Here is a 144,179-nt window from a genome sequence, read left to right on the forward strand (position 1 = left end):
GCATGCCAGGCCTCCCTGTCCATCACCAATTCCCGGAGTTCACTCAGACTCACGTCCATTGAGTCAGTGATGCCATCCAGCCATCTCATCCTCTGTTGTCCCCTTCTCCTCCTGACCCCAATCCCTCCCAGCATCAGGGTCTTTTCCAATGAGTCAACTCTTCTCATGAGGTGGCCAAAGTATTGGAGTTTCAGCTTCAGCATCAGCACCTTCATCACCTTCCAATGAACACCCAGGACTGATCTCCTTTAGAATGGACTGGTTGGATCTCCTTGCAGTCCAAGGGACTCTCAAGAGTCTTCTCCAACACCACAGTTCAAAAGCATCAATTCTTCTGCACTCAGCTTTCTTCACAGTCCAACTCTCACATCCATACATGACTACTGGAAAAATCATAGCCTTGACTAGACGAACCTTTGTTGGCAAGGTAATGTGTCTACTTTTTAATATGCTATCTAGGTTGGTCATAACTTTCCTTCCAAGGAGTAATTGTCTTTTAATTTCATGGCTGAAATCACCATCTGCAGTGATTTTGGAGCCTAGAAAAATAAAGTCTGCCACTGTTTCCATTGTTTTCCCTTCTATTTGCCATGCAGTGATGGGCCCAGATGCCATGATCTTCATTTTCTGAATGTTGAGCTTTAAGCCAACTTTTTCACTCTCCTCTTTCACTTTCATCAAGAGGCTCCTTAGTTACTCTTCACTTTTGCCATAAGGGTGGTGTCATCTGCATATCTGAAGGTATTGATATCTCTCCCAGCAATCTTGATTCCGGCTTGTGCTTCTTCCAGCCCAGCGTTTCTCATGATGTACTCTGCATATAAGTTAAATAAGCAGGGTGACAATATACAGCCTTGATGTACTCCTTTTCCTATTTGGAACCAGTCTGTTGTTCCATGTCCAATTCTAACTGTTGCTTCCTGACCTGCATACAGGTTTCTCAAGAGGCAGGTCAGGTCGTTTGGAATTCCTATCTCTTTCAGAATCTTCCACAGTTTATTGTGATCCACACAGTCAAAGGCTTTGGCATAGTCAATAAAGCAGAAATATATGATTTTCTGGAACTCTCTTGCTTTTTCGATGATCCAGCAGATGTTTGGAAATTACAGTTTGAGGGTTTATTTGGAAATTACAAATTTGGAGTTAGTTTGGAAATTACAGTTTGGAAGTTGCAATTTCATTTTTAAAAATAAAACTAATGGGAAATGTCAAAGAAAATATGAACTTAATCCAGTATGTTGCTGTTGCTCAGTCAAGTCTGACTCTTTGTGACCCCATAGCCTGCCAACTCCTGTGTCCATGGAATTTTCCAGGCAAGAATCCTGGAGTGGGTTGCCATGTCCTCCTCCAGGGGATCTTCCTGACCCAGGGATTGAACTTGTGTCTCCTGCCTTGAGGGCAGATTCTTTATCACTGGGCCACTGCTGCTGCTAAGTCACTTCAGTCGTGTCCGACTCTGTGCAACCCTATACAAGGCAGCCCACCAGGCTCCCCCATCTCTGGGATTCTCCAGGCAAGGACACTGGAGTGGGTTCCCATTTCCTTCTCCAATGCGTGAAAGTGAAAAGTGAAAGTGAAGTCGCTCAGTCGTGTCCAACTTGTAGCGACCCCATGGATTGCAGCCTACCAGGCTCCTCCATCCATGGGACCCTCCAGGCAGGAGTAGTGGAGTGGGGTGCCATTGCCTTCTCCGAATGCTGAGCCACTAGGAAGCCTAATTCAGTATGTGACACATCAAATTCATACCATTATAGAGCATTTCCTTCTATCCTTCTTCTTTCTTTTTACTTCTCTCAAGTTCGGAAATGACAGATAATAAAAAAAAAATTAAAGAAAATTCATCTGAATGCTGTATTTTCCTGGAATTAACTCCATTATAGCAATTCTTTCTCTTTTTTTTAGATGAGAGAAACCTAGGCAATCGTCCTGGGACTTTGGAATAAAGCACCTACTTACTCCTGCTTGTATCAACTGTAGAAAGACTCATAGTGTTTTTGCCTGGGTAAATATTTAAGCTTCTTTTAATGTGAATTTTTTTCATATCTAATTTAGTTTCCAAACTGTAGTGGAAAGTACATTTTTCATTTGTAAGAAAGTATCAACATATTTTGGGTAACTTGGATTAGGAAGTAGGCTTGGTTCCTAGAAGACCCACCAGGACTATTAGTTGTCCATAGACTTTAAGAAATACACGGGTACCAGACGAGGCATTTCTAGAGCTTGTGCATGGAACATAAAAAAACATGGACATTAGTAAATCCATCATTTTCTCAGTGGCATCAGACTTCATGTCTGAGGAATATTTCTTCTTTCACAAATATTGATGTTATGGCAGATGTTACAGAAAAACTCAAACATTTTAGCCAACCCAATTCAAGTTGAACAGTTCTCTACAATTCCCAAGGTATTAGAATATGTTGTTTTCAAATCAGTATCTTTACTTGTAACATCTATCCTGCTTTTACTTTATATTTGTGTACATTTTTATTCCAAGTACTTCTATGTACTTTAAGACTTTCCCATAAGAATGGATCATATTAAGTATAAAGCCACAGATACCAAAGCTTGATTTTTCATTGAGTGCCAAGAGTAATTTTCCTCCTTCTGAAATATACCAAAAAAGGCATCTGAATAAGAAATCAAACTGAAAAAATTAAAGTTTCAATGATTAAATGACAAATTCCATCCAAGTTAAAAAAAAAAAAAAAGTGTTTTTGAAAATGGGCTCTCTGGACCATGTCCTACAGACAAGTAATTTTCCGGTCTATAGAAGATGAGCTACCTGGCCTGTTTGATACTGTTACGTGTCAGATAAACAAGTGGTTGTCACAGTGCTATCAAGTGTGCTCAAAATGACGTTTCAGTCTGATCTGGCTGGTTTGAAATTTTAGTTTTCCTTGGCTTTGTTGATTATAAAGTGCTTTAATGTTTATCTCAGTGAACTATCAAAACACCCCAGTGAAGTACCAGAAGAACTAAGGGACTTCAGCTACCCAGATGACAATGTTGTTTGCATGGTTTCAATTAAAATCAGAACTCAAGTTTTCTGATTCTTATTTCATTGTTCATCCCTCAGTACTGAGCTGCCAAGAGACCTTGAGCTGTCAAGAGTCTTGGGTGAGTTAGCTTATGGTGCACCCCTAAGAGACCATACAACTCTGATAGAGACAGAGTAAAGAGACAGAGTAGGTGACTAAACAGTTAATTCCACTGGTGGGGGAGGGGGGCTTCCCAGGTGGCACTAGTGGTGAAGAATCTGCCTGCCAATGCAGGAGGTATAAGAGAGGCAGTTTTGATCCCTGAGTCAGGAAGATCCCCTGGAGGAGGGCATGACACCCCATTCCAGTATTCTTGCCTGGAAAATCCCATGGACAGAGGAGCCTGGTGGGCTATGGTTCATATGGTCTCAAAAGTCAGATACAACTGAATCGACTTAGCATACCAACTAGGGGATTGTAAGTAGGAAACACACGGGAGACCCCTGTGAGTTAATGATTACTTAAGAGAGCAGGTTTGTTTAACCAGAAAACCAAGCAGGTTGCTGAGCAACAAAAACTTGCGACAGAAGCATGAGACATGCCCCTAAACCATAAAACAATGGTGACAGAAGACCCACATACTGCCCAGTGAGCTCAGTAAGTTGATGATCCCAGACATGCTTCTGCACACATAAAAAACAAAAACCAATGATTTGTAGATCTAGCTTGACCTTATAAGGATAAGAACACCCCTCTTCTCAACTTGGAGGAGGAACTGATAATGGATACATGATATCCACTCAAGAAAGACAAAGAAGGTCTTCTTCCCCTTTCCACTTTTCCTTTGATTATTGGCAAACCACTCCAGTATTCTTGCCTGAGAATCCCCATGGACAGAGGAGCCTGGTGGGCTCCTCATAGATGAATGCTTCCTATAGTGAGAGTATTTCTGCAGCAAGAATGTGGTCTGAATGAGCCTTGGGGAAAAGACTAGAAGTGAAACTGGTCAACAGGATTCTTAGGTAGATTTAAGCTCCTTGTAGTGCACACACTGGGCTTCCAGGCGGTGCTAGTGGGAAAGAACCTGCCTGCCACTGTAGGAGACAAAAAGACATAGGTTCAGTCCCTGGGTCAGAAAGATCCTCTGGAGAAGGGAATGGCAACCCACTCCAGTATTCTTGCCTGGAGAATCCCATGGACAGACGAGCCTGGCAGGCTACAGTCCATAGGATTGCAGAGTTGGACATGATTGAAATGGCTTAGCACAGTGCCCACATGCACTGAAGAGAGAACACTTGCTCTGCTTCCTTTTTCACTTCCAACAGTTTCGTCTGAAACTCTTCTTAAGTTAAAAATGCTTTGTGAACCAGGTAAGCCAGTGATGCCATGGGCATACAAAATTTTGCAAATAATGCCTGGGTCAGCTATCACTTTTTAATTCTCAATCTTTGATATTTTAATTTGAACAGAGATATTTAATGTGAGTGGAAAACAGAATATCTGAAGGAAGGGAGGGCAAGGGAAGAGGATGGGAGTCCAGTTATTAAGAGATTGGGAACTCAGAGGAGAAAAGAATTCCTTTTCAAAGTTTCATTCCAAAAATTTGCCTGAGGCCAGATCTTATCTTTGTACTAAGATCTTATCTTGAAAACAAAATTCATAACTGTTTTCACATGATCCTACTTCCTAAAGCTCCAGTTCACTCCAGCATTGGGCCCCTGACCCTCAAGTGTTGGGAGAATTGAGGTATGGGAAGCCCTGGTTCCAAGGAGAATTATTCATACCTGATGTTCAGCTGACTCCATTACCCTTCAGAGACCCAGACGGATGCCTTTCAGGGCTATTGTTATAAACCCATGCTATTTTTGTTAGCTTTCTGAGATGATGAAGCATGCCAACCCCACAGCAGGGCATCTGCACATCTGCCACTCAGGACTCTCCTCCCTGGGCTCACAGAGGCATATTGGTTCTAACTCCCCGAGTCCCTACATTAGAGGCTGCCTAAAGTTCTACCACCATCTACATGTTGACAATTTTTATTCTTTTAATTATAAGAGTGAAGCACAACTTTTGAAAAATTCAAACTCTATAGAAGTGTACAGAGAAAAAGATAAACACTGTATGTTAACACATGCATATGGAATCTAGAAAAATGGTACAGATGAATCTATCTACAGGGCAAGAATAGAGATGCAGACATAGAAAATGGATGGGTGGACATGGGCAGGGGCAGGGGAAGGCATGAACTGGGAGACTGGGACTGACATATGTACACTGGCGTGTGTGAAACAGATAGCTAGTAGGGAGCTGATGTATAGTGCAGGGAGCTCAGCTTGGTGCTCTGCGGTGACCTGAATGGGCAGGGGGTGGGCGATAAGGGGGAGGAAGGTCCCAAAAGGAAGGTATATATGTATACATGGAGCAGATTCATTTTGTTGTACAGCAGAAACCAACACAACACTGTAAGGCAATTTTAATTCGATAAAAAAGAAATTAAAGCAAACCCAATAATACTGCAAAAAAGAAAAGAAAAAAGAGACATTTCTCTCATTCTTCCCTCCAGAGAAAGGCATTATTCTTCCTTCAGAATCACCTGCTTCTCAAACCTACTCTTGAAGAGGAAGACGTTGTAAACAGCTCGGTGCATAAACCCGCAGATGTTTGATGTAAGTGCAACTCAGACACCTGGACACAGAAACACACACGCTGCTGTTCATATTGTTTTACAGCGCATTCTGCTCTTAACTTTTTTCATTAATTTACCCAGCATCTTTCTGTGAGTGTGCATATACTTTTCCGAAAAGTCTAGGAATATCTTCAAAAAATTGTATGGAATTAATTATAAAGCACACAAACCATGGTGAGCTCATGGTAAATACACCGAGCCGAATGGGAGCAAAAGGCCCAGGGATATTGGTCCATTAGAAGGAAGCAGAGCTAGGAAGAACATAGGCTGATATAATTTCCAGTTTCATTTGCTTACTCAAATTAAAGTCATAAGGGTAACGCTCTCCAAACATTGCCTGGTGTTTGCTTTTGGTGGTAAAATGAAAAGAGACAGGCTTAGGCTGATTGTTATAATACTTAGCCATGTCCCTCAACTCTCCTGAGGTTTTCTTTCTCCACTCGAAAATGACTAGATTAGAGTCAACGATACCTATGATTCTTTCCATTTCTGATTAGCATTTTACTTTCCTTGGGGGGAAAAAAAAAGCCTTAAGAATTTAGTTAGGTATAATGTAGTCTTTGTTTCAAGGCTCACAGTTGTTTTTGTCCATTTCCCAAAAGCAGTTCACTAGGCTGGTTACACAGGTCAGATTACCTTACCATTTGAAAAAGCTTATAATAATACCAACATTCTGTTTTAAGTATAAAGGGTTTTCACACACCTTACCATATCTGATTTTCACATTCAGTGACATAGATTGAGCAGATATTAATTCCCATTTTATAGACTAAGAGTTAAGTTCAGAGAAAACTTGCAGAAATCTGACACTTACCTACATTTCCTGTGGCATTGATGGTTGAATAGTCACGTACAATCTGGACAGATTTTATCCAGATTTAATATTTTATCATTATCTTACTCCCATTTGAGAATTTTATGTGTGGCATGTTTGTAATAATAAGGAAGGAATAATATTTGATACTCATAATACCGGAAATAGAAGGTTTAAATTCACTGAGGAGAACTCTTACCACAGATGACCATAAGGAATCTTTTGGAGCATCACTAAAGACGTCTTTGACCCCCTGGAACTTTGAGTTCCTACTCTAGACTCTTCAGGTCCAAAGGCCCTCTTTCAGTTCTCCTTGCTCTTCAGGTTTCTTGGAGCTTTCTACTTTGCATTTCTTCGTCCTGGAATGTGCTTCCACTCCCTGTCTGTCAAACCTCTACTGATCTTTCAAGCTCAAATGTTCCCTGCTCTGTGAATTATTTGCTCAGTATCAGTCCTCCAATCTCTCTTCTCTGCAACCTTTAACATCTCCATAACACTAACCATCTCCCTGCTGTCTAACCTTAACTACAGGCTTCTTCTTCTTCTTTTTTAAGCACAGCATAGCACAGAAAAGTGAAAGTGAAGTCGCTTAGTTATGTCAGAGTCTTTGCAAGCCCATGGACTGTAGCCTACCAGACTCTGTCCATGGACTTTTCCAGGCAAGAGTACTGGAATGGGCCGCCATTTCCTTCTCCAGGGGATTTTCCCAACCCAGGGATCAAACCTGGGTCTCCTGCATTGCAGACAGACGCTTTACCATCTGAGCCACCAGGGAAGCCTCAGGCTTCTTAAAGGTAAAACAAAATGCATATTTTCACTTTTCTTTTCCCAGATATTAGGGACTGTGATGCAGAGACTAAAAATATGCATTGAGTGAATTTGTTAATTTTATGGGGTATTACCAAGTTGGGATTTTATCAAATTTTACTATTAATTTCTGTGCAATTTGTTGCAGGAATGTTCTCCTTTCCTTATTCATACTTACTATTTTATTATTATTTTTTTTAACAATTTGATACAATTACAAGCTTAAAGAAAAGTTGCAAGAACAGTACAGAGATTCCTTTCCTCCACCCATCCATCTGAGTGTGTGTTGCTGCTCCCATGTTCCATTCTTTTGGAATACTTTGCATGCATTTCCTACATTTTTGGACCATTTTCTTGTTTTCAGGCATAGCAAAAGATTCTAGGTTTATCTTGGTCTTGGCCTGCTCAGTCCTGGAACCAACTCCTTTTCCTAGGGAGCTCTGATTCCTACTGGTGGGCATAGTTTTTAGAAGCCAAGCTCAGGGCTTTGGGTATGCTTATTGTTATTAGGGCATCACCATTTCCAGCCCCTCCTGATGGACAGAGCTAGGGATTATTTACAACAATATCTGTTTTGATTTGTTTATATACTGAAAACCACAAAGTAACGCTGACATCTCCAACACCTCATCATGAGCTCATCCTAGTTTTCTCCATCTTGATGTTTCCAAGTTCCTTCTCTGATAGTGAGAAAACTGGTTGCTATTATCTTTAATATATTTATTTAATGGATTTCCTTATACATAACTAATCTATTTCTGATGCCATCTCTTTCCCCCCTGATTCCCTCCTTCTCGGATTCTCCTTCCACAATTCTGAAATTCCAAATTTCAAAATGGGAGGTGGGTTTCCACATGTACCCAGTTCATTCTCAGATACCACTGTGTCCTCCAATTCAACTCCATGCTAACGCTATCTACCTAGAGAGAGTGTCAGAACCCAGTTTAAGGCTCAGTCTTACAGGACAGTCACCCCACCCATGTCAGTCACAAAGTTCAGGTTGCTACCTGTACTTCTGATCAACTGGTTGTAGATCAGAGGTTCCAATGATTCACAGAACTCAACAGAACATTTTGCCTACTCTATCCCCAGTTTCTGGAGAAGGAAATGGTAACCCACTCCAGTATTCTTGCCTGGAAAATTCCATGGACAGAGGAGGCTGGCAGGCTACAGTCCATGGGGTTGCAAAAGGTTGGCCAACAACTGACACTTAACACATCCCCCGTTTATTACAAAAAGTAACTCAGGAACAGCCTGATGGAAGAGGTGCATGGGATAAGGTCTGTGGAAAGTGGGTGGAGCTTCTTCCCTCTCTGAATGCACCACTCTAGGTGAATCTCCTTGTGTTTAACAAGCTGCAGTCTCTCCCAATCCAATCCTTCGGATTTTTACAAAGGCTTCATTCTGTGTTGTTGGGTGTTGTCATTATAGGCATGCCTGAACCAGCTAAGTCTGTTCCTGCCCCTAAAAGGGCTCTAAAAAAGCTGTGACCAAGGCCCAGAAGAAGGACGGCAAGAAGCGCAAGCGCAGCCGCAAGGAGAGCTACTCCGTCTACGTGTACAAGGTGCTGAAGCAAGTCCACCCGGACACTGGCATCTTGTCCAAGGCCATGGGAATCATGAACTCCTTCGTCAAAGACATTTTCGAGCGCATTGCTGGCGAGGCATTTCGCCTGGCGCATTACAACAAGCGCTAGACTATCACATCCAGGGAGATCCAGATCACTGTGCACTTGCTGCTACCTGGGGAGCTGGCCAAGCACGCCGTGTCCGAGGGCACTAAGGCTATCACCAAGTATACCAGCTCCAAGTAAATATAATATGCCTAGCCGCTGTTAACGGAGAAGGCAATGGCACCCCACTCCAGTACTCTTGCCTGGAAAATCCCATGGACGGAGGGCCTGGTGGGCTGTAGTCCATGGGGTCGCTAAGAGTTGGACACGACTGAGCGACTTCACTTTCACTTTCATTACATAGGCATGATTGATTTAACCACTTACTATTAGTGAATGAGTCAACCTCCAGCTGCTCTCCTCTCCCAAGAAGTTAAGTGGGTTAAATTGAAAGTTCAAACCCTCTCATCACATGGCTGGTTTTCTTCATCCTTAGGTGGGGTCCAAAAGTCACCTTTTTAACACTTGCATCACCTAGGAAATTCCAAGGCTTTTAGGAGCTTGGTGCCAGAAACAGAAATGAAGACAAATATGTTTTTCTTATTATACATCATGTCAAGGCTGTATATTGTCACCCTGCTTATTTACTTATATGCAGAGTACATCATGCGAAATGCCAGGCTGGAAGAAGCACAAGCTGGAATCTAGATTGCAGGGAGAAATATTAATAACCTCAGATAGATATGCAGATGACACCACCCTTATGGCAGAAAGCAAAGAGGAACTAAAGAGCCTCTTAATGAAAGTGAAAGAGGAGAGTGAAAAAGCTGGCTTAAAACTCAACATTCAAAAATCTAAGGTCATGGCATCCAGTCCCATCACTTCATGGCAAATAGATGGGAAAACAATGGAAACAGTGATAGACTTTCTTTTCTTGGGCTCAAAAATCACTGCAGATGTTGACTGCAGCCATGAAATTAAAAGACGCTTGCTCCTTGGAAGAAAAGCTATAACCAACCCAGACAGCATAGACATTACCAACAAAAGTCTGTCTAGTCAAAGCTATGGCTTTTCCAGTAGTCATATATTAATGTGAGAGTTGGACCATAAAGAAAGTTGAGTGCCAAAGAATTGATGTTTTTGAACTGTGGTGCTGGAGAAGACTCTTGTGAGTCCCCTGGACTGCAAGGAGATCAAACTAGTCAATTATAAAGGAAATCAGTCCTGAGTATTCAATGAAAGGTCCAATGATGAAGCTGAAGCTCCAACACTTTGGCCACTTGATGTGAAGAACTGACTCATTGGAAAAGACCAATGAGGAAAGATAGAAGGCAGGAGGAGAGGGGGACAACAGAGGATAAGATGGTTGGATGGCATCACCAACTCGATGGACATGAGTTTGGGCAAGCTCCGGGAGTTGGTGATGGACAGGGAAGCCTGGTGTGCTGCAGTCCATGGTGTCTTAAAGAGTCACACACAACTGAGTGACTGAACTGATTATAAATCACACTATCACATCTCCCACATCAGGCTGCCCTCTTCACTGTACAGACCCTGGTACCCTGGTGTGGCTGCTTGGCAGGGTCTCCCTCCTCACCCTTGTCCACCTCGGACATTCTGTGCAGGAATGCCCTCCTCACCCACCCAGCCTCTGACTCGACACTCGACAGCTTCTCTTTCTCTCAGACTCTGACCAAGGGTGCTGTATAACCCTTGCTCTGATCTTGATACCTCACACCATGCCACTGCCTTTTGTTGAAGCCCTCCTTTCCAGCCTGGGCTCTGATGAATCATACTGGAAAGGATGCTTCACTCATCATACTTGGGTGCTGACATACTGTGTGGGGGTACTTGAATATGCTCTTGCCACCTTAGGAAGGCATCCTCTGATTTCTAGTTTCCTCCCCCAACCTTGACACCTTGTCACCCTGCTTGGGCTCTAACTACACATGCTAAATTTCCCTCCCACTTGGATACCCTTCTTCCCTTGTTGGAGTTCCAACACTCTTCTTTGGGCCACTGTGACTGCCCTCCATACAGATATTATTTATTATGCTATGCTCCTGAGGATGACTTCTTTAGGACTGAAAGAGAAGAAGAGGAAGAGAAAGTGAAAGTGAAGTCACTCAGTCGTGTCTGACTCTTTGCGACCCTGTGGACTGTAGCCTACTATGCCCCTCTGTCCATGGGATTTCCAAGGCAAAGGTACTTGAGTGGGTTGCCATTTCCTTCTCCAGAAGAAGAGAAAGGAGGGGAAAAAAGGAAAAGGACATACCATTTCCCACGTTTGCTCATTAGTCCTTCTATAGGGAAATAAATTCGTGGAAAAGTTTAAAAGTGGTCAATATGCTTCTTCTGCAATAGTAACAAAAAATTTGGACTAAGAAAAATTTAATAAGATTTGAAGTTAAATGCCCTTTTCATTGGAGAATTGAACTTTTATTTCTCTTCTAGGTGTTTCATGCCCCCCCACGCCCCACCCCGATAGATGACATCTAAATTAGACATTTAGAAATGAAAAAGCTGGAGTGAATATTTGTGCTTCTAGCCCAATTTTATTGTTTCATAGATGAGGGAACTTAGACCTGGTGAGGTCAAATGAGGCTTCCCTGGTGGCTCAGATGGTAAAGAATCTGCCTACAATGCCAGAGACTTGGGTTTGATCCCTGGGTCAGGAAGATCTTCTGGAGTAGGAAATGGCAATGGACTCCTGCATGCTCGCCTAGAGAATTCCATGGACAGAGGAGCGTCAAATGACTCTCCCAGTTTTCCCAGGTGACACAAGAGAAAGAACAATTTTCTACAGCTTGGCCAGTGTTCTTGGCACTCTTCTCTTCATTATTATCATTTAAAATTATTTGACCTTTACAGCACATTTCTGAGAAAAATTAGTTTTTACATTATATTTTAAATTGGAAGTTTTTTTCTTCAATAATGATATTGTTGATATAATGCTATATTTTAGGCCCTAAAACATTAAGTAAGTAGTATTTTGGTGACTGTATTTCATTAGATCTAGAAATTAGCCTCACCAGTCTGGTTGTTAGTAACATTTTTTGAATATTCTCTTTTATAGCATGCTTACATTATGTTAACTGTTTTTGATAAAGATGCCGAGCAGGTTGATAATTTATTTTACTATTTATCATCACGTAAGATTGATGGTTTGGCAAAATGTATATCAGTTCAGTTCAGTTCAGTCGCTCAGTCGTGTCCGATTCTTTGCGACCCCATGGACCACAGCATGCCAGACCTCCCTGTCCATCACTAACTCCTGGAGTTTAATCAAACTCGTGTCTATTGAGTTGGTGATGCCATCCAACCATCTCATCCTCTGTTGTCCCCTTCTCCTCCCACCTTCAATCTTTCCCAGCATCAGAGTCTTTTCCAATGAGTCAGTTCTTTGCATCAGATGGCCAGAGTATTGGAGTTTCAGCTTCAACGTCAGTTCTTCCAATGTATATTCAGGACTGATTTCTTTTAGGATGGACTGGTTGGATCTCCTTTCAGTTCAAGGGACTCTCAAGAGTCTTCTCCAACACCACAGTTCAAAAGCATCAATTCTTTGGTGCTCAGCTTTCTTTATAGTCCAACTCTCACATCCATACATGACCACTGGAAAAACCATAGCCTTGACTAGACAGACCTTTGTTGGCAAAGTTAATGTCTCTGCTTTTTAATATGCTGTCTAGGTTGGTCATAACTTTTCTTCCAAGGAGCAAGCGTCTTTTAATTTCATGGCTGCAGTCACCATCTGCAGTGATTTTGGAGCCCCCAAAAATAAAGTCTGCCACCGTTTCCATTGTTTCCCCATCTATTTGCCATGAAATGATGGGACTGGATGCCATGATCTTCGTTTTCTGAATGTTGAACTTTAAGTCAAATTTTTCACTCTTGTCTTTCACTTCCATCAAGAAGCTCTTTAGTTCTTCTTTGCTTTCTGCCATAAGGGTGGTGTCTTCTGCATATTTGAGGTTATTGATATTTCTTCTGGCAATCTTGATTCTAGTTTGTGCTTCATCCAGCCCATCCAAGCAAAATGTGAGAGATAGCCAAATGGCTGATGAATAAAATTTTATTTTAAAAAATCCACAATATAAAATTTGTATTACTTGAAACCCATTCACATTTGTGGAAAGTTCAACATCTTATCAATGTTGCAGTTCCAGTAGGAATGAACAACTTGCTGGGTTTAGGTGAATCATTTAGAACATTCATTGATTTCCAAGAATCACCTTGAGTTATTGGGGTCAAAAGGAAAAATGGGCAACAAACTATATGTAAGGATCCAAGAAAAATCTTGAAGTGTCCCCATCAGTTGTGTAATTTAAGAACGTAAGTGTGATATGAACGTATTTCAGGCCCTTGGTGAAATATTTGTCCTTTGGCACCAATGTAATTCTGTAAATTAGTAACAACAAACACACAGATTTCATAATTGGAAGGGACACACCATAAAGATCATTTTGTTGATATTCCTCCAAGGCAGGAAACCTACTACATACCCATGAGTTTGAATCACTTTCAATCATGGGGAAATCACTACCTCCCAAAGCAGCTGTGCCTTATTTTCTGCAGAAATCTTCCTCTTGGTAACTTTTTCCTCTCATTGCTGCCTTCCAAGCTCTCTGGTTAGAACACAGGCAAACCTTCTTCGTGGGCTTCCCTGGTGGCTCAGTGGTAAAGCATGCTTGCAAAGCAGGAGATGCAGTTCTGATCCCTGGGGAAGATCCCCTGGAACAGGCAATGGCAACCTATTCCAGGACTCTTGCCTGGGAAGCCCAGGGATAGAGGAGCCTGGTGGGCTACAGTTCATGGAGTCACAAAAGAGTTGGACACAACTTTAGTGACTAAACAACAACAAAATTTTCTCCATAGGGACAGTCCTGCAGATATGTCCCCCTAGATCATCCTTCTGGAATTTTCTCTCCGTGTCTCTTTCTTCCATCAACTAAGTTCCTCGTGGAAAATGAGATTGCCTGCCCCTTGTCTGGAGCTAAATGCCTCTTTTAAAACAGTTTTAGGAAGCCCTGCACTCTCCCCCGTGAAATACAAGAACAGCGCTCTGAATTCCTCTTACCGTCTTTCTGTCACAGTGAATCGTGGTTTCAGTTTATTTCTGGACAGTGGTAGCTACCAGACACAACCTTTGCCCTCAAACACCGCGCGCGTACACTTTGCACAAACTTGTTGACCTTACACCTAAGTCGGCTTTTCTTGAACTCTCATCTGAACAAACAAACAATTCACTCTGATCTGCGGATATCCCGTGCGGCGTCAGGAAGGGCCGGGTAGAGCAGTGCCGGCTCTGAGCTCGCCACCGCCGCTGCAGATTGGGTTTCCTTTTTCTCTTGACTTTAAGAAGTAAGACAAAAAAGCAATTCCGGCTAATCTCTTAGACAATGCTGAGGGTTCCAGGCTCCATTTCAGGAAGCTGGTTTCAACAAGGTAACAAAGAGACCTCCAAGGTCAGAAAGGAGGCGAGGCAGATCGCCCGGGAGGTGGCATTCAGGTAACTCCCCGAGGGTGAGGGTGGGGAGCCGGCGCCGCTGGGGGTAGGAGTGCGCCCCGCCCGCCAAGAGCCGATGACAGCGGCTGTGCGCCCCGGCTTGGACGCGCGCGGGAGTCCAGGCCGGCGAGCGTGTCACCACGTGCTGCGGGGAGGCGGGGACAGGGCCCTCCGCCTCTGGTTATTTGTAAAGAGCGCGGGGCCGGAGCTCAGAGTTTTTACCGCGGACTCGCCAGGGATAGTGTTGAGAGAAGGGGAGGGAGGGAGTGGAGGGAAGAAAGAAGGAGAGAGAGAGGGACTGATTTACGTGGACAAAAACAGACGCAGAAATACACAGGCGAGGTGAGAGGTTAGCAGGTCAGCTCACCTACTTCTCTACTTGCCAAGGAAGATCTGGGAGATCTGGGAGAGGGAGGGTCCCGTTTAGACGGTCAAACCCCAGGACTCCGAAGGGGCCATTTCCTGCAGCTGGCTGGGGACTGCACGCCTCACCCCTTCTAAGTTTGCAGATGGAATTAATCAGAAAGAAAGGAAGGGGAGGTGGGGTTCTGTAGCCAGTGTAGTTTTCTTCCTAAAAAGTGACGTGATTTGGGGCTTTAGATCCGGAAGGAGCATGTGTCTTCACACTGCAAGCTAATCCTGGAATGTCTGCAAACTCCGCTCCGGGGCAATTGGCCCCAAGCCCGGCGGGGCGTCTGAGGGGTCCGGTCTCGCAATGCTCCCGAGGCCGACCGGCGGGTAGCCGGGTGGCCTTTATCTCTGTCCCCCTTTGTCCTTTTTATCTCAGGTTCTCCAGGAGGCCCGGGGGCCCGCTCTGTCTATCGCTCCCACCCCGCCCTCCCCGCCCGGCTGCACCGCCACTTCAATGCCCGGCAGGTCGCGGGCTGCTGCTATTTCGAAGGCGCCGGAGGACCAGGTGCGCCCCGCGCCACCGCTGACCCGGACCGGCGCCGACGCCTGACGGGAGCCCTTGGGCACCGACGCGGCTGCGCCCGTCCCGTCCCTGTGCGCTCCAGTCCGTTTTGGGCCCGTGAGGGGCAACCGCGGCCACGATGGCTCCGGGTCGAGCGGTGGCTGGGCTCCTGCTGTTGGCGGCCGCTGGCCTCGGAGGGGAGGCGGAGGTGCCCTGGCTCGCCTTCAGCGAGGATGTGCTGAGCGTGTTCGGCGCCAACCGGAGCCTGTCGGCGGCGCAGCTCGGGCGCCTGTTGGAGCGTCTGGGAGCCGCCCCCGTGGAGGGCGCCCCCGAGCCGGGACAGCTGCACTTCAACCAGGTAGGGCCGGGCCGGGCCGCCCTTCCCCAAACGCCGGGGTGTCAGGGGACGTCCATTTGTACTTGAACGTTGATTAAAGGGGACAAGCGCAGGAGAAAAAACTTGGTTTTGTCTCTCAAGTGTGAGGCGGGTCCTGTTTTTTTTTTTTTTTTTACTGGATCTGACCTTCTAGCCGAGGTTAAAGGGCTGGCGGTGACGAGGGAACCAGAAACTGCAGTTTTATGCCCGATGAATTGAGCCGTCGGACGCTTGTGGTTATAAGATTTTATGCAAAAGTTTATGAAGTAGTTGAGTGCGGGAAGCACCTTGAGAGATGCGTTTGAGATACGAATGGCGTACTGAAGTCTTCCTGGCAGAGACAGTGGCTCACAGGCACCCCTGTTAACAGCTGCTTGGTGGGTAACAGCTGCTAGCAAGGTATAATGTAGTTCTGTCTTTCCCTTGTAAGTTACAGGAGGCACTTAGGGCTGAAGGGCTTATTGTATAGAGACCAAGGAGGCCGAGGGGGCCCTGAGACCAAGATCACACGTCAACTGGTGATGGAACTGTGTTTAGAGCCATAGTTTTTATTCATCTATCAGGTCAAAAGTTTGGTTCTAATATTCATTCATTCAAACAAAAAGAAAAAAACCTATCTTAGTACAGATACACAGCATTATTTAAGCGTTTGTTAATTCCTAAGATTTAACGATCATCCTAAGTTACCTAGGCGCAGTTAAGACCATACATGTCAGTAAACTTCAAAATGGGTATTAGAGATTCTTCATTATTTTCATAATAAATAGCCTATGATTATTTCTTAAAATTGTGAAATAAGCAAAGTGTGCTTTTAGCATCCTCCCCCCAAATCCCCTCTCCTTTTTAAAACTCTGTTAACTCAGTGCTTTGATTGTTTTTTTTTCCCCCCTTCTGCTGTGGTTCCAGTGATAACTGATGATGAATGGCAGTATTCAGTACTTTCCGTATTGTTTGTCACTTCTGGGTGATGTTAGTTTGTGCTACAAAAAGTTTTGTGGTCCAGAATGTTTGGGAATGTTAAAAAATGTTTGGGAATGTTATACTGTTACTCTACTCCTGGAAATCTAGAGTTTCCCAACGTATCTGGCCTTCGATTACAATTAGGGAAATTTTACTCAGATAGTGAAGTGAAAGTCACTCAGTCGTGTCTTTGTGATCCTATGGACTATACAGTTCATGGAATTCTCCAGGCCAGAATACTGGAGTGGGTGGTGGTGGTGGTTTAATTGCTAAGTCGTGTCCGACTCTTGTGACCCTATGGACTGTAGCCCGCCAGGCTTCTCTGTCCATGGGATTCTCCAGGCAAGAATAAATACTGGAGTGGGTAGCCCTTCCCTTTTCCAGGGGATCTTCACAACCCAGGGATCGAACCCAGGTCTCCTACATTGCAGGCAGATTCTTTACCAGCTGAGCCACCAGGGAGGCCCCTTTAATCAGATAAATTCTTTGTTGATAACCTTATAGTTTGGCATTCATTTTGTTAGAAATATTTTACCTCAATTAAAACATGCAGTACATAAGAAGTATAAGATTCTGATGCCATGAGGTATCAGAGTGCGTGTCCTTTGATCTAGAAGGGTTTTATGGTCTTAGGCAAGTTCTTTAGTAAACTGTCTATCTGATTCTTGCATGGCATTACATACCAGAATGTAATGGCTAAGAAATAATACATTGGAAAAGCTGAAATGACTTCATATTATATTGATGTTTTAGAAAATAAGGCAAACAACTAACTTCGTAAGTATTTTCCATCTAGTTGCAGACTCTTCAATCAAGGAACAGCTGAGCTGACTAAAGCATTTTTAGATAGGAGCAGGAGTGGTCAGTCATATGCTTGGAAAGATGCCTGGGTACTTGACTTGCAGCTGCATATCTGTAGCCTACACATTGTTTTGACTTAAATTATCTCCTTATCTTGCAATGTTTGAAGGTGCTGATGAACTATAAAGGGACAAAAGACCCCTGAGCCACACCTTGACAAAGACAGTGGAAAATATACCTAAATAATTAAGGAAAGTTGCTTAAGTTTGTTAGCAGTATGATTCCCAGCTTATGAGTAGGTAGGTACCTCAGTAGGTAAATTATATGTATGTTGACACCTTGTTTTTCATTCTTCTGTTTGCATATTTAACTACCCTCATTATGGCCTCTGTGGACATCAAAAAGAGATGGGGAAAAGCCCCTAATTACTTTGGAAACAAAGGGAAGCCAAGGAAAATTTATCACTTGATCAGACCTAGCAAACATCTGTTTGATGTTCTAAAAAGTTCTACTGATAACAACCATCATCAGTTAAATCATGTCCAATGAAATGCCATTCCAGAAGAATCTGTTAATTTGCTGGCATTTACATCTGCTCCAGCAGGAGACTATCCAATTTGGAACAAAATTTAGGGCTGTTAATATCTCCATACCTTAAAGAAGGTAACTTCAGTTTCCTCACCTGCAACAAAGTAGAATAATAATATATGTGAAAAACATGATTTTCTGACTTGGAGGACAGTTGAAAAGATAGAATTTATTTCTTTGGGCCAGGGATTTATTGAATCTTATATGAGATCTATTTACAAACTACGTTGTTTCTTAGCAGCGACTTAGCAGCAGCAGCAGCAGCACATCTGGGAGTTCTCGGTTTATATACTGCTGAAGCCTATCTTGAAGGATTTTGAGCATTACCTTGCTAGCATGTGCTGCTGCTGCTGCTGCTAAGTCACTTCAGTCGTGTCCGACTCTGTGCGACCCCATAGACGACAGCCCACCAGGTTCCTCTGTCCCTGGGATTCTCCAGGCAAGAATACTGGAGTGGGTTGCGAATTCTTTCTCCAATGCATGAAAGTGAAAAGTGAAAATGAAGTTGCTCAGTCTTGCCCGACTCTTAGTGACCCCATGGACTGGAGCCTACCAGGCTCCTCCATCCATGGGATTTTCCAGGCAAGAGTACTGGAGTGGGGTGCCATTGCCTTCAGCAAGTACTATTAAATTAGCTTGTTGCTTTGGGAGATCAAAGGGACCTGAGTTCAAACTGGAGACAATAGAATGATTGAGTTTACTGTTTTGCTTCTTATGGTTTCTGAGGGTACAAAGAGCAGGTAGAAGAAGTAGGCCAAACAAGTGAGAGGAAGGAGCTCTTTTATCTAAATGGGTCTCTGGGGCCTAAGACAAAGTGTAGGTCTGCTCTATCTGAGGGAGTTTCTAGAATACAAAGGGATCGCTTCTTGGCCTTTTGGCTAAGATCAAGTGTAGAATACAAAGGGAAGCCCCAGCTGAGTGAGTACCCTGGGTGATTAACTGAGGGGATTTAAGAATGGGCTCAGTGCCACTGTCTGTTTGTTCTGATAGTCCTAGCTCATTCTCCAAGTGGTCTTTTCTCTTCATTTCTCCTTCAAAACCCCGAATTTCTAAATTATCACACTCAGCTGCAGGAAATGTTTCTATTTAAATCAGTCTCCTGGGGAGGGTTAGTGGGGGTGATGGGGGTGTGGGTGTGGCAGGTTGGCGTGTGAGGCAACCTTTGTTTCCCGCCTTCACTCAGCCTTTGACTTCTGCTTCTCTCTCCAAACTCCAAACTGCATTTTTTCATTGGATACAAATCTTCCAGCATAGCTCCTGCATCTTTTTTTTTCATTCATAGGTTGTTTTAAAACATCTTTCAATTCATAGTCAATCTTCATAAAGCACTACTTGGAGTATGCCTCTCTCCTTTCGGTTCTCCTCCATGAATTCTCTTGGCTGGTGAAGTCTAAATCTGGAGTCTGGCATTTGAGGCTAACCCTGAGATATCAACCTAACCTGCCCAGACCTAGCACTCACTACATTAAACTAGTTACTCTTCTACGACTTCACCGTATATTTTTATTCAAGCACTTTTTACCTCATTTTCTTCCTTGCACCCTTTCCTGTTCCCAGCTCGGTTATCCTTCATTTCCTTGAATTACCCTCTCAAAATCTTACAGTTTTAAAAACCCAGATACACTTTTTCCATAAAATATTTCTAGGACTTCACAGCCACTGCTGATTTGCCAATTTCTCTTTTTTTGAATTCTTGAAATTTTTTCATTATGCTGATGAGACTTAGCTATTCATGTGTTCTAGAAATATTTTGAATAACTACTATACTCTAATTAGAGTGGTCTTTTAAAAGTACAAACCTAACCATACTGCTCATTTTTTAAGAACAGTTAAATACCTTTAAGACAAACTTCGAACACTTAAAAGTGGCTTAAGTCTTTTTATGACCTGGTTCCTGTATATTTCCCAAGTCTTATCCTTTGCTACTACTCCAGTCTTCACAGACTGCTGGTAGTTCCTGGTTCTGCATACACATCTGCTTATGCTTTAGTTATCAGTTTAGACATTACTTCTTCCAAGAAGCCTTTCTTAGCCTGTTCAGGGGTTTAGTAGAAGCCCCTATATTAATTGGTGCCTCTGCAATCATAACATATATTGAAATTGTAGTATAATATGTAAATAATTTATATATATTTTAATTTTCTGTTCACATGGTTGAATGTCCTCCCCTCCTCTGATATGATTTTGAATAAATTGAAGGGAATGATCTGACTCATCTCTTTAGGGGCTAGTGTAATGCCTGGTACACAACACATATTCATTATATGTGTATATGTATAATATATATATGTATATTATATATATACACTTTTTTTTTAGCCAAGCCAGGTGGGGTCTTAGTTCTCTGACCAGGGATTGAACCTGGGCCCTCAGCAGTGAAAGCTCCATGTCCTAAACACTGGAACACCGTGGAATTTCCCATTATATATATTTTTGAATGAATGAGTGAAGATTGCTTAATATGAGTAAGGCAGTTTGAGCCCTCACATGACTTTAGTTTCTAGATAGATGTATGACATAATGCACGTATGACTACAATGTATAATAGAATGAGATATTTGATTAAAGAATTTTAAACAAAAGTGGAATGGGATCGGACTTGTGTTTTTAGAAAATTCTTCTGCATGAAAGTGTGGAATGTGTCAAGAGTGGGTCGAGACAGGAGCTGAGGCAACTGCAGTGGTTTGTAGGAGCTGTAATGATCGCTTGAACCTGGAGAGCCCATCAGGAGGCCTAGGAGAGCAGCCATGACTGAGGAGTAGGGAAAAAGTCCCAAAGACAGGTATTTTCTACTGCAGCCTTTTGTCTGTAGTGGTCATGTAACTATTATTAGACCTTTCCTTTCATTAATTTATGGCCCGAGGATGCCAGAGGAAGAGGCAGGGAGGTAACTTGGCTTATTTCAGGGGGTCAGGCTGGTGGTCTGTAGCAAACACAGGAGCGTGTGTGTGTGGTTATTGCATGCATGTTGTATGCATAGCTTGTCGTTTATTGTACTTTTTCCTGGTACGCGAGCGGGTAACAGTGCATTAGATGAAGGACATGCTGGGAAGCACTGATTGTAGATGGATGAGAGAAAGCATCTGTTGTTGCCCTCTTTTTTTTTTTCTTTTTCTTTCTTTTATGTTCTGAAAAATGATGGGATCAATGTCCTAGGAATGCCTTTCAGGTGAAAAACTGTCTGGGATGGCAGGATGGAAGGGCGTGGTTGTACTTACGAGACAATGGACTTACTCTGATTTATTATATCATTCTATTTAACTTGACTGTGTACAGTGTGATCATTGTTTCCAAAAGGTTTTGAGAAAATGAGAGACACTCATAGCTCACTTGACCATGATGTCAAGAGCTTAGTTTGCTCCCTTGCCAGGGATGATGGTAATCTATATGAGGAAATACCCTTCATTCTTTCCATAAATAACTCCCAAATTTGCATCTTCACCCACTACCCTAGGAGTCACATAGGCCTTTGTGTACATAAAATAAATAATTATAGCTAAGGATTTATTGTTTTCTTTTTCTTTTTCGGTATGACATACTCAACCAATTTATTTGTATTAACACATTTCAAAATCACAACAATCGTATGATAAGGATACCATTATTAACTTTACACAAGAGAAATATGTGGTTCTGAGAGATTATGTAACTCAGCAAAAATCAAACAGTAAGTGGTAGAACCTCAGACAATCCTAAATCCTGTCGACTAAAAAAGATGCATAACTTGAGAGCTGTGAGTTAAGTTTTATTTGGGGCAAAATGAGGACGGCAAATGAGGAGATAGCACCTCAGTTAGTTCTGGGAGACTGCTCCAAAGAGGCAGTGTGGGAAGGTCAATAGATAATATTTTGGTGAAGGGGGAGTTCAGTGCAATTAAGCACTCGTTTTACAAAAGGTTTTCTGCTAGTTATTAGGAGCTTCGTAATGTCATCATGAAGGGATTTAGTACTTTTCTGGATATGAGGAAATGCAAAGATTGGCTTATGAAATCAGTTCCTGAAAATATCTGACTATCCAAAGACCTGTTCCATCAGAGTGCCTGGAGCACAGAGTGCCTCATTGCACTCTGAGCTTCCTCAGGAGGTGTTGAAGGTCAGCAGCTGCAGCAGCGCAGGGTTCAATCTCTGCAGATGCAGGTGGCAAATGTCCTTGATGTTCATCCGCTGGCAATGCTCTTGGCAAGTGCCAGTTTGTAGTTGACATACTAATAGTGGATTTTTTGAATTTTACTTTAAAAAATCATACTGTCTCTAGCCAGGGCAACCGTTACCTCAGATTTTGGGCTAACCATCAATTACTGGGGCTTCCCTGGTGGCTCAGATGGTAAAGCGTCTGCCTGCAATGCGGGAGACCTGGGTTCAATTCCTGGGTCGGGAAGATCTGGAGAAGAAATGGCAATCCACTCCAGTACTCTTGCCTGGAAAATCCCATGAACGGAGGAGCCTGATAGGCTACAGTCCATGGGGTCATAAAGAGTCCGACACGACTGAGCGACTTCACTTTCACTTTCAGTTACTTATCTAGCTACATTGCTTGATCACTTTAAGGGCAAAAAAATTATAATGATGATGATGGGTCCTTGTCCTCAGAGAGCTTTTAATCTAAGAAATAGGTGGGAATTTGTGGGAAATATGTAAGGCAAAACTGCAATAGTTAAATAATCACTGAGAGAAATATTACCAGACATATCACAAGACTGTGTGTGATTAATTGCCAAATGAACACTTTTGGTAGCATGCTCTAATTGTTGAAAAGAGTGAGGGAGCCTTTTGGGAAACACCTCGTGAAGGAGTTACTAGTCAGTCAGTTCTCTTTTTTTTTTTGGAGAATTTTGCTTGTTTGGTTTGGCTTTTAAAATACTTACTTGATGAACATCTGCTAGTACCAAATGTCTGTGCTATTAATCACAAGATGGATTTTCCAGTGGGTTCCATGAATTCTCTAATAGAAGGAAAATTTATTTCTTTCTTATATGTTGAATTTTTCTTGGAGAAAATATTTTGGCAACAATAGTTCTCCTAATTCTGAGTTACAAAGTTTTCCTGGAGAATGGCATATTAATCAACTTCTTTCTTCTGTGGATAGATTGTGGGTGTGGGAGAAATACGCATGCCTAGTGTTAAATTTTTCAGTCTTGTTCTCAGTTTTACTACAGAAGAATTCTACCAATGAATTTACTCTCTCTTCTGGCAGTTTAGAGTATACATCCTTCTTTTTTTAAAAAAATTGTGCTATATTCTCTCTGGCAGATAATTCTTTTTTATACATATTAATTAATCATCTTTTTTCTTTTTTTAATGATGTACAATACTGTATGTTACTGGTGTACAATATAGTGATTCACAGCTTTTAAAAATTATACTTCATTTATAATTATAAAATACTGGTTATGTTCCGTACACTGCACAGTATATCCTTATAACTTATATTATACACTGTAGTTTTCTCCTCTTAATCCTGCAAGTCCTCCTTTTTCATTCCTGTGAAGCAGCTGCATTGCTGACTGCATGATACTGGAGAAAGAGGATTGTGCTTCGGTGCTAGGGAATGAGTTGACGTGATGAGGGAAGAGCAGAGTATTTTAACAGAATTCCTAACTCTTGGACTCTCGTTGCCACTAAGGTGAGAGTTTGAACTCTAACACAGTTATGAAGAGAGGGCGTAGTAAACTTTCCCCCTTAATTGAGGTAGATCTTCATTTCTCTTTAGAGATGTTCAAAGTGGAGTAGCTGGGTGGGAGATTTTGAGTTTTTGTGCTTTCCATGGTTCACACCATATTTCTGTTTCTTAAGGATGCCCACCTTGGGAGATGTTGAGAGGCAAAGTCTTCATTTTCCCATCATAAAAACCCATTGCTTTTCAACTATGACTGGAGCTTAAGAATGTTTTCTTTACATTCAGTATACATTTGAATCCTTGAGGTTCTATTTCTTTTGCTGATAGTAGGGGCTTGGGGAAGACTCTTGAAAGAGTCCCTTGGACAGCAAGGAGATCAAACCAATCAATATTAAAGGAAATCAACCCTGAATATTCATTGGAAGGACTGTTGCTGAAGCTGAAACTCCAATACTTTGGCCACCTGATGCGAAGAGCAGACTCACTGGAAAAGACTCTGCTGCCAGAAAAGATTGAGGGTAGGAGAAGCGGAGACGGAAGATGAGATGGTTGGATGGCTTCACTGACTCAATGGATATGAATTTGAGCAAACTCCAGGAGATTGTGAAGAACAGAAAAGGCTGGCATGCTGCAATCCATGGGGTCACAAAGAGTCAGACATGAGTAAGTAACTGAATGACAATAACCAACGGGGTTGGGGGAGAAAATAGGAATATAAATAGGCATGGGAAATAGGCCTGAAGTTGAGAAGGATTGACATTTCTCAGGGAAAAGCAAAGCAACCTGCAGTGAGGGTTAGTCTAATGCGGTTGGTAATAAGAGTTTGCCAGTTACTTGGATTCAGAGTGGCATTTCCTCAAGGGACTGTCCATATTACTAAGTGCACACAGTTAATATTAGGATCATTTACAATGCAATTTGTTAAAAAAAAAGATTGTTACTAAACTCTATAAAACCTAAGAAACTTGTAGGTTTCAGAGAGTGTTCCCATTTCCAGTTCCAGGTGATGGTAGATTCTTATTCATAATTGAATATTGAAACTAATTTATTCTTCAACTGTTCCCAGTGTCTGTCTCAGGAGCCAAATGGGTTTGCTGAGTCTTGAGATTTATTTTATAAAGAAATGAAACTATCACTGAATTACCTTTGTAATGATGGAATTTCGGAGCGTAGAAAATCTTCAGAATGGAGCCTTGTTTAATTTGGTTTCCATATCCTTCCAAAGATCCTCTGTTGTTTTTCTTGGCCTGAAGTTTAAAGAGAACAAAAACAAAAATCTGTGAATTCTAGATCAAAGGTGTTAACCTGAAAAGTAGTATTATGCCTTCCAAGTCCAAATATTTAGTACCTTACTTTATTTATACTTAACTGAATAGAGTAAAAAACTCAGGCAAGCCTTGATAAGGCCTCTAAGGCTTTATTTCTGTGAACCTAGTTCAAAAATAATACACTTGTCATCGATACATTCAGTGGGTTTCTTAGGTCTCTAACTATAGAAGAGAGTACAACAAAATGGTTAACAATTTAGTCTTAATAGTTAAACCAGGCCTGGGCTGAAATTCTAATTCTGTCACTTATTAGCTGGGTAATCACAGCCAAGTGACTTAACCTCCTTAATCCTCAGTTTTCACATCTGTGAACTGAAAGAATCAAACTTATCATAGGGTAGTTGTGAACTAAGATATATGAACAATAATAATAATTACTGAGCATTCATTATATTTTAGACACTTCTATATTTAGTGTATTATGTGTAGTAAGTCAAACAAAGAAGCTGTATTTTTTTCCTGTATTACTTCAAATAGCAAATAAAAAGACAGTGCATATAAAATACTTAGCCTGGCTCAAATTATGTGCTCAATGTATAGTTATTTTCATTATAATACTATGTTAGTTGATGCAGCTTTACAATAACTTAATGATGATGCTGTGAAAGTGCTGCACTCAATATGCCAGCAAATTTGGAAAACTCAGCAGTGGCCACAGGACTGGAAAAGGTCAGTTTTCATTCCAATCCCAAAGAAAGGCAATGCCAAAGAATGCTCAAACTACCACACAATTGCACTCATCTCACACACTAGTAAAGTAATGCTCAAAATTCTCCAAGCCAGGCTTCAGCAATACGTAAACCATGAACTTTCAGATGTTCAAGCTGGTTTTAGAAAAGGCAGAGGAACCAGAGATCAAATTGCCAACATCCGCTGGATCATTGAAAAAGCAAGAGAGTTCCAGAAAAACATCTATTTCTGCTTTATTGACTATGTCAAAGCCTTTGGCTGTGTCGATCACAATAAACTGTGGAAAATTCTGAAAGAGATGGGAATACCAGACCACCTGACCTGCCTCTTGAGAAACCTATATGTAGGTCAGGAAGCAACAGTTAGAACTGGACATGGAACAACAGACTGGTTCCAAATAGGAAAAGGAGTACGTCAAGGCTGCATATTGTCACCCTGCTTATTTAACTTCTATGCAGAGTACATCATGAGAACCACTGGGCTGGAAGAAGCACAAGCTGGAATCAAGATTGCCAGAGAAATATCAATAACCTCAGATATGCAGATGACACCACCCTTATGGCAGAAAGTGAAGAGGAACTACAAAGCCTCTTGATGAAAGTGAAAGAAGAGAGTGAAAAAGTTGGCTTAAAGCTCAACATTCAGAAAATGAAGATCATGGCATCTGGTCCCATCACTTTTTGGCAGATAGATGGGGAAACAATGGAAACAGTATCAGACTTTATTTTGGGGGGCTCCAAAATCACTGCAGATGGTGACTGCAGCCATGAAATTAAAAGACGCTTACTCCTTGGAAGGAAAGTTATGACCAACCTAGATAGCATATTTAAAAGCAGAGACATTACTTTGCCAACAAAGGTCTGTCTAGTCAAGGCTATGGTTTTTCCAGTGGTCATGTATGGATGTGAGAGTTGGACTGTGAAGAAAGCTGATTGCAGAAGAATTGATGCTTTTGAACTGTGGTGTTGGAGAAGACTCTTGAGAGTCCCTTGGACTGCAAGGAGATCCAACCAGTCCATTCTAAAGGAGATTGGTCCTGGGTGTTCATTGGCAGGAATGATGCTAAAGCTGAAACTCCAGTACTTTGGCCACCTCATGTGAAGAGTTGACTCATTGGAAAAGACCATGATGCTGGGAGGAATTGGGGGCAGAACGAGAAGGGGATGACAGAGGATGAGATGGCTGGATGGCATCACTGACTCGATGGACGTGAGTTTGAGTGAACTCCAGGAGTTGGTGATGGACAGAGAGACCTGGCGTGTTGCAGTTCATGGGGTTGCAAAGAGTCGAACATGACTGAACAACTGATCTGAACTGTACTGAACTATCTTTAACAAAATTGTCTTTCACTGGAGGCCGGGGCACCTTAGGATCAGTCAACTTAGAAGAAAGCACTGCTATAAAAAGAGGGCAGGGATTAATGAAATAAAAAGTTCAGTGAGAACTACATCAGTCCAGTCAATTTGGTGTTAGTTTCCATGGTGATTCTCCTCTTGAGAAAGACTTTACTATTTGCCTCTTCCTTTTCATCAAACAGTAGTATTAAACTCTTGAAAATGTAAACATTAGAGACTAATGAAATAATTTGAGTATTTCAATAGACATTGAAATTGTAAACATTCCCTCTTTTCCAGAGGGCTCAGAGGCTTTATTTAGGGGTTTTATAATTTTTTTATGTTTGTAATTTTTGTTTTATAATTTTTGTCCAAAGTTTACATCAGTACTGAAATGTGAATGATTGGAAGTCCACATTATACTTGTAGAAAAGGATGTAATTGTGGTTTTAAGTTCAAGACCTCCGTATGGGTTTTGTAAGCCAGAAGAATCCAAGGTTCTCCAGATTCAGTTGACTTTTTCAGTTGGAAAGTAGGTAAGAGAACAGGAGCCACTGTGGTCTCACAGTGATAAGTGAGGGACATTTCTCTTCAGGGATAGGGAAAGAGAAGTTAGGCCAAACTTCAAAGGAGAGGTAAAATTAGGAGGTCAATTCTGATTTGGGTCACACACCCTGCTGTAAATGACTATTGAACATATATCCACATGGACCCTTCTATTAAGGGAGGCATCCTATTGATGATATCAGGTACTTGAGTTTGAGTAGCAAATCATGAGCTCTGCAGTTTTCTTTAGGAACAGGGATCTCAGAATTCAGGTATATCCTTTGGTTACTTTTCTTACACATTTTAATGAGAAAGTCTAGACACTGGATTAGAAAGTCTCTAATCTTGGGATGAATGCCATTTAAGTAAATGTTCAGGTAGGACCTTCCCTCTAGCAGAGGAAGCAAGTGCTGGTAGTGTGGTAGTTAACACTTACGGAGTACTCATCATGTGCCAGGCATTATACCTTCTTATGTACTGTCCCAATAAGCCTCTTAATCTCACCGGGTAAGTACTCTAGGTATTCCATAAAGAAACCCAGTCTCGCTGAGACCTCCCTCAGCCTCATAGCTCAGAAATGGCAGAGTGAGGATTTCACTCCAGAATGACTTGACTTCAAAACCCTTGCTCTCTCCACTGTTGCTTCTCATATGGAAGAATATAATCCTGGTTTGTTTTCCAAAAATCTTAGTGCCTCATATATTATCCAAGTGCCTAGATGTCAAGGTAGAACTGACGCCGGTTTCTTGAAGCCCCTGGAAACAGTGCATTTTTTTTTTCCAGTAAAGCAAGAAAAAAATTATTATTATTGTTTTCACCTGCTGAACTGCTTGCAGTAGTCAGGTCTAGTGCTAAAATATGATTGTTAATTCCTTCACAAGCTATTTTTCAACCTGACAATATTATTTCGTGATCATTGACATTTGATATTCCAAGCAGTATTGTCAGAGAATTAGAACATAGCAGTTTCCCCAGAAACTGAGGCACAAATAAGTCATCTGGCAGAAATCACCACGTGCCCAGATTTGTCTGGGAGAATAGAGGTACCAATTTTGAATCCTCAGTTCTTCTCCATTGTTCTGGTTTTAGGCAGGTGTTGCTTTAGTGTGGCTCTTGTGCTATAAATCCCCTGAATATCCCATGGTCCTCGTGCCTTGGTTTCTATATATAACTTGGGCAGTGGTACTATATGAAGCCTATTCCATTTTCTTACCTTCCAGACACTCCTCAGCACATTGTAGTCTGGCTGTTTCCCCAACACTCTAAAGGATGCTCTAAATTGCTCTAAAGGATGTCACCCAGAATGTCTTACTGCTAAATACAATGGGAGAGTCTCAGGCTTTACCTCCGTTAATTTTGATGATGTTGAACACTTCCTCCTTGAAATCCACACTCTCCTTGCCCGCAGCTGTGCCTTCCTTGGTTTGAATTTTTTACCTCTTTGGCTGTTTCTTTTCAATTTATGTCGTTTGCTCATCCTTTAAATCTTGATGTTCCTCAGGGCTCTGTCTCAAGCCCTCTTCCTTTTGGTTTTGCACACTCTCTCTGGGCAACCTCAGTCACTCCTCTGGCTGCAGTTATCACGTCTCTGTGGATGCTTTTTGCATAGGTTGGCTTGGTCCACATTTCTCTCTTGATGTTCAGCTTGCACATCCTGTTGCCAATTGATGTCTAACTCTCTCCCCTCCCCAACTTAGCAGGTCTAAACCTGTCCCAAATGGAACTCATCAACTCCATCCTTTCTCCACCCACACCTTCTGGTAATCAGTCTCAGTGATCAGCATCACCGTCCACTCCATTGACTAAGATGAAAAACTGGATGTTATTCTTGATGCCTCTCCCTCCCTACTTCCCATGTCAAATGCACATAAGTCCTGTCACAGTAACTTAAACATTGCTTATTTAATATATCTAAATTCCAGTGTTCTTTTTTGTGTAAGGAGAAGAGTTTTGCCTGCTTTATGGGATTGTTGTGAGATAAATTAGATACTGTATCTTGAATTGTGTTTGTGCCCGGCAGGCTGCTGCTCACTGCATTCCGTGTTGCCCCTTGTCCTATCTTTCACATTGCTGCCAGATTTATATCTCAAGTATGCAAATCAGATCATTTCACCATCCTCAGATGCTTATAATTACTGTAAGAATAAATCTAAACTCCTTGCCTGATATTTAAGGCCCTATAGTACCTACACTTACCTCTTGTATGTCTCTAACCTTATTTCTTCATATCTCATCTTAGGTGTTATTTTCTCCAGGAAGACTTGGACAGTCCTGTTACTTTAGGGGAGGTTAGTTATTCTGTCTCCTTCTCATAAATGGATCTACCCTAACACTTATCAGGCCATACTGTAATAATTTATTATTATTTTTAAAAATCTGAACCTGTAGTAGTAGTCTCTGAGATCTATTGTGAGACTGGGGACTGGGTTTATCTCAGTCAGTTTCTTTTTTTAAAAGTTTTTTTTGTTTTGATGTGGACCAATTTTAAAGTCTTTATTGAATTCGTTGCAACATTGCTTCTTTTTTATGTCATTTTTTTTTTTTTTTGCTGCAAGGCATGTGGGGTCTTAGCTCCTCCCGTCAACTGACCCTGTACCCCCTGCATTGGAAGGTGAAGTCTTAACCATTTGACTCCCAGGGAAGTCCTTCAGTCACTTTCTGTATTCCTGTAATTAGCATCAGTTTAGTTCAGTTCCATCACTCAGTCATGTCCAGCTCTTTGTGACCCCCTGGACTGTAACACGCCAGGGTTCCCTGTCCATCACCAATTCCCAGAGCTTGCTCAAATTCATGTCCATCGAGTCGGTAATGCCATCCAACCATCTCATCTTCTGTCGTCCCCTTCTCCTGGGACCCTTCAATCTTTCCCAGCATCGGGGTTTTTTTCCAATGAGTCAGTTCTTTGCATCAGGTGGCCAAAGCATTGGAGCTTCAGCTTCAGCATCAGTCCTTCCAATGAATATTCAGGACTGATTTCCTTTAGGATGGACTGGTTTGATCTTCTTGCAGCCCAAGGGACTCTCAAGAGTCTTCTCCAATACCACAATTCAAAAGCATCACTTCTTCAGCACTCAGCTTTCTTTATAGTCCAACTCTCACATCTATACATGACCACTGGAAAAACCATAGCCTTGACTAGACAGACCTTTGTTGGAAAGTAATGTCTCTGCTTTTTAATATGCTGTCTAGTTTGGTCATAACTTTTCTTCCAAGGAGCAAGCGTCTTTTAATTTCATGGCTGCAGTCACCATCTGCAGGGATTTTGGAGCCCAGAAAATATGGTCTATCACTTGTTTCCATTATTTCCCCATCTATTTGCCAAGAAGTGATGGGACCAGATGCCATGATTTTAGTTTTTGAAGGTTGAGTTTTAAGCTAGCTTTTTCACCATCTTTCACTTTCATCAAGAGGCTCTTCAGTTCCTCTTTACTTTCTGCCATACGGGTAGTGTCATCTGTGTATATGAGGTTATTGATATTTAACCTAGTTACTAGCATAACCTAGTAACTAGCATAGTGTCTAGCATATAGTTGGTATTCAGGTAATATTTATTAAATGAATGAATAACTTCAGCTTTTTACAATAAATTTTCTGCCAATATAGTTTTAAAAATTATTTCAGTCAACCTAGATGTCTCATTTAGTTAAACATAAACCAGCAATCCATTTATTTGATGCAGACATATTAATAAAAAATAGTAGAAAAGAAACTATGTTAAGATTCACCCACATGTCATATCAATAGAAGGAAATAATAAAGTCTTTATTCCTTCCAATTTTTGAAATTTCTAGAGTTTTTTGGTCATAATTTAGACTCAGATTTTCTTCATAGCCCATAGCTGTAATTTTTAGGACAACTTGTAAACACTGGTGTCAATATTAGTTTATTTGTGGTTATCAAGTCCCTACTGAGATGATGCTGGGAAAGTTTCAAAGAATGAGCAAAGCAGTTTATGTCTAGAAAAATCTGAGTCTTCAGAATTCCTGGTAAATAGCTCAGGTTATCACTTTGTATTTCTCAGAATTAATATTCAGACACTATGTATTAGTTTCTGATCCTTCGTTTACTTCCCTTTCCTCAATCTATCATGCCAGTGATTGTTACAAGTTGAGTGTCTTCTGTGTCTGAAGCTTTGCTGGAAGTTGAGGCAGATAAGAAATAAGACATCCTTCCTCTCTAGATGTTCATGAAGAGATACTTATTTTCATGAACAGATGGTAATACAAGGAAGCACACAATAAGTACTGAATGTGTAAATTCGATGAGTGGGGGAGTCTGGACTGCATAGAAATATTAAGCAGAGGCAGTGGGGGCTGAATGTAGGACAGATAGAAGCTGGATACTTTGAGAGGAGTATCTCAGAATTCTAAGTAGGGGTCTTAGGGCAGGCAAAGTCACAGTGAAAGTAAAACATGTGACATTAGAACTGCTTGGTTAAAACAGAGAGTTTAAGTCTGCTTTTGGAGGAGGGAAAAGGGAGGAAGGAAGGTTGGAGACAGATAAGTCTTCAGTCTTAGGTCTTTAGACTCTTGGCAAAAGGAAAAGTGTGTGTTTGGTTTTGGTGTGTATGAAGGGGCTTAGTTTGAGCAGAAGAGTGATGATGCCAACATTTCAGTAGAGATAGTCTTGTGTGTGGGAGAGGGGTAAAGATAAACAGGATAAGAGATTGATGGAATAAGATTGGTTAGAAATTCCCAACTTGTCAGTTAAGTGGCATGTCAAGGCCTGTCTGTTGTTCTTATGCCCAAGACCAAAACGTTTGGTCTCAGGATCCTTTATGATCTTAAAAATTCATGAAGACACCAATATACTAAAGTATGTGTGGTTTATAGCTATTGATATTTGCCATCATAGAAATTAATGTTAAGAAAAATTAAATATTTAATATATCAAGATTAATATAATAAAGATTTATTTAATATATCAATATATTAAAGATTTATTTAATATATCAAGATTGATGGGAGAAATATCAATAATCTCATATATGCAGATGATACCACCCTTATGGCAGAAAGTGAAGGAGAACTAAAGAGCCTCTTGATGAAAGTCAAAGAGAGTGAACATGTTGGCTTAAAGCTCAACATTCAGAAAACTAAGATCATGGCATCTGGCAAATAGATGGGGAAACAGTGGAAACAGTGGCAGACTATTTTTTGGGGCTCCAAAATCACTGGAGATGGTGACTGCAACCATGAAATTAAAAGACGCTTGCTCTTTGGAAGAAAAGTTATGACCAACTTAGATAGCATATTAAAAAGCAGAGACATTACTTTGCCAACAAAGCTCCATCTAGTCAAAGCTATGGTATTTCCAGTAGTCATGTATGGATGTGAGAGTTGAGTGCAGAATTGATGCTTTTGAACTGTGGTGTTGGAGAAGACTCTTTGAGAGTCCCTTGGGCTACAAGAAGATCAAACCAGTCCGTCCTAAAGGAAATCAGTCCTGAATATTCATTGGAAGGACTGATGGTGAAGCTGAAACTCCAATACTTTGGCCACCTCATGCAAAGAACTGACTCACTGGAAAAGACCCGGATGCGGGGAAAGATTGAAGGCGGGAGGAGAAGGGGACAACAGAGGATGAGATGGTTGGATGGCATCACTGACTCAGTGGACATGAGTTTGAGTAAACTCTGGGAGTTGGTGATGGACAGGGAGGCCTGGCATGCGGTAGTCCACAGGGTCTCAAAGAGTTGGACACGACTGAGCGACTGAACTGAACTGAACTGAAAAGACCTTTTGTTCCTAACAACAAACAGGAGGAGGCCTAGGGAACTACCTCCTTACCCCTGGAGGCAGGTCAGGATCAGGAAGTCAAGAATCCAGGTTATTTGTGCTCTGACACTACACTGGGCTTTTAGGTGAGAGAACCTTGAGAAACTGCATGGAGAGTGGGGCATGGCTGAGAAACTTGTTGGTAGCCGTGGTCAAGTCATAAAATATTGTAAACCTCTTTTAAAGAGTGTATCAAAGCTTTTAAAACTTCTTTTTCTTTAGTAAAAATTAAAAGAAAAAAAAAATCAGCATGTCTTAACTGTATTTGGAGGAACCTGGAAAAATATTAAAAAACCCCAATGATTTGACTTTATTTTCCTCATTGAAACTGGAATACGTGCATGTTGTCTAAAATATTGGCAAACATAGAGAAGCAGAAAGGAAAAAACAAAAAAAATCGCCCATAATTTCAGCACCCAGAGATAAAAAATGTTAACATTTTGAGGTATGTATCTCTGGATTTTATTTAACTTGGTTTATAGCAGTGGTATTACTATTATTATTATTTTTTTGCAGTGGTATCATTTTACACACATTGTTTTGTAGTAATCTGTTTTTTCCCCTTAAAGTGAAAAGTGAAAGTGTTAGTCACTCAATCATGTCCGACTTTTGCTACCCCATGGACTGTAACTCACCAGGCTGCTCTGTCCATGGGGTTCCCCAGGCAAGAGTACTGGAATGGATTGCCATTTCCTTCTCCAAGGGATCTTCCCCAGGGATTGAACCTGCATTGAACCTTCCCCAGGGTATCCTGCATTGAAGGCAGATTCTTTACTATCTCTTTCTCCTTTAAATAACATATCCAGGAAAGGGTCTTTTTGTCTTAAGGAAGAGCTTTGAGAGTGCTGCTGAACATGCACACACGTGTGTGTGTATGTACATGTGTGTACATCATGGGAGGGGAGTGCTCCAGTACCATCAAGGCTTCAGTAAGAAAACCTACGGGGAAAATAGAAGAACAAATCTTGGGGAAACAGAGTTGGGATCACTTGATTAGCCACTTCTTACACCTTAGAAGATCATCCTTCTAGAATGTTCTCTTCTCAAACTTTAGACAACTCATGACTCAACTCTAAAGAGGAAATGAAGAGGGGGAAAAGTTCAAGAGAAGATTGGTAGAGGGTGACTGAACACGTACACACGTTGTGCAATATCAAGGCGTCTTGGAAGTGGTATGGAGTTCCTTGTAACTGAGGATGGGCAGATCCCTTGTTGCGTCATAAACAAACCTGGAAGTGATGCCTGCAGTTGCTCCCACTTTAAGGCTTCCACTACCAGCATGGAGCATTTGAATCACCAGTTCCTGGCTCTTGTGCGGTCACCCTTGAAGTGGAAAGTTAATTGAACAGTTCACTGTTTTCAAGGTCAGAAATGGCCTCCCAATTGTTAAACTCAAATCACCTTTTTGAACTTTAAATATTTAAATTGTCCTCTTGGGATCTTTGGCCCGTTGCCATAATATTCGAAACATTCTTGTGTGTACTTCATCTTCTATATTTCTTTTCCTTTTTTTATAATTTTGTTTAAGTAACTACTATGAAAAACCAGTTTGGCAACTGGTTTTAAAAACTTCTGTGAAGACAGTTGAGGGGTTAATTCATTCATTTCCTACATTTATTCAACAAGTATTTGCTGATCCTTGCTGTGTGGAGAAGGCAATGGCACCCCACTCCAGTACTCAGGCTTGGAAAATCCTATGGACGGCGGAGCCTGGTAGGCTGCAGTCCATGGGGTTGCTAAGAGTTGGACATGACTGAGCGACTTCACTTTCACGTTTCACTTTCATGCATTGGAGAAGGAAATGGCAACCCACTCTGGTGTTCTTGCCTGGAGAATCCCAGGGATGGCGGAGCCTGTTGGGCTGCCATCTATGGGGTCGCACAGAGTCGGACATGACTGAAGCAACTTAGCAGCAGCAGCAGCAGCAGCAGCAGCAGCTGTGTGTCAGTCACACGGTATTAATATTGTTAGTAATAGCAATAGTTAATACAATACTAAGATATGTGCTCAAGGATTCCAGAGGTTTCTTTCCCATTAAATATTTATTTTAGATCTTCATCTTTTCTTCTTCCTGATACATTCCTAACAATCTGAGACCAGTGTTCCTGGTCTGGCCGTCTTATGTTCATACGGTGGTAGCTTAGGTGGGTGAATCAATAAGCTGACTTCTCTGCTTGAACTGTAAGAATACTGGGTTTAAAGCAGTGATTGGGAAGCAAAGCAAAGAACATCCACTTCTGGATATTCTAGGTTTGGTGATCGTGTTGCAGGGGTGTGTCATGGTCGCATCAGCAGCCGTTGGCATGTGGTGGAGGGTGTTGTGCCCGGTCAGGGCTGTCTGCCTCTTCACTGTGGCTGTTGCACCTGCCCAGCCACACTGGGTGTTTGGGGTGATGAGCCTCTTGGAGGCTGATGGACAATAAGGAAGGCTTATTGCAAGGGCAAAAGTCATGACCTGCTCCCATTGCCCTCTTAATTCTCATCATGGTAAGAAAACTTGACTCATGTTTGAATTTGGCTGATGTTTATTTTTGAGGTCTCTCTTTGGATAGGATGCTAAATATGGTCTAAGAGTAATTTAGCTTGATGATTCAAGTCACTATAAGTCACATTTATACACTATTTATAAGTGTATAAATACATTCCTTGATGGGTCTAAATAGTTCTTTCTTTCATTGTGTTCTTCTTCTCAGTGTTCAGCCCACCTAAACATAGGAGACACAGGAAAGTGTTGGTTTGAATTTTAAGTTGTTTAATCTTGGACAATTTACCTTTCTAAGACATGATTTCTGTATCCCAGATTTCTCTTAAAATCTACTCTAGTATGATAGTTGATGTGGAGATTAAAATAGATTATACATTTATCTTAAGCATATACGAGCACTAGTCTCCTGGGATAGTTTTTTAGTCTCCCATATAGTTTTTATGTACTGGCCAGAATTCCTATAATAACTATTCTTTATAAAATTCATTTGTCAAGTAATCACATAGTTACTTACATTACTGAGTTCTGCTTTAGGTGAGTTTTTTTGACCCAGTCTTATCTTCCAGCCACCAGAAGCATTGAACTAACATTTCAGATACAGCACATGTATCTCCTCCTCCAACAAGCCTTCCCTGACCTCTTCCCTCACAAAACTTTCCATGTGTCTTTATTATTATATCAATTTAGAGCAGTTAATTGTTATAGTTATCTGTGAAAGTGAAAGTGTTAGTCACACAGTCGTCTCTGACTCTGCGATCCCATGGACTGTAGCCTGTCAGGCTCCTCTGTCCGCGGAATTCTCCAGGCAAGAATACTGGAGTGGGTTGCCATTCCCTTCTCCAAGGGATCTTCCCAACCTAGGGATCGAAAACAGCTCTCCTACACTGCAGGCATATTCTTTACTGTCTGAGCCACCAGGGAAGCCCATCGTTATCCATATCTATGTTTTGTTTACTGAATGGTGAGCTTATTGAAGATGGAACCATGTCTTATTCTCAGCATCTACCAGAATGCTTGGCCCGGAGGAGTTTGATCAACCTGTGACTGATTAATGAATAAATGAAAGTGAGGGAGAAGTGGAAGTGGCTTTTATGAGAGCAGAATAGATTCAGAGTTTGCATGGATTCTTATTTAGCCTCTTACCTGTGGCATCTCTTCAGAGAACAAGAGACCTGTCATTCATCTGGGGAACGGGGAGATAGATTACACGACTTTCCTCTTAGCTGTATACGTGGCAAATTCCAGAAGACTAGATGTAGTTCTTACGAAAAACAACAGCTGTCACAGAACAGGGCAGGATGCTAAGAGAAAAGAAGGTGGATAGGGCTCTTTCAGACTTGAATTCTAACTCCAGTTCTACCTCTGGCTCCCTTTGGGACTTTGTAATGAAATTTAAAGTTTGTGTGGCCCAGTTACTTGACAGCCTGGAAAAACGGACTAAACTTGATGTTGTTGCATTCTAGTTTTGATCATCACTGAGTCTAAATGTGTTAGGAGGCCCTTACTTTCCTTGATTTGAGAGCTCAGTTGCTCCTATAGCAGGGTCCTTGTTCAGAATGTGAGCTGCTCAGCGTCCACAGAATCACAGTCTGTGCAAAACAGAATCTGAAACCACCTCTGGGGTGACTCCTGAATGGGATGATGTTTCATTTTTGGTGTAGTGTGAAAGCCTAGGCTTAAGGTATGCAGGGTCAGATGGTCCTATTGCTTTGTATTATTTAGTGGATGCCATTTGACTCAACAGCCACGTAGATAAGAGAACCCATGTGTTGGGAAAAGGAAGAAGGATGGAGAAGCTTTTTTTGTTTTTTGTTTTTTTTTTTGCTTTCAGTCAGGTTCTGATGTACCAGGAGCTTTCCTTTGCTAGCTTTAAAAGTATCTTTTGTTTTTGATTTTTTTTGTTCATCATGGATTTTTTTTTTTTTTTGCATTGATTTTTATCTCTTTTTTTGGCCACATCCTTAAGTACATGGGATCTTAGTTCCCCAACCAGGGATCAAACCCATGCCCCCTGCAGTGGAAGTTCAGAGTCTTAACAGCTGGACCACCAGGGAAGTCCCCAAAGTGTCTTTTAAATGATTACTTTGAGTATCAATTAGGAGTCTTTCATTTGTAAGTAAAAGAAACTTAAGTGAAATTAGCTTAAGTCAAAAAAGAAATTCATTGACTTAGGTAACCAAGGAGTCAAGGGGGGGCAGAACCAGCTTTAGGAGCAGATGTATCCAGGAGACTAGTGCTTGTATTGGATACCTGCCTTTCTCTGCTTATTAGTTCACCTTCATTCATGTGATGGGAAAGTGGCCAAAGGGACCCATAGCAGTCTGTGGGTCCCTTTGGCCACTTTGCCACCATAGCAATCCTAGTGGAAGGAAATTTCTGCAGTGGCTCCACCAGAGAGTGGACAAGTCTGGGTCCTATGTTCCCTGGTCAGTCACAGCTACATCACGTGGAAGGAGGCTCCCATCCCAGGCAGGTGAGCTGTTCCTGGATAATGGAGAAGGGATCTCAGACAGGCAAAAGCAATTAACTGGCCTTAATTATTTCTTGTGTTTTGGGCTTATCTTGCTCTGTCTTCCACTTCCACTGTTTCCACTGTGGAAACAGTGGAAAAACAGTAACAGGCTTTACTTTTTTGGGCTCCAAAATCACTGTAAATGGTGACTGCAGCCATGAAATTAAAAGACGCTTGCTCCTTGGAAGAAAAGTTATGACCAACCTAGACAGCATATTAAAAAGCAGAGACATTACTTTGCCAACAAAGGTCTAGCTAGTCAAAGCTATGGTTTTTCCAGTAGTCATGTATGGATGTGAGAATTGGACTATAAAGAAGGCTGAGCACCGAAGAAGTGATGCTTTTGAACTGTGGTGTTGGAGAAGACTCTTGAGAGTCCCTTGGACTGCAAGGAGATCCAACCAGTCCATCGTAAAGAAATCAGTCCTGAATAATCATTAGAAGGACTGATGCTGAAGCTGAAACTCCAATACTTTGGCCACCTGATGTGAAGAACTGACTCATTTGAAAAGACCCTGATGCTGGGAGGGATTGGGGGCAGGAGGAGAAGGGGACTACAGAGGATGAGATGGTTGGATGGCATCACCTACTCAGTGGACATGAGTTTGAGTAAACTCCGGGAGTTGGCGATGGACAGGGAGGCCTGGTGTGCTGCAGTCCGTGGGGTTGCAAAGAGTTGGACACGACTGACTGAACTGAACTGAACTGCTCTGTCTTATTCACGGACTTCCTTTCCTGCTTTTGCACAAATCATATATGTATTCTCAAAGTTTTTCTCTCCTTTCTGTACTCTCTCTGTGATGATCTCCTCTAGTCCCATTTAGCTGTTACCTCTTTACAGAAGACAGTCACATCTTGATCTCTGGCCTCTACCTTTCCCAGAGAAAACTCATTCATCATTTCCTTCTGGTGTCCCACAAACAGGCATTGCAACTTTAAATGTCTAAAATGAAACTTGGCACCGCCCTTCTGATTCTTTTCTTTTCCTAGGTTCTCTAATCCCACAAGTCACAACATTCTATTTCTACTTTTTTGGAGTTCTGACCTCAGAGTTGTTTTTGACTATTTCCTCTGCATATTATTTCTGCTTTGTGTGAACTCTAACAGTTCTTTATCATTAATCATTTTCTCTCTGGTTTTAGAGGTACTGGTGTATCTGATTTATTGCTGCTGAAATTATTTAAATTTCCTGATGGAAAGTATGATGACTTATTTTTCTTTGTACCATTTTTTTCTTGTCACCCTCCAGCATCCCTCCACCTTCAGCTTTTCCCATCACTGTAATACCCTGAATTTATGAAGCAGTAAATGTTGAGTGAAGGAAAGAATTTCTGTGATGTGTAGTACAGTTATTATACATAGTTTGGTATTGTTAAAAAAAAAAGTCTGATAGTAAGGTAATAAAAACATTTTATTCAAGAACTATTGCAATAGGCAAAAAGTACCTCAGTATAGAACAGTATTCTTCTCAGTTCTGAATACATCATAGATGAGTGGGGATTTATAGCCAAGGAGCAGCATGGGGATCAGTGGATGGGAAACTTCTGAGAGGAAACATCAGAGGCAGAGAGGGATTTTGACTAAACAGACCCAACAGGATTTCTGCTGAAGCCAGGTTAATCAGATATCAGGGTGAGGAAGGAGGAATTTCACCAGATATTGAGGATATTTGGATAATGTCACATGGTAAGGACAGGGGATTCTCTGTAAACATATTTAGCAGCATACTTGCTAAAACTGGGTAGCACCAGCCATACAAGGACAGATGCAAAGCTGCAGCCTAGAGGACTTAGACTGGATGGATCGTGTGAGTCACTCAGTGGAGTCCGACTCTTTTCCAACCTATGGACTGTAGCCTGCCAGGCTTCTCTGTCCATGGAATTCTCTAGGCAAGAATACTGGAGTAGATTGCCATTCCCTTCTCCAGAGGAACTTCCCAACGCTGGTCTCCTGCCTCGCAGGCAGATTCCTTACCGTTTGAGCTACAGGGAAGTCCAGAGGACTTAGAACCTGACTGAAGTTTAGTCAAGGAGGAATCTGTTTATTTATCTGAGCTGTGTAATCTTAAGTCTTGCCTAATTCCTTGGCACTTAGTATAAGCAGATTTCCACTGTATGAAATGTTGAGGGAGGAACTTGCCCTAATCATTCAACCTTCCCTTGTCCTCTCTTTGGACCAGAACCCAGAATCCCTACAAAGATATGTCTGGAAGAGAAACAACTTCTCACTAGTCAGCACTGGTGGAAGGTGGAGTGGAGGAAGCAGAAGAAGAAATGTATGGGACTATCTGCTAAAATGATTTTGAATATAATTTGGGGTCTCATTAAGAAGATGCAGCTAAATCCCCTGACCTCTACCACTTATTTGGTACTTTGTGTGTATAAGACCCCTTTGAAATCGTCTTAATGCAGGTAAGAGTTTAACTCAACATGTAGAAAATGCCTTTAGGAAAAAGTCCCCAGCCCACTGTGCCTTAGCACGGCGGCTGGTGGCAGTCTGCAGCTTTTTTTGCACAAAGCTCAAAGGGCCACAGCAGACCTCAGAGTGGCAGTCTTGAGAATAGCAGTGTTGTAAGAGCAAATAGGTGGAAAGAACAGCCAGTACGGAAATGTGAAGGAGCCCGTGAAAGCACACGGAAGCAGATACTCTTCAGGTTAATCACCCTGAGCTGTTTTCTGAGGAGCCCCTGTTGGTCACACCAGTTTTATAGTTCATTCATTGTTTATTTTGGAGGAGGAGGGGTGTGTTTGAGAGGACGTTTGAACTTCCTCAATGGTTCTGCCGGTTCTGTTGTCACTCTGTTCTGTCCAGGCCCTGGGCGCTCATCCTGTTTATCTCTGCTCTGGAAAGCACTGCCCTTTCTTAGACAACTGCTTTCTTTGTGTCAGGTTCAACTTTGTTATTTCAAAGCACAATAAAAATTAGTGTTATTTAAAACCGAATAAGGTGCAGTATATAGCTGTTTGCATTCCACTTGCTGGTAGCTATTAGGTTGGTGCAAACGTAATTGCGGTTTTGGACTGTGAATTTTAAATCACTATAACTAGGCTCAAACAAATCTTTATTAATCAAAATAAGAATCATTCAACCAACACATTTTTTGCCAATGAGGAATAAGTTTGTTTATTCCTGTAGCATAAAAATCCATGCTCTGGGATTTGACCAACTCTTGGAAAACATATTCTGCCTCCTGCTGTTTGTGGAAGCGTCTTCTCTGCAAAAAGTTGTAGAGATCCTGGAAGAAGTGGTAGTCGGTTGGCCAGAGGTCAGGTGAATATGGCAGATGAGGCAAAACTTCGTAGCCCAATTCGTTCAACTTTTGAAGCATTGGTTGTACAATGTACGGTCAGATGTTGTCTTGGAGAAGAATCGGGCCCTTTCTGTTAATCAATGCTGGCTGCATGTGTTGCAGTTTTTGGTGCATCTCATTTATTTGCTGAGCATACTTCTCAGATGTAATGGTTTCACCAGGATTCAGAAAGCTGTAGTGGGTCAGAAGAGTAGCAGACCACCAAACAGTGACCATGACCTTCTTTTGGTGCAAGTTTGGCTTTGGGAAGTGCTTCTTCATCCAACCATAAGCTGGTTGTCACTGGTTATCAGACACAATCCACTTTTCATTGCATGTCGGAGTCTGATCGAGAAATGGTTCGCTGTTGTTGCATAGAATATGAGAAGATGACACTTCAAAATGATGATTTTTTTGATTTTCAGACAGCTCACGAGGCATCCACTTATCGAGCTTTTTCACCTTTCCAGTTAGCTTCAAATGTCAAACGACTATAGAATGGTCAACACTGAGTTTTTTGGCGGCTTCTTGTATAGTTGTAAGAGGATCAGCTTTAATGATTGCTTTCAGTTGGTGGTTGTCAACTTCTGATGGCCGGCTGCTGTGCTCCTCATCTTCCAGGCTCTCATCTCGTTTGCAAAACTTCTTGAACCACCACTGCACTGTCTGTTCATTAGCAGTTCCTGGGCCAAATGCTTTGGTAATGTTGCGAGTTGTCTCTGCTGCTTTATTACTCATTTTTGAACTCGAATAACAAAATGACTTGAATTTGTTTTTTGTCTAACATTATTTCCATAGTCTAAAATAAATACAAAATAAACAGCAAGCCATGTCATTGGCAAAAAAAACATAAACTGAGAAATGTGCATTAAAATGGTATGTAACATAACCACATTTATTTAAGAATGTATCCAGTATCAAATGTCAAATTTCAACAGTGCAAAAACTGCAATTACTTTTTGCACCAACCTAATATTTAATTAAACTAAATCAATTAATTTTCACTCATAACTCCTTTATTTTTATTTTTTAAAATGAAAATATAGTTGACATACAATATTATGCTAGTTTTAGGTGGTTAGATTATGTTAGATTATATTAGATTATGTTAGTTTTGGTGATTATAAATTTGCAGGCATTATGAAGTGATAAGTAGTAACCATCTATCCCCACATAAAATTATGACAATATTATTGACCATGTTCCTTATGCTGTATATTACAACCCTATGGCTTATTTATTTTATAACTGGAGGTTTGTATCTCTTAATCCCCTACACCTACTTCATCCCCTTTTCTGGCAGTCACTGTTTGTTTTCTGAAATAGATAGCCACTTTAAATGAAGCAGGCCTGCCATTGATTCAGTTTTGTCACACTGTTAGTAATCCTCATTCTAAAATCATAAAGCAAATCTTGAGTTTTGTTGTTTCACTACCTTTTTGTTCTTTCAGCACAGATCATCAAGACTCTCAGCTATCTTACAATATTGATTTATATTCTTGACTGCATTTTTTTAGTGTCTTTAATGATTTATAATGGACAGTCTGGCATCCATAAGGATAGTGACTTTAAAACTCTTTACTGCCATTTATAGTAAGAAATGAACTTTATATTGCAGTTCAGTATCCATGTGTCTGGTATGTATAAAGTGTAACCGAAGCAAAAGTTTGACTAAGCAATACTTATTCTTGTTTTATGTGATATGCTGTACAGTTTCTACGATATTGTTTTTTACTTACTTACAAAATGCTGACTCTGATGTTGTAAGTGGATTTCCTGACCCATGAATGCGTCACATTAGAATCTAAAAGGAACTGTTTAGCAGTCATCAAGTTTTAGGAAGTCTTAGATTGTGAATTCTGAGAAGACTTTGCACATTATCTATGCACAGCTTCCCCTTTTCCTCCTATTTTGGAGGCATTTCCTTGCAGGGAAACAGTGCAGCTTTGTGTTTCTACTTCTAGACCTATTTATTTCTGGAATCATGCAATGAGGCAATTGAGCCACATGGACTCTGTAGTTTTTTTTTTGCTTTTGGCCGGGCCTTGTAGCTTGCCAAAACTTAGTTCCCTAAAGAGGGATTGAAACCAGGCCCTAGGCAATTGCAAGTGTGGAATCCTAACCACAGGACTGCCAGGGAGTTCCCTGGACTCTGTAATGTTTGAGCCTTGCAATTATACTGCTAGGTGTCCTCATGGTAATGAGTACACTATACCCACTTTCTCTCCCCTGGTTGGCCATCAAGCTATTTTTTCCCTCCATTAGTTCATTATCCCCTATTCTTGACCTTAGGAAAGACTGTTACCAGAGCATTGAGTGTATTGTCACCTCTTCTAGGGATGGCACACAGTTCTCACTGTCATAAACCCAAAGGAGAGTTTGGCTTGAATAAAGAATAACTTTAGGTACATTTTTCAACATTAACAGTTGTCTGAATGTGCATTTTCTTTAAGGCAATTGAAGTCTTAGCCTTTGGCAACTTCATACATTTTGTAGAGGGTTAGGACTTCAGTAGGGCTTCCCCAGTGGCTCAGTGGTAATGAATTCACCTGCAGTGCAGGAGACCCTGAGAGACTGGTTCGATCCTTGGGTTGGGAAGATCCTCTGGAGTAGGAAATGGCACCCCACTCCAGTACTCTTGCCTGGAAAATCCCATGGACAGAGGAGCCTGGTGGGTTGCAGTCCATAGGGCTGCAAAGAGTCGGACACAACTGAGGGACTAAACAACAACAAAGGGCTTCCACATATATATTTGGGGAGGACACAATCCAGTCCAGAGAGCAAATCTGAAGTCTTAGTGGGGCTTAAATATTGGCTGAAGTATGTGAAGAAATGTTCTTTGCACTTATTAGAGATATAATTTTTTTATTTGAGTGACTGGGTATTTTTAATGCTCTGTAATTCTTACAACATTTATTAGCAGTAATAATTTCTGCTAATTTAATTTAATTTAACACATTTAATTTCTTTTATATTCATCTTAATAATCCAAGTATATAGAAGAAAGTTTACAGTTAAAATATACCTGAGTAAACTGACACTTTAAAAAAGTTATTTCTGAAGAGAATTTTTTTCTAATGCAGGCTCTATTCCTTATTAATAGTTAAATGAATTTCTAAACAGCCTCGCACCATTTTCAAAACTTTCTATGATACAGAAAAGCTACCCACCATCACTGAGAATAATAGATATTTTAGCAAACAATGATTTGTTCTAAAGACCTGTTTTCAAACAACTTTTACATATTAAGATTCTTATTATTTTAGTCTAGGATGGATGAATTTCTTAATCATGAAATTATAAGGGAACCAGGTGTGTTTGTCTATAAGAAATGCTATTCTGAGCCACTTCAGTAGCCTCCATGAAATACCTATTTGAACCAAAGAAAAACAGAGATGGAAGACTGAGGATATAAAGTTGTTTTAGACCTCTTTGTGTGAATTGGTTCACTGTTAATATTTTTAGAATCCTGGAAATCCCCAAACTTACATTTTGGCTGCTATAGATAGGCTGTTGTTGATCAAGAAAAAATTTTTTGGCCATTTTTCTAGTTTCTAGCATTAAAGAGGTGTGATTTGCTTCACAATTATAGAGGTCTATACATTTTTACAGTAGGCTTGTTTTGAACTGTGGTGCTGGAGAAGACTCTTGAGAGTCCCTTGGACTGCAAGGAGATCCAACCAGTCCATTCTGAAGGAGATGAGCCCTGGGATTTCTTTGGAAGGAATGATGCTAAAGCTGAAGCTCCAGTACTTTGGCCACCTCATGGGAAGAGTTGACTCATTGGAAAAGACTCTGATGCTGGGAGGGATTGGGGGCAGGAGGAGAAGGGGACGACAGAGAATGAGATGGCTGGATGGCATCACTGACTCGATGGACGTGAATCTGAGTGAACTCCGGGAGTTGGTGATGGACAGGGAGGCCTGGCATGCTGCGATTCGTAGGGTTGCAAAGAGTCGGAGGTGACTGAGGGACTGAACTGAACTGAACTGTGTATAAACAGTAATGTTGAGTGTCTAGAGAAAATACTTTGTATCTCTTTATGGTATCTTTGCTGCAGACTTTTGCTGTGTTGACACATATATGTTTACTTTGTTTCTTCTGTTTCAGTGTTTATCAGCTGCAGAGATCTTTTCCCTTCATGGCTTTTCAAATGTTACACAGATCACCAGCTCAAACTTCTCTGTCATCTGTCCAGCAGTCTTACAGCAACTGAACTTTCACCCTTGCAAGGAAAGGCTCAAACACAAAACAAAACCCAGTCTTTCAGAGGGTATGTTGGAAGTTTTTTTCTCATTTGTTGGAAAAATCTGGGGGCTAGTCTGAAATGAAATCAAGATACTTCTGCTTTATTGCTCTGAATCAATCTGCACAGAATCCCTTGGTTAAAAAAAAAACAAAACAAAAACCAACTTATATTCTGGAAATCTTTCAGAGTAAGTATGACTAGAACTCATTTATGCCTCAAAAGTTATGCTCTTCTATTTATGGAGTCAAAGTTTTACTTGGTACCAATTGAAAATTTTATAAATTTTGGTCTAGTTTTAAACAATATATGTTTTATGCTGTGTACATTGGATGGCACATTACACTTTTTGCATTCACTATTTGGGTCATAACTGATCCTTTTCCATTACCTTGTGCTTATCATATTATTTTAAAACCTGTCAATTTATCTGTCACTGTCAGTAAAGGGAAAAGGGAGCTAGTATGATTCTAAATTAAATCTTAAGGTACTGAGTTATTACTGCTTTGATTTTCAAAAATGAAAGAAAATGCCACTGACTATTTTAAGTGCCTATAGTAGTGTTGCCATAGATTATTGCATTAAAAAACAATTGTAAAGAAAATTTAAAATATAAGTGAGTATATTCTTAATATATAGTTCACATACTTAATTAAATGTGTGGAAGAATTCTTTCATGAGTGAGATAAACCAACTGTTGAGGCGCTGTTTGCTAACTTTACAATTTCATGGTATTCTCCGATTGTTACCTGCCCCATGTGAGTATTTTAATTCTCTTTTGTTTTGTTCCTTTATTTTCTGTTTATTAAGGATTACTGAGGGGAGGGAGAGGGCCATGGCTAGATCTTCTCTGGGGGACAGAATTCTTGGTCCAGGGAATACCAGCATAAGCTTGGGGATGATCTTGGCATGTGCTTATGCATCAGTGAGAAAGCATGCATGTCTGGGCACAGTGAGCAGGAAGCAAAGTAGAAGGAGAGGGTAGCCAGGGGCCAGATAGGGAGGGCCTGTAGGGCGTGGTAAACTGAATTTTGTTCTGAATGTGGTATGAAGACACTGTAGGGTTCTAAACAAGAGGGTGATATGATTTTATTTGGATTTGTAAAAGAGTATTCTACTTGCAGTTTGAAGAGTAAGTTGTTATGGGGCAAGAGTAGAAGCAAGGAAATGGATCAGGGGTAGGGGGCTTAGCCTGATGAGGGCTTGGTCTAAGGTGGGAGAGGAGAAGTGAGGAGATACGGTCAGATTCAGGATGGATTTCTGTGAGGCTTCCCCAATGACTCGATGGCTCGGCAGTAAAGAACTGGCCTGCAACGCAGGGACCCAGGAGACGTGGGTTCGATCCCTAGGTTGTCAAGCTCCCCTGGAGGAGGAAGTGTCAGCCCACTCCAGTATTCTCACCAGGAAAACATCCCAATCCATGAGGTCACAGGGTCGGATGACTGATCGTCAAAGCATGTGGGCACTCAGGGTGGACTTTGGAGATGGTGCTAATGTGGTTTGCCCTCTGCACTGGATGTGTGAGAGGGAAAGATGAATGAAATTTGAGCCAGAGAAACTGTATAAATGGTTGCACCTGTATCCTGGGGTGGACAAGACTGGGGAGGAGCACTTTGTTGTGGAGGAAGCGAGTGGTGAGTGTATTTTTGATGTGATTGGTGTAAGCTGTTGATGTAGACCCACAAGGGGCAATGTCCAGTAGACAGTGGATACACACATCCAGAGACTAGGTTGAGGCTGGAGATTTGTCATCCTAGTGGTCTTTGGAGCCACTGGTCTGAGTGAGCACATCTAATGCGGATATAGATAGAGAACATAAAGAGATAGAGAACATAGAGTAAAAATGGAGAAGAAAAGGGAAGCCTCAACAAAGCAAGTGCCTTTTTTTTTTACCAACTTTTGGATTCCTTTGTGTATATATGAGTAACAGGGATAACAATGAAGGCAAAAATAATGATCATAGCCAACTTTTATGTAGTGCTTACTGTAACAGCCACTTTTCCAAATTCTTTTATATGTTAACTCAATTCATCTTTGGACAACTAAATGATGAAGGAACAGTTATTCCCATTCTACAGCCTAAGAAACTGAGACACAGTTCAAAATCATTTGCTCAAGATTACACAGCCTGTCTCTGTGCTTCATTTGTAAAATGGAGATAGTAATAGTACTTTCCTTGTAGAATTGTTGGAAATAGTAAATGAGTTAACATATGCAAGTACCTAGAACAGTGCCTGGCAGAAAATAGGAAGAATGTGCCTTCGCTCTTCTTACACACGTGCTCAGAGGTTGACTCCATTCCTTGGCCCCCATGTAAGACTATTCTTTTCTAACACAGAAATGATTTTTTAAATAATGAAATGCCCTGGATTCTTTATATAACAGTTTACTTAATACAGAGACAATTTTGAGCTCATTCAAGGGAATGAAAAACCAAAATAAAAGCAAGCCAAAGAGTCATGACTCATTTGTAAAGACCCTGATGCTGGGAAAGATTGAAGGTGGGAGGAGAAGGGGACGGCAGAGGGTGAGATGGTTGGATGGCATCACTGACTCTATGGACATGAGTTTGAGTGAACTCCGGGAGTTGGTGATGGACAGGGAGGCCTGATGTGCTGCAGTCCATGGGTTCTCAGAGAGTTGGACATGACTGAGTGACTGAACTGAACTGAACTGAAAGAGTCATGATACCAGGATTTTATGAGTACATTTACTCTGATATTTCAGTGAGCAGATAAGAGTTTCACATAATCTGAGACTTCATATTTTGTGATTTTGCAGTTGCCTTTCATGTGCTTTACAAACTCATATTGGTGAGTGCAATAAACTGATGGTAAATCACATTTTCTAGGAGATTAATTATATTTTAGCAGTAAGTTAATGGTCTAAAGTTGCCTCATTTTTTTTTTAGTTACAGAATGCCTTTCAATTCAAATAACAGATAAGAATAATAGTATCTTACCCTTAATAGTATCCCTGAAAATCACATTGTCCAACTCTGTAATACAACCGATGACATAAGTCTGTGCTCCAGTGGGGTTAAATGGCTTCCTTCAGGTACAATACCTAAAGTGGGATGAGAGCCCAGGGCTCCTGACTCCTGTTTTGTTGTATAACAGTGAGCCAGATGAACTAAAATTTATATCATGTCTACTTACTAAATTAAAAAAAACAACAACTACATTTATTTAAGACATTAGGGAATGGGTTAAATGGTTTAATTTATCCTTTTAAAAACTGTGAAATAAAAGAATTAAATGAGTTTGAAAAGATGATGTTCTTAGAATAGTCTTATCACATCATGGGCATTCAGTACACGTTAGCTGTTGTTACTAATATTCCTTGAAAATGTATTAATAATCCTTCAGAGCTCACTGAGAAGCAGAGAGAAAGGATTTTCTCTGAAACAGATCATTAAAGGGAGTCCCGTGTGTAGATGGAGAGGTTCAAGGAATATTTTGATATTAATTCGTTCTTTGGTGCTCAAGTTGAGTGGATGAATGGATCTTTTTTCCCCTTGAGTAATGCCCTAACAACATGAAGGGAAAGCTATGCTGTGAGCCTGGAGTGTAATGGTACACACTCCCACCATTCCCCAGGTGGTTCCAATAAATGTGCACAGTGATAGTAAGGAAGGTTAGAAACATTGGACTAGCAAATGAACTGGTATTTTTTTGACAGAGTTCTAGGCTGTGCCTTGAAAATATGGCATTCATTAATTCATCAAGGTATGTGTGCTATTTGCTGGGCAACATTCTGGGCTCTGAGGATGAATAAAACATAGCCCCTGTCCTTGAAAATCTTATAATTGGTAGACAAATATGCATACATGTGTGCTAAGTCGCTTCAGTCATGTCCGACTCGTTGTGACCCCATGGGCTATAGCCCTCCACACTCCTCTGTCCATGGGATTCTCCAGGCAAGGATACTGGAATGGGTTGCCATGCCCTCCTGCAGGGGATCTTCCTGACCCAGGGATTGATCCTGTGTCTCCGGCATTGGCAGGTGGGTTCTTTACCACTAGTGCCACCTAGGAAGCAGACAAATATATAAGTGATAAAATGATAGTGGCACGCAAGAAATGGCAAATGCCCCAGATATCTTCAAAGAGCTGTGGGGAACTTGATGAGGAAGAGATCTCCTCCCAGAGGAGCCAGAAAGGCTTCATGGAGGAGAGGAGGTCTTATCATTGGTGTGGAGAGCCGTGTGTGAGTTTGTCAGGCAATGAGGACAGAAAGGTGTTTCTAGGTAAAGAATCACAGTGCAAAGATATTCTGTATATGGAAAACATTGTGTCTCCATGAAAGCCATGTTGATAAGGGGGTAAATAAACAGTACTGTCAAGGTTGTGTGGCAGTTTATATGAAGGGCAGTTGCAAATAGGAACACAAGGTGATCAGAATCCTGTTTTCAGATAATGAGTTTGGTGGCTGTGTCAAGTAGGGAGAGGAAGACCAGACAGAAGGCTGTCATAAGGCAGCCGATGAAGACTGGGAGATGACAAGAGCCTGAACTCAAGGCACAGGCGATGGGATGGAGAAATGAGTGAAATATCTCAAGCAGAATTGATCGAGTTTGGTTGCTAATGGTGTTTGGAATTGACTGTGGGGAGTGAGAAATTGGAATTGATCCTGATGCTTCTGCTGTTTATAGAGACAGTGGACCAGGGTAGTGGAATAGGATATCTCAGGGGGAAACTGATGAGCTTAATACCTGTAGTGGCTTTGCCTCTGTTTGATACTCAAAAAATTCTTTGCATTTTGATTTTTTGATTTTAGTTTCGATGTGTATATATCTTATCTACCTGATTAGATTATAAATATTTATTGAAAGAATGAACACATGTAGGCGAGTGATGGATAGAAGGATGTTTGTGCTAAGGGCTACCCACACAGATTATACTCTGGAGGAAGAGGTGGGGTTGAGAACTTTCTCTAAGTGGAAGTGCTGAGGGGTGTGGGTAGTATTGCATTAGGCGATAAGGTAACAAATGGGAACAAGGTGGATCTTCAGAGTCTGGTGAGATAACTCTAGGGATGGTCAGGAGTCTGGGACTGATAGGAAAGTATCTGTGGAAGATAAAGGCATGGTGGGTGCTGTGATGATCTTTGTGGTAACATTGTAACATTTATTATCTGTCCTCTTCATATGGTGCTCAGCCCAAGCTACCTTGTTTTGCTTTGTGTATATGTGTTCCTGCTAGCCTCCCCAAGACAATGGTTCAAACACCTTGTTGGCAGAAACCACCGTTTGGTCTACATTCTAGGCTCCGTTTGCTAGGACTGTTTATTTGTAGTTAGAGTCATTAGAGTAATGGTCAGCAATCCTGTATGCAGGAAGCACAATATAAAATGTTCACTGTTTTGTTGAGTCTCGGGCTTTTTAAAAATTAGATCACCTCTAAGGAGTAATAAAGCATATTGCTAAGGAATGTGGGTCCTGGGACTGGACTGGGTTTAAATCTCTTATTCTATTCTCATGACTTGGGCAACTTAAATAAATTCAAATGAACTCCACGTGCCTTGGTTTTTTCAACTGCATTAAGGAGGTAATAGTACTAGCCTCACAGGGATTTGCGAGGATAAAATGATTTAATACAGGTTAGTCAGTTAGCACAGAGAAGGCGATGGTACCCCACTCCAGTACTCTTGCCTGGAAAATCCCACGGACAGAGGAGCCTGGTGGGCTGCAGTCCATGGGATTGCTAAGAGCCGGACACGACTGAGCGACTTCACTTTCACTTTTCACTTTCATGCATTGGAGAAGGAAATGGCAACCCACTCCAGTGTTCTTGCCTGGAGAATCCCAGGGATGGGGGAGCCTGGTGGGCTGCCATCTATGGGGTCGCACAGAGTTGGACATGACTGAAGTGACTTAGCAGCAGTCAGTTAGCATGGTACATGGCAAGCACTCGCCAACATGTACCCCAATGATAGTGTCAACAAAAAAAACCCCCAACATTTAAAAATGCTTTCTGGACATTTTAAAGAAGTGACAATTCAGAGGCAGCTTTCTAATTTTTCACACTGTCCTTTGCATGCCGTGAGTGAGGCCATGGGCAAAGCTAGTGTCAGACAGTTCCAGGGGCTAACTTGTGTCTCAGCTTGTCCTACCCTGGCACCTGCACAGTTCGCACAGGCTGTTCCTCACATTCCCATTTTGTCTTCCATCTCCTCTAGGATAACTGAGGAGATATTGAGGCCCAAAGGTCATGCATATCATTGGCTAAAGACCTTAGGATGCCATCTAATCATTTCATTCTAAGTCATATTTATTAAACATCACTAGGGTGCCTTGCCCTGGGGATGGAGATATGAAGAATGCACCCCCATCTATGTGTGTAGCATATTTTCACCTTTGAGCCCAGTAGGGTGAGTTGTGCAAGGTATGCACTCTCCCCCGCTGCCATATGCTCCCTTCCTGAGTGCTCACTACACTGGGGCTCCCTGGAGGCCCAGGCGGGGGGCTGAGCTGCTCCTCTCCCGAGGAGGTGCTGTCCACAGGCACCTGCAAATGAGTGATTATGACCAGCTCAGTGTCAGCAACTATGGTCATCTTGAAGCTAACCACTCCCACCCATCTCGACCCCTATCTTGCACTCACCCCCCCATATCTTCTCCTTGAAAAGCCTTTAAAGAAGAAACACATTTCAGGCTTAATGTACAGTAAGATGTCGTTTGCTCCTTTGCACTAATTAATTTCCACTCTTTCCCTCTCACCCACAGTTTGGGGATATGGATTCCTCTCAGTGACAATTATTAATCTGGCATCTCTCCTCGGATTGGTTTTGACTCCATTGATAAAGAAATCTTATTTCCCTAAGATTCTGACCTATTTTGTGGGGCTGGCCATTGGGACTCTATTTTCAAATGCAATTTTCCAACTTATACCAGAGGTAAGGAGGTTGGGCTTTTTATTTCTGTGAATAATTGTTGCTTTTAAATGTTTCACCACTTTGTACATTTTAAGCCTCCATAATTCTTGCAGCACTTTATGGTCTGGTTTATAGTGTTTTGGATAAGAAAAAGCTGAATCACAGCAAATGGAAAAGCTTGTCCCAAACTCTGGGGAAGTCAGTGTCAGGGAGAAAATTCATCTTCTGGGTGGCTAGACACCAGGACGTGCTCAGACAGCCCCGGGACACCTTGGAGGGCCTTAACAACTCCATTCTGTCACACATTCAGCAAATTTGATTTTCTGTACTTATTATTTATTTATTTCTGGAGAGCACACAGTATCTAATTTACTAAACATATACAACAAAATTCCTTCATATATTTACAACCGCTGTGGAAGATCAGAGGACATATTAGAAAAAGGCTGACAAACCTTTTCATTTCCTTTTTTTTTGACTGTGGAAAAAAAATCAATTGAGGGCCGATAAATAAATAGCAGCTTACTTTTTCCTTTAATGTTATGTGTTACCGATGCCATTGCCCAGAGTTAATCAGCACATGATATATACGTTTTACTTCAAATGTATAATGTGGTCATATAGGGAATAGAGGCAGAGGGAGGAGAATGACTAGAGGCAAAGAGATGGGAAGGAGAGAAAGACATTAATAGGAAGGAGCCACAAAGGAGACCTAGAGAAATCCATGCACACGTGGATGACATTACTCCAGCCCGTGTACATACAAAGGCGGAGCTCCAAACAGAGAGAAAGTAGTACCACCTTCAGCTCATAAGTTTTAGGAAATTATAACTGTATGAAAGTGGGGATGTAACTTCTTAAAGTCATAGTATTATATCTAGAAGGGACCTAGGAGAACATGTACTTCAAACCCTCAATTGCAAAAATTAAAATCCAAAATTGCAAAAATTAAAATCCAAGGAGATTAAATCACTTATACTCAGTAACAAAGCCAGGATTATAGTTCAGACTTTCTGAATAAAAACATTACATGTAATATTATACATGGACCATATTTAATATAACATATATATTAACTCATCTGATTTGTGGGTCAAATTAAATTAAACTGATATTGTATGTGAACTGAGGATTGTACCTTTATGATTTTGAAGTTTTCTCTTTTATTGAAAATGTAATAATACATAAAAATGTCTACTAGGAAAATAAGACACTTCTTCAGTAGCACTTAAAGATATTTTTTTTGCCTTTCTGTGTTAATTAGGGAATTATGGATGGATGTGCTCAGAGAATTATGTAAACACTAAAGAATCTATCTGTTTAATAATAACCCCAATTTGCATAATTATTCCTTTTGTGGCAAAATTACTTCCCCTTTGTTATTTTAGTTTCATACCCTCTGTGTTAGGTATATGGAGCAGGTATTTTATGTCATTTTGCACTGTATAAATAGGTCCAGAGAAGCTACTGAAATGAAGATGAGACATGAGGTCTCCCCCGCAGAGACAAATGTAGAACAAGAACCCAGGTGTCTTCTAAGTTTGTAATTCTTATCTGCTTAGAACTTCTTGGCTCTATAATTTCAAACTCTTGCTCTTGCCCTATGTTCTTTAAATGATGCATTATTTCATTATCATTGTGTGTGTGTATGTGTGTCTGTGTGTGCGTGTGTGTCTGTGTGCCTGGTATCTTAAATTTTTTCTTCTTTATTCTGGAGCTCAGTTCTTAATTTATCTCTGTAGGACTTACTAGGATCCTCTACATTCAAGAAGATCTCTTGTGAAAACAGTAATCCAAGTGAGCTGCCATATTTGCTTTAAAAATTTGACTCTGGATATGAGGGGAAAATATATTACTTTTAGGAAAAGTGGGTAATCAATGTCTCATTTGTCTTTATGACCTATATCTACTGTTATCTTATAAATAGAGGAATCAGTACTGCTTTTTTACTATGAAAAGTTTACTTTTTTAGGCCAATATTGCTGAAGATTTTATAGCTAGGAAACTATAAGTTACTCTGGGGGCTTTATTTAATAGAGCTTTCTCTGGTTATAAGACTTCGATGCCATCTCTTATAGTTTGATTATTCAAATTTCAGATTTTTGGCAGGTAAATTTTCCAGTATTACTTGGATGTGAAGGATGGACTTAGAACTGTGGTGAAAATTATATACTGAATTAAATTAAATTATTTGATCTTAACCGTAAGCCTTTTTTTCTGCCTTAGGCATTTGGATTCAATCCTAAAGTTAACAACTATGTTGAGAAGGCAGTTGCTGTGTTTGGCGGATTTTACATCCTTTTCTTTTTTGAAAGAACACTAAAGATGTTATTGAAGACGTATGGTCAGGTAAATGGACTTTATTTTAAATGTTTGATGTTTTACCCTCTAAAGTTACTTTATATAGGCATGTAAAGGCAGGAATTTTATTCTTACAGTTATGTGAACAGTTCAGTTATTAGACTTGTGAATATGAGCAGAAAGAAAAGAATCAATATATTGATAAGTATAAGAGGAACAGTTGATTCTTATTGTAGAATTTGGAGTAAATACTAACAATTTAATGTCCAATAACAGATGCACATAATTTGTTTCCTCTCATATTCATTAACATCAGAAGGTATATGTACTCTAAAACATGAAAAAAAAACAACCCACAACAGAATCTAATAAATGAGGATACATTTAAAGGGAGAGAATTTTTTTTAATCTAAAAAGATTATACTACATTTTTCTCTTATAGATAAAAACCATTAAATTCTCTTGCCTGCATGAGCAATCTTTGTTTCTTCTTGTAACATTTTCCTCTCTTGTTTTTCCCTGTAGAATGATCACACCCACTTTGGAAATAATGACTTTGGTCCTCCTCAAGAAAAAACTCATCAACCTAAAGCATTACCTGCCATCAATGGTGTGACATGTTATGCAAATCCAGCTGTCACAGAGCCTAATGGACACATCCCTTTTGATAATGTCAGTGTGGTATCTCTCCAGGTATTGTCATTCTCTTTACCGCATCGCTTACCCTTTGTGAAGCCTGCGGTGCATGCAGCTACATTAGTATTTTGCCCATTTAAATGTGTCAGGCTTTTTCCTGTAGGTGTGGGAAAAGTAGAATGCAAGTCTGTTACTTTTCCCACTTTCCCTCCATGTATTTACTACAAACACATGAATTAAGCATGAAATTGTGAGTTTCTGGGTCAGAGGCTTTACTATTCTCTGTGAACTCCGGGAGTTGGTGATGGACAGGGAGGCCTGGCGTGCTGCGATTCATGGTGTCGCAAAGAGTCGGACACGACTGAGCGACTGAACTGAACTGAACTGAAGACTGTTTAACTATGTAAGAACTACTTAGATTTACACAATAATGTGTAGCAAAATTAATTCAGAGCATTTCTCTTATTTTGCAATTCTTTCAAGATCCCAAACCAAAGAATACTTTTGAGTGATTTTGAAATTGAAAGGAGACTTGTAAGCTAAGAAAATTGTGTTTAGGGACTTCCTTTGTGGTCCAGTGGTTAAGACTCTGCCCTTCCAATGCAGGGGACACGGGTTCAATCCCTGGTCAGAGATCTCAGGTCTCACATGCCACACGGTGTGGCCATAAAATTAAAAAAAAAATTTAAATTGTGTTTGTTAATTATTTATATTTCAATTTTCTAAATAATGTTAATAAGTTTCATTTCTTGAGCAAGAATTATATGCCGAGTAATAGGCCAGGTGGAGCTAGTAGTAAAGATTTCTCCTGCCAGTGCAGGAGACACAAGAGATGTAGGTTCAATCCCTGGGTTGGGAAGATCCCCTGGAGTAGGAAATGGTAGCCCTTTCCAGTATTCTTGGCTGGAAAATCGCATGGACAGAATCTTGGTAGGCTACAGTCCATAGGGTCTCAAAGAGTCATGCTTTACCGAGGACACACACATACACAGTACACCAGGAACTTACTTTATCTCATTCATTTTCCTTAATAACTATTAAAAGTAGAATTCTTTTCTATGTGTTAGGACTGCATGTTATAACTATTAGAACTAAAAGGAGAGTTTATTTTCTCTGTGTTAGAACTATTTGGACCTCATACCCAAATGATGTGTGCAAAAAGGAGAATTTATTGGGAAGATAGTGGGCTGTCTAAAGGGACAGCCAAGCCACAGCCCCGGAACCATTAGAATCATTAGGACTCCCTCCTTCTCCTCTCTCTTTAGAGTCATTCTTCTCTTTCATGGTGGACCGGCTCCTTCATAAATTGGAAACATAGCCACTAGCAACTCCCGAGATTTATGTTTTATAATTTCAGCTACTAGATGGAATTGACCTGCCTCTTTCAGTCCTAAATACGCAATTTCTGGCAGGTGTCTCCTTGGTCCATCTTGAATTAATGTTCACTTTTAGACTCATCTCAGTGCTTAGAGGATTGGGCCCTTTGTATGACCCCAAGGGAGTATGGATGCAGCAGATGAGAGGTTATTATAAAAGGAGACTGGGATGCTAGTGTCATCGGTGTCCATTTCATTTGACAAATTAAGAAAGTAGAGCATTAGATGCTAAATAACCTCTCCAGGGTCTCTCAGTTCATAAATGGCAGATCCATAAGCTACAAAGTTAAATACAATATTAAAAAAGACAATTAAAAATAAAATCAAAAGGAAGTCAGCTGAGAAAAATAAGCAGGAAAAAAGATATTTGGAAGAGGTTTTATTAGTGCAGGTGACCTTAATTTCCTTCTGGAAAGAGAGCATGATTGGCCTTATACTTCTTCCCACCTGATTAAGGAAAATCTCAAGTGTATTTCAAGAGGCAGTTTTGTGTGAACACTAAGCTAAGAGAGGAAATTATTTCATGCAACTTAATGAATGATGCTTTCAGGCAAGACTTTGCAAAGAATATGTAAATGTTCAAATAGATAATTTCCTATAATAATTTCAGCTAACATTTATTAAATATTCAAGGACTACTCCTAGAACATTAGATAAATGACCTTATTTGATCCTCATAACAGCCCAGGAGACAAGCACTCTTATAATTAGGAGACTGTGGCTTAGAGAGGTTAAATAAACCCAAGGACACAAAGCTCCTAATGATGAAGCTTCTATCAGAACTGAGGCCATCTGATGCTGAAGCTTGCACTCTTATATGCCTTGCTGGATTACCTTCATCTTGTCACTGCTCTACTAGAATCAAGATGGTAACATTAACTCTTAATAAATATTGATTTTTGTAGGGGGAACAAGGTAATTTGGCCCAAGGTCACTGCTTTCTGAGGGCAAATAAAATTGAACTGTTCAAAAGTTTTACTTTAGTTTTAAAGTCCCAGGGCTCCTAATTTATAACTCATAATAGTCAGAAGACACGTTTGCGGTCAGTACAAGCGTTCTGACAGATGTGGTCCTAGACATGATCCTGTTTTACATAACTTAGAAATACCAATCAAAAGTCCATACTTTCTCTACTTCTGGTGCTAGTGCTAATATATAGGCTTTCATTCACTTATCTAATAAATACTGATTGAGTACCTGCTCACTATCCTAGGCACTGGGGATTTAGAAGCAGACAAATTCTTGTGACTTACATTCAGCAGAAACAGACAATATAGAAAAGAATAAACAAGAAAATATCAGGAGGACTTCTCTGGTGGTGCAGTGGTTAAGAATCCGCCTGCCAGTGCAGGAGACATACATTTGATCCCTGGTAGAGAAGATCCCACATGCTGGGGAGCAACTAAGCCCCTGAGCCACAACTACCCAGCCCATGCTCTAAAAGCTCACGAGCCTCAACTACTGAAGCTCACACACTTAGAGCCAATGCTCTGCAACAGGAGACGCCACCTCAGTGAAAAGCCCGAGCACAGCAACCAAGAGTAGCCGCTGCTTGCTGCAACTAGAGAAAGCCCAAGCACAGCAACAAAAATCCAGCACTGCTATAAATAAATAAAAGAAAATATCAGGAAGCATGAACTATTTTGATAAAAATAAAATAGTTTTCATCAAATTTTCATAGATTTGATGAAAATCGTGGGTGATGTGGGGGTGGCACGTGGAGGCTTCTTTGATCACGAATAGTCCCTTAAGAGGTCAGCAGAGAATTGGATAATGAGAAAGAAGAAACAGCCATGCAAATATTTGGGAAAAGAATGTTCCAAAAGCTTTGATAAGAACCAAATTGGTCCCATACAAGGGAGCTGGAAGCTGAATGGCACTGAGTTTCCCAACATCAATTCTGGAGACCAGTGGCACAGTTCTTTGAATATTCTGAACAGAAACATCTGTGGAATTGTCAACCTGGGTAAGCTACCAGTCTCATGAGAGAACAGAATAAATTTGGGTGTCTGGAAATCTACTTCTAGAAATGAAAAGCACACATCAAGCAGAGAAGGTACATGCCAGGATGACTGCCATGAACCAGGCCTTGAGATGAGCCACATAAAATGTCCTGATGCTCATTTCCCCTGGGGACTATCTTCTGGCCGTTTTGGTTGTAGGTATAAACTCTAGTGGAGAGAGATGCAAACAAATTGAGCTGCATACTGTTATTTTCAATTTTCTCTTCACATTGCATTAAAAAAAATGGAAAGAAGCGAAATTTAAAAATTTAAAAAATTTAAAAATTTAAAAATTAAAAAAAGGACCAGATATTGCTTTCAGAGACAATGGATAAAGATATATGAGTCAATACTTGTTTTAATAATAAAGTTAGGCTATTTTCTAATCTTTTATATGATAAGAATATATTTAATGTAGGTGACCCCACTTCAATGATTGAACATGGAGTGTAAAATTCATCGTTCATTTTGATGTCCAAGTATTGTCCCAATAATTTTGTTGATGATTCCTGCTTTTACTATTTTGATAGAGTGAAGTTTTTCCAAATTGAAGATAATAAGCACGAGTTAAGAAAAGTAGTTTAATTTGACATTATCATCCAAAGAACACAAATTACGTAACAATCTGGATTATAACGACATGATTCATGTTTTTTATGGAATATAGGAAGAGCAAACGAAATGTTATAGAATAATTAAAATGCATGACTTAGGGATTTCTTTATCAATACTCACTGGACAATTTTGATTAATCACAGAGTATTCAGAAATACTATCATGTTTAAGTTTGGTTGCCTTTGGTATTTTTTCTATCTTCACTCATGAAAACTATAGCTTTACATGTATTAAAAAAATTTTTGTTGCCATGGAGACTATTTATCACAGTTGGAGTGTAGAAGATATTTAACAGTTTGTTAGCTTGATAATCACTTTTAAATATTTAGACAAACGGTGTGAAACTTCCTTGGTACCCTTGCTTCAGTCTCAGTAAACGTTAGCACTGCAGCATGTGTGGGGGGTGTGTGCGCTGCTGTGGGTGTGTAGGAGCATTTGTGTTCTGGGGGAATTATAGAGACATAATAAGGAGGCAGTTATGAGGGAAGAAGAGGAGCACAGGATGCCATTTCTCACTGTTCAGTTACTGTCCCTAAGTACCATTTCCCATCTCACTCTCTGACACTTGCTCTGTTCCTCTCTCTGACTACTGCACAGACGTGGGGAGAAGTCACTGCTGTATCTTTGCAGCCAGGTGGGTCTTTTCCCCCTGAATCTACAGCTTTGGAAGGACTGTGTTTACCAGATTCCTCAAGCATGTCAGGTACTTTGGGGAGTGTTAGCTCTTCCAGCCACTAGGGGGCCCACCTAGTTCATTCCTACAGTAGTCTGTAATCACTCTTGTAAGTGAAACCTCCTGTGCTTTCATTTAAGAAGAGACGCTATTAAATAGGAGGTGCTATTAAATATAAACGCTAGAAGCCATTTATTCTTCCTACAGAAGAAAAATTAATGTCAGCCATTAAAAAAAGTTGACTATTGTGAATTTTATGTTGAAAATTGAAGTGCAATGAAGTAGACTTTAGCTGCAAAGTGTGGTGATGTTAGGGACTTTGTCAGTGATGGATAGGACGTGATACTCTACAAATACAACATTTTTGAGGTGCTTGGGTCTCCATGAAAATCCAACAGATTTTAAATATAGTTCATTCATTCAAGTGTTGATTAATATATACTTGGCCTTATTCTGAGTACCGAGATACATCAATGGGACAGAATAGACAAACTTTCTGCCCTTCCATAACATAACTGAAATATTCTGTAGTATACAGAAATATTTTACACAAAAGTGGAAAGCATCCTTTTTTAAGTACAAAAATCAGAAGCTCTGTATGTATGTGTGGGGCTTGCTTATTGCTCTTTTTCTTCGAGTGTGAGGGGTGTTTCTCTGTTCTTACCTGGAGGTGGAAGGATGGTGTCTATTCCTGGCTGACCAGGAATATTGGGAAGGAGGGTGGGTGACGAAAGGGGGCTGGGACACTGTGAGTATCTGAACTGAAACCCTTGATTCAGTCCCATACTTCACTCCAGCCTTCAGTTTGCTTTGTGTCCTAGAACTGAGGGCTTTTCTGGTTCAGTTTTCCCAGAGGGTAAATCTCTAGTCTTCATTTGAAGTGGTTTCATTGCTGAATTGACTTGGGAGCAGTCATCTGATGTTTTAATTGCTCCCTAAATAAACAACAACAAATTCCTTTTTTTTAAATTAATTTTTATTGGAGTATAGTTGCTTTACAATGTTGTGTTTATGCTGTGCAGCAAAGTGAATCTATACATTTACTTATATACCCTGTTTTTTTTTTTTTTATTTCCCTCCCATTTAGGTCACTACAGAGCTTTGAGTAGAGTTCCTTGTGCTATAAAGTCAGTTCTTATTAGTTATCTATTTTATGCATAGTAGCAATGGTGTCTATATGTCAATCCCGGTCTCCCAATGCACCCCATCTTTCCTCCTGGTTTTCAGTTCCATCCTTCCTCTGCCGCCTTCAGAGGTGCTTGCTTGGTGCTTCTGTTCCCCAATGCTTCTGAGGTTTGGGGCCCTGCCTCACTTTATTTCTTCCAACTTTTTTCCTCTGTAGAGTCAGAACTTGTCCTCCTCTTTTCATCCTCCAAAATAAATATCTCTGTGCTCTCATCTTCCATTCTTTTATTCCTTGTGACTTTATGTCTTTTTTTAGTCATTAATTTTAGGAAATTTTAAGAGGGACTAGAGAAAATATGTGTGTCTAGTCTGCCATACTGCACCAAAGACCTGTTTATTATATTATATATTTTTGAGCATCATAAGATTTGAAAACAGAAATCAGTTATTTTCTTTTATGGGGTTATACTGGCAGTTAGTTAAAATTGAAAATGATACATAAATTATGTAAGAAGTGGTTCTTGTTGGTCTTGATTGACAGATTCTTATAAAAGAGTTAGTTGAATTAGAGGCAAACGATGTCCTTACACCACCGTGAGGAGGAATTCTGAGCACACCTTGGTTGTTCGTGGCTTTAGTTTCCTCACTGGATCCATCTCCATGCTTCCTTGCTCCTTACAGATTTTTATCAGGCGCTAGACGGTGTCTTTGCAAAGTCATGAAAATTTGTACCTGAATCCACTCTGAATGTAGCCCATGCTTGACTAATACTAACTTGCTTTCGTTCATCTTTAGGGAATGCTCATTTTCAGGAATAACTGTTGCAAAAAGTTTTCATTACTTCACAGAATTCTCAACCCAACCTTTTCTTCCTTTAATGATCAGACTGTGAAGATTATTTGGGGACTCTGTGAACTTTGCTGTCTCACTTCATCTGTTACTTCCCGGCTCTGTGTCCTCACATATCCTTATACGCGCTCCATCTTCCTTTTTGTGTCAGAACTTGTATCCTTTCTCTTTTTTAAGGCTGTGTGCATGCTAAGTTTCTCAGTCATGTCTGACTCTTTGCGACTCCATGGACTGTAGCCCGCCAGGCTCTTCTGTCCATGGAATTCTCCAGGCAAGAATACTGCAGTGAGTTGCCATTCCCTTCTCCAAGGGATCTTCCCAACCCAGGGATTGAACTCGCATCTCCTGCTTGGCAGGTGGATTCTTTACTGCTGAGCTACCTGGGAAGCCCCCTCAAGTATTTGTGTACAATTTAAAAATTTACTCCATAATCTCTGAAATTTCTCTCTGGAATGAAATAAGTGATTTTTCTAGGCAGCAGACTATATTCTTCACATTCATTCATATCCTTTCTGAAGCATTTCTGTAGTTCAGCATGCATTTGAATACCCTTTATTGGCTAAATGTTAGGAATATAAAGGCAGATTTTTCACAGGAACTTATTAATATTTCCTTCCTCTTGGAATTACTCATTAAATGGTTTCTGTGACATGATACTTTTCTCCTTGTCCCATAGCTACTACTTTCTTGATGTTTTCTCAGAATCTCCTTTTCTCTGCAGGACAACTTGGGGCAGGAAGCAAGGGCTTTGTAGTTACACTAGGCCAGTCTTGTGTGATTTGGGGAAAGTTAGTTAACATCTCTGAGTCTGTGTTAACTCATCTGTAAAATGAGGAGCAAAATTCTTCATACGTTTATTTGAAAATTATTTATTATGGGCCAACTATGTAACAATGTGTCTGATGTTACACACACGCAATCAGTATATATTTCCCTCTCTCTTTCATTCACCACGTTTTTTTAAATTTTCTTTCCTTACTTTTTAATCATAATGATCTTATTAAATCTTTTCACTTAAATTTACATTCCTTTGGGATTAACTTTTGAATCTGTGTGCATAATTATTAATATTTACAGATCATTGTTTAGAAGAGGGCTTCTTATACTAAGCTATGAAGGCTTTTGAATCTGTCTGTAGTTTTTTTAGTGGGGTAGAGAAGGTAAAAACATAAAACTCCATGCTTTGTCATCTTGATTATTTACTGCTGAAAAAATTTGAGTGACTTACCTGGAAATTAAAGTTTGACTTTTAAAACTTGAAGGCTTTTTGGTAAGAATGACAGCTTTCTGAATATATGCTGTTGACTCCTGTCTAATAGACTAAGAGAACTTGAAACATTCAAGTTTATTTATTCATTCGCTGGAATAAAACTTTAAAGTCCAACATAACGTGCCACTTGAATCATATTATCGGTTTTTGCACTGTATATTCTTTCAGAGTTGTTCAGCTACACACTCATTTGTCCAGTTGTATCTGTCATACTCTGACACATTCAGTTCATTTGAAAGGACATTAAAATGACACCTTAATTATGTAGGGAAGACACTTGGTTGTCATGTTATGGAAATAGTTGGGGTGCATAAAATCTTTAAAGATTGAATTGAGTTGAAGTTAAGTGCCGTTAACTTTTTAAATCTGATACAGACATTTTATACAGATAAATTCTAAAGATGAAAAATTTAGTGATATAAAATGTAAAGATAGTCATTCAAAAGATGAGATAGAGTGCCAGTGAATAAAGTCACAAGACTAGAGGTAGTACATAGAATCTGGAGAAGGCAGTGGCACCCCACTCCAGTACTCTTGCCTGGAAAATCCCATGGATGGAGGAGCCTGGTAGGCTGCAGTCCATGGGGTTGCTGAGGGTTGGATAAAACTGAGCGACTTCACTTCCACTTTTCACTTTCATGCATTGGAGAAGGAAATGGCAACCCACTCCAGTGTTCTTGCCAGGAGAATCCCAGGGACGGGGAAGCCTGTTGGGCTACCATCTATGGGGTCGCACAGAGTCGGACGCGACTGAAGTGACTTAGCACATAGAATCTAAGCTAAATCAGAACTAAAATGGAGAGGTTTGAAATGTCAACTGAAGCGACTTTCCAGAAAGGCAAACTATCCATGAAGGACCATTCTTGCTCTTCAGATAAAACAGTGTCTCAGATACATAAATTTGGCAGAAGCATTTTAGTTGATAGCCAGTGTGGGAAGGGCCTTAGGGTTATCTGTTGTTCCTTAAATTAGCCAGTCATTTGGCCAGCTAAGACATCCCTGTTTTTACACAGGGAGAGATAGCATCACCATTGACACAGACAATTCATAAAGAAAGAGCTGGTACTACCAACTCCGAGGCCAGCTGGGAAAATCAAATAATAATGTATATGAAAGTGTCTTGAAATGTACCCAGAGTGAAAGTATTAGTCGCTCAGTTGTATCTGACTCTTTGCGACCCCATGAACTATAGCCTGCCTGGCTCCTCTGTCCCTGGGATTCTCCAGGCAGGAATACTGGAGTGGGTGCTAGTCCCTTCTCCATGGAATCTTCCTGACCCAGGGATAGAACCTGGATCTCCCACATTGCAGGCAGATTCTTTACTATCTGAGCCACCAGGGAAGCCCCAATGTACCCAAATCCACACTGTGTAATCTGTTTGAAGGACAAGCAGTTGCTTAAGGGTCTCAGTCAGGGACTGCTATTATAGTCAAGTGAAAAGGGAATGTTTTAGTTAATCATCTGATAAACATTTATATATTAATGGTTAATATTTTTGTAGAGTTTTTAATTTTAATCCATTTGTATGCCCTTTCAGGTCCATGCAGACATAATTAAAATGCTTTGATTTCTGGGTATAACTTACAGACTTTTAGGCTTTCTTTTGCCTCTGTAAATAGACACACACAATTTAATTTCTGTTGAATAATTCATATTATAAAATAATAAAATTTTTTTAATCTAAAAAAAGAAAAGAAAGAAAAGACATTAAAAAATAAGACATTCTCAGAGAAGACTTCTCAACTGCCCTAGAAATTGCCAGAGAAATCCTGACTAATTTCTATCCCATATACTTTCTGCCAAAGAATCTTTAAAAATTCACTGAAATGAGTGAGTACTCCTCATAGTGGACAGAAATCTTTTGTGAGTTATCAGGATAAGATGCCAAAAATTGCTTGGTTTCCAGTTCGATTTATAAAGTGCAAAGCAAAAGGGAAAACAGAAGATCTGTTTGATGTTGGTGGGAAAGAAGGAAAGACGTTTGATAAGAGTTCTGGTTAGCGTTGGTCTGTCTTCGCAAGAGTTGGTCCCCTGGGGTTGAAAGATCAAAAGTGAGTGCATAAGCCTATGCTTCAGGAAAAAATTATAGTGTGATTAACAGAAATGAAACAGTCAGAAAGAATGTTGGAGGAAGGAGGGGAGGAGGAAAGATGATTCAATTTTCTCTAAATGAAAACATTTTTATTGAGGCAAAACATAAATATATATATATATATATATATGGAAAAGTGTACAGCAAACAAAATAATTTACTATATACTATGGATGCCTTAAGGTACTAGGGCTTGTCTCATAGAACTTCTGTGAGAAAGGTTGGAGTACATAGCTGGACTTGTAAGAAATAGGTCATCGGGTATGTCCATGTGCGATTTTACGAGTAACAACAAATCACTCTCCAAAGTGTTATACTTATTTATGCTCTCATCAGCAGCAGAGGAGAGTTCACATTTTCTCCACAATTGGAGAATTGCTTTCTTTAGTGATTGTTGGACATTTCAGACTTTAAAAAAATACCTATTGCTTATTTAATGACTTTGTAACGGTGTCTTTCTGTGATTAGCCCTTGTTTATTTCTGATCACTAGTAAAGTTGAACATTTCTTTATATGCTTATTTGTCATAAGTTTCCTTTTGTGTTTCTTGTTCATCTGTCTCACACATTTTTAGTTGAGTTGCTTATCATCTTTTGCAGAAAGATTATTCTTAGACTTGTAAAAATGGCAAGGAATGCTTTATTTAAGATTATAGAGGTAGGGGTCAATGCTATTGCTATAGAGTAGAGAGGTGGGGCTCAACTTGGAATATAACAGAGACAGCTGAGGATTTATGTCTAACAAGCAGAGTGAGGCAGTCAGTGTATAGAGAATTACTAAGTGAAGACATTAAGAGGGATCCTTTTTTCTTTTTTTTGGCTGCACTGAGCTGCAGGAAGAACTTCCCTGACCAGGGATGGAACCCATGTGCCCTATAGTAGAAGCACAGAGTTTTAACCATTGGACCACTGGAGAGTTCCAGGAAGGATCCTTGTTAAACCAATTTGACAGAATCTTGCTAAAGGCACACCACGATGATCAGATATCAAGAATACAGGGATTCTTACTAAACTGACTTAGCATGATCCCTGCTACAACTGGACTCTGTACACAGGGGCAAAGAAGCCCGAGAGTGAGGTCTAGTTGAGAACTGGGCTCAGAGGATCCTGGCTAAAGTTTACTCAAGGATAGTCTGTCATTTGGAGGAGTTTTGTATATATTCTGGATGCTAATCTTCATTGATTAAATGAATTACAAATATATTCTCAAAGTCTGTGACTTCTCTTTTCATGTCATTTAAATTGAATTTTTTCAAGTTTTAACTTTAAAGTAGTAAAATATATCAATACTTTCATTCAAGATTTTTACTTTCTGTATTTTGTTTAAAATAGGTTCCCTTTGCCAAAGTAAAGAAGATATTCTTCTGTATTTTTTTTCCAAAAAGGTTAAAGTTTAATATTCCACGTGGAATTTGTTTCTGTGTATAAGGACCCAGTTTTTTTCTTTCTGTATAGATAAGCAGTTAATCTTGCTTCTGTTATTGAATAGTGCATCTTATTGCTGCCATATGTCAAGTTTCTATATATCAATGTGCTTATATTCTAGACTTTGAATTGTCTTTCATTTGTCTATTAACAAATTTCAACCTTATTATCTCAGTGCATTAATTATTATAATTTTAGCGAACATTGAGTGTCCTAAGACAAGGCTCTTTACCTTGTTGTTTTCAGTGAAAATTATTTTTGTTCTTTCATGTCAATATCATTGTGGGGATTTTTATTGACATTGCATTGGACTTAGAGATCAGTTGAGGGACAGCTAACATTTTTGTGAGATTTCAGATTTTCATTGTAATTTTCTGTAGAAATGTCTTTAAAATGTTCTGTTAGATTTATTCTTAATTACTTTGTAGCTCTGTAAGCATTATAAATGGTATTGCTTCCTACTCTATTTTCTAATTATTATGTAGAAGTAAATTGAATTCAGTATATTGATTTTAATCCTGCAGTATTGCTGAAGGCTTCTATAATTCTTTGTGTTTTATTTGTTTGCTCTTTTGGATTTCCTATGTAGGTGTCAGTGAGTAAATTAGCAAGTTTTTTCCTTTATAATTGTTACAACCCTTTTTCTTGTTACATTGGCAAGGATTCACAGAGTAGAAGTAGTGATAGCTGGTGTTTTGTCTTGTTTCTGACTCTGATGGGCATACTTTTAAGTTTGGAAGGTGGCTGGCTCTGGTTTTTTTCTTTTAATAGATACCATTAATTAGATCAAGAAAGTTCTTTCATATTCAGAATTTACTAAGTATTTTTCTCAATGTTGAATTTTATTGGGATTTTTTTCTTTTTCTGTACTATAAACAAGTATGGATAATCTATACTTAGTTAATTTTTTTTTCTTCTAAAATTGAGGAGTCTTAAAGTGGAAAGACTAAATGAATAGATAAAATTTTCTGGCAAAAATTTTGTCATTTATGAACTCTAGAGTATTATTCACTAGGTATCACTGATTAGTACTAACATGAAAATTAGAGCAACTTTGCTTTGTCAAAAGAACTTGAGCCAAAATAATGCCATGTGCAGCAGCATGGATGAACCTAGAGATTATCATACTAAGTGAAGTAAGTCAGACAGAGAAAGACAAATAGCATTTGATATCACTTATATGTGAAATCTAAAAAAATGATGTAAATGAACTTATTTACAAAACAGAAATAGAGACGTAGAAAACAAATTTATGGTTGCCAAAGGAGAGGGATAAATTGGGAGTTTGGGGTTAACAGGTATACACTACTATATATAAAATAGATAAACAGCAAGGACCTACTGTATAGCATGGAGGACCATATTCAATATCTTATAATAACCTATAGTGGAAAAGATTCTGAAAAAGAATATCTATATCTATCTCTCTATATATAATATATAGCTGAATTACTTTGCTATATACCTAAAATGAACACATCACTGTAAATCAACTATATTTCCGTAAAAACTTTTTTAAAAAAAGAACTTGAGCCAGATAGATCTGAGTTGAAATTTTGACTCACAACTAGTCGGGTTACTGTACTTTCCTAAAACTGATTTTCTTTTCATCTTTAAACTGGCCAACGTCTCTCCCAATAAGGATTATTATGAGAATTAAATCAAATATTTAAAAAGTAATGAATAAACGTAGCTGTGAAGTAACATTTTATTACTACCGCTACCATACTACCAAACATTACCATCTTGCTGAGAAGGTGTGGGGATGAAGTGAGAGCAACAGCAGCCAACTTTGTGTGTGGCCTCAGAGCCACAAAGTTCTCTTTTTCAATCACAGAATAATTGGGTAACTTGCGATTTCGAGTAGGAGAGTTGGTATAATGTTGTGGGCTCTCGTTGGGTTTATAAGCACAAATCAACTGAAAGGAGGAAAGCATTTTTTGCCGTGGGTTTTCTGTGAAGTTATGGTGGGGTGCATTTTGAAGATTCAGAATTGATGGATTGCTTTAGTATAGGAACAATTTATAGTCGAGTTATGTTTATGAAGTTATCCAGAATAGTTGAGAGCAAGGTTTTCATGGATGTTTGCAGAAAACAAAACCAAATAGCAAGTTTGAATAAAGGATATGAAGACAGTTGGACTCCGAGGTTATTTGTTTCCTCTTTTCTAAAGAGACCAAACTTCTCAGTGTCCAGGTACATTAGAAGAGACTTTGGTGCACAAAGTCCCACTTAGTAGGCAATTCTGTCCTCAGCGACACTGGAGAGGAATATAAAAGGAAACAGCCAGGGGCTGGGGTGAGATGGAGTGGTGCTAGGTTTCCAGGTGTAAATAGAAGACATCTCATAGGTCTTCAGGGTATCGTACTCTCCTTGATAATGTCTTTGTTTGCATTGCCCTAGCACAGAGTAATGATTGAGAATACTTGATAAAGAAAATAAATGCCCAGGGGTGAAAGTAGAGAGTGCTGTAGTAGGTACCTTAACAGTGATTATGTTTAATCCCTACAATGAAAAGTGAAAGTGAAAGAAATCCCTACAATAGTCCTGTGAAATAGGGGTTAAGTCTGTTCACAGATTTAATTAAGACTCAGTTAAATAACTTACACAGAGAATAAATGGCAAAGTTATGATGAGATCCCCTCCTGGGGTCTTGATTTGTAACCTCCTGTTCCTCTGTATACATGCATGACCTGACCTTCCTAATGGGAACATTGCTCTAGTCCTGATTTCTAACAGTGAACTTACAAGTGAACTTCTGCAGTACAACTTGAGGATTGCCGGCAGAGTGAAACTTCATTAATTTCGATTTTACTTATATATCATAATTAATAACTTATAATCTGTTGTATTTTCCTTTTAGACTGGGTTGTAGGGTATTTGAAGGTGAAAGTGAAAGTCGCTCAGTTGTGTCCGACTTTTTGCGACCCCATGGACTGACTATACAGTCCATGGAATTCTCCAGGCCAGAATACTGGAGTGGGTAGTCATTCCCTTCTCCACAGAGTACTTTGGGTATCCTCTATCAAAATAGCTTTTGAAATAATTTGTTAGGAAGATGCACCTAAAGTTTTCAAGTTCTCTAAAGAAACACCAAGTTGTTATTATGGAATTGAGATGCCAGATTAATCTTACCCAACAACATGGTGTGTTTTCTGAAGGCCTTCTGCCACACCTCATGCTGGCTGTGGATTTTGTTTGTTAGTGTGAATTATTGGAAGCGATAGAAGTGTACTTATCTAAACATGTTCTATACTAAATTGCTTTCACTAATTAAGCAGGACTTATCCTTATTTAGAAGAATTAGTGAGGTTTTACTCAATTAGGCTTGATGTCAAGTTAATTTTTCCCCCATTAGGATAATGAAGAATTGCTGTGTTGCTTTGTCGTGCACGCTGATTGATTAAAAAAATTGAGAATGAATGCCAATACATTTTTCTTTTGAAAAATGAGAAAAAAATAAGAGATTCAAGTAAATTATTCTGGGCATCAGAAAGAGTTGCTTAGTTTTATTGTGTCCTTGCTTAATTTTATTATGCACGGCAGCATAAGCAAGGGAGAAAACGTAAATATATATTCTATTGCCGGTATGTTTTTAATGTCAGCTTTTTCAAAATTTTTTAAGGTTGAGTTATAAAAGATGTCCATATCATAAACATTGAACTTGCCAAAATAGGCCTCTTTATATCTTCTGTTTGCTCATTTAAAAATATTTATGTGGTGCTATATTCTTTACATGCTACATCTTGCAGTTTGGGAATACTGGATCAAGACCTGGTGAGTAAATTTTACTCAGTGGATTGCATGATGGAAAATTTGCCAAAGCATGAGATGTTTTAGTGTGACAAGTAAAAGTCATGTCCTGAGTAGAAGGTCTTGGGGAGGTAAAATTTATTCTATATTCTATTATTCCGTGTTATATTTATTCTGTATATTTCAAAAACAAGAATCCTAAATTAAAAAGATCACAAGGCTGAAGTATCTTGCAAATGAACTGTGGTCTTGCCAAGATGTTTTTTGAGTTTGATACTGCTACAGTCCATAGCAGAACATCAGCAGATTGTTACACACATGCACATACATGCACACACACACGCAAACACGCACACACACACACACACACACATCCCTTTAGGTATTTATCTGCTTATCTTTTCCTATCCAGTTTTATGTCTGAGGCAAATGTCCTGAGCACACATGGCACTTTTATAACTATCAATACTTCACTGATTATCTTAGTGAATAAAAATAATTGAAGGTGTTTAAGACCAAATTAAGTATTTGCTGTTAATAAATGTACCATCAGGTTACAGTCAGATCATTGACGGGAGGTGAAATTTGATTTTGCTGTGTACTTGCTTCTTAGAGGATTTTAGTCCCTTTTTGAGGATTTCAGTGCAATTAGGTTAATAACTCATTTCTGTTAGTTAAGTTGTGACTTTCTCCTATCTAACTTTGCTTGCTAAGTTGATCAGTGGCCCAATATATCCAGATCTGTTATAAGTTTGAGTTTTTATTAATCAAAAGGAGAGACCTTAATGTGTAAGCTTCCATTTCTTTCTTTTTTTAATATTAAAACTTGATTATTCAGTTGGTATTTTTTTTCAAACCTTAAACTTTTTATTTTGTATTGGGGTATCGCTGATTAACAATGTTGTGGTCAGGTGAACAGTGAAGAGACTCAGCCATACATATACATGTATCCATTCTCCCCCAAACCTCACTCCCATCCAGACTGCCACACAACACTGAGTAGAGTTTCATGTGCTGTACTCTAGGTCCTTGTTGCTTCTCCATTTTAATATAGCAGAGTGTACATGACCCCATTTCTTTTTAAAATTATTCTTTTTGCTTTTTATTTCTGACATCAAGTATCAGAGCACTAAAAGTAAAAAAAAAAAAACAAAAACAAACTTTATCGAAACTTCTACTTAAGATTATCAAATTGCTTAATGAGCGTGACTTTATTAAACCTTTACAGCAAACTCCGTGAAGGCAGATTAAAGAAAAAAAAATTCAATAGCTCAGAAGGCACCAATAAAGATTACTTTTGAAGTGTTAGTAAACCATGCATCTGGCTTGATGCTTTCTAGTTCATCTACTTTTATTATTAGATTATAAAATACATATCAGAAAAACTGAAGTGAGGGGTCATTGGTAGTTTTCTAGGTTGTAAAACAAGCAAATCTAGAGATTGTTTTACATTTGGAAAGTAAAATTGCAAAAATTCTTTACTGGGAAGGTGTTATTTTTGCAGAAAATTTCTCTGGATTCTTTGTAGTTTTTGTGACTTTGACCAAAATTTCAGTCAGTGAACTTATATCTTAAAATAATAAAGGCAGTCTTAAAATGAGCCTCTTTTGGGGTAATGTTTCATGTTCTGAATGATATCCTGGTCTATAGGCCAAATCAGTGAGGCTGTGTTAATGGGCAGGCGGATGGTATTCAGTTTCTAATTCTGTCATTCACTCATGTATCCTGTGATCACATGCCCAGTGCCAGTCTTTGTTCCATACCCTGGAGATATTGTGGCAAATTAGAAAATGTTTCTGATCTCTGGCACTCTGTGGGCACACAGCCTAACATTATAGGATTACAGATGCTGTGCAGGGAATTGAAATGCGGTGATGTGATGATGTCTGCATATCCAGTTTGGGTGGTCAGGGACATATTTAAGCTAAAATACAGACTATGGGAAGCAGCTATGCATGCAAAGATTAGGGAGAAGAAGGTCAGGGCTGTGGGAACAGAAAGTGCAAAATCTCCAGGGTGGGAAAGAGTTTGGTTGGTTTTAGGAATTGAAAGAAGGTCAGAGTAGCTAAGGCACAATAGATGCTGGTATGACATGACATTGAAGAAAATTTTAGATCGAACTTTTTCTTCAAAGTAAGTGTTACTGTGTTCTATTTAAATAAGTATTGATCATCTCAAATAAGCACCTAGATCTAAAATTACTTTTTACTAAATGTAACAAATTCGAAGGGGCAGTCAGAAAACTCTGTCTTTCTCCCCTTCTGTACTTCAGTCTATAAACAACAGATTATATGGAGTAGATTTGAAAGCTGGAGGATGGTGTTTTATCCCCTCAATGATTGGAGGTATTATTTTAAGTGTGTCTGAAGTGTTAGCAAACCTCAGCACATCAGCTTAGTGTATTCTCTCAGAACCAGAGGTACTTGAATCTGGTACCTTTCAGGATGGAAACTGGCAATAGCAATAAAATAACCCATTATTGTAGCAATAAATTACTGAACTCAAAATTTCTTATCTGGAAAAACTCAGTCCTTCTGAGCAGCCTTTTCTGCCTTCTATTGCATGGGCTTAAGAGTCAAATCATCTTGGGTCAGTGGCTTTTCCATCTCCAGTGAGGTGGATTTTGGTCCTGGCCTTGCCTCTACCACCCACATTTCTTCATCTGTGATTGGATGTTAGAGGGACTCAGCTCAAGGCATTTAGAAGAGTACCTTTCAGATGGTAAGCACTCAGTGGTGTTAGTTGCTTTTGTTGCTACTGTGATTTTCAGGCTCCTTTCCTCCAACAATCTTCTTAAAACCGTGTAGCTATCCTTGAATTAGATGCAAAATGGCTGCCAATTAAAGCCTTCAGTCCTTCGGTGGTCACTGGGATGGCTATAGAGGTGCTGACATCTGCTGACTAAAGTGCGATTTTGGCATTCTGTCAGTCCATTCAGTTGAGCAAAACAAGTCCCCTCTCCCCCTGATTTATTTTTTAAAATTTATTGAACACCTCCATATATATATTGAATTAATTTTTGTATGCACAGTGCAACAGGCATGTGGGATCTTATCTTAGTTCCTTGACCAGGGATCGAATCCAGGCCCCTTACAGTGGAAGTGCAGAGTCCTAACCATTGGACCACCAGGGAATTCTCAGCTGTGTTAAATTTGGGGCTGAAATGAAGACAAAATCTTTGTCTGCCAGGAGCTTTTGATCTGGCTCCACGACGTTAAAGAATTGGTAAGAAAACAAAGAACAACAAAAACACTCCTGCACTTTTCTGAGTTTGTTTTTTTTTTAATGTAGATGAACCAGATCGGAATTGATTAAGGAACATTTTTCTATGCAAACCCTTCCCACATTGTATAAATGCCCATTATGTTTGCTCTTTGGAGAGATTGGAATAGATGCTGCATGTGACAATGGTTTGTGAATTTGTCATGAGAAAAAATGTACTTTTACTATTATCACCTTCATCTATTCAGACACCAAGTGTTCAGAATGCTTGTAGTGCTACATACTGGATGAACAGGACCAAATAAAAGGAAATAAAACCCCACCTTTCCTGGAGATCATAGGCATAGCTTGTTTGGCTTAGAAGTTTAAATACTGTCTCTACTCTTTTCTGGAGGTATGACTCTGAGCATTACTTAATCTCTTTATACTTCACTTTCGTCATCTATAAAATGGGACCAATAACCTCTTAAGGTTATTGTGATGATTAAATGACTTGTACTACTACTATTGGGCTTCTCTGATAGTTCAGTTGGTAAAGAATCTGCCTGCAGTGCCGGAGACCCCAATTTGATACCCAGGTCAGGAAGATCTGCTGGAGAAGAGATAGGCTACCCACTCCAATGTTCTTGGGCTTCCCTGGTGGCTCATCTGGTAAAGAATCCACCTACAGTGCAGGAGGCCTGGGTTCGATCCCTGGGTTGGGAAGATCCCCTGGAGAAGGAAAAGGCTACCCACTCCAGTATTCTGGCCTGGAGAATCCCATGGACTGTATAGTCAATGGGGTCGCAAAGACTTGCACATGACTGAGTGACTTTCACTTTCACTACTAATATTATCATTATTACTCTTCTGTGCTCCCTGAGTATACCCCATGTCTTTCATGCTCAATTCCTCAGCAGGAAATTTCTTTTCCTGAATATAAAGAAATATTGTATATGGGACTTCCCTAGTGGTCCAGTGGTTAAGATTCTGAGCTTTTAATGGAGTGGGTGTGGGTTTGATCCCACATGCCAAGTGGCACAGCCAGAAAATAAAAAATAAAAACAACGAAACCCAACAACAAAAAGCAAACAAACAAAAAGTGGAAACAAAGCCAATAAAATTACATCTTTGTTTTAAAAAAAGAATATATATGTATGTATGACAGAGTCCCTTTCCATACAGCGGAAATTAACACAACATTGTAAATCAACTGTACGTCAATGAAATTCTTCTTTTCTTTAACTGGTGAGCGAATCCTCAGAGAATCATATTTATATCTTTAAGAGGAAAGGAGGTCCTGGTACCCTATCCCCTGTGTACTGTGTAATCCTCACCCCTCACTCTCCACGTACTAAGTGAAGATGCTCCGTTTTACTAAATTATTGAGATATATAGAGACCAGGGACTGGTTGCCATCTCAGAGAACAGGCTTAACCCTTCGTCGCTCACTTTTTTCACTGCTGGCAGACTGCCTGCTTCTTAACACCTCCACTGTGGTCATCATCGCTTCTTCTGTTGCAGTGACTGCGGCTGGCACTTGCGCTTGTCCTTCTTGTCATCTGTCATCCCTGGTCTCTTATCACTTTCCTGAGCTTCTTGCCCTAAGAAAGAACTTGTGCTTCTCATTCTCTGCAAATCAGACAGCCCACCCGCATCTTTTGCAGGCCTGGGTAGTCAGTCACTTGTAGTGCACGGGGTGGGATCTTCTGTATTTCAGTTCATTTCACATAATTCATGTCAGATGGTAATGACACCACAGGCAGCTGCTGCATGCGGGCGGTTCCCCTACCACATCCCACCCTCCCCATGTCTCCTCATCTGAACTATTCTGTAGGACTTAATACTGAGCAACGTAGGTATCCCTGCCTTTGGGGAACCTCATTTTTCAAGAGTGCAGCAACAAATTTCTCCAACTTACATGAAAACTTAACCAATTTCCTAGTGCCTTCTGAGTCCCTTTAAGACTTCTCAGTAATAATGAGGGTTGCGTGGGATGGGGAGTACATTATGCAGGCTTTTTATAAGAAATGGTGTTCTGTTTCCCGAATGTATCAGAGCATTAATGCCCTCCTGGTCTGTAGAAACAGTAGGCTTCCTTTCAGAGTGGCATAAGTGGTCCATTAGGACAACTGTAAATACTTAATTACTAGATACTTTAAGTTTCATTGGCAAAATAGGAGCATAATTTCTTGAAAACCCCTCAGATTTCTCTTAAATTATTTTTTTGGGATAGTAAAGTGATATGGTCCCCAACTGAAAATGAGAGACTATTATTTCAACTCCTAAGGAGCTAAACAACTTCAGTCTCATTTCACAGAAGAGGCAGAGGGAAAGGAAACCATTTTCAAGGTTTCTGGAAATTGTTATTTTCTTGTTAATGGTTATTTTCATTGCAAGGAGAGTTTTGAAAATGGTTATGAAGTTTTTTCCTGAAACCAAATGACTAGAGACTAAGTACATTTGAATTGTATTTGGTTATAGGCATTAAAGAATAAAAGTAATTTCTCCTTTCTCATGTGAAGTTTGATTTTGGTTTTAGTGAGCTGAGACTGACTTTTTAGGGCTAGAGGAAGGAACCATCAGCTATAAAGTCCATTGAAATCACTTGAAAATATAGTTATACAAACAAAATCTATTGAAATTTAAATTGTATATTGCTTTTAGGGCTTCACTGGTGGCTCAGTGGTAAAGAATCTGCCTGCAATGCAGGGGACCCAGGTTCGATCCCTGGGTTGGGAAGATCCCTTGGAGGAGGGCATGGTAACCCTTTCCAGTATTATTGCCTGGAGAATTCCATGAACAGAGGAGCCTTGTGGGCTGCAGTCCATGGGGTCACATGGAGTCTGACATGACTGAAGTGACTAAGCAGCAGCAGCAGAATAGTGCCTTTAGCTTTTTATATCTTTGTGTCCATTTAATCGGTTTTGCAAGTTTTTCTGTTGAATATATAATATATATATTGAATATATATATTGAATATATTCTGTTGAATAATAAATATATATTTAATAGTATATACAGAGTTGGGGATTCCTGTATGGGGAATGAGCAGATGAGTTTGAATCGATCATCCTTTCGAGAAGAGATGATGGCATTTTCAAGGAAAGATACAAAATAGAAAATGGGCAATTTACAAAACTCGGGGCAAGGTGTGGGTTAACCACAGGGGAAAGTGCAGTAAACCTGGAACGTGAAATGTTGAAACTGTTAGCAATCTTATGTCCAAAGGGAAGGGGGAGGAAGAAGTTTACTAGAACTTGGAGGGAACTAGTTTTGTACAGAAAGCAGCTGTTTAGTGGAGCAGTGATCTTTCATTAGGGTCATAGCCAGCCTAAGTTACCCCCCAAAGGAGGGAGCCCAGGGAATAAACACCCTGGTCCCCCTCTCCTCTTTCTCTCCAAGTTTGTGTTAGAGCACTTTGGAATCCCCCATGAATAGTCTGCTACTCTTACTGCTAAGTCACTTCAGTCATGTCCGACTCTGTGCGACCCCATAGACGGCAGCCCACTAGGCTCACTAATCTGACTTCTTTGTGTACGGGCCATTAAGCAGACACTGGGATGGCTGATGAAAGATGCCAAATGATATTTACAGTCTTCTTGTGCACTTATTGAGACCATCCTCGGTGGTAGACTCTTAGGAGATTCAACAGAATAGAATGGTCTTCACATTCTGTGCCTTTTACAAGTGATCCGTCTATATATTTTTTCCCAGATCTCTGCCACCAGTGTCCAATTTTGTTTTTTGAACGTCTCTGTTCAGCTGGCCTGCTCTTTGAGCTCTCCCTTATGAGTTAGTGTAGACCTATATCTCAGGCCATTACTTCTATGAAGGTCAACATCACACTTTAAAGTTCTGCCCACTTGGAGGATTTATCTTTATTACTATATTTTAAGTTCATTGTGAGTAAGATTGTATAGCTGGTTGGTGCTGGAACACTATTCACAGTTAACTGACCATAGGAAACACCCCATGTAGCCTTACTGTTGTTGAGGAAAAATAGATGCAGTATTAGGCTTAGGTTATGAGGGTCTGACGGAGAAGGCAATGGCACCCCACTCCAGTACTCTTGCCTGGAAAATCCTTTGGACAGAGGAGCCTGGTAGGCTGCAGTCCATGGGGTCGTGAAGAGTCAGACACGACTGAGCGACTTCACTTTCACTTTTCACTTTCATGCATTGGAGAAGGAAATGGCAACCCACCCCAGAATTCTTACCTGGAGAATCCCAGGGACGGGGGAGCCTGGTGGGCTGCCGTCTATGGGGTCGCATAGAGTCGGACACGACTGAAGCGACTTAGCAGCAGCAGCAGCAGCAGCAGCAGCAGCATGAGGGTCTGAATCAACTGCCATTGTAATTTGCTTGTATCTTCAAGGCTGGTATGGGCTTGTTTTTGTTTATAAATTTGATAATGGAATGCTGGTGTGGGCAACTGAATTTATGGCTTGTTGGATCAGATAACTTCCAGTTCATGTTGGGCATGATCCCTCACCCACTTGATGTCCCATGGGCACAAGGTAAATCTCTCCAAGGACGTAGGAGCAAGCAAGTCACAGCTTTTGAGAAAAAATTGTGTGCGTGCATGCTCAGTTGCTTCAGTCGTGTCCAACTCTTTGTGACTCTGTGAACTGTAGCCCACCAGGCTCCTCTGTCCACGAGGATTCTCCAGACAAGAATACTGAAATGGGTTGCCATGCGCTCCTCCAGGGGATCTTCCCAACCCAAGGATAGAACCTGCATCTCTTTTGTCTCCTGCATTGACAGGTGGTTTCTTTACCACTAGTGCCACCTGAGAAGCCCTGAGATAAAGAATGAAAAGAAAGTGAAAGTGAAGTTGCTCAGTCGTGTCCGACTCTTTTCAACCCCGTGGACTGTAGCCTACCAGGCTTCTCTGTCCATGGGATTTTCCAGGCAAGAGTACTGGAGTGGTTTGCCATTTCCTTCTCCAGGGGATCTTCCCAACCCAGGGATCGAACCCAGGTCTCTCTCATTGTAGGCAGACGCTTTACCATCTGAGCCACCAGGGAGAGATAAAGAATAGTTAATGGCAAAAGAGGGCATGGCTTTAACCTAACATCTTAGGGATCTGTGCTGTGAATTCTCTGACCAGGGCTTGCCAGAAGGCTCCTTTCAGTATCTTTATCTGCCACAGACTTTTCTAATAACACTTAATCTGCTGGGTCGTAAGAACCAAATTGTAGGAAGACTTAGAGCACAGCCTAGATCTTGCAGAGCCCTTTCATGTCCTGGGTTTCGCTGAAAAATGCAGCCTACCTGTGGGTAACCACTGTTCCATTTCCCCATACTTTGAATATAGGAAAAACCCAATTATATTCCATTTTGATGTCTGTTTTTTATGGCCATTTCCAGCACCAGTGATGCTATCAGGATCCAATAGGAAACAGACCACTCAAAGTAGAATAATTTCAGGAAGATTGATTTATAAGGTGAGAGTTGGGTAGAAGGGTAGTGCCTGAACCAGGGACCAGTAATGGCAGAATTATTACCACCCCTGCACCCAAGGATGGAGAGGAAGGAGCTTCTGGGAATAGAGTTGTCTTGAGAAGAGCTGTGTTCTCCATTTGAGGGTCATGGACGGCTTGAGTCGACCGCACAAGGGGGTATGAGAGGAATAAAGATCTTGATTTCTCCTTTCTTTCTCCCCCTGAATTCCCTCTAAGGCTTCCTAGTTGTCCATCTTAAATGGAAACCAGAGGACAGGAAGCCTGTAGCAATGGCCCATTCAGGAAAAACAGCTTCAGGACAGAGAGCAGGGTGAGAGAGTGGGAAGTCATTCTCAAAGGGCTAATGGGAATTAATCATCTCGGCCCTGAAGTTTGAATCTTGGATGTTCCTTTGGGGACTATGAATTCCAACAACATGCAGATTCTTTTTATGCTTCAGTCTTCGGTTCTTTGCAGAGTTCCTGCCTGCTGTAAAATACGTGTTTGGTAAATAATTAAGGAGCTTAATCCCAGCACCTTCTGTGTGATGTTGAGCAAGTAATTTATATTCTTGGATTGTCATTCTCCTTGTCTCTAAAATTAGGATAGTATATTTGTTCTGTTTTACTCATGAGGATGTTGTAAAGGTCAAAAGAAATCCAGGACACTAATATATGAAAGTGCTTTGTAAACTGAACCGCTAACTATGCAAGATACTACTTTACATCTTAGAGATTCCTTTCTTCCTATGGCAGTCAGTTGTCTGATTCAGATCAACTTACTAACTCAGACTGCATACTTTTTACAGTGGATTTTACCTTCTGGCTAATTAACCTCCTGACTCCTTAGTACACCTTGAACTCTAGTAGTTGAAAATTCAGTAGTGTATATTTATGTCCAAGCTCACGCTCCCTTGTTAACAATTTTTCTTTTTTTCTTTTTTTTAACTATTTATTTGTTTGTCTGTGTTGGGTCTTAGTTGCCATAAGCGGGATCTTTTGTGCACAGGCTCAGTAGCTCCGAGGCCTGTGAGATCTTAGTTCCCTGACCAGAGATTGAACCTGAGTTCCCTGCATTGCAAGGCAGACTCAACCACTGGAGCCCTACAGGAGTTGCTCCTTGTTTTTTTTTAATATGTCACTGTACCCTCTCACTTTTCCAAAGCTCCTTTTTTGTATAGATTTACTTTTTCTCCCATTTTCTCCAATCATCTTGATCAGTATGCAGGAGAATTTATTTAAGGATCATATATGAGCATTTTTTTGTCATGCACACTTTTCTCTTAGGCAGTTTTTGTTTTTCTTCCTTTTAGTAATGTTTTATTCCCTTCTACTTTGTTAGATAAAATGCTCTGTGTGACAATAATAACCATTTGTGGCATAGTTTACAGACATGTCATTTAATCATCACAATAATCCTATGGAGTGGGTAGTATTATTTTCTCTATTCTACAGATAAGGAATCTAAAATCAGATTCCAAGTAATTTTTTTTTTTTAAAGAGCAGTTTTAGGTTCATAGCAAAATTGAGAGGAAAGTGCAGAGATTTCTCATATATTCCCTGTCTCCACACTTGTGTAACCTCCCCCATTATCAATATCCCCCACCAGATCAGTACATTTGTTACAACTGGTGAACATCCATCGACACATCGTAATCACAAAAAGTCGATCGTTTCCATTTCAATCTTGGTATTCTACATTCCATGGGTTTGAACAAATGTGTAATGTATCCATCATTGTAGTGTCATATAGAGTATGTTCACTGCCCTGAAATTCTCCCTGCTTCACATATTCATCTCTCTTTTCCCCCAACTGGCAACCACTAATCTTTTTATTGTCTCCATATATAGTTTTGCCTTTTTCAGAATGTCATATAGTTACAATCATATACTATGTAGCCTTTTCAAATTTGGCTTCTTGTATTTAGTATGTACATTTAAGAGTCATCCATGTCTTTTCATGGCTTGATAGCTCATTTGGGGGCTGGGGGACTTTAATAAGATTCTGTTGTCTGGATGTCTCATAGTTCATTTATCCATTCACCTAATTAAGGATATCTTAGTTGCTTCCAAGTTTTGGCAATTAGGAAAAAAATACTGTAAACATCTGTGTACAGGTCTTTATGTGGACATAAGTTTCCAGCTTCTTTGGGTAAATATCAAGGAGATCATTGCTGAATTGTATGGGAAGAATATGTTTAGTTTTGTAAGAAATTGCCAAACTGTCTTCCAAAGTGTCTGTACCATTTTACATTCCCACTGGCAATGAATGAGTGTTCCTGCTGCTCCGAATCCTTGCCTGTGTTTGGTGGTGTCAGTGTTACTTAGCTTGGCCATTCTAATAGGTGTGTAGTTTTATCTTGTTTCAATTTGCTTTTCCCTGATGACATATGATATGGAGCTTTTCCTATCCTTATTTGACATCTGTAAGTCTTCTTTAATGAAGTGTCTGTTAAGGTCTTTGGCTCATTTTTTAATTGATTGTTTTCTTATTGTATATTTTGCTTAAGTCTTTATCAGATATCAGATATTTGTCTTTTGCAAATATTTTCTCACATTCTGTGGCTTGTCTTTTCATTCCGTTGGCATTGTTTTTGCAAGGAGAAGGTTTAAATTTTAATAAAGTCCAGGCTATCAATTATGTCTTTCATGGATTATGCTTTTGGTGTTGTATCTAAAAAGCCATGGCCGTACTCAGGGTCATCTAGGTTTTCTCCTATCTTATCTTCTAGGAGTTTTAGAGTGTGGCATTTATAGTTAGGTCTATGATCCATTTTGAATTCATTTTTGTTTGTGAAGGGTATAAAGTCTGTGTCTACACTTTTGGTTTTTTGTTTTTGTTTTTGTTTTTAATATGGATGTCCACTTATTTCAGCACCATTTAAACCTTCTCCTTGTGAAAGACAATGCCAACAGAATAAGACAAGCCACAGAATGCGAGAAAAGACTTTATGCATTGTATTGCTTTTGCTTCTTGGTCCAAGATAAGTAGGCCATGTTTATATGTGTCTATTTTTAGGCTCTCTATTTGTTCCATTGATCTATTTGTCTATTATTTCATCATAATGTACCATCTTGATTACTGTAGCTTCATAGTAGTCTTGAAGTCCGACAGTGTCAGTTATCCAACTTCTTTCTTTCCTTCAATGTTGTGTTAGCTATTCTAGGAATTTTTCGTTTTCATATAGATTTAGAATAAAAAAATGTTGACAAAATAACATTCTGAGATTTTGATTGGGATTGCACTGAGTCTGTTGATCAACTTGGGAAGGACTAACATTTTGACAACTATTCATTGTCTTCTAATGCATGAATGGAATAGTTCTTCTTTGATTTCTTTCATCATAGTTTTGTGCCTTTCCTCATATAGGTCCTCCACATATTTTGTTAGATTTATACCTGAGTGGTTAATATTAGGACGTACTAATATACATGCTATTATGATTTTAATTTCAAATTCTACTTGTTCATTGCTGGTATATTGGAAGGCAACTGATTTTTATATGTTAACCTGCATCCTGAAACCTTGCCAGACTTGCTTATTATATTTTAGGAGCTTTTTTGTTGATCCTGTAGCATTTTCTACATAGACGGGCATGTCCGTTTGCCAACAAAGACAGTTTTATTTATTTCTTCCCAATATGTATATACCTTTTATTTCCTTTTCTTGTCTTACTGCATTAGCTAAGATCCAAGTAACTTTCCAAAGGACATGGAGCTATTAATATTAAGTAGCAGAGCCATTACTTAAACTCACACCCATTTGGTGCCAAAGCCCATATCCTTAAATCATTAAGCTAGCTTGCATTCAATGCCTCTTTCTTTAACTCTCATCTCTTTATTTGTGGCATCTTAAAATAATATTTTATAGCTTTTATGTTACATGAGTTTCTCTTTTATGGGCATAGATTTTATGTTTAGCTTTGCATATAATTTTCAGCTTTTGTTTATTTATACTTCCTTTTGCCATCTTAATTATGTTTTTTGGAGGGTTTCTACTTTCCTTTTTGACTTGGTGCTTCTTTTTTTTAATAACCAGAATTCTTGCTCTGTAAAATTCTTTCAGCATGGTATATGGAATTTGAAATTTAACTTTTACTGCAGTGGTTGCCTGCTTTTACCTTCTTATCAGTAAAATAGAAGATAACAAACCATAAAAAACATTTTTATTAATCATGGCTCACATTGCCTCCCCCGATGCAGAGTGAATTCTGATAGTGTTCATGCTGATTTTTGCAGCCATTAATTTAACAAAAAAGGATTTCACTTAGTGGGGCCATACGCCCTCTTAAATGCAGACTAAACCTGGCAGGTAGCCTGCTTCTCCAGCTTCTCCACCTTGTTTGCTGGTGATAACTCCTGAGTCATTACAGGTTCACTTTTGCTTCTTGCTGGTTCTCATCCCATGGCTTTAATATTTTGTTTTGTGAGTATTGTAATAACATAATTAAAAAAATCCAGAACACCCATAAAAGATAAAAGAAGAAACCCAAGGATTACCCATGTTACTGTCCCCAAGGGAGAACCATGATTAGCATTTTTATATGTATCTTTTCAAGTTGCACTCAGACCATCGTAGGATTATAATATTAATTTTTACAAAAGGTGCCCAGTAGGCATGTTGTTACGTATAAATATAAATATATTTTACCTCAATGCTATGTTTTGGAAAAATACAGATATTCGTCATCTCTGCTACTCTGCATAGTATTTCACTGCAGGTGTAAGCCATATTTATATGATCCATGTCCTATGCAGGATAGCCAAGTTCTTTCTTTTTTTTCCTAATCTTCCCCCACCTCTTTGCCCTCCTTCTTGTTCTTCTCCACCCTCTCCTTTTTCTTCTCTTTTTCCTTATCCTACTTATCTTCCTCTTTTGATAGCTCTTCCTGCTCCTCCCAACACATGCCACTCCTCCTTCTTCCTATCTTCCTCTTCCTCCTCCTCTCACGCCTGCCTCTTTGTCTCTGTTTTTGGTCTTCTTTAATTTTCTTTAACTGCCTTATTTAACTTTAAACTGTTCTGCAATAAGCCCACTTGCTTTCTTCATTATGATTTCTTAGTGCTTTTTTGTTTTACTTTTTCTTCTTCCCCTCCATGCTTAAGTTGGGATTCTATTCAGTCTCCCTTCCACTCTCATAACTTTGTTCATGCTATTATTTCACCCCCGCTTCTGATCAGTCTGTGCTTTGCTTTGACCTCATTTTCATTAATAATTTAGGTGAACAATTTTATGCACCTTGCTGATGATTACACTGTAATTCTTGTCAGAGCCAAGCAAGACCTTGGTTTGCCTGGTTTTCAGACCAGTGGTCTTTTCACTAGATTGCATTGCCTTATCATGACTGAGGTTAGAAATAGCCTCATATTTAGTGTACAGGTTAAACAAGGAAGAAAGCAAACAAGCAACGAGACCGAAGAAAAATAAAAAAATAATGGGAAAGAGAGTAGTCCTAATTTAACAAAGACTTGACTCTAGTGTTCTGTCTGCTCAGTGACTTTGTTCTAGGTGAATTAAAAAAGAACTGTTCATGAACGTTTGCCTGCTTTCATTCCTTCTAAGACTTTTAAAAATGTGTAACAGTTAATCTAGCCAACAGTGTTATTTCAGACCTAAGATTATAAGATTAAAGGAAGTATAATAAACATAGTAATATCTGTACTCAGAGGTAAAAGAACCATGCCTGATATATTAATTTGTTTTTCAGAATTAAAGGAATTTGTATACAGGCTCTGTACAAAATTTCAGGTAGTTAAGACTTGGTCTAGCAATCTTTTCCCTAAGTCATCACAAGTAAATAAGGAAATTATAAATATGTGATTAGGCAAATCAAGTTGGTAAAGGAAAGCAACTGGTCTTTTGAAGTGTATCTTGGCAGTAAGTTTTTGCAAAGCCAAGGTTACTTTCTCTATGGTGTTTCTCATGACTGCCTTTGTTTCTCTTTGACAGTAATTGTTTCCTAATCTGGGACTTTTCACCCAAGCCACCCATTTGACATGTACTAAGTCATTGTCAGAACTCTCCACCATGACCTGTCCATCTTGGGTGGCCCTACATGGCATGGCTCATAGCTTCATTGAGTTAGACAAGGGTGTGGTCCATGTGATCAGATTGGTTAGTTTTCTGTGATTGTGGTTTTCATTCTGTGTGCTCTCCGATGGAGAAGGATAAGAGGCTATGGAAGCTTCCTGATGGGAGAGACTGACTGAGGGGGAAACTGGGTCTTGTGCTGATGGGCAAGGCTATCCTTAGTTCAGTTCAGTTCAGTTCAGTTGCTCAGTTGTGTCCGACTCTTTGCGACCCCACGAACCACAGCACACCAGGCCTCTCTGTCCATAACCAACTCCCGGAGTTCACACAAACTCATGTCCATCGAGGCGGTGATGCCATCCAACCGTCTCATCCTCTGTCGTCCCCTTCTCCTCCTGCCTTCATCAGGGTCTTTTCAAATGAGTCAGTTCTTCACATCAGGTGGCCAAAGTACTGGAGATTCAGCTTCAACATCAGTCCTTCCAGTAAATCTTCAGGACTAATTTCCTTTAGGATGGACTGGGTTGGATCTCCTTGCAGTCTGAGGGACTCTCAAGAGTCTTCTCCAACACCACAGTTCAAAAGCATCAATTCTTCTGCATTCAGCTTTCTTTATAGTCCAACTCTCACATCCGTACATGACTACTGGAAAAACCATAGCCTTGACTGGATGGACCTTTGTTGGCAAAGTAATGTCTCTGCTTTTTAATATTTTGTCTAGGTTGGTCATAACTTTTCTTCCAAGGAGTAAGCGTCTTTTAATTTCATGGCTGCAGTCACCATCTGCAGTGATTTTGGAGCCCCCCAAAATAAAGTTTGATCTGTTTCCACTGTTGCCCCATCTATTTCCCATGAAGTGATGGGCCTGGATGCCATGATCTTCATTTTCTGAATGTTGAGCTTTAAGCCAACTTTTTCACTCTCGTCTTTCACTTTCTTCAAGAGGCTCTTTAGTTCTTCTTCACTTTCTGCCATGAGGGTGGTATCATCTGCATCTCTGAGGTTATTGATGTTCCTCCCTGCTATCTTGATTCCAGCTTGTGCTTCATCCAGCCCATCATTTCTCATATAAGCTAAATAACCAAGGTGACAATATACAGCCTTGACACACTCCTTTCTCTATTGTATTCAATGTAATACAATAAAATGGGGCCATGCTCAGTAAATCTTTAATCCAATTTTCTGTTGATGGGTGGAGCTGTGTTCCCTCCCTGCTATTTACCTGGGGCCATACTATGTTGAAGGTAATGAAGATAATGGAGTTCTCCTTCAAAAGATTCCATGCATGTACTGCTGCACTCAGTGCCCCCAACCTTGCAGCAGGCCACCACTGACCCATGCCTCTACTGGAGACTCCTGGACACTCCCTGGCAAGTCTGGGTCAGTCTCTTCTGGGGTCACTGCTGCTTTCTCCTGGGTGCTAGTGCACACAAGATTCTCTTTGTGCCCTCCAAGACTCTATTTTCCAGTCCTGTGTAAGTTCTGGCAGCTCTGTGGTGGGGTTAATGGCTACCTCCTCCAAGAGGGCTTATGCTATACCCAGGTCTTCTGCACCCAGAGCCCCTGCCCACGTGGCAGTCCACTGCTGACCTGTACCTCCACAGGAGATGCTTAAATACAGTTCTGTCTCACTCTCTGTGGGGTCCCTGGGTCCTGGTGTGCACAAGATTGTTTGAGCCCTCTGAGTATCTCTGGCAGGAATGGGGTTTGATTCTAAACATGAATTCTCCCCTCCTACCATCCTTCTGGAGAAGGCAATGGCACCCCACTCCAGTACTCTTGCCTGGAAAATCCCATGGACCGAGGAGCCTGGAAGGCTGCAGTCCATGGGGTCACTGAGGGTCGGACACGACTGAGCGACTTAGCTTTCACTTTTCACGTTCATGCATTGGAGAAGGAAATGGCAATCCACTCCAGTGTTCTTGCCTGAAGAATCCCAGGGATGGCGGAGCCTGGTGGGTTGCTATCTATGGGGTCGCACAGAGTCGGACACGACTGAAGCAACTTAGCAGCAGCAACCATCCTTCTAGAGCTTCTCCTTTGCCCTTGGATGTTGGGTATGTCCTCAAAGTCACTCCAGCACCGCGTAGCCACCACTCCAGCACCTACTGTCTTGCTGGGGCTTCTCCTTTGCCCTTGGATGTGGGGCATCTCCTCAGCTGCTCCAGTGCTGTGCAGCCGCCAATCCCAAAGAAAGGCAATGCCAAAGAATGCTCAAACTACCACACAATTGCACTCATGGAGAAGGCAATGGCAACCCACTCCAGTACTCTTGCCTGGAGAATCCCATGGACGGAGGAGCCTGGTAGGCTGCAGTCCATGGGGTAGCATAGAGTCGGACACGACTGAGCGACTTCACTTTCACTTTTCACTTTCATGCCTTGAAGAAGGAAATGGCAACCCACTCCAGTGTTCTTGCCTGGAGAATCCCAGGGACGGGGGAGCCTGGTGGGCTGCCGTCTATGGGGTCACACAGAGTCGGACATGACTGAAGTGACTTAGCAGCAGCAGCACACGCTAGTAAAGTAATGCTCAAATTTCTCCAAGCCAGGCTTCAGCAATACGTGAACCGTGAACTTCCAGATGTTCAAGCTGGTTTTAGAAAAGGCAGGGGAACCAGAGATCAAATTGCCAACATCTGCTGGATCATCAAAAAAGCAAGAGAGTTCCAGAAAAACATCTATTTCTGCTTTATTGACTATGCCAAAGCCTTTGACTGTGTGGATCACAATAACCTGTGGAAAATTCTTCAAGAGATGGGAATACCAGACCACCTGACCTGCCTCCTGAGAAATCTGTATGCAGGTCAGGAAGCAACAGTTAGAACTGGACATGGAACAACAGACTGGTTCCAAATAGGGAAAGGAGTACATCAAAGCTATATATTGTCACCCCGCTTATTTAACTTATATGCAGAGTACATCATGAGAAATGCTGGGCTGGATGAAACATAGCTGGAATCAAGATTGCTGGGAGAAATATCAATAACCTCAGATATGCAGATGACACCACCCCTATGGCAGAAAGTAAAGAAAAACTAAAGAGCCTCTTGAAGAAAGTGAAAGAGGAGAGTGAAAAAGTTGGCTTAAAGCTCAACGTTCAGAAAACGAAGATCATGGCATTCAGGCCCATCATTTCATGGCAAATAGATGGGGAAACAGTGGAAACAGGTCAAACTTTATTTTTGGGGGCTCCAAAGTCACTGCAGATGGTGACTGCAGCCATGAAATTAAAAGAGGCTTACTCCTTGGAAGAAAAGTTATGACCAACCTAGACAGAATATTAAAAAGCAGAGACATTACTTTGCCAACAAAGGTCTGTCTAGTCAAGTCTATGGTTTTTCCAGTAGTCATGTACGGATGTGAGAGTTGGACTATAAAGAAAGCTGAGTGCTGAAGGATTGATGCTTTTGAACTGTGGTGTTGGAGAAGACTCTTGAGAGTCCCTCAGACTGAAAGGAGATCCCAACCAGTCCATCCTAAAGGAAATCAGTCCTGAAGATTCACTGGAAGGACTGATGTTGAAGCTGAAACTCTGTATTTTGGCCACCTGATGTGAAGAACTGACTCAATTGAAAAGAAGGTGATGCTGGGAAAGACTGACGGCAGGAGGAGAAGGGGACAGCAGAGGATGAGATGGTTGGATGGCATCACCGCCTCGATGGACATGAGTTTGAGTGAACTCCAGGAGTTGGTGATGGACAGGGAGGCCTGGTGTGCTGTGGTTCATGGGGTCGCAAAGAGTCAGACATGACTGAATGACTGGACTGAACTGAACTCAACTGAAGTCGTTGTTGTTTATTACGTTGTGGCAGTTAAGATATATCAACTATTGAATTAATTAAATAAAGACAGAGGCTGAGGTAGTTCAAATGTCATATGTAAGCAATCCAAAATCTAAGCCTGTAAATGCCTCAAGGCTACAAAATCAAAACCTAAAGACAGTCAGTTCCTAACTTCCAAGTAGACATTGAATGGTATTCAATCAATAATTTCCTTGCTTTGCTTCCATCTTTTCTCTGTAAAAGTCTCTGTAGGCTTCCTGTCCCTGGAATGTTCCTATCTACTCCTGGTTTGACACTGCCAGCTTGGAATCCATTCTTGCTTGAATAAACTCTTAAATTATTTAATTTGTCTCAGATTATGTTTTAACACTGTACAGTGAAAAGACCACATTTTAAAACCAGAAGGAATTCTTTTTATGCTGATAAGAACTGCCTTCTAAAGTAAAAGGAGATTAATGTTGCTTCCTGTGTTTTTGAGAGAAGGGGATGTTCCCCTTGCAAATTGCTGGTAGCTCAGTGGTAAAGAATCCACCTGCAATGCAGGAGCCACAGGAGACATGGGTTAGGTCCCTGGGCCTGGAAAATCCCCTGGAGGAGGGCATGGCAACCCACTCCAGTATTCTTTCCTGGAGAATCCCATGGACAGAGGAGCCGGGTGGGCTACAGTCCATAGGGTCACAAAGAGTCGAACATGACTGAAGCAACTGAGTGTGCATGCGTGCACAAACAAAATCTCCCTCAAAGGTGAAGATTTACCACTAATGAAACAGTGAAAAGGTGTGTGGCAAGATTGGAAGTCAGCTTTGAAAGAATGGTCCCCAAAGTGTTTTGAGCATTTAAGTGACGTCAGAGAAAAAGCACCACCTCTCAGATGATTGCTCTGAAGGAAGCCCTTTTCGGCTGATATATGTTGCACAATTTTTAGAGTCAGTTGTATACTTTACATCTTGTTTCTCCAAGGTAAATAGGCTTCTTGGAGATAGAACCTGTGTTTCCCACTTCTGTGTACTTCCTGTAGCATTCAACAGACTGTTGTATAAATTGCAGATGTTCAATAAATATGTTGATTAGCTGCTGAGGTAGAGTTGAGGGGAGGAGAATTAGGAATAAAATGTTCTCCAGTTAATTGCAAATTGCTTCCCTACTTAAAAATGAATTTGCATTTTATTATCTTTTCCCACAGTTTCTGGAATATGCTTCAGTTGGCATCTGTCATTTGATTTTATACAATTTTGTAAATTTTATGGAAATTTAAATTCTTTTTGAAAAAATTTCTTATGGAAATTAAAATTCTTACAAAGATTCTGCTGTAGGATTTTCTGTTGTTTCATGGTGGAAAGAAGTGTGGTGTAAAGGCAACCCTATTTTAATCATACTTCATATAATTTGTTAAGAGAATCATTGAAATTTAGAGCTTGTAGGATATCCTAAACACCCAGAACTCTACCTGGAACACAGTGAAAACTTACTAAGTCATTGAAAAATAAATGAATAATTTAGAGCATTCTCTTCACTTCATGATCAAAGACGCTAAAGCTCAGATTACTTGCTCACAGTTACAAGGTTGGCACAGGATAGATTAGAATACATACTCCTTGATGTTATCATGCTTTAAATGTGGATTTCACATTCAAATTATAACATGGAAAAGAATTTAAATTCAGTCTTTGAAAAACTTCTTTTACTTTAAAGTGTATGAATAAATCAAATTCTTAGGTTAATATCTATTAATATTACATTTTAGGAAGGGAGTAGTAAGAATTTGTTCATACAAGTCAAAAGGATTGTTTGAAGAGAAACCAGAGTAAAATGTCTTTTAAGTGGTTTGTTCAAGGCCTGTCAGTCTCTTCCTTTCTCCAAGTTTTTTTCCTCCATTTTTTATGATTAGTGGTTCCTATCCACTATGAAAGACTTTCTGTTGGAAACATTTGTCTCTCTCAACACATAATACATCTACTTCTCTGTATCACTTGGACTTTCAAGAAATGTTGGTTATCCTGTGGATTGATTTTCTGTTATTTTACAGGATGGAAAAAAAGAGTCAAGCTCGTGTACTTGTTTGAAGGGGCCAAAGCTCTCAGAAATAGGGACGATCGCCTGGATGATAACGCTCAGTGATGCCCTCCACAATTTCATCGATGGCCTGGCCATCGGGGCCTCCTGCACCTTGTCTCTTCTGCAGGGACTCAGCACCTCCATAGCCATCCTATGTGAGGAGTTCCCTCATGAATTAGGTAAGGAGTTCTTCTCATGTCGTCTAAGTCCGTTAACTTCTTGGTTTAAGGGGAGGGAGACATTTCAGATAACACGCTCTTAAAACTCCTGCTGATGTCTCGAAATGAAGCAGCCTTTTTAGACATTGGTTATTATCATTTATTTCATCCAAAAAGAGAAAAAAGTATTTAAGTAGAGAACAAATCTACTAAACTATTTAAGTAGAGAACAAATGTATGAACACCAGTGATGGGGGAAGAGGTGGGGTGGAATGAATTGGGAGATTGGGATTGATTGTTGTTGTTCAATAGCTAAGTTATGACTGACTCTTTGCAACCCCATGGACTGCAGCACACCAGGCTTCCCTGTCCTTCCCTTGGTCAAACTGTCTCCTGAAGTTTGCCCAAGTTCATGTCTGTTGAGTTCAGTTCAGTTCAGTCGCTCAGTCATGTCCGACTCTTTGCCACCCCATGGACTGCAGCACGCCAGGCCTCCCTGTCCATCACCAACTCCCAGAGTTCACTCAAACTCATGTCCATTGAATCGGTGATGCCATCTAACCACCTCATCCTCTGTGGTCCCCTTCTCCTCCCACCTTCAATCTTTCCCAGCATCAGGGTATTTTCCAATGAGTCAGCTCTGGTGATGCCATCCAACCATCTCATCTTCTGCCACCCTCTTCACCTTTTGCTTTCACTATTGACACTGTGTATAAAATAGATAACTAGTGAGAACCTGCTGTGTAGCTCAGGGAACTCTGCTTGGTGCTCTGTGGTGACCAAAATGGGAAGGAAATCGAAAAGAGAGAATACCTGTTTGCTGCACAGTAGAAGCTAACACAACATTGTAAAGCAACTATACTCCAGTAAAAAGTAATTAAAAAAAAAAGAAAAACTATTGACTTAATGTATTCTTCTTCTTCTAGGGGACTTTGTGATCCTACTCAATGCAGGAATGAGCACTCGACAAGCCTTGTTATTCAATTTCCTTTCTGCATGTTCCTGCTATGTTGGGCTAGCTTTTGGCATCTTGGTGGGCAATAATTTTGCTCCAAATATTATCTTTGCCCTTGCTGGAGGCATGTTCCTCTATATTTCTCTGGCGGACATGGTAAGAAACTTTAAGATTTTGTTGTATTTTAAATTTGGAAATAAACATCTGGGTTATGAATTGACTGCTGCTGCTGCTAAATCACTTCAGTCGTGTCTGATTCTGTGCAACCCCATAGACGGCAGCCCACCAGGCTCCCCCATCCCTGGGGTTCTCCAGGCAAGAACACCGGAGTGGGTTGCCATTTCCTTCTCTAAGGGTGACCTTTTGCTTTTCTCAGTGTGGATGGCCTTTCTGTTGTCATTTAAAGTATTTCAGGTCCGCTCTTTTTGAGTGGTTTGTACTAATAGTGATTTGACAGTGATTCTCATTAATTCTTTGATCTAGGTAGGATCTCATTGCTAGAGGACAAAATGACTTATTTTTGTTGAAGTAGAGATATTTTCCCAGGTGTTTTTCCTTGTGGGTAAAGCTTGTATCCTGCTATGGTATGGCTCCAAAGGACTTTTCACCCTTTTTTCAAGAAGAGGTCATATTTGGAAGGAAATGACTTGCTGAATAAAGTAAATAGCATTCTGTTACTTCAAAGTTCTAAACAGTAAGAGACTTTTGAGGTAGAGTAAATTTGATAAGTTAAAGGTGAACGATATTTACTTGGGTCAGTATATATTTATATCTATGTTTATGTTTATGCTGTTTCTGTGTATGTCTGTGTGTGTGTGTGTAAGGGAGAGAGTATCAGTGGTTCCGTGCATTTTCAAATAAATCATGGATGGTTTTCTAGAAAACGAAAATGTGCTAAATGGATGCAAATCAAGGAATGTTTCCTTTGCATTTGGAACTGAATGTCTTTTTACATGTATAACTTACTAATTTAATTTCCTCCATATGCATTAACTCTGTTCATTGTTCTGTGCAGACCCTTATAAGCACAAGGATTTCATCTCTTAGAACCATCACTGCATTTATGTTTTTCTTCACAGAATTTAGTGCCTCATAATGTATTTACGTTAGGTCATCACTTCTTTTCTTTTGAAATATAAGAACAGAATCTATTAGAGTTATTCGGTTTAAAGAAATAATACAAATAAATGATGCTATATATACTTACGGCAGCTTTGCTTTTTTCAGAATGGCTTCACAAATTTCATCCATTGTATCCTTGTAATTTACGTTTTCTCAAATCAGGCAAATGGAGTGACTGCAGAGTCTGGAGGTCTCCTGAATGCTTTGGCACATTGCACCACTGTGTACATAGCAAATCACTTGGAAATGTGTTTTGAAAAGATGACATTTACAGATCTCTTCATGAGCCTTTTCAGTAAAAGTTTTGTGCTGAGAAAGAGTGGATTTTAAGTGTAGAACTTGGGGTTTTAATTGCTTTCACCACCATGAGATTGTTATAGTCTTCAATTCAAAAACAGCACTGTTTATTTAAAAAACCTTATGATTTTATGAGGGATAGAACAAGCAAAAGGAAACAAATTGAAGAGAATAAGAATTAACTATATAGTGACTTCTGAAAGCATATTTCATCAGCTATTATCAATTGATATTTTTGTATCAGGCTTGGAAATTGGTAAGGCATTGTAGATGGTGGAGGGAGCAGAAAGGCACGGTTTTTTGTCTACAAAGAGGGGAACCTGTAATTCAACAAACAAAACCACACACATGATTACATAAATACAAGTAAAAACTGAAATGAATGGAAAAACAGTATATGTGATGCAAGATGATAATAGGGGTGTCTAAGTTGTCTGGGGAGGCCTTACAAATAGCTGTGAAAAGAAGAGAGGTGAAAAGCAAAGGAGAAAAGGAAAGATATAAACATCTGAATGCAGAGTTCCAAAGAATAGTAAAAGAGATAAGAAAGCCTTCCTCAGTGATCAATGCAAAGAAATAGAGGAAAACAACAGAATGGGAAAGACTAGAGATCTCTTCAAGAAAATTAGAGATACCAAGGGAACATTTCATGCAAAGATGGGCTTGATAAAGGACAGAAATGGTATGGACCTAACAGAAGCAGAAGATATTAAGAAGAGATGGCAAGAATACACAGAAGAACTGTACAAAAAAGATCTTCATGACCCAGATAATCACGATGGTGTGATCACTGACCTAGAGCCAGACATCCTGGAATGCGAAGTCAAGTGGGCCTTAGAAAGCGTCACTACGAACAAATCTAGTGGAGGTGATAGAATTCCAGTTGAGCTATTCCAAATCCTGAAAGATGATGCTGTGAAAGTGCTGCACTCAATATGCCAGCAAATTTGGAAAACTCAGCAGTGGCCACAGGACTGGAAAAGGTCAGTTTTCATTCCAATCCCAAAGAAAGGCAATGCCAAAGAATGCTCAAACTACTGCACAATTGCACTCATCTCACACGCTAAAGCCTTCAGCAATATGTGAACCGTGAACTTCCTGATGTTCAAGCTGGTTTTAGAAAAGGCAGAGGAACCAGAGATCAAATTGCCAACATCCGCTGGATCATGGAAAAAGCAAGAGAGCTCCAGAAAAACATCTATTTCTGCTTTATTGACTATGCCAAAGCCTTTGACTGTGTGGATCACAATAACCTGTGGAAAATTCTAAAAGAAATGGGAATACCAGACCACCTGATCTGCCTCTTGAGAAATTTGTATGCAGGTCAGGAAGCAACAGTTAGAACTGGACATGGAACAACAGACTGGTTCCAAATAGGAAAAGGAGTACGTCAAGGCTGTATATTGTTACCCTGTTTATTTAACTTCTATGCAGAGTACATCATGAGAAATGCTGGGCTGGAAGAAGCACAAGCTGGAATCAAGATTTCTGGGAGAAATATCAATAACCTCAGATATGCAGATGACACCACCCTTATGGCAGAAAGTGAAGAGGAACTCAAAAGCCTCTTGATGAAAGTAAAAGTGGAGAGTGAAGAAGTTTGTGTAAAGCTTAACATTCAGAAAACGAAGATCATGGCATCCGGTCCCATCATTTCATGGCAAATAGATGGGGAAACAGTGGCAACAGTGTCAGACTTTATTTTTTTGGGCTCCAAAATCACTGCAGATGGTGACTGCAGCCATGAAATTAAAAGAGGCTTACTCCTTGGAAGGAAAGTTATGACCAACCTAGATAACATGTTCAAAAGCAGAGACTTTACTTTGCCAACAAAGTTTCATCTAGTCAAGGCTATGGTTTTTCCAGTGGTCGTGTATGGATGTGAGAGTTGGACTGTGAAGAAGGCTGAGTGCCAAAGAATTGATGCTTTTGAACTGTGGTGTTGGAGAAGACTCTCGAGAGTCCTTCAGACTGCAAGTAGATCCAGCCAGTCCATTCTGAAGATCATCCTTGGGATTTCTTGGAAGGAATGATGCTAAAGCTGAAACTCCAGTACTTTGGCCACCTCATGCGAAGAGTTGACTCATTGGAAAAGACTCTGCTGCTGGGAGGGATTGGGGGCAGGAGGAGAAGGGGATGACAGAGGATGAGATGGCTGGATGGCATCACTGACTCGATGGACGTGAGTCTGGGTGAACTCCGGGAGTTGATGATGGACAGGGAGGCTTGGCGTGCTGTGATTCATGGGGTCGCAGAGTCGGACACGACTGAGCGACTGAACTGAACTGAAAGTTAGGAAGGCCTAGGAGAAGCCTTCCTATGAAAGTTAGAAAGCAGAAACCTCAAAGATTTAGCTCGTTGAAAGACTTGAGGGAAAAGAGGTTTTGGTGGGTGTGAAGATTTTGAGGATGGAAAGAGGCTGGATACATTTGAGGTCCGAATGATGTGGATGGAGCAGAGAGAGCAAGGAAGGGAGGGAGAGGAGGCATAAAATGAGATTAATCTCCAGCCACTGATTGACTAACCTGGGGCACAGTCTTCTTACTCTTCTTCTTGTTGATGTCTGATTACACTGGCTTTTGCTGTTATGCTCTCTGTACTAGAACATTTAAACCAGGGACAGAAACGCTCACCCCCTGCCACCCCCACAGGAATCTGTAATAACTTTTATGTTTGACCACAAGATGGCAACAGTTATCTAACAATGTATCTTTCCTCTAGTTTCCAGAGATGAACGATATGCTGAGAGAAAAGGTAACTGGAAGAAAAACCGATTTCACCTTCTTCATGATTCAGAACGCAGGGATGTTAACTGGATTCACAGCCATTCTTCTCATCACTTTGTATGCGGGAGAAATTGAATTGGAGTAATAAGAAGTGAAAGATGGTGGTGTTAATGAAGGCATTTAATAAATAAAAACAGCTCCAAAGGGATTTTTAAGCTGATCCTATTTAGTTAAAAGATAATTTTGTTTTTAGCTGTATGTCAAGAAAACTGATTATTGGTTTCAGGATCTGTGAAACAGACCATCATTTGTTGTTAAAAATGCTTTAAAAAGCTTTTGGTTCCAGTCTGAAAAGCCTGATACATGAGATCTTTGGTAAATGCTGACTTTTTTTTAATGTTTCACGCATATTAAAAAACCATCACAAAGAAAGAAACATGCATTCTGTAATCATTTCGACACCAAAACCCAGAGGAAAATATAAACTAGGCTGTATAAGCCTTTAAATCTCTATGGTTGGATCAAATGTTCAAGTAGTTTCAGAGTGGTTTCTTTCAATTAATTTGTTCTAGTGCTTTCACAAACAAGTACATAAAAATGTGGAAGAGAATCAAAATGTACAAAACACAGATATAAATGATTCCAAGGCCTTAATGAATCCAGGAGAGAAAGATTGCTCATAGCTTTGGTTTTGTTTTTATATTACAGATAGGGACTTGTTGGATGGCTTTGAAAACCATCTTGAAATAATATGAAATCAGTAAAATTTTGTTAACTCTACTAATTTCAGACTCAGATTTTTTTTTTTTCCCTCTAAGTGTAATGTAACGCTGATGACAGCTCATCGGTGGTATCCAATGTATTTCCTTTGTCAAGGTGAAGAAATGTTGGTTTACAGAAAGAAATTGAATGTAATTTTAAGCAATTTGCTTTTAAAGATGAACACAACTATTTAGCAGAGGATATTTTAAGTAAATGCAAAATAACAGCTGAATGGCTGTATATCAAAGACTAAGATATATGTTTTTTATGGGTGTCCAAGAAACAGAAAATACTTCTTTTGTATTCAGCCTATGTTTTTCCTATATGGTATATTTTGCAAAAAAAAATCACACACAGCATGATTATTTTTCTACCTTTTATAAAAGATAGAGACTGTTTATTCATTTAGTAGATACAGAAATTTGGTCTATAATTGAACATCCTAGCCCCAATCTCACTCCCAAATCACTTAAGGGAAGATGATTTAACTGAGAAAAATATTTGATAGATGCCAACAATGACCTCGGCAATTATACTGTCCCACAGGCTGTAAAATTGTATCACGTAGCAATAATGCAGAAGTGATGAATGTTTAGCATGTATGTTAATATACATTTCCCTCTGACAATTGAAAAATATTGTTTGACCAAATAGTAAACACCTTTGAAACCTTGTATTGTGTCATTCATTATTCATTTTAATGGATAGTTTTTGAGTGACTTTCATGTACCTGGTATTACGAGGAAGAGAAATAGGTATGTTTATGTTAAAGCTATTCAGCAAATAAATACTGTAAAGATTAATCATTGTTCATTGAAATCAGTATACATAGAATCTATTTTTATCATTTCACCTGTTTACATTCAATCTTAGGAAATTATCTTTACCTTTTCAAAGCACAGATTATATGTCTGGGTTGAGAAGCTATTTAAGAAGCTACAGCACAGTAGTATATATGTATCCTCCATGTCTTTGTCTCTATTCCTGCCCTGCAAATAGGTTTATCAGTACTATTTTTCTAGATTTCCATATACATGTATTAATATGCAATATTTGTTTTTCTCTTTCTGACTTACTTCACTCTGTATGACAGACTCTAAGTTCATCCGCATCACCAAAATGACCCAATTTCATCCCTTTTTATGGCTGAGTAATATTCCACTGTGTGTACGTACCACATCTTCTTTATCCATTCATCTGTCAGTGGACATCTAGGTTGCTTCCATGTCTTGGCTATTGTAAATAGTGCTGCAATGAACCTTGGGGTACATGTGTCTTTTTGAAGCATGGTTTTCTCAGGGTGTAAGCCCACCAGTGAGATTGCTGGGTCATTGGCTTCCCAGGTGTCTCCATGGTAAAGAATCCACCTGCCAAGCAGGAGACATGGGTCAGGAAGATTTCTTGGAGAAGGAATGGCAACCTGCCCCAGTATTCTTGCTTTGGAAATCCTACAGACAGAGGAGCCTGGTGGGCTACAGTCCATGAGGTCACAAAGAATTGGACACAACTCAGCAACTAAACAACAAATAACAAAATGGTGTATATACACTGTGTGCATGCATACTCGGTTGCTTTGGTTGTGTCCAGCCCTTTGTGACCCCATGGACTGTAGCCCATCAGGTTCCTCTGTCCATGGGACTCTCCAGGCAAGAATACTGGAGTGAGTTGCCATATCCTGTTCCAGGGGATCTTCCTGACCCAGGAATTGGGTCATGCCAGAACAGTGGGTTCTTTACGACTAGCACTCCCTGGGAAGCCCATATATACACGACCACGTGCAAAGTAGATAGCCAGTGGGAAGGCGCTGTATACGTATAGCACAGGGAGCTCACCTCAGTGCTCGGTGACAATGTAGAGGGGTGGGGTGGTGAGGGGGGAGGGAGGTTTTAGAGGAGGGGTTTTATGTATACTTACGGCTGGTTCACGTTGTTGTAGAGCAGAAACTAACAACATTGTAAAGCAATTATATTCCGATTAAACAATTTTTAAAAAGCTGCAACATGATATTAAAACAAGATAGTTTAATGAACTCATCTGGTGTTGATCAAAATGTATGTGGACTGTCTGGGTGCTCTGTGTTACTCTCTCTATGTATTGGTCTTTTGGCCATTTTTCTCAAGTATTAGAGACGATAGGGTATGACGACCTCAAAAATAGAAAACTGCTACTTATTAGAGGCTATGGTTCCAGGTAGAAGGTAGGATAGGGGAAACCGTGATTAAATTTAAATTATCCTAGATAACAAAATGTAAACCTGTCAGTCAACATACCTTATACTGAGACATTCATTATGCAAATTGAATATAATTTCAGGCTTTAAAGATGCTACTATGACAAACCAAAAGTGATTTCAATCCATTGTATGGGGGTGTACACTTTTATATTATTGAACTTTATAACAATTGATTACTAGTTTGGCATTTTCTGAGTCCTGAATCAGCCCCTGTCTGAGTCTGTTTAGACTGCTATAGCAAATACCACAGACTGAATAGGTTATAAACAACCAAAATCTATTTCTTACAGTTCTGGAGGCTGGAAGTCCATGATCAATGCACAGGCACATGTGGTGTCTGCTTTATAGATGGCACCTGCTTGCTGTGTCCACAGATGGGCCAAAGAATCTCTCTGGAGCCTTCTTTATGAGTGTGCTATTCCCATCCATGAGGGCTCCCCCGACCTTATGATCTAAGTATGTTCCTAAACCCTTACTTTCCATATCATCATCATTGGGGATTAGAATTTCAACATATGAGTTTTGGGGGGAACATTAACATTCAGACCATAAGAGACCTCTATTACTTACACTCGTAAGGGAAGGAAAATAACATTCTCATAGAAAGTAGAAATGAACCTAGCCCTGCCAGGTTCATAGCTACAGCATTGCTCAGCAGAGCCAACGGGAGACCCCAGTCTCTAGGTAGCATTTCATAAAGTCCTCTAGATGCTTAATGTTTCCAGGCTACCAACCCAACATCTAAAGGGTTTTCTTTACCTAAGAGCTTAAGGTTTTAAAAAGTGAATAAATTGGGAAGACTCAAAACAGCTCTATGAGTTTACCAGAAAATTAGTGTAGGTGTATTAACAGAACTAATTGTTGATGGTCTGTGCCAGTGGAATGTTAATTGCAAATCTGTCCTCCAGGCTCCGATTGGCATCGTCTTCCTTTGGGGCTTATGTTGGTTTTTAGCAATAGGTTGGTTTTTACCATGATTTCCAGATTCCTTTGTATTTATTTAAGGCCCATCACCCAGAGGAACATGGTGGGCTACATAGTCCAGGGGGTCACAAGAGTCGGACATGACTTAGCAACTAAACCACCACCACCATGCACAGTACAAGAAATTCTAACGGATAAATTCCTTAATACTGATGTTGCTACAGCTGCTTTCTCACTGACACTCTGCCTTCCCCCAGTTGTGGGCTGCCATACTCATGTAGATTGCATTGCCCTTAGCTTGTTTTCTATGCGGAGTGTGCACAAAGCGTTCTCTCATGGTCACTCTGTGTACCAAAGGCTCCCAACTTCCGTGTCTCATAATCAGCATCTTTACTAGTAAAATTTCAGGCAAGCTAAGGCAGCTGGGCTTCCCAGGTTGTGCTAGAGGTGAAGAACCTGCCTGTCAATGCAGGAGACATAAGAGACACGGGTTTGATCCCTGGGTTGGGAAGATCCCCCGGAGGAGGAAGTGGTAAACCACTTCAGCATTCTTGCCTGGAGAATCCCATAGACAGAGAAGCCTGGCAGGCTACAGTCCATGGGGTTGCAAAGAGTCAGACACGACAGAAGCAACTAAGTATGCAAGGCAGTTGGATAAACTGAAAATTCCTAATACCTATTTCATTAATTCTAAGACAGGCATTGCTTCCCCCCCCCAACTCCCCTGCCCCCACCCCCAACTCCCGCCTCATCTGAACGCTTCTGAAGGGTGTGCTGAAATCACTAGTCACCAGGTGCATTGTTGAGGAACTTACAGTTGTGTGAAAAGGAAACATGGGAATCTGTATAGCACTGGGAACTCAGCTCGGTGCCCTGTGGTGACCTAGATGGGTGGGATGGCTGGGGGGAGGGAGACCCAAGAGAGAGGGGATATTTGTATGCATATAGCTGGTTCACTTCCTAGTACAGCAGAGACTAACAGCATTGTAAAGCAACTATACCCCAGTAGATTAAAATAATAATAATAAAACAAGGGGAAAAAGAGGAAAATCATCAGTTGGACTCTGGGATAAAGCCAAGAAAATGCCACCACTGTTGTGTTTAAGATTTGATGCTATAAAATAATGGGTGTGTTAACATGTTAGCTTGACTTTTTTTTTCTATAAAAAGAAGTGTGGAGGAAGTGGCGCAGGGCTGGCAGGGCTGGTCCATGGTCTTTGGGAACCTGGGCTCCTTCAGTTTGTAATCTTTGGCTTCTGACTTTAAGATTACTTCATGTTTTTAAGTGTTTGCAAGACAGATCCCACTTTAAAGTCTAAATTCCACATAGCAGAAAGGAGGGAAGGGTAGAAGGCAAAATATTCACACCCAGCTCTTTATCTTCCTTAAAGGGGCTTGCTCAGAAGTAATATACAGTCATCCCCACTTACATTCATGTACCAGATTTAGTTGCAGGCTGCGCCAACTTGCCAGGGCAGCTGGGAAAGTGTGCTTTTAGCTGGGTATACCAACAGAGGGTTCTGTTTCTCAGAAGAAGCAAGGAATTAATATTGGGTAGACCAGTGGTTGTGTCAGGTAAAGACAGGCTTGCATCTGGCTCACTGGGGGAACTTACTCAAGACGGTTCTAACACAGCCAGTTCAGGGAACTGCTTCTTTTAAAAATTCTCATGACTTCTTTCAGGTTAATTCCTTGACACTTTAACCATTTTAATTATACTAGGCCACCTGACCGATCTTATATATTCTTTTTTCATATTCTTTTCCATTATGGTTTATTATAGGATATTGAATGTAGGTCCTTGTGCTATACAAACATTCTAATACAGCAGTTAAGCATTGATATATTCATTTTAAGTATAATTTCTACCTCTTAAATTTAGCATAGTTGACAAGTACTTTTTGGACAGCCCTCCCACCTCTGCCACCTCCCTTGTCAAGATTTGGAGACAACTTCCTATTTGGGATGTGCTCAGTCGTGTCCAACTCTGAGACCCCATGGACTGTAGCCCACCAGGCTCCTCTATCTATGGAATTTTCCAGGCAAGAATAATGGAATGGGGTGTCATTTCCTGTTCCAGGGGATCTTACTGACCCAGTAAGGGGCCAGTAAGTCGCGGGTCAAACCTGCGACTCTTACATCTCCTGCATTGGCAGGTGGATTCTTTTCCACTGCATCACCCGGGAAGCCCTCCTGTTTGGGGTAGAGTATAGCAAAATCTCCCTATGTTCCACTAGTAGTGAACCAAAGTCCTGTAAAACTTGCAGATAAACTCCAATTCATTGTTTCACTTTGGAATACAAAAACATTGTAGATATTTAATTTTTGTGTTTAGCACTGATAGTACACCAGAAGCGATGGTTGGTCCTCAGCGGTGACTTGAGGGTCACATCTGATGCTACTGAAATGCTTTGGAGCTGAAGAGGGCCTCAGACTGTAACCTAACAACCTGGGGTCTGGAACAGATCATGGTGCTGAAATAATATTCTATGTATAGAACCATGATTTTTTAATAGCAGGAGCAGGAGAGCAGAAAGAGTAACTTATATGCCTTGACAAGCTATGCAAAATCAGACTTTTTAGATAACTCCAAGGAAGATGTTTTATGTAGGATATGAATCTAGGCCATACTTCATACACCATGTGTTCACAGAACAATACAGTTTCTTAGCAACCATTACCTGGTTGTCAAGTTATTACTTGATTTTTATAGACACCTGGCTTTTTTAGGCACATGCATCACTAATACTTAAGCATAATATCCAGGTTAGTGCTGGAATAATTACATTTCACTTTTTTTCCAAATAAAACTTTAAAAATTAAGTATTCAAACTATAACTCTTTAAAAAAATAAGGCAGACCACTGCAGGGAATGAGAAAAATTCTGAGCTTCTTCTTGTGTGAATGAATGAATTCATTTATTTGCTTAGTATAACATACATGTGAAGCCCAGAGGTTACAAAGATGAATCAACTCATGTCTGCTCTCAGAAGGATCATAAGGGAATAGTCATGTAAAGACCAATGATACCACACTTGTAGGTTTATGGAAGAGGACACAGACAGACAAATATGCAGACAAATAGTAATTGGGCACAAGTGGGAGAATTCTCTTTAGGTTGGAGTGGGAATCGGTCAGACAAATCTTCACAGAGGAGATTGTGTTTGACTATTTGACTTTGGTTTTAGTGAATAAGTCTAATTCCTTTCTGCTTTTAGTGAATAAGTCTAATCCCTTTCTGACTTAACCTTTTCTCCCTTCCCATCACTTGAATCAAGATCTTCCCTCTGTGAGTTGAGATGAATCAGTTTTGCAATTAATGTTACTAAGTGATGCTTTGGGGATCACCAGGATGATACTTTTGGTATCAATACACTGCTATCATTTACACTGTATCATTTACACTGTAATCCATGTTAATGGATTTCCCTTGACCCAAGTAAATATGTTTTGGTATCATTTATACCACAGTGGGCTTCACAGGTGGCTCAGTGGTAAAGAATCTACCTGTCAATGCAGGAGACATGGGAGATGCAGGTTGGATCCCCGGGTGAGACAATCCCCTGGAGAAGGAAATGGCCACCCACTCCAGTGTTCTTGCCTGGGAAATCCCTTGGAGAGGGGACCCTGGCAGGGTCCATGGGGTTGCAAAGTGTCAGACATGACTTAGCAACTGAGAAGGCATGCAGTACACCCCTGTATAGTGTGAGTATATTGGGGGTGGAAAGTTTTTAGATAACACGATAGTTACTAATATAGAGAAAGACCTGCAAACAAGTAAATTAATACTAACTGAAAAAATCAGGCTACTCAGCAGTATTCCCTCTGTACTCCCAATTTTTCTTTATGAATGTGTGTATAGCATACACACACATATAATATATACACACATGTTGTGTATATATATATACAGGCTTCCCAGCTGGCACTGGTGATAAAGAGCTCGCTTGCCAAGGCAGGAGATGCAAGAGATGAAACTTTGATCCCTGGGTAAAGAAGATCCCCTGGAGTAGGGAAAAAGCAATCCACTCCAGTATTCTTGCCTGGAAAATTCCATGGACAGAGGAGCCTGGCGGGCTACAGTCTGCAAAGAGTCAGACACAACTGAGTGACTGAACACATAGTATATACAGATGGGAAATATATTTTCCAATGCATTAGTAGTGGGTAACTCTGTGGGATTATGAGCTGTTTTAAATTGGTTCTTGGTAAAATATTAACATTTTCTCAATTTTCTTTGATAAACATGCATATATATACTAGTGTTTTAGAAGAAGAAATCTCAGCTGGTGGGATATGAATTATTCAAGACTTATTTTTTTTAATACTTTCTCAGTTTTCTTCAGTGAATATTTATTTTAAAAAAACCTAATAAATGCGAGTAGAAAAAAAGGAGAAAAGCTCACAATTTAGAGGACAGAAAATTTTAGGAGAGCACAGTAACTGAGATGCTTGAGATCTTGTGATGTTTCTTCCCTTGTCTATCAGTCAAGGTAGTGGTTGTATTCTCTGAAGCATTTCGCTTCCAAACCCCCATAATTCCACGCCCTTCACCAGTGATTGGTCAGGCGTATGACACGGTTTCTGATACCTGAGTTAGGACAGCATGTGCTGGGAAGTCATAGAAAGAAGAGATACCCTTTACTTCCCTGAGACATTACAGGTAGATGTGATGTCTGCAGCAGCCATTTTGGCTAGTTACAAGTCAAATTGTGTCCACCCTCTCCTCCAGCAAAAAAGACACATTGGAGTCCTAATCCCCAGTACCTCAGAATGTGATCTTATTTTAAAACAGGGTCAGTGCAAATGAAATTAGTTAAAATGAGGTCATACTGGAGAAGAGTGGGTTCCTGATTTAGTATGACTAGTATTCTTATGAAAAGGGGGAATATGGGCACAGATGTACACCCAGGAAGAATGCCATAAAAAGATGAATGCAGAGATGGTGGTAAAGCTTCCACAAGACAAGGAATGCTAAAGATTGTCATCAAACCACCAGAAGCTAGGAAAGAGACACGAAACAGATTTTCCCAACAGCCCTTAGAAAGGGCTATGCACACCTAGATATTGCACTTGTAGCCTTGGGAACTGGGAGACCACACATTTTTATTGTTTCGGCCCCCTAGTGGGTGGTACTTTGTTATGACAGCCCCAGCCAAGTGAAAACAGTTACCTTGAGAGGAAATAACATGAAGACAAAGGTGATATGTTGAGGATACAAGGTAGAATGTGGAACCATTATATAGGATAACATTCTCAGCAGCTGAACTAGCAAACCTCCTCCTTAGAGTCCCACTTCCTTGGACTTCCTGATATGCGTAGTAATCACTTTTTCTAGTCATGCAAACTCTTTGAGTTGCTTTCGATACCAACTATCCCTGTGTTCCCTTCTGTAATCCAAATACCAGTGTCCAACTCTGCCTGAGGGCCACCCTCCTTCACAGTCTCCTGGACGTCACTCTATATGCCTAAACTCAAGAGAAATCATGTAGCATTTGTCATCTCTGACAGGATTATTTCACTTAGCAGTGTCCTTCAGAGGTTCATCTAAGCTATCACAGATTGCAGAGTTTCCTTAATTTTTTAATGCTGAATAATATTTCATTGTAAAAATACAGTGCATTTTCTTTATTCATTCACTCATTGATGGATGTTTAGGTTGCTTTCATATCTTGGCTATTATAAACAATGTTACTATGAACAAGATCCTAATTTCAGTTCTTTTAGATAAATATCTAGACATGGGATTGCTAGATCATAGTAGTTCTATTTTTAATTCTTTTGAAGAAATTTCATATTGTTTTCCTTACCTTTCCTTCCTTACCTGCACCATTGCATTCCCAACAACAGTGTACCAAAGCCCAAATTTCTCCAAGTGCTTACTGTTTTCTATTTCTGCATGATTTAATTTATCTAAAAGCTTTCCAGGTGGCACAATGGTAAAGAAACCACCTGCCAGTGCAGGAGATGCAAGAAATGCAGTTTCAGTCCCTGGGTCAGGAAGATCCCCCGGAGAAGGAAATGTTGCAAACGGAAACACTCCAGTATTCCTGCCTGGAAAATCCCATGGACAGAGGAGCCTGGTGGGCTACAGTCCATAGTATTGCAGGGTCAGACATGACTGAGCAACTGAGTGCCCCCCCCCCCCCCCCCCGCCCGCCGACACACACACACGCATTTAATCTAGAAGCATGTAAAACAGAGTCAAAATTGTAGAATCAGAGTGGAGTGGTGGTTGTCAGGGCCCAGGGGGAGAGAAGATATGTAGCTCATCAGAGGGCATAAAGTTTCAGTTAAGCAAGAGGAATAAGCTTTAGAAATCTGCCATGCAACTTTGTATCTACTGTTAACAATATTGTGTCGTACACTTTAAAGTTTGTTGAGAGGATGGAGCTCATGATATTCATGGTTCTCACCACACATAACACACACAAAAGGTTCAAGAGAAAAAGAAGGTTAAATCATTTTTTTCTCCCAAGATTTCCTGCTTCTGTGAAAACCAGAAGGAAGGGCGTCATCCAACTCTTGTCCCCAGTGAGAGCCCAGCCCAGATATGACTCTCATCATGGCATTTAAAAAGCTAAATTTTATGAGAAAAGCCATACAGATCGGTTGATTAGTTTTTCATTGTTTTACGATTTAGAGGTATGGTGCTTCAGAGGGTGCCTGATTGTTGCAGGGCAGAAGGAGAAGAAGGTGTTTCCGATTGATGCTCTGGACTTGACTTTTGGGGACTGGAATCTCTAAAACCGAGGAAATGTTGCCGTTTGCAGCCTCTGCTTTGGTGGGGAGAAGCTTCCATGAGGTTGAGAAGGCAGGAGTAGTTTCCAAGAGGAAGAGAGGAAAGGAAGATGCTTAATGCCAGTGGGCCTGGAAATGGAAGAGGGCGTGGTTTCCTGGACTTGGAGGTGGGCGGTGGTGGGTGGTGGGTGGGAAAGCTGGCCCTCCGGAACTGCTTGTCCTTGGCCAGCCCTGTTTCCCAAGCCAGCTGTTTCTGCATTGGCCCTGGGTCCCCCTGTCTTCTGCGGATTGGGTTAAGATTCCTGGAACTGCCCCTCCAACTCCGCAACCCCCGATCCCCACCCGTGCTGCATCTTCATGGGGCTTCCCTGTATCTTTAAGCTGCTCAACTGACACCTCTACTGGGGAATGGGACATGGACTTGGGGAAGGAGGATAATTCTTTACACTCACAGAAGCTATCCAGTCCTTGATTTCCAGGTGGAAATCCAAATTGGCTGCCCTGCTTCCATTTGCACTGTGGGTCATGGGCTTGTATGAGCTCCTGACAGCACTTGGGAGTTTCTACTTCAGGGTGCTGGTATGGAATCTCATTTACTCATTCATCCAAGAAATGATGGTGGGTGGATGTTCAGGGAAAGGTATTTTTGAAGGAGATATTTCTCTGCTGATGAATAGAGAATGCGAAGTGTCTTCCTTGAATGAGTTATTTATCGAACTGAAATGATCTGTGAGTTATCCTCACAGAACTAGTGAAGGTAAAAAACTTTCTTAAAAAGGACTCAGAGGGGGGCAAAAAACTAGATCATTCTTCAACCTGGTTTTAAAATATAGAACTTGCCATTGCTATTTCAAGATCAGTATAAAAATAGGTAATGTTGAGCAAAGGGTATTTTATTAAATATAACAGGTATTTTTTCAGTGCTGTTCCATTGTCAGTCAATCAATAAATATTAGCCATTAAGTGCTTCTGCTATTTTAAATTATAGGTTATATTATTTATTTTACTTACACCGCCACTTACAAAGTGATACCTCTGTTAAAATGATTTTTCCTTTTGAAGGAAATTTTCCTATGGGTATGGGTATAATAATTAAAAAAACATTCTGGGATAACTACAGAAATATTTTGTGATGAAAATTGCTATGAGCTTCTTTCCTACTTAAACTTTTAGATTTGATCTTATATCACTAAAAACATTTCTCTATAGTTTTTTTTTTAGTTGATCAATTTTTAATTATTTAGTTTTTTTAAATTGTAGAAATAGGTGTGTTGAAGGGGAAAGGATTTTGGAATCAGAGAGACCAGACTTTTAATCCTGCCTCTAATATCTATTTGCTATGAGAGCTTGGTTATACCTCTCTGAACCTCAGTTTCCTTATCTATAAAACAGGTATAATAATTTCTAGCTCACAGGGTTAAAAGTGGCCTGCATGAAATATGTCAGGTAAGTAGTAGACATTCAACTTGTATTCCTTTATTACCTCTTTCATTCTCTGAATCTCTCCTAGGGATAAGGAATAGTTTCTATTTCATGGTAACAAGACCATAGAGCTATTATTTTAATAAATAATAATTATTATAAATAAAAAATTTTTTAAATTTATTGAGGGTATTTCTTAGGTTTCTCTGTTACACTAGATTTGCTTATTTTGAAAATACATGTATAGCAGGAATACTACTAATATTATTTTAGAAGATAAATATTTAAGTAATATTTTCAATTAAAATGTTGGTGTTTTGTAATAGGTACTTAAGATCAGTGGAATTCCTGCCTGGATTCAGATGGATTCATGAAATGACTTAATTGTCATCTTGACCTTGCCTGACAGAGAACTTTGCTTTGATTTTAATTCTTCTTTGATTATTTCCCATTTCTTTGTAATTTGTGCTGGTTTTCAGACACGCATTATTCAAAATGCTACAGATTGTTTCCTTTCCTATACTGTCTCTGGTACAGGAAATATGACTCAATGTTAGAATAATAATAATATAGCACTTTTGCTCATCAAAGTTTGAAACAAAGTGTCTTCTCACTTTATTTAACTTTTGCTGGCTCCAGGAGATTATGTGAAGGTTACCTATCCCCGTCTTAAAGGTGTGTCCTTGTGTGGGAACATCCCTGTGCAGTCTGTGTGTGCCAGTGGCTGTGATGGGAGGGCTGGGTGTGAGGGGAGCGTGTGGCAGCTACTGCCTTGGTGGAAGGCATGGCTAGAATTGGAGGGGCTGAGGCCAGAGCCAGGTGGAAGCCAGAGCTTCTCCTCTGCTCAGCGATTGTCACAGCCCGAAGTGGGGCCTAAGGGAGGGAAGCAGGAGCTCCGAGGGAGTGGGGTTTCCCCTGGGTGTGATGGCAATCTCTGTCTTGGTTTGGGGTATCCCCAGGGCCTGAGGTTTGGGGGCTGCACTTCTGTGCCGATTTCAGTTTTCCCCTCAGTTAGAGGCTGGGTTGGAGTCAGGAGGGTTGGCTTCACTCCCTCCCATTTGGGAGGCACTCACTTGCGATGATAGTCTCCTCCCTGGAGCTGATTTTGTTCCTCTCGACTGTGCACAGGGAGGGGCACGCCAGCAATGGATTCCTTTTCGGTGATCAGAGGCAGAGCTGGGCGTCCCGGCTAGTTCTGCTCTCTCCAAGCACGCAGTCTTGTTGGCAGTGGCAGTCTCTGCCTCCATGGAGCTGGCGGAGTCCTGTGTGGGCTGGGGGAGGCACCTTGTGGCAGGCCTGGCAAGCTGTCCAGAGCTCCAGGTAGTTCTCACTCTTCTGCCTCTGTGTTGTGACTGGGAGTAGTTAGCAAGTCTGCGTGTGCACGCTTCTAAGAGCAGAGTCTTGATTTCTTACAACTCTCCTGTGAGCTCCACTGGCTTTCAAGCCAGCTAAGTGGACTCATCTTCCCAGTGTCAGACCCCAGGACTGGGGTGACTAATAAGTGGCTTGAATCCCTTGCTTTGGGAGAGTGCCTGAGCCTGTGGTCTCCCCCTTCTCTCCTGGATTCTTTGGTGGGATGTGGGTCTTGACCAGATTGCTTCTCCTCCATTCCTTTGGATCTTTCTTTACAGACTTGGTTCCAGAAGAGCTATTCTGCTGGTCCCCGGGTTGTTTTCAGTGACAGTTGTGATCTATGCAAATTGTAGTTTTCCCTGTGTTTGTGAGAGAAGGTGAGCCCGTGTCTTCCTATTGTGCTATCTTGATCTCCACCCTCCTGGGATTCAGTGTTGATATCACCTTTGTATTTGTAAAGATTCTTCTTATTGTGCAAAGTACAGTTGGTTCTTAACTGTTTTTAGATCCTGGAATTCTTTGAATCTCTGATAAATGTGAGGGTGCCTCTCTCCATAGATAGCAGAAATAATACACACACATTGTCTACAGTTACCCTCCCCTTCCCACCTCAGCTAGGTAAAGAAACTGCAGTTTTAATAGTCCTGCGTATGGAACACATTGTAGCACATCTGATAAGGCAGCCTGCTTTTGCTGACTTATCACACTGTTTCACATGTAAGTGTGTGTGGGTGTGAATACCTGGGACACAGTGCACAAGTCCTCCCCCCAGCAATGCACTCTGATAATTTCACCGCAGAGAAAGAATAAAGGCTGATTAATTCATTCAAACTGTGTTCTACGGGAAAAAAAGGTAATCTACAAAATGTTAACATCTTTTTCTAAGAAGAAAGAACGCTGTGTTCAAAAGGTTTAAGAAATGCTGCGTACAGTAGTCATCCCATGGAGATTCACTTGTGTATATCAAAGACTCTAGCAGTCCTGCAGTAGAGAAGCCATCGTAACTCTTTTTTGGCTCCGTTTCTCCTCATATTATCAAACCACATAGTATTTTTTCATATTTGATAATTCTTATTTGGATCACTTAGAAACACTTTTGGAAATGGTGACTACTTTCATTCATTTTTTTGTGATTCTTACATCCGTCCCTTATCCCAGTGCCTACTGACAATGCTGTGGCTGTGTTAGCATTTGGGAGGAACTCTTATGTCCCTCTCTATTGTCCTTTCTCATGGTCATCACTTCCACCTAGGCCAAATCTGAGGATTGCTGCCCTCTTTCTCTACTGGTCCAATGGCCGGAGATTGATATGGAGCTCAGTTTTCTGGGCTTTTTTCTAAAGGTGTTTGAAGATAATAGAGTTCAAATGCACCCTTTGTAGTAGTAACCACCTATTTTTTTTGTGTGTGTGTGTTAGTTACCTCCATTTTCAGCAATTTCTATTTTTTAAAAGCTGTTTTGTTCAGTATGTCCATATAGTCAAAGCTATGGTTTTTCCAGTAATTCTGTACAGATGTGAGAGTTGAACCATAAAGAAGACTGAGAGCTGAAGAATCGATGCTTTCAAACTGTGGTGCTGGAGAAAACTCTTTAGAGTCTTTTGGACTGCAAGGAGATCAACCAGTCAATCTTAAAGGAAATCAACTCTGAATATTCATCGGAAGGACTGATGCTGAAGCTGAAGCTCTAATACTTTGGCCACCTAATGTGAAAAGCCGATTCATTGGAAAAGACCCTGATGCTAGGAAAGATTGAAGGCAGGAGGAGAAGGGGGTGGTAGAGGATAAGATGGTTAAACAGAATAATCGACTCAATGGACATGAATTTAAGCAAACTTCAGGAGATAGTGGAGGACAGAGGAAGCTGGTGTGCTGCAGTCCTTAGGGTGGCAAAGAGTTGGACATGACTTAGCGACTGAACAACATCATTCAATATTTCAGTGACAGTTAAGACTAGAGCTTGTCTAACTATAATCTCACCTTCCACCATCAGGCAGGTTTGGGAGATAGAAGAATGTCATGGACGAGCACCATCATGGATGGCTCTGGGATGAAGAAGCCCAGGCTCAAATCCAGGTCCACTGTGACTAGTTCCAAGGGCATGTCAATCTGCTAAACTGCACCTATAAAGTGGTGAAAATAATGGCCTTACCTCATTGGTGCCATTACCTTGAAGTAGTTAATACAATGGAGTTACAACAAGGCATCTGTTTCTTGTGACCTGTTCATGGCCTGCTACATAGTAAGTACCAAACACTAGTTATTATTGCCATTATCATGGTTACTCTTTTGGTAATTTTACTGATTATATTCTCTTTGTCTAGACTTACCTGATTCCAGAATGAAGATAACTTTGATATAAACTGATTATATACCTTTAAATTCTAGTGGCCAGAGTTCCTGTTATGGAATTGATAACGTTATTTTGTTGTTGATTTTCAGTAGCATGAACCTAGTAAAGAACACACTATTTTCATTCTTGCTTATTTGAAAGCATTTCTCTGTCCAACTGAACCCAAGGGTAGAAGAGCTATGGGTGTAGGAATGTGTCAGGACGTATCTAACTGAGCTTCAGGAAGGGTGAAGAGGCAATTATGTTAAACCTTCTGGAAATGCCCAATCATCAAGGAAGTCACAGTTAATGCAAAAACAACCTGGTTTTTATTCCTGTGTTTAGTTTTTCACTCTTAACCGTTTCATCACATTTTGCCACAGACAGAAGAAACAGCTTCAATGTAAGCTTATTCTCGCAACCCAATAATGGCTCAGAAAACGGAAAGAAAGTCAGGATTATACTTTCTGTTCTATGTGTATTTGCTCCTTGTATATTCTTTCTTGCCTCCCTTGCTGTGGGAGTAGTTGCTTAACAGTTTGTTCCCTAGTATTATTTAACTATGTGTTTTAATTTTAGGTATTACCAGATCCACAGATTAAAAACTGAAGCTCTCCTAGCTCTCACTTCCTTATTTTTGTAAACAAGACTTAAAATAAATATTTCTATCTCTTCTGCAACTAGTTTCACTCATTTTCTTATAGAAATTCTAGGTTTAAATGGAATCACTGCTAATCACTACTGGATCAAGTTTTCTGCCATTCCTAAGTTCTCTACATGGATGCAGTACATAATTTGTTGTTATTTTATCAATTCTATTTTAATATACAGTTTACAATTACAATATACCAGTGATGTATTGTATAACTTCTTTCATACGTGAGAAGGCCTGCCTGTCACTTCAATATCTAAAGGAATACTTGATTAGATACTGGAATGGGAAAGTCTGTGTGGCAGCTTAACACTCTTATCTCAACCGGGAATTCCCACTTGAACACTTCTAATGTGGTTTTTTTTTCCCATTTCACTACAAGTTTAGCAAGGCTTGAACTATTTATAATTCAGTATGTGGTCCTTAATCCCTGGTTGCTTAACAGTTTTAAGTACAAAATAGTTTCCACGATTCAAGATTAGTTTCCTCCTGAAAGGAGAAAACATTACTAATACTAATTTAGATTGATTTGCATTGATTATTAGTTATTTTCATGAGTCAGAAATACAACCTTTTAAAAAACGGAGCAGTTTGATTTGAAAGCAGGTGGCCTGAGGCCTATGGGGAACTGTCTCCTGTCAACAGGCCCCAGAAGAAAGTACGGAGAAGCTGCCTGTGGCTTAAGTGAAGCCCTGCTCCATACTCAGAAGCAATTTTCACACATTTTTGTAAAACACTAAGGTTAATTTTTACATGAAATATTATTTGGGACCCAGATGTGGAAACAAAGGCAATAGAAATCATTGAAGTGTGGGGGCTTGGCCTCTCTTGCCTTCCCTTTCCTCCCAAAATCACCTCTGGGAAACCTGAGAACTGTAAGTTTGCAAAGCACTGACAGGAGTAAATGGGCCTTCCCGGTGGCTCAGTGGTTAATAAGCTGCCTGAAATGCAGGAGCCTCAGGAGACATGGGCTGCAGATGCGAGTTCGATCTGTGGGTCGGGAAGATCCCCTGGAGGAGGGCATGGCAACCCACTCCAGTACTCTTGCCTGGAGAATTCCACGGACAGAGGAGCCTGGCGGGCTACAGTCCATAGGGTCACACGCAAAGAGTCTGACACGACTTAGCGTGCATTTACTTGTATTTTTAGTGAACGCTTTGGATGTGTACGTGTGCATAGTCAGTTGCGTCTGACTCTTTGTGATTTCATGAACTGTTAGCCCGCCAGGCTCTTCTTGGGATATCTGAAGTAACTGGAGTGGGCTGCCATTTCCTTCTCCAGTAAATCTTCCTGACCCAAAAAGGGATCAAATGCACATTTACTGCGTCGGCAGGCAGGTTCTTTACCACTGAGCCACCTCAGAAGACCCTGAACAGATGAGAGGTTGACAAATTTTTCTGTAAACAGCCAGATAGTATTTTGCACTTTGTGGCTCGAGGTGCAACACTGAGAATATTACATGCTTAGATAACATGAGAGAAAACAAATATTTAAGAATTTTTTTTTATTTTTACAAAATTCAAAATACAATACTAAAGGTTATTGAGTACATATAACTTTTTGTAATACAAGTTGGCTAATGAGAAAAATTGATTTTTTTCAATAACATTTTGCTTAATTGGAGTTCAAGGTAGCATTTCTTATCACCAGATTAATTGCAAATATTCATCTGTGAAAACCAGTCATAGCTTGTGGGATGTACAGAAATAGATGGTGGGTTAGATTTATTGTGTGGGTCATATTTGTTGATTCCTTCTCTAGAATAAGCTTAATTAAAATAGTAATTAAGAGATTTTAATTAACCTTCAAAGTGTTTTTATTTTATCGTCACAGCAATGAACCACTTTCTCATTCATATTGGCAATGCCTTTTCTCTTTGAAAATAAAATGACAATATCTAGTGTTGTAGATAGTTTCATAAAGAGTGAATGTTATGTATCCTTGGTGAGAGGATTTTCTGGGAGAGAATTTGTCAAAATGTGTCAAAATATCTAAAAAAGGGCATTTACATTTTCACCCAGTGATTTCGCTTCTAGGAATTTAACCCAAGGAGGATTATATTGAAGTATTTATGTGTAACAATAACGGCATTGTTTATCATGGTAAAAATTTGTGCCCATCCTAAATGCTTAGCAATAAAGGGATCAGAGAAATAAATGATTGTAGAGATACAGAAGAGAATATTGGGAAGTACTGGAAATTGTGTTGCGAAACTTTGTTGACGTGGAAAGATTGTCTTAAGAAAGTAAGCTGCAGGCATTATGCATAATATGATCTCATTATTGAATAAAAATATGGGAAGTACACACATAGAAAATTAAGCTAAAGATCACATGCTAAAGCATTGATAGTACTTATTTGTGAGATGGGAATATAGATGATTATTAGTAGCAGCTTAATAATAAGTACTAGTTCTTGAGTACTTAGCAACTTCAGGCACTAAGAATGTTTAATATATATAATCTCATGTAATCTTTAAATTAATACTGTGAAATGGGAATGCTTATCTCCTCTGATGCTTATCTTAGGGAGCACTGAGAGTTGGAGAAGCTAAGTAGCTTCCCTGTTCAGTTCAGTTCAGTTTCTCAGTCGTGTCCGACTCTTTGCGACCCCATGAATCGCAGCACGCCAGGCCTCCCTGTCCATCACCAACTCCCGGAGTTCACTCAGACTCACATCCATTGAGTCGGTGATGCCATCCAGCCATCTCATCCTCTGTCGTCCCCTTCTCCTCCTGCCCCCAATCCCTCCCAGCATCAGAGTCTTTTCCAATGAGTCAACTCTTTGCATGAGGTGGCCAAAGTATTGGAGTTTCAGCTTTAGCATCATTCCTTCCAAAGAACACCCAGTACTGATTCCTGTAGACACAACAAAAATGGGGAACCTGGGTTTTATGCTCAGATGGGTTTCATTCCTGAATTTGCCCTGCTGTCTCACTTGCAATACCGGTTCTCTTATTTTCTTCCTGCTAATTTATATTGCTAACCTTGCTCTAAAGTATTAGCAGGTATCTTTAAGAAAGTTGAAGATGAGATTATTAGGTAAATTACATTAAAAACACTGAATTGCCATGTAGAAGACTTAACCATTTCTTGTTCCATTACTGCTGATTCTGGGGACACCCCTTTGCCTGTCTTTTCTTCTGGTCCAATGGGCTTCCAGGAAGATTTATATTTTTTATTTTTTTAAATTTTGTTTATTTATTTTTACATGTGTTTTTATTGTATTGAAAGTCATTTAATGTATAACATACTATTTTAATCATATTTAACTGCACAGTTCAGTAGCACTAAGAACATTCACATTGTGCAACTCTCACCATCATTCATCTCCTGAATTTTTCACCTTCCTAAACTAAATCCCTGTCCCCATTAAACACGAACTCCTCTTCCCCCTCACCACACTCCACCCCCAACACCGCCCAGCCCTTGACATCTACCAATGTACTCTCCAATTCTATGAATTTGACTATTCTAGACACTTTATATAAATGGAACCAAACAGTATTTGCCTGCATCTATTATATATTGGAATGCAATCTTAAGGTTAATATATGACCTACAAAGAGATTGTGCCTACTTCCTCCCCACCCCCCCATGCTATACAGTAGGTTCTCATTAGTTTTCTATTTTATACTTAGCAGTGTAGATATGTTAATCCAAATCTCCCAATTTACCATACCCTTACTCTCCACCCTTGGTGTCCATATAGTTTTTTTTTCTCTATGTCTGTGTCTCTCTTTCTGCTTTACAAATAAGTTCATCTGTACTATTTTCTAGATTACACATATATCCATGAAGATTTAGAAGGGCAGCAGTCATTACACTATTTCAGAGAATGGACATTCCAGTTGCCTCTAAGTCTATAACCAAGCCAAGAAATATATATTTCTCCCTAAGATGAAGAGTTGTTGTTGTTCAGTTGCTAAGTCATGCCTAACTCTGCAACCCCATGAACTGCAGCACGCAGGGCTCCTCTGTCCTCCACCGTCACCTGGAGTTTGCTCAAGGCGGAAATGACAACCCACTCCAGTATTCTTTCCTGGACAAGACAAGAACAGTATGAAAAGATGAAGAATAATCTTCCATACTTTAATGGTAAATTCCTTTACTCCAAGAGACAATCGGGCTCTAAAGCCTTTTTATAATCAGTTCAAAAAGTGGGAGTAGTTATCAGTTGGTGACCGAGAGCCTCCCCCTCCCTTCCCCACTATTCCCTGCCCCAACTCCGTACCACATTCCTTTAAAAGTGAACAGGGATAGTATTGGTCCAGGAGGGAAGTGTTAATTTATTCAAATTGAAATTAAGAGCTTATTTAATAATGTGTCCACCAGAAATAAATTATCACCTGGATTTAAGCTTCATATTTTTTTCTCTGTATGCTAGGCTACAGATGCTATAAAAATGATGGCTATTAAACTCCAACATTTTCCATTCACTGAACAAGATGAACTGTTCTTTCTTGCTAAATTGCTCTTTAAGATAATCAGTCTTGTCACCAAAGGTCTGTGATCATCTTACCACTTTGGTTTGTGTGATTACTGGGTTACAGAGCACAGTCAATATGATCAATTCTTTTTCTGACCTGTTTTGTCACATCTTTTGTTCCCAGCTCCTTGAAAACAGAATGATGGGTAAATTCATCTTTCTTAGGAGTTGTAAAGAACCATCATTTTATTTATTGAATGTAGTTAAAATGGCCTATGGTGAAATGATGCCAGATCACATATAGACAGGTAGGGTCATATAAAGTTGTTACACGAGACCCAAGAAAGTTCTTGAAACACTGGTAAATTTAAAGTGATTATAAATCTAGGTACTGAATTGAGAATTTAATGGTCATTATTGACAGAATCATTTTGGAGCGGGCAAAAAATCAAGTACAGTGAATGTTAACAAATAGTTAAGTACAGTAATTGGGTATGATGTGAGGCATAGAGGGAACTCATATTTAATGGTAGCTCTGATATCTTTTTAGTTCACATTCATTCATCCATTAATTCAGCAGAATATTTATTGAGCGCTCCAGGCAATGAGGACACAGAGCTAAGCAGGACAGGCCCAATCCTATTCCCATGGAGCCTAGGATTTCCCAAATGGATGCAAAGCATCTTGTAGTGCATGTGACTTGGGATCTTCCACATGTCATGAGGATGTATAACTGTCCCACCCCTCACTTACATAGACATAATCATGGTGAGTTTGAAAATAAAAGATAGAGGACAGTAGAAAGAGTTGACTTTTCCAGCTGTATAAAATTTAGATTATCCTATTTTAAAAAAGACTCCAGTGTGACTGATTAAGACTAAAGGGGAATTTCTAGTCTATATTTTCACAGTATTTTTAAACTGGTGTTCTAATTCTCAAGCGAAATGGCTCAAAATGATGGCAAGGCACGGTTGTCAACAGTAAGGTCATCCTGTCTCTGCTGGTTTTGCAAGACAGCATAGTGACTTATTGTTTGAGTTAAGCATGTAATTTTTTCAGTTCAGTATGTTTATCTTATTATAAAAATAACATTCAATAGAAGGATAATTTTCAAAGATAATGCTTTTAAAAGGAATGAAGAAAAATTTCTTACCTTTCTCATTAACATGAACATTTCCTTTATCAATTCGTCAAGAATCCTGGCCTGGAATTATAACATTTTCCCAAGTGATTTGATCTTGACCCTCTTGCAGCTGAGTGTCAAAGTGATCCAGGTTGTCTTTTATTGTTCTATTCAATTAATTTCTGCATGAAGAACAATTAACCTCTGATTTCAGAAGCTTTGTCCTCTTGTTTTTTGCACAGTCTCAGAGGACAAAAAATAAGGAACTTATTCTGGGTCTGGAGAGTTCAGATTCCTCTGTGGCCATGGCTTCTTGAAGAAGGATAGATCCAGTTTAGTTTTTATCGGAGCACAGGAGAGTGAATGACTGTTGAGCAGGCAAGCTATGGTACATGCCAAAGTTGGTTTTGGCAAGTTGAAGTTATCAATTCTGGTAAAAAATTTTTTTCCTCTTACATCTGTTGAAAATTCTTCTCACTTCATGGTATTCTGATTCTTTGGTTAATTGGTGGATGGATCCTGAAGAGATTTTTAAAAGGCAAATATGGAATAATATTAATTATGAAACTAGTATATGCTTGGAAATATTTACTTACCATTATAGCTCATATAGATCATATAGATCAATGCAAAGAAATAGAGGAAAACAACAGAATGGGTAAGACTAGGGATCTCTTCAAGAAAATCAGAGATACCAAAGGAACATTTCATGCAAAGACAGGCTCGATAAAGGACAGAAATGGTATGGACCTAATAGAAGCAGAAGATATTAAGAAGAGATGGCAAGAATACACAGAAGAACTGTACAAAAGAGATCTTCATGCCCCAGATAATCATGATGGTGTGATCACTGACCTAGAGCCAGACATCCTGGAATGTGAAGTCAAGTGGGCCTTAGAAAGCATCACTACGAACAAAGCTAGTGGAGGTGATGGAATTCCAGTTGGGCTATTTCAAATCCTGGAAGATGATGCTGTGAAAGTGCTGCACTCAATATGCCAGCAAATTTGGAAAACTCAGCAGTGGCCCAGGACTGGAAAAGGTCAGGTTTCATTCCAGTCCCAAAGAAAGGCAATGCCGAAGAATGCTCAAACTACCACACAATTGCACTCATCTCACATGCTAGTAAAGTAATGCTCAAAATTCTCCAAGCCAGGTTTCAGCAATATGTGAACCGTGAACTTCTGGATGTTCAAGCTGGTTTTAGAAAAGGCAGAGGAACCAGAGATCAAATTGCCAACATCCGCTGGATCATAGAAAAAGCAAGAGAGTTCCAGAAAAACATCTATTTCTGTTTTATTGACTATGCCAAAGCCTTTGACTGTGTGGATCACAATAAACTGTGGAAAATTCTGAAAGAGATGGGAATACCAGACCACCTGATCTGCCTCTTGAGAAATTTGTATGCAAGTCAGGAAGCAACAGTTAGAACTGGACATGGAACAACAGACTGGTTCCAAATAGGAAAAGGAGTACATCAAGGCTGTATATTGTCACCCTGCTTATTTAACTTCTATGCAGAGTACATCATGAGAAATGTGGGCTGGAAGAAGCACAAGCTGGAATCAAGATTGCCGGGAGAAATATCAATAACCTCAGATATGCAGATGACACCACCCTTATGGCAGAAAGTGAAGAGGAACTCAGAAGCCTCTTGATGAAAGTGAAAGTGGAGAGTGAAAAAGTTGGCTTAAAGCTCAACATTCAGAAAACGAAGATCATGGCATCCGGTCCCACCACTTCATGGGAAATAGATGGCGAAACAGTGGAAACAGTGTCAGACTTTATTTTTCTGGGCTCCAAAATCACTACAGACGGTGACTGCAGCCATGAAATTAAAAGACACTTACTCCTTGGAAGGAAAGTTATGACCAACCTAGATAGCATATTGAAAAGCAGAGACATTACTTTGCCAACAAAGGTCCGTCTAGTCAAGGCTATGGTTTTTCCAGTGGTCATGTATGGATGTGAGAGTTGGACTGTGAAGAAGGCTGAGCACTGAAGAATTGATGCTTTTGAACTGTGGTGTTGGAGAAGATCCTTGAGAGTCCCTTGGACTGCAAGGAGATCCAACCAGTCCATTCTGAAGGAGATCAGCCCTGGGATTTCTTTGGAAGGAATGATGCTAAAGCTGAAACTCCAGTACTTTGGCCACTTCATGAGAAGAGTTGACTCATTGGAAAAGACTCTGATGCTGGGAGAGATTGGGGGCAGGAGGAGAAGGGGATGACAGAGGATGAGATGGCTGGATGGCATCACTGACTCGATGGACGTGAGTCTGAGTGAACTCTGGGAGTTGATGATGGACAGGGAGGCCTGGCGTGCTGTGATTCATGGGGTCACAAAGAGTCAGACATGACTGAGCGACTGATCTGATCTGATCTGATAGCTCATATACCAAGTCTTTTAATCAATTAGTCAGTTGATCAAAGAATCAACAAAAGAGACACAGGCGGTCCCTGAAATGGCATCATATTAATGGAGTGGCAAAGTGTTTCCATGGAGACATGCTATAATTAGAGGAACTATAAATACCTATTATCAAATGACTTACACATGTGACTAAAATAGGTCATAAACAAGCCTATTCTCTTGAATATAAACTTGTAAGATATCTTAAAATGTAAAAACAATATTCTTAAGTCTTATAAAATGGGCATTGATATTAACTTTTCTTATCAATATTATATTTCAAAAAAGATGTAAGAGATACCTGATGTATCATTATGGATAAGATGAAGAATTGGTTGCGTCTGTGATGGCAGGTGGTGTATACGAAATCAGTGTGGCTACGAGTCTTGATTTTTTCTAAATGCCAGCCTATACCTCTCTCAGCTTCCTTGAGTCACTGCCCAGAAACCAATGGATGAATGGGAAATACAGCAAGATATGAAGCAGAGTGTTAACAGAAGCCATGAATGAAAACGCATGATTTATGAAGAAGCAGGACTGACTATAGGCATTCCTATAATTTATATAATTATATGATTCATATAAAATATCCTGACTGAGCTGTTAAATTCTTTCTTGGTTAATTTGGGTTTGCTTTCTTTTGCCATTAGTAAATTATATGAAATATGCCATATGGTTTTGAACTAAAATTAATTCAGCTTTGAGAAATTTTGTTATCATCCTTTGGTATAAATATCAAAGACTTCAAAAGCTTGAGATAGAGAATGATTTATTTTGATTTGCATTTAGCATAGTTTTGGTAGGAATAAACTTAGAAAGAAAGGAAAGGAAAGGAAAGTGAAGTTGCCCAGTTGTGTCCGACTCTTTGCAACCTCATGGACTGTAGCATACCAGGCTCCTCCGTCCATGGGATTTTCCAGGCAAGGGTACTGGAGTGGGTTGCCATTTCCTTCTCCAAAGGGTCTTCCCAACCCAGCGATCGAACCCGGGTCTCTCACATTGCAGGCAGATGCTTTACCATCTGAGCCACCAAGATGTTAGCCTAAATCACACCATAAATATTTTTATGTCATAGAATAAATTATGGAGGCTGGAATGAGTGAGGTATTTAAAAAATATACCTCACTGTCTTATAAAGTGAAAGACCGACAGATTCAGCAACAAACCCTTCAAAATTCACATCTAGCAGGCAGGGGTAATAGTCATGACTCAGCATTGCCAAGAAAAAATGAGAAATACTCAAACTGACTTTTGTCAAGATTGTAAGACAAATTTCTAAAGTGAATTGGAAATCTTTTTATGATGGCTAGTTCAGATTTTTTTTTTACTGGACTCTTATACTTTCTCTCAGTATTTAGGCCACAGTGGCTGACTAGCCCCCTTGCTTTCATCAAGGTGACCCTTATGCCACTGGCAGTCATCATATTTCCCAAGTCCATTTCTTTCTAGGTTCCAGGACCTCAGCAAGTTCTCATCCTTCTCCTTCTCCTCAAACTTCCAAACCTGTTCACCTCCCCCACTTCTTATAGAAGAGCTTATTTCCTGTTTCATTGAGAAAAAAAGCAGACAGCAAGGACTTCCATAAGCTGTCACCACCACTTCCACACAGCTATGTGCATCTGCTTTCTCTCCTAATGTTATATATGAATAATTTGCTACGAAAGAAAAAAAACTTCTAATACCTCCATTACTTTCCTACAAGATCTCACCCCACGTCCTCTATTCAAGGACACTGCTCAGCAACTCTTCCCTCCTGTCCTTTGCCATCAAATTGATCCTTTCTACGCAAATCTTTTCTTAGACTGCAAATATGTCTTTAAAGTTTCATATTTTAAAAAAGAAAGGAAGAATGAGTAGGAAAAAGTCACTTTTCAAGATCTTCCATTAGGTAAAGACTTGAATCTTTTATATTGATCCTCTCCAATTCCTCTTTTCCTGTTCTCTCCTGAATTCAATAAAATCAGGGTTTTAATATCACAAGTACATCTAACTGCTCTAGGGCATATCATCATTCATATCAACTCCCAATCCTCATGGTACTGATCTCTGAGCATTTGACATTGCTGATTATTCCCACCTCTTTGAAATGTCTTCATCACTTGGCTTCAAGGATAGTCCTACTACCTCATCAGTCACTCCTTCTCAATCCCTTTGATGGCTCCTCTTCAGTTCTGATATTTAAATGTTAAAGCACGCCCATATTTAGACACCGAATTTCCTTTTTCTATTTATATTCACTCCTTGGGGAATATCATCTAGCTTGGTGATTCACACATTTATACCTCCAGCTCAGGTATCTCTTTTGCATTTCAGATTGTTTGATACAACTGTCTACTTGGCATTGCCACCTGGATGTCTCAACTCCTGCTACTCTCAGTCTTCCACATCTAATAAGAGACAGCTCTATCTTTTCAATTTCCCAGATAAAGAACCATGATTCTTCTCTTTCTTGAGTCCACATCTGATTCTTCCACAAATCTTTTTGGTTCTGCCTTGAAAATTTTTCCAGAATCTTACTCTTTCTTTTGCCATCACAACTGTCATTCTAGTCGTATTCAGTATCATTTCACTCCTTAAATATGGAATGCCTTCTACCTGGTTTCCTCTTTTTCTGATTGTCTTTTGTACAGTCTGTTCTCAGTCAGATGCCAGAATGATCCTTTTAAATCTAAATCAGCTCATGTAACTTTTCTGTGCAAAATATTCTGGTAGGATCTTCCCATCTTATTTGGAATAAAAGTCAAAGGTCATGATATGTCCCCCCTCTGCTCGAATGATTATGTCTCATCTCATCTTCTGCTACTCTCTCCATCTTCCACTCCGTTCCAGACACAAGGGTCTTGGGGACATTCTTCTGACAGGTCAAGTATGCTTCTGCCTCAGGGCACTTGCTCTTGAAATTTCTTCTGCCTTGACTATTTCCCATCAATATGTGTAAGATTTGCTCCCTCATCGTGTTCAGATTTTTACTCAATTGTCAACATCTTTTTAAAGGTCTTCTTATAAAACAAAAAAAAAAAAAATAAAGGTCTTCTTATAAATCAGTTATTAAAACCTGCAACCACGTGATTCCTGGCTTTATATTTTTTGGTAACACTCTTGTCACTATCTGACATGGCAGCTATTTGACCTAACTTTTATTGTCTGTCTTTCTTTCTAGAATGTAAACTCTATGATGGCAGGGATTTTTGACTTCCTTGACTCCAGCACATTGAGCACCACCTTGTACTTAAAAGGTGCTTGGTAAACATTTGAATTTCTGAATGTATGATACAACTGGATGGACATCCAAATGTAATTTGTATAGCTTTTCAGAAAGTCTGAAATAAATCAGTGATTTAAGGCATTAGGTTTCTGTCTTTTAACATAAGAATTCTATCTTATAAAACGTGAACAATATTCTTTATGCTAATTAGATGGGCATTACTATAAGCGGTGAGGTGATATAGGGAATGAAATAAAATTAGTGAAACCAAAGGTTACACTTTTTGTGAATTTATAGCCATTTTTTTCCAAAATAGATAACTGTTCCCTTTCAATTCCCTATGTTTCTTTTTCTTTTTTTTTTTTTTGGTTTCAAAACTGGATTATCTCTGTAGGTCATCTGTAGAAAAGTAGAATCTGTCACATTTATAAATGATCTTTTGAATGCCAACATAAACAGCTGAGTGGAGGAAAGTTAGCTCGTTAGATTTTTTAGTAAATCCGAAGATCTGAGTGGTTTCCAAGTGTAGGGTGCAGAAGGGTGCCCTGAGGCTGCTCATTCAAGACAGCTTCCTTGGCTCCAGTCCAGTCTGGCTCTGCTAGAGGGAATCTGTGCTGTGACATTGCCCCCAGGGATTCCGAGGCAGGGTTCCACGGGCTTGGCTTTGAGATGCTGCTCTGGTCACTCAAAAGATGTTCAGTATCTTTCCTAGAAATCAAGCAAAGCCTTATGGTAAGAAGAAAAGTATCATGAATTTCACTCCTAAGGAGACCAATTAATTATCCTGCTATGAACTGTGGCTTGTCTGTCAACTGTCCCTTATCCCCAGGGTGCCATAAGGGCTGTGGCGTCCTAGGTGGGGGGAATGAGTAATTTAAATTAACCTGTGCTTGATCAATATTAACCTATCACGTCATTAAAAAAATAATTCTAAGGAAATGTCACATAACTACAGGTGGTTAGAATCACTTCCCGGCCATGTTTGCTGACTTATCATCCACTCCACAAATGGTGACTTTTTTTTCTTTTTTTTTTGTCTTAGCACTTTTGTCTCCTTGCTCTTTTCTTTATCCCAAGGGAATCAGGTGATTACAAGGGTCAGAGTATGAAATGCTGTTACCATGGAGACCAGAAGCTACTTAGCTCCTGTTCAGGCTGCTTTTCCCCCCTCTCTAACCAGCTGTTATTGCACCAAAGAATTTTTACCAAGTGGAAATATGAACCTTTGAAATCTTTCCCTTTAGCTTTAGTTTGTGTGTGAGAGGAATGCCACCAAATGTTTTTCATTAGTTTGAGACAAAGTGCTAAGAAAACGTTGGGTTTGGAGTGGTGAAAATTCCTTTCACCATGATGTTTGGTTTTTGGATTTGTAGTTATTTTGTGTTGAGCTTTTGGTTAGCATATTATAATTATGAATGGGAAGACATGGAATGCTTTTAATGTACTCACCTCCTCCTATGAGAGGAGATGGAAGTGTTGGCAATTGCAAATTGTTTATAAAATTCTATCCACCCTTTTGAGTACCTGCTTTATCCAGGCACTCTTCCAAGTGCTTTACATATATTATTTTATGTAACATTATGTTAAACAATGAGATGGATTTTGTTATGTCCATTTTACAGGTGAGAAAATTGAAGCACACTGAGCTTAAGTGACTTATGCATGCAGACTTTCTAGTGACGAAACTAGGACTGGATCCTGGCTCACAGAGCCCGTACTTGGACCATGATCGCTGCTCCAGAGAAGCTACTGCTGAATCAACTGTGTGTGTGTTGTGACAGTGCTGCTCTGTAACTATAATTAAGGTCTGTTCATGTTAGACGTGAGGGTGTAAGTCACAAGGTAACCCAATAGTTATTTCAGCAAGTTGTAAAATCTCCTAGATTAAGGGAGCAGCTGACACCTCTGGTGCGGCACCGCCGTCTCTAGGTGCTCTGATTTCAGCGGCAGCTGTGGTGGGCAGGTCTCTGGAAGTTCAGTCTCGACTCAATGCAGCCAACCTCCACCTGGAGGCCAGTTTTGGATCTTTCTGTCGTTTACCTCCAGGGTCTTCTCTGACACTCTAGGAGCTTCTTACGTTGTGTGCAAAAGCACCCAGAAATCGTAGGAGAGTTAAATGGCCAGAGGCAACTCTCAGCCAATGAGAGTGGGGGAGGGAGAGTAGAGCATAAATGCTCCAGCCTCGCATTGTCAGTCGGATGATTCTAGAAGGCATTCTGTATTCTTCTAAGAGGCCCTGGTAGAATCCAGAATCCTTCTTGGAGGAATCCATGTCTAACTCTTTCCACTTCTGCTCCTGTTTCCAGGGCTCAGCTCCTAAATAAACTACCTTCTCCCAAGTCTTTGTTTTCAGGTTCTGATTTCTGGGGGAACTCAAACTAAGAAATGTTTATTAGCCTTCAAAATTGTGATGATGCAATACTGAGAGCAGAGCCACCAAGGATGTGATCGAATCTGTGTGGTCAAGACACACTTGTGTGTGTTTGGATCCAGGCTCTGTCACTTACATACCTTACAACACTGTCAGTTAACTGAATATTCTGAGCCTCAGTAATGTCAAATGCAAAAATGGGAAAAACAGTGCTACCTCATTGGACTGCTGTGAGCTTGCCCAGAACCCCGACCTACCAGTCTCGGTGTGGCTCTGATTCTTCCCCCACCTTTAGGTTCCCCACCCCTCGAGACCAGGTGTTGGTTGATGCTAAATTGTGTAGAGGGAAGAGTGTGACATGGTTGTGAAGATGCGTGTGTGGCAAATGAGAACTTAGAACATCCATTTCTCTTCTGAGAGAACAAGGTGAACTAAATGTGGACTAGAGATGTCTGTTCATAAAATATGGCAAAGGATGTATGGGGCAATGTTTTCTCAGAATTCTTAAAAGGAATTTTACCAAAAGTGTCTGCTTTCCTCCATTCACCTTTAGAGGAAAGAACTGTGAGTTTACTGTAACATATAAAAAACTCTGGAGACACACACAAAAAAGCCAAAAACTTCTATTTAAATTATGCCTTCATTAATTAAAATGCTTTTACTTCATTAAACTTTCTGTCTCTTGCTGTTAATGAGATGTTTACAGTGAATGGGAACAGGAGGTGGATGAGTGTGGAATGGCTCTAGAGTTGTCACGGAAACAGGTGGTCCAGCCAATCAGTGAAGAGAGTTGTGTTCATCCAGGAAGTCTTCAAATTGTCCCTGGGACTGTGTAAGTGAACTGCATAAGCGTAGCTGGTAAGGTGGCGCTCTGTGTCCACTATGCAACCTCAAATCTACCTTGGTCAAAGAAAGCTTGTCTTGCACCCACAATCTTTACAGCTTCAAAGCTAGTAGCAGGTATGTATTATCTATCAAAAGCAGCTCCCTCCTCTGCTTTTGCAAAAAGCAAGAGAGGCAGTGGGGATGGCAATCATGACTGACATGTGTATTACTCTTCCCAGATTTCTAAGGAGTTTTATGTTCACTGACCCATTTGATCCTGTATGACAGGCAGCCTTGGCTTTACTACATCTGTATCACAAAGGAGAACACTGAGGCACAGGAGGATTTGTTCAAGGTCATACAAATGACAAATACTTAAAATGAAACTAGATTCTTGAGTCTTCTATGTAACTTTTTCCTATCTGCTGAGGTCTGGCCCAGAGATAGACTCGAAGAGGATAAAAGACCTCACCGACCTCACTGTCAGTTGCTCTGGAACTTGGAAGAAGTCCTGCTGGTCCTTTAGGAGGTCAGGTTGAAGTGCTATTTGTGGGTCCCACTCTTCTCCATCCTTACTTCCATTTATGCCTTTATCAAAACCAAATTCTTTTTTTGCAGCACAGATTTTTCTCCATTAAACCATTCTGAAGTTAATTTATACTCACATATTAACATGCGTGTGTGTGTACTATATCGCTTTAGTCATGTCCAACTCTTTGTGACTCTGGACGGTAGCCCGCCAGGCTCCTCTCCATGAGATTCTCCAGGCAAGAATACTGGAGTGGTTTGCTGTGCTCTCCTCCAGGAGATCTTCCTGACCCAGCGATTGAACCTGTGCCTCTTAAATCTGCATTGGCAGGTGGGTTCTTTATCACTAGCTCCACCTAGGAAGACCATATTAATATATATCTCTCTTCAATGCCCACATTACTGATTCTCAGAGTTAATGAATAAGGTACCATGATGTGATTTCTAAGAAATAATGTAGTTGGTCATTGAGGTGACCAACATGTATTTATGATATATATTTGGCCATGGCATTAGGAAGCAATAAACTGGAAAGTAAATAGCAGATACAATCAGTATATGAACACAAACAGATAACTCAGTAAACATTGTAATAAAACATGTGTTTGGGGAGTGGAACAAATTTTAATTATAAAGTAGGCATGAGAAGATTGCATGTATTATTGCTTTTATATTTACAACAAGACTATGAAGCAGGTATTATCCTACTTTTTTTAATAGACTGGAAAATTGGGACATAAAATGTCTTTAGTCATCTTTCCAAAATCAAATAGCTGGTGTTATAGAAAGGATTTGAACTCAGTTTTAATTCCAAATCCTATTGGCTTAAACAATGCACCAAATTACTTCATCCTTAGGAGTTATAATATAAAATACTTTCCGTTTGCTCTTATCTACTGCTTTAAAGTATAAAGTATGAAGTGGGGTTATTTGATCAAAATGAACAAAATGATCATTATCTAAGTAATTTTTTCAGTTCTTATCTGTCTATTGTATTGGCCTACCTGTTAGGAAAAAATTACCTCCTCTAGAATCTTCTGCTGGAAAACACCAACATGTTCTAATCTTAATATTTTCTGTGACCCACGTATGCTAGATTTGTGTTTTAATTGAATGTCAGGTTCACATTTGGTTGATGAAATATGGCTTATCTTTTAAGTTTCACTTTGACTACTACCACTTTTAAGAAACTTTTATTTCTCCCTTTGTATACTCATAATATTTTGTCAACTTTTTATGTATGAAGTGGAATTTTTATACATGACTCTATTCCCCTCAGACAAGGGTTTATAGAAGACAGTGTCATATTCAGTACATATTTTTACCCTTTATGATGCCTTGCCTGGAGTCTTAGGCATGATAAGTGTACAATAGACAATTATTGAAATGAGAGCAAATACTGTCTCTTAGTTTAAAACCCTTTTTTAGCTTTACCTTAAATGGAGAAAATTCTATTCTGAATTTAAGTTTTGCTTTGGCCTTTCTCTAAGGAATTGCAGAAAAGAAACACTCTAAAAGAGAGATGTAGGGGAAAAAAAACAAACCTAGATTGATTAGATGATTTAAGCTTCCCACACTTTTCCAAAGTTTGTGTAATCATCTCTTTTTTGGCTTTAATAGTAATTTGGGCCAGATATTTATTAAAGTTTTAACTTCTGGTGCCTAGGTTTTACTCCTGTAGGAGATGCACCCTGCTGGGCTGGCACCACACCCAGTGTTACTAAAGGCTGTTTGTTATCATCTTGTGAAAGTTGAATTGTATTTTATGAAAAATGGATAGAATATCAGGCCCAAAATAGCTTGTGTTAACTTACTGGGTTCATTTATTTGCATCTTTAAAACCATTTTGGAGAGAAGATAATCTAACCCAAAGTGCTTGAGAATGACAGATTTTACATATTGTAAATAATGACAAAAATACCAATTTACATAATACTAGTGTGCTAAGAATTAATAAAAAATTTCTTTCCCTTTCACTAAAATTAGAATGAATATTTCTTTGTTTACTTATTCATTAAATTTTTTTCTTTATTTATTCCCTGCCTTTCTCTTCAAGGGAGCTTTGAATTTCTTCGGTTGCTTCTCTTTCATATTGGTTAGAATCAGTCTAACCAATATGATCAACTCAATGCTTTAAAAGCCAGTTGGCCTCAGATCTTTTGGTTGGTCATTTCCCTGAAGTCTTTCCTTTGAAGAGGGAGTTAAAATGGCATTCCTTCTGCTCAGAGAAATACTCACTGGTGTGCAGCTACTCTGGTGAGTAACTGCAATAATTTCATAAGTTGAATGACTGTAAATTTGGACAATTATTATAATAATATAATACTGTTTTATTTTGTAGTTAAAATTGATAGTATTGTGGTATGTTTTCTTAAAGGCTTGTGCACATCTTTTAGGATACCTGAGTCCTCTATGTTTCCACCTCTCTTGGTGCTCCTTTTTTTTTTTTTTTTTTTCAATTTTATTTATTTACTTATGGCAGTGCTAGGTCTTTGTTGTTGTGTGGGCTTTTCTCTAGTTGCAGCAAGCAGATACTACTCTCTAGCTGCAGTGCACAGGCTTCTCACTGTGGCAGCTTCTCCGGAAGCTGAGCGTAGGCTCTAGAGCACAGGCTCAATAGCTGTGGTGCTGGGGCTTAGTTGCTCCACAGCACGTGGGATCTTCCCGAATCAGGGATCCAACTCCTGTCTCCTGTATTGGCAGGCAGACTCTTTACCACTGAGTCACCAGGGAAATCCTCCAGGTGCTTCTTGAATCTCAAATACAAGGCTCGATTTTGTTGACCCATCAATTGATGATCCTTATCACTGGGTGTGCTGTAGAGCCACAGGCATTCTGCTCTGTGAAAAACCACGCATTGTGTGGTGTTTTCTAGCAAGCTCCAAGGAAGGAGGAAGATAAAGTAGAGCTAAGTAAATTTGAGAGAAACCTCTAGCGGGGCCAATGGAGATGAGAGAGTAAAACAATTTGTAGGTAAGTATGCACGACTTCAGTGGTTCATTGAAAATTAAATACTATACCTAAGTTCTTATGAGAGAATGTGTAGACTGGTTTCTAACAGTAGGTCAAAGGGAGAAAGAAAAAATTTTTTGGGTTCCTGAGACCACTAAATAGACAGAAGGAAGAAATCAGTTAATTATCATTTAATCCATGCAAATATTGAAACCTGAGAACAGCATTCTTTTTTAAAAAAAAATGTGTCCACATTTACTATCTAGAAGTTTGAAAACATGAATGATTGCATTTGTAGAGAATTCACTGATCGACTTCCTGTCGCTCCCCTCACTTCCCTTCCCTTTGCTCAGAGTGATGGAAAGGCTGGGAAGAGAGAGCAAGTCCAGCAGTGAGCTTCGAGATTGTTCCCTGTTCAGTCTGATGCTGGGCTTCCTGAGCATCTTGGAGTTCCTTCCAAGGAAACTGGATTAGACCCGATGTTATGTTGAGGATGGGGACTGATGTACTTATCAGCCACACTGATTCTGATGAGTCAGTGAGAGAAGCCAGAGGGCCAAAAAGCTCCCTTCCTAGATGACAGCTTGAATTGTCACATGTAAGCAGAATGACTGCATAAATGGCCCATAGAATTTATTGTCCAAACTGGGACATATATGAGAGTGATAAGAGGAGCTATTAATGATTAAGTCAAGACTACAGGATACATGATCACCTTACATACAAATCACATTCTTTTTTTGTTGTTCTTTTGTCATTCTATGCCTGGGGCATAAATCTCTTCACTGCCTCTCCATATTTTTCACTAAATAAGAGCTCACCAGGAAGTTGGACATATGAAGCAGAAAACATTCATGTATACAATTCAACTGGAAATACCTAGTATGAAGAGTATGACAGTTTAAATAAAGCATTCAACAGAAGGATTGAGTAGCTAAATGGATACAAAGGAAAATAAATGAAAGAGCTGGAAGAGGAGGTCCAGGATCTTACTCAAAAGGCATCAGGAAAAATGGGAATTTGCTGTGTGACTCAGGGAACTCAAAGAAGGAGTCTGTAACAATATAGAGGGGTGGGAGATGGGAGGGAGGTTCAAGAGGGAGGGGACGTATGGATCAGTCAGTCAGTTTAGTTGCTCAGTCATGTCTGACATTTGAGATCCCATGGACTGCAGCATGCCAGGCTTCCCTGTCCGTTACCAGCTCTTGGAGCCTATTCAAACTTATGTCCATTGCATCGGTGATGCCATCCAACTATCTCATCCTCTGTCATCCCTTTCTCCTCCCGCCTTCAATCTTTGCCAGCATTAGAGTCTTTCCAATGAGTTGGTTCTTTGCATCAGGTGGCCAAAGTATTGGAGTTTCAGTTTCCGCATCAGTCCTTCCAATGAATCTTCAGGACTGATTTCCTTTAGGATGGACTGGTTGGATCTCCTTGCAGTCTGAGGGACTCTCAAGAGTCTTCTCCAACACCACAGTTCAAAAGCATCAATTCTCTGGCACTCGGCTTTCTTTATAGTCCAACTCTCACATCCATACGTGACCACTGGAAAAACCATAGCTTTGATGAGATGGATCTTTGTTGGCAAAGTAATATCTCTGCTTTTTAATATGCTATCTAGGTTGGTCATAACTTTTCTTCCAAGGAGCAAGCATCTTTTAATTTCATGGCTGCAGTCACCATCTGCAGTGATTTTGGAGCCCCCCGAAATAAAGTCTGTCATTGTTTCCACGGTTGCCCCATCTATTTCCCATGAAGTGATAGGACGGGATGCCATGATCTTAGTTTTCTGAATGTTGAGTTTTAAGCCAACCTTTTCACTCTTCTCTTTCACTTTCATCAAAAGGCTCTTTAGTTCTTCTCCACTTTCTGCTACAAGGGTGGTGTCATCTGCATATCTGAGGATATTGATATTTCTCCATGCAATCTTGATTCCAGCTTGTGCTTCATCCAGCCCAGCATTTCTCATGATAAACTCTGCATATAAGTTAAATAAGCAGGGTGACAATATACAGCCTTGACACATTCCTTTCCCAATTGGGAACCAGTCTTTTGTTCCATGTCCAGTTCTACCTGTTGCTTCCTGACTTGCATACAAATTTCTCAAGAGGCAGATCAGGTGGTCTGGTATTCCCATCTCTTTCAGAATTTTCCACAGTTTACTGTGATCCACACAGTCAAGGGCTTTGGCATAGCCAATAAAGCAGAAATAGATGTTTTTCTGGAACTCTCTTGCTTTTTCATGATCCAGCGGATGTTGGCAATTTGATCTCTGGTTCCTCTGCCTTTTCTAAAACCAGCTTGAACATCAGGAATTTCACAGTTCACGTATTGTTGAAGCCTGGCTTGGAGAATTTTGAGCATTACTTTACTAGCGTGTGAGATGAGTGCAATTATGCAGTAGTTTGAGCATTCTTTGGCATTGCCTTTCTTTGGGATTGGAGTGAAAACTGACCCTTTTTATTCCTGTGGCCACTGCTGAGTTTTCCAAATTTGCTGGCATATTGAGTGCAGTACTTTCACAGCATCATCTTCCAGGATTTGAAATAGCTCAACTGGAATTCCATCACCTCCACTAGCTTTGTTCGTAGTGATGCTTCCTAAGGCCTACTTGACTTCACATTCCAGAATGTCTGGCTCTAGGTAAGTGATCACATCATGGTGATTATCTGGGTCGTGAAGATCTTTTTTGTACAGTTCTTCTGTGTATTCTTGCCATCTCTTCTTAATATCTTCTGCTTCTGTTAGGTCCATACCATTTCTGTCCTTTATCGAGCCCATCTTTGCCTGAAATATTCCCTTGGTATCTCTAATTTTCTTGAAGAGATCTCTAGTGTTTCCCATTCTGTTGTTTTCCTCTATTTCTTTGCATTGATCACTGAGGAAGGCTTTCTTATCTCTTTTACTATTCTTTGGAACTCTGCATTCAAACTCTGCATTTCCTTTTCTCCTTTGCTTTTCACTTCTCTTGTTTTCACAGCTATTTGTAAGGTCTCCTCAGACAGCCATTTTGCCCTTTTGTATTTCTTTTTCTTGGGGATGGTCTTGATCCTTGTTTCCTGTACAATGTCATGAACCTCTGTCCACAGTTCATCCGGCACACTGTCTATCAGATAAAGGTGGCGTCATCTGCATATCTGAGGTTATCGATATTTCTCCTGGCAATCTTGATTCCAGCTTGTGCTTCATCCAGCTCAATGTTTTTCATGATGTACTCTGTATAGAAGTTAAATAAGCAGGGTGACAATATACATCCTTGACATACTCCTTTCCCTATTTGGAACCAGTGTGTTATACCATGTCCAGTTCTAACTGTTGCTTCCTAACCTGCATACAGATTTCTCAAGATGCAAGTCAAGTGGTCTGGTATTCCCACAAGAGGCAGGTCAGGTGGTCTGCTATTTTCCACAGTTTGTTGTGATCTACACAGTCAAAGGCTTTGGTGTAATCAATAGAGCAGAAGTAGATGTTTTTCTGGAACTCTCTTGCTTTTTCAATGATCCAACAGATGTTGGCATTTTGATCTCTGGTTCCTCTGCCTTTTCTAAAACCAGCTTGAACATCTGGAAGTTCACGGTTCACGTATTGCTGAAGCCTGGCTTGGAGAATTTTGAGCATTACTTTACTAGCCTGTGAGATGAGTGCAATTGTGTGGTAGTTTGAGCATTCTTTGAGCTGCCTTTCTTTGGGATTAAAATGAAAATTGACCTTTTCCAGTCCTGTGGCCACTGCTGAGTTTTCCAAATTTGCTGAAATATTGAGTACAGCACTTTTACAACATCATCTTTCAGGATATGAAAGAGCTCAACTGGAATTTTATCACCGCCACTAGCTTTGTAGTGATGCTTCCTAAGGCCCCCTCGACTTCACATTCCAGGATGTCTGGCTCTAGGTTAGTGATCATACCATCATGGATATCTGGGTCATGAAGATCTTTTTTGTCTATTTGTCCTGTGCATTCTTGCCTCCTCTTCTTAAAATCTTCTGCTTCTGTTAGGTCCATGCCATTTATGTCCTTTATTGTGCTCATCTTTGCATGAAATGTTTCCTTGGTATGTCTAATTTTCTTGAAGAGATCTCTACTCTTTTTCATTTTACTTTTGTCTCTATTTCTTTGCATTAATCACTGAGGAAGGCTTTCTTATCTCTTTTGCTATTCTTTGGAACTCTGCATTCACATGGATATATCTTTCCTTTTCTCCTTTGGTGGAGAGTCCTGACAAAATGTAGTCCACTGGAGAAGGGAATGGCAAACCACTTCATTATTCTTGCCTTGAGAACCCCATGAACAGTATGAAAAGACAAAAAGATGTGACACTGAAAGATGAATGCCCTAGGTTGATAGGTGCCCAATATGCTACTGGGTAAGAATGGAGAAATAACTCCAGAAAGAATGAAGAGATGGACCCAAAGCAAAAACAACACCCAGTTGTAGATGTGGCAGGTGACGGAAGTAAAGTCCAAGGCTGTAAAGAGCAATATTGCCTAGGAACCTGGAATGTTAGGTCCATGCATCAAGGCAAATTGGAAGTGGCCAAACAAGAGATGGCAAGAGTGAATATCGACATTTTAGGAAATAGTGACTGGAATGGGTAAATTTAACTCAGATGACCATTATATCTACTACTGTGGGCACAGATCCCTTAGAAGAAATGGACTAGCCATAATAGTCAACAAAAGAGTCTGAAATGCAGTACTTGGATGCAATCTCCAAAATGACAGAATGATCTCTGTTCATTTCCAAGGCAAATCATTCAATATCACAGTAATCCAAGTCTATGCCCCGACCAGTAATGCTGAAGAAGCTGAAGTTGAATGGTTCTAGGAAGACCTACAAGACCTTCTAGAAAAATCACCCAAAAAGATGTCCTTTTCATTATAGGGGACTGGAATGCAAAAGTAGGTAATCAAGAACTACATACAGTAACAGGCAAATTTGGCCTTGGAGTACAAAATGAAGCAGGTCAAAGGCTAACAGAGTTTTGCCAAGTGAATGCACTGGTCATAGCAAACACCCTCATCCAATAACACAAGAGAAGACTCAACACATGGACATCACCAGATGGTCAACACCGAAATCAGATTGATTATATTCTTTGCAGCCAAAGATGGAGAAGCTCTATACAGTCAACAAAAACAAGACCGGGAACTGACTGTGGCTCAGATCGTGAACTCCTTATTGCCAAATTCAGGCTTAAGTTGAAGAAAATAGGGAAAACCACTAGACCATTCAGGTATGACCTAAATCAAATCCCTTATGATTATACAGTGGAAGTGAGAAATAGATCCAAGGGATTAGATCTGATAGACAGAGTGCCTGAAAAACTATGGATGGAGGTTCGTGACATTGTATAGGAGGCAGTGATCAGGATCATCTCCAAGGAAAAGAAATGCAAAAAGGCAAAATGGTTGTCTGACGAGGGCTTACAAACAGCTGAGAAAAGAAGAGAAGCTAATGGCAAAGGAGAAAAGGAAAGATGTATGTATACCTATGGCTGATTCATGTTGATATTTGGCAGAAACCAGTAAAACTCTGTAAAGCAATTATCTTTCCATAAAAAATAAATAACATTTTTAAAAAGGCATCAGAAAGAAATAAAGAGAAGGACCTTATAACAAAAAATTAAGAATTAAGGAAAATAGAAGTGACATCAAAATTTGAATAAGAGGTATTCAGATGGCAAGGCAATCAGTAGAGAGAAGGAAATGATTAAAAAATAATGATTATGATTTCCTTAAACTAAGGAAAGATATTCATGCCTTGAATTGACAGATTTCATGCAGTTTGAAATGGAATAGAAAAATGATAATTTATACCCATGCATATGATGGCAAAATGTAAGAAAAACTAAATCTAGGAAAATATTCTAATAGCTTCTAGAGATTAAAAGCGGAGAAGGCAATGGCAGCCCACTCCAGTACTCTTGCCTGGAAAATCCCATGGACGGAGGAGCCTGGTAGGCTGCAGTCCATGGGGTCGCTAAGAGTCGGACACGACTGAGTGACTTCACTTTCACTTTTCACTTTCAAGCATTGGAGAAGGAAATGGCAACCCACTCCAGTGTTCTTGCCTGGAGAATCCCAGGGACCGGGGAGCCTGTTGGGCTGCCGTCTATGGGGTCGCACAGAGTCGGACAGGACTGAAGCAACTTAGCAGCAGCAGCAGCAGCAGCAGCAGAGATTAAAAGAAGATCCTCTCCATCTCACAAGGATTTCATTGTTATCGAGTTGTACAATGTCAATGTTGAAAAATAGAAAACTATTTTTAGAGAATTGAATAAAAAGATATTTGAATATAGAATTTTTCCAGCCAGATTATTTAAATGCACAGAAAAAAAAATCACGACATATATAATGCTTCAGCAGATTTAACACACAATGAGCCTTTTTGAAAATACTCTAGGAAAAGAATCAGAAAACTCTGGGCCTTGGGTCAAAACTGATTGTAAACTGTATACCACATGTTTTTGTAAATAACATTTCACTGGATTCAATGCCATACATTCACTATGCATCATCTATGGCTTTTTTCCTGCTGTGATGGCAGAGCTGAGCAATTACAATAGATGGCGTGGACTACAGACAAGCCTAAGACATTTGCTATCTGATCCTTTATAGAGAAGTTTGCTAACTCCTGCTGTAGGACAGAGAATTCAAGCAAGAAGAGAATAAATCTAGAATAGTTTGAGGTAAGGGAAGCTAACAGAATAACTATCTTGGTAAACTTCACTGTTTAAACAATGAAAGATGAAAACAAGCTGAAATATATCCCAAACAATCCAGATGTAGAGCATCTTATATGATGACTGCATTGCTGTGGAGGGGCCAGAGGTGCTAAGTGTATGCCAAAGCTTTCACATTTTTTGTGCTATGTGAGTGCTGAGTCGCTTCAGACATGTCCAGCTCTTTGCAACCCTATGGACTGTAGCCAGCCAGGTTCCTCTGTCCATAGGATTCTCTAGGCAAGAATACTCAAGTGGGTTGCCATGCCCTCCTTCAGGGGACCTTTCTGACCCAGGGATAGAACCTGTGTCTCTTGTGTCTCCTGCATTGGCAGGTTGGTTCTTTACCACTAGCACCACCTGTCTTGTTCTGGCAATACCATGGCAAGGAGGGTCAGGAGTCGGTGCTGCTTAATGGCATCACACAGGAGAGCCATCATTTACATTACAGAAACATCTCAGAGAGATAATTAGAACCTGAATTCTGGTCCTCACATCACTGTTTGACTAGCTAATGGCTGGGATGGAAGTGAGATCTAAGCTGAGTGGGCCCCCTGAGCTGCCCAGAGGAGGAGAGGAGCACTAGTGTGTATCCAGGGAGGTAGGGCTGCTGCCTGCCAGGGCTCCGGAAACACCCCCAGGCTAATTTAATTTCTTTTTCTCAGGGCGGGTTGCCTTTCTCTAATTCACACAAATTTGCACTGTGAGCTACTTCCTGACATTATAAAAGGGAACAATCTAGCTATGGATAGGCTTAAAAACTATAGGAAAAAGTAAACAGATATGTGTCATCAATAAATTAGTGGCAACTACCAGAAGTACAGAAATAAATCAGCAAAAGAATAGTTTGTTCATCCAACAGCAAATAGGCAAGGAGAGGGTGGGAAGGAAGGGAACATGGTAACTAAGAGTGTAAAATAGTCTGTCAGTAATAAATCCAAATGTAACAGTAATTAAAATAAATGTAAATGCATAAAATTGATTGATCTAAAGATGTAGATGCTCAGATTAGATTTTAAAATGATGATTGTTAGGCAAGAGAATCGAATAACTGTATCTCCATGGAAACATAGACTCAACATGGTAGTTGTCAAGTGATAGTTATAACTGTGCTTTTTTTTTGGTATTGAATTAATTATTCAGAATCAAAGCAATTTCAAATATCCTGGAACCAGAGGTAGACATCTCAAGGTTTTACCTTCCAATTAATGATTTGTTTCAGCAGTGACTCTGCTTAGCAGTCTTAATATGACTTGCTGATAGAAAAGAAAACTCACAAGATAATTTTCAAGAGAATGTTTCACATGGAAAAATTTCTGCAAAACTTAATGAAACAATACAAAATATCATAATTCTGGAAGTGGAATTTTTATTAACTTGCTCAGAACCAGATCTGTCAGAAAAGAGCTGTCAGCTGTGACACAGGATGATGAAACTGTGTGTTGAATCACAGAGAAATTGTCTCACCTGTTTTGCTGAAAAGTTGACTCATTCCTTATGAAGGACAGAGAAACTATAATTCAATGAGTCCTTTATTACATGACTGCTTGTTCAAAATAGTGGTAGATTTTTCCTATAAATTCGATTTTGTTCTGCTTAGTTTTTTGTTTTTAGGTTGCAAACTACTGAATAAAATGTACCTTTGTTCCAGACAGCAGGGACAGAAAACTTCCCCTGTTTTATGATTAAAAACCACATAAAAAGGAATGAGAACACACAATGGGTAATATATGTTTGGAGAATAATTATGAATTTCCAGCAGCAATGAGCACTTATTTCAAAAGTATATCTTAGTGCTAAAATGTGAAGTCATAGACGGCACATTCTGTTTTTTGGAGCTGGCGAAACCAAAGCTATTCTAAACAGTACTTACTGAGATTGATCACCACTTTGGTCGTTCACAATGTTGTCTAATATCTAAGAATGTTTACACTGCATAATTGCAAAATTTCCTCTGCTTTGCTGCATCTGTACTGGTCATGGGAGAGAAAGATTACCTTCAGGGACTAGTCATTATTTCAGTATCCTGTTCATCTGAAAATGTTTTCTACAATAAAATGATTAAACTTCCAAGTATCTCAATGCCATGAACATTTATGGCTAGAGAAATGGAAAAAAACAAAACAAAACAAAAAACCACCTAGCTTTTTACTTTACAAAGGATACTTAACGAGAAGCCAGATCAAGCTATTCCTATTGGTTAACACAATGAAGATGGTAAAAGACAAGACATATTATCTGTGACAACAGAAGAGTTTGGAAGCCAAATCTGTTAGATTCAGAGGTACACTCAGCATCTTGTGTCCAAACATGAGTTAGATTAAGCCTAGAAACACGGTGGAAGCCGAAAGAGGAACTACTGAAAGACTGGCTGGTGAGGACAGAGCATCTCGTGAGTTAAACCCTCAGCAGAATTGGGAAGACGGGAGAAATTCTGAAGTTCTCTTAGTGATATGACTAGCATTTTAGCCCTATTTACTGGGGAGACAGCAAGAAATCTCATGATTACTGTTTAATATTGCTGAGGCCCATTTGAAAAATGTAAGTTCTGTGCACTTGACATTCTTCTGGAGATAATTAACTACAAAATTTCTAACAGTGTTGGCTTGTTAGGCTAAATTTTGGTTGCTTCATTCTAGCAAACAATATCAACATTTAATCAGAGATGGAAACAGAGTGAATTCTGTACTTTTTTTCTTTCCAAATGTATGTTATATATTTTTTACTTCTCATTTGAAAAATATTTATCAAAAATGAACTATATGTCAGGAATTTTTCTTGGTGCAATAATTAACTTTAATTAGAATGAAGTCCGTCTATTCAAGGAATTGACATTTTAGTGTGGATATAGGAAAATGAAAAAGCAATTACAATATGATATATAGTTTTGGATGTTTGGTGAGTCCATAGGAGGGTCATTCAACTTGATATCTAAGATCTGGGAAGGCTGCCTGGAAAAAACGCTATTGTTCACTGAGATCTGAAGCATGGATGTGATTAGCCGGGTGAGGGCCATTGAGGGAAGTTAGAATGTAAAGAAATGTATTCCAAGCAGAGAAAACTATGCAAGGATTAGTGGCTAGAAAAATTATGGTGGATCCCAGCAACCATATGGAATTCATTATAATTCAGGAAAAGGGCAGTAGGTTGGAGGAAGAAGAGAAAAAAGAGGACGTTAATAGAACTACTTGATAATCTACGGTAAGAGTTTGACGGTTGTTTTGAGGTGCTAACCTTCCATCTTTTGACCTGACAGCTCCCCAATTAAACTCTCTTCCTTGCCTCGACACCTCGTCTCTTGGATTCATTGGCTTATCATGCAGTGAGCAGAGAGAGCTTGGACTTGGTAACAGTTTGGCTGAGCCGGCCAGGAGCCTTGCTACTCGTGGCTAGCCGGCCCCTGTCAGGGAATACTGGGGCAAGACCCTAGCAGCTGCCAGGAACATTTGTTGTCCTGAGGTTCTTTCCTTCAAGATTCCCTGAAGTGGCACTACTGCCCCCAGCGCTTGGCAGTTGAGACAAGGAACCGACAAACTTCTACAGCTGACGGGCTCAGATTTTGTATGTTGGAGAGGGTAAAGCTACTGGAGCGGCGAGTGGTGGCTGCATGGTGATGGACTGGCGAGTGGCCGAGAAAAGATACCCCACGTCCAAGGTAAGGAGCAGTGGCTGTGCTTTGCTGCAGCAGCCATGAAGAGATACCACATGTCCAAGGTAAGAGAAACCCCACTAAGATGGTAGGCGCTGAGAGAGGGCATCAGAGGAGGACAGACTGAAGCCACAATCACAGAAAACTAACCAATATAATCATACGGACCACAGCCTTGTCTAACTCAATGAAACTAAGCCATGCTGTATACGGCCACACAAGACGGATGGGTCATGGTGGAGAGGTCTGACAGAATGTGGTCCACTGGAGAAGGGAATAGCAAACCACTTCAGTATTCTTGCCTTGAGAACCCCATGAACAGTATGAAAAAGCAAAAGATAGGACATTGAAAGATGAACTCCCCAGGTTGTTAGGTGCCCAATATGCTACGTGAGATCAGTGGAGAAATAACTCCAGAAAGAATGAAGAGACAGAGCCAAAACAAAAACAATACCCAGCTGTGGATGTGACTGGTGATGGAAGCAAAGGTCTGATGCTATAAAGAGCAATATTGCATAGGAACCTGGAATGTTAGGTCCATGAATCAAGGCAAATTGAAAGTGGTCAAACAGGAGATGGCAAGAGTGAACATAGACATTTTAGGAATCAGAGAACTAAAATGGACTGGAATGGGTGAATTTAACTCAGATGACCATCATATCTACTACTGTGGGCACAAATCCCTTGGAAGAAATCGAGTAGCCATCATAATCAACAAAAGAGTCCAAAATGCAGTACTTGGATGCAATCTCAAAAACGACAGAATGATCTCTGTTCATTTGCAAGGCAAATCATTCAATATCACAGTAATCCAAGTCTATGCCCCAACCAGTAATGCTGAAGAAGCTGAAGTTGAATGGTTCTATGAAGACCTACAAGACCTTTTAGAATCAACACCCCCCAAAGATGTCCTTTTCATTACAGGGGACTGCAAAAGTAGGATTCAAGAAACACGTGGAGTAAAAGGCAAATTTGGCCTTGGAGTACGGAATGAAGTAGGTCAAAGGATAACAGAGTTTTGCCAAGACAATGCACTGGTCATAGCAAACACCCTCTTCCAACAACACAAGAGAAGACTCTACACATGGACATCACCAGATGGCCAATACTGAAATCAGATTGATTGTATTCTTTGCAGCCAAAGATGGAGAAGCTCTATACAGTCAGCAAAAACAAGACCAGAAGCTGACTGTGTGTCAGATCATGAACTCCTTATTGCCAAATCAGACTTAAATTGAATAAAGTAGGGAAAACCACTGGACCATTCAGGTATGACCTAAATCAAATCCCTTATGATTATACAGTAGAAGTGAGAAATAGATCCAAGGGATTAGATCTGATAGACAGAGTGCCTGATGAACTATGGACGGAGGTTCATGACATGATACAGGAAACAGGGATCAAAACCATCCCCAAGAAAAAAATGCAAAAAAGCAAAATGGCTCTCTGAGGAGGCCTTACAAATAGGTGTGAAAGTAAGAGAAGCAAAAAGCAAAGGAGAAAAGGAAAGATATACACATTTGAATGCAGAGTTCCAAAGAATAGCAAGGAGAGATAAGAAAGCCTTCCTCAGTGATGAGGGCAAAGAAATAGAGGAAAACAATAGAATGGCAAGACTAGAGTTCTCTTCAAGAAAATAAGAGATACCAAGGGAAAATTTCATGCAAAGATGGGCACAATAAAGGACAGAAATAGTATGGACCTATAGAAGCAGAAGATATTAAGAAGATGTGGCAAGAATACACAGAACAAATATATAAAAAAGATCTTCATGACCCAGATATCCACGATGGTATGATCACTCACCTAGAGCCAGACATCCTGGAATGTGAAGTCGAGGGGGCCTTAGGAAGCATCACTACAAACAAAGCTAGTGGAGGTGATGGAATTCGAGTTGAGCTATTTCAAATCCTGGAAGATGATGCTGTGAAAGTGCTGTACTCAATATGCCAGCAAATTTGCAAAACTCAGCAGTGGCCACAGGACTGGAAAAGGTCAGTTTTCATTCCAATCCCAAAGAAAGGCAATGCCAAAGAATGCTCAAACTACCACACAATTGCACTCATCTCACACGCTAGTAAAGTAATGCTCAAAATTCTCCAAGCCAGGCTTCAGCAATATGTGAACCGTGAACTTCCAAATGTTCAAGCTGGTTTTAGAAAAGGGAGAGGAACCAGAGCTCAAATTGCCAACATCCGCTGGATCATCAAAAAGCAAGAGAAGTTCCAGAAAAACATCTATTTCTGCTTTATTGACTATGCCAACGCCTTTAATTGTGTGGATCAAAAAAAAAAAAAAAAACTGCGGAAAATTCTAAAACAGATGGGAATACCAGACCACCTGACCTGTCTCTTGAGAAACCTGTATGCAGGTCAGGAAGCAACGGATAGAACTGGACATGGAACAACAGACTGGTTCTAAATAGAAAAAGGAGTACATCAAGGCTGTATATTGTCACCCTGCTTATTTAACTTCTATGCACAGTACATCATGAGAAACGCTGGGCTGGAAGAAGCACAAGCTTCTTCAAGATTCCCAGGAGAACTATCAATAACCTCAGATATGCAGATGACATCATCCTTATGGCAGAAAGCAAAGAAGAACTAAAAAGCCTCTTGATGAAAATGAAAGAGGAGAGTGAAAAGGTTGGGTTAGAGCTCAACATTCAGAAAACTAAAATCATGGTATCCGGTCCCATCACTTCATGGGAAATAGATGGGGAAACACTGGAAACAGTGGCTGACTTTATTTTTTGGGGCTCCAGAATCACTACAGATGGTGATTGCAGCCATGAACCTAAAAGACGCTTACTCCTTGGAAGGAAAGTTATGACCAACCTAGATAGCGTATTGAAAAGCAGAGACATTACTTTGCCAACAAAGATCTGTCTTGTCAAGGGTATGGTTTTTCCTGT

The 144,179-nt window shown here is 40.0% G+C and overlaps 1 protein-coding gene across 4 annotated transcripts; it reads left to right on the forward strand.

Annotated features, from left to right (window-relative positions):
• The first annotated feature begins 14,617 nt into the window (after positions 1-14,617).
• SLC39A8 (solute carrier family 39 member 8) lies at positions 14,618-98,195 on the forward strand. Of its 4 annotated transcripts, none has more exons than XM_024993121.2 (9): positions 14,618-14,748; positions 15,194-15,677; positions 45,732-45,894; positions 52,593-52,762; positions 54,968-55,090; positions 55,568-55,735; positions 91,346-91,553; positions 92,459-92,643; positions 96,628-98,068. In XM_024993121.2, exons 2-9 carry the CDS (start codon positions 15,459-15,461, stop codon positions 96,775-96,777), a joined length of 1,386 nt encoding a protein of 461 aa, XP_024848889.1. In that variant the 5' UTR covers positions 14,618-14,748; positions 15,194-15,458; the 3' UTR covers positions 96,778-98,068. The 4 variants fall into 4 exon arrangements, with proteins under 4 accessions (XP_024848889.1, NP_001192559.1, XP_059743412.1 ...); NM_001205630.1 differs by having other exon boundaries at positions 14,654-14,763; positions 96,628-98,195; XM_059887429.1 differs by lacking the exon at positions 14,618-14,748 and adding an exon at positions 40,512-40,743 and having other exon boundaries at positions 15,638-17,755.
• Positions 98,196-144,179: the final 45,984 nt, after the last annotated feature.

This window comes from Bos taurus, chromosome 6 (genome assembly GCF_002263795.3).
Source record: "Bos taurus isolate L1 Dominette 01449 registration number 42190680 breed Hereford chromosome 6, ARS-UCD2.0, whole genome shotgun sequence".
Classification (NCBI taxonomy): Eukaryota; Metazoa; Chordata; class Mammalia; order Artiodactyla; family Bovidae; genus Bos; species Bos taurus.

Coding starts and splice junctions, on each gene's coding strand:
- SLC39A8 (XM_024993121.2), top strand. CDS start 15,459: ATGGCTCCGGGTCGAGCGGTGGCTGGGCTCCTGCTGTTGGCGGCCGCT. Junction 15,678..45,731: donor GACAGCTGCACTTCAACCAG/GTAGGGCCGGGC, acceptor CTTCTGTTTCAG/TGTTTATCAGCTGCAGAGAT. Junction 55,736..91,345: donor TCAGTGTGGTATCTCTCCAG/GTATTGTCATTC, acceptor GTTATTTTACAG/GATGGAAAAAAAGAGTCAAG.